Here is a 144,179-nt window from a genome sequence, read left to right as displayed (position 1 = left end):
GCCTCTCTGAGTTAGTGATTGCAGTTTAGCAGTCTGATGGCCTTGAGATAGAAGCCGTTTTTCAATCTCTCGGTTCCAGCTTTGATGCACCTGTACTGACCTCGCCATCTGGATGATAGTGGGGTGAACATGCAGTGGCTTGGGTGGTTGTTGTCCTTCCTGTGACATCGGGTGCTGTAGGTGTCATGGAGGGCAGGTAGTTTGCCCCATGGTGATGCGTTGTGCAGACCGCACCACCCTACGGAGAGCCTTACGGTTGAGGGCGGTGCAGTTGCCGTACCAGGCTGTGATACAGCCAGACAGGACACTCTCGATTGTGCATCTGCAAAATTTTGTCAGGCTTTTGGGTGACAAGCCAAATACCTTCAGCCTCCAGAGGTTGAAGAGGCGCTGTTGCGCCTTCTTCACCTCATTGTCTGTGTGGGTGGACCATTTCAGTTTGTCTGTGACGTGTACGCCCAGAAACGTAACTTTCCACCTTCTCCACTGCTGACCATTCTTTTGGGGTTGCTCCTTCTGCTGTTTCCTGACGTCCACGATCATCTCCTTTGTTATGTTGACGTTGAGTGAGAGGTTGTTTTCCTGACACCACACTCCGAGTGCCCTCACCTCCTCCCTGTAGGCTGTCTCATCATTGTTGCTGATCAAGCAAACTACTGTTGGACAGGAGAGGGCTGAGCACACACCCTTGTGGGGCACAAGTGTTGAGGGTCAGTGAAGTGGAGATGTTGTTTCCTACCTTCACCACCTGGGTGCGGCCCATCAAAGTCCAGGACCCAGTTTCACGGGGCAGGGTTGAGACCCAGGGCCTGAGGCTTGATGATGAGCTTGGAGGGTACTATGGTGTTGAATGCTGAGATTTAGTCAATGAACAGCATTCTTACATAGGTATTATTTTTGTCCAGATGGGATAGGGCAGTCAGTAGTGTGATGGCGAATGCGTCATCTGTGGACCTATTGGGGCGGTATGCAAACTGAAGTGGGTCTAGGGTGGCTGGTAAGGTGGTGGTGATTTGATCCTTGACTAGCCTCTCAAAGCACTTCATGATGACAAAAGTGAGTGTTATGTGGCGGTAGTCATTTAGTCTGTGCATGCTCTGAAGACGAGGCTAGGGATGCCGTCTGGGCCAGCAGCCTTGCGAGGGTTAAAAAGTTTAAATGCTTTACTCACGTCACCCACTGAGAAGGAGAGGGGGAGCAGTCTTTGTTAGCTCGCCGCAACGGATGCACTGTATTATCCTCAAAGCAGGCAAAGAAGTTGTTTAGTTTGTCTGGAAGCGTGACGTCGGTGTCTGTGACGTGGCTGTTTTTGTTTTTGTAGTCTGTGATTTCCTGTAGACCCTGCCACATACGTTTCATGTCTGAGCTGTTGAATTGCGACTCCACCTTGTCCCTCTACTGACATTCTGCTTGTTTGATTGCTAGACAACCATTTTCAGGTGTTACAATAGATTAAGATTTAAGTCAAAACTGTAACTCGGCCACTCAGGAACTTTAACTGTCTTCTTGGTAAGCAATTCCAGTGTAGATTTGGCCTTGTATTTTAGATTATTGTCCTGCTGAAAGGTGAATTCATCTCCCAGTGTCTGGTGGAAAGAAGACTGAACCAGGTTTTCCTCTAACATTTCGTCATTCCTGTACACTGGACTGCATGATTGTAGTGGGTTTACGAAAGCATTCCAGTAGCTATGTTGACTCTAGTAGCTATGTTGACTACAATGTAGGCTGTGTGTAGCAGTTAGCCGTTATGATATGAAGGTTTGGCTTGGAAATGATTTTTTGCCTGGTCACAGACAGCTGATGTGTTGTGCCCTGAAGTCAACAAGCAAAAGGAAAAGGTGAGAGACGGAGAGCACATACAGCTGAAGTCGGAAGTTTACTTACACCTTAGCCAAATACATTTAAACTCAGTTTTTCACAAATCCTGACTTTTAATACTAGTAAAAAGTCCCTGTCTTAGGTCGGTTAGGATCACCACTTTATTTTAAGAATATGAAATGTCAGAATAATAGTAGAGAGAATGATTTATTTCAGCTTTTAGTTCTTTCATCACATTCCCAGTGGGTCAGAAGTTTACATACACTCAATTAGTATTTGGTAGCATTGCCTTTAAATTGTTTAACCTGGGTAGCCTTCCACAAGCTTCCCACAATACGTTGGGTGAATTTTGGCCCATTCCTCCTGACAGAGCTAATGTAACTGAGTCAGGTTTGTAGGCCTCCTTACTCGCACATGCTTTTCAGTTCTGCCCACAAATTTTCTATGGGATTGAGGTCAGGGTTTGTGATGTTCACTCTAATACCTTGACTTTGTTGCCATTTTGCCACAACTTTGGAAGTATGCTTGGGGTCATTGTCCATTTGGAAGACCCATTTGCGACCAAGCTTTAACTTCCTGAATGATGTCTTGAGATGTTGCTTCAATATTTCCACATAGATTTCCTGCCTCATGATGCCATCTATGTTGTGAAGTGCACCAGTCCCACCTGCAGCAAAGCACCCCCACAACATGATACTACCACCCCCGTGCTTCACGGTTGGGATGGTGTTCTTCGGCTTGCAAGCTTCCCCCTTTTTTTCTCCAAACATAACGATGGCCAAACAGTTCTATTTTTGTTTCATCAGACCAGAGGACATTTATCCAAAAAGTATGATCTTTGTCTCCATGGGCAGTTGCAAACCGTAGTCTAACTTTTTTATGGCAGTTTTGGAGCAGTGGCTTCTTCCTTGCTGAGCGGCCTTTCAGGTTATGTCGATATAGGACTCGTTTTACTGTGGATATAAATACTTTTGTACCCGTTTCCTCCAGCATCTTAACAAGGTCCTTTGCTGTTGTTCTGAGATTGATTTGCACTTTTCGCACCAAAGTACGCTCATCTCTAGGAGACAGAAGGCGTCTCCTTCCTGAGCGGTATGATGGCTGCCTGGTCCCATAGTGTTTATACAGATGAACGTGATACCTTCAGGCGTTTGGAAATTGCTCCCAATGATGAACCAAACTTGTGGAGGTCTACAAAAAAAGTTCTGAAGTCTTTTTCTGATTTATTTTGATTTTCCCATGATGTCAAGCAAAGAGGCTCTGAGTTTGAAGGTAGGCCTTGAAATACATCCACAGGTACACCTCCAATTGACTTAAATGATGTCAATTAGCCTATCAGAAGCTTCTAAAGCCATGACATCATTTTCCAATCTGTTTAAAGGCACAGTCAACTTAGTGTATGTAAACTTCTGACCCACTAGAATTGTGATACAGTGAATTATAAGTGAAATAATCTGTCTGTTAACAATTGTTGGAAAAATTATTTGTGTCATGCACAAAGTAGATGTCCTAACCGACTTGCCAAAATTGTGGAGTGGTTGAAAAACGAGTTTTAATGACTCCAACCTAAGTGTATGTAAACTTCTGACTTCAACTGTAGATGTGAGAGGGAATTATACAACAATCAGGGATCATGAAGTTTGTAAAATGTGGCTGCTATGAAAGTGAACTGTGTTTGCGTGTGATCCGGGTTGTTTTAATTCTGCTGATTCTGTTGCAATGATCTCTGTTGGGACCCGCAGGTCCCATGGGCATCCTGCGGGAATGCAGTGTCCTGACATTCTTAACTAAGACTGAGTAGATCATCAAATATAAACACTTAGACTGCAGAATGGATCAATTAATAGTTACTTTTCACATAGTTATGCTTTCTGAAATGCAAATAGACAGAAAATATGAAAAACCACATGTTCAGCTACAGTTGTGGTCTGTTGGCTCACCAAGGACTATTCTCAGATGATGAAGAACCGCTCAGAAAACTGCAGGAGACGGCACTGTACTAGGTGACTTCCTGGGCAGAGATATTGCAACTGGAATGTCCTTTTCAAATAGCCAAATATGATAGTCACAGATTCTGACCAAATTGACTTAGCAAATCAATACAAACTGACTATTTAATCATACATACATACTTAGAATATGGAATAAACCTATGTATAGCTGCTTTTGGCATAATTATAATGCTTAAAGCCATGCATATACACAAAAAAGCATCCAACTGTTACAGAATGTTTGTCAAACTTGGGCATTATCAAACAAAAATACTTTTCTCTGACAACTTCCCACTAACTTCACATAGACATTTTTGATCAATAATCACTTTACCTTTTGAGGATCGGACATTCTGGGGCAGAGATATTGGGACTAAGTGGTCAAGACTGTAAATGCAGTCAAAGTTGACTTTTTGGGGGGTAATGATAGATTTTGGCCATAGATTTTGGCCAATTACTAACATCGGAATATGTATATAAATATACAGTACCAGTCAAATGTTTGGACACACCTATTCATTCAAAGGTTTTTCTTTATTTTTACTATTTTCTACATTGTAGAATAATAGTGAAGACATCAAAACTATGAAATAACACACATGGAATCATGTAGTAAACAAAGTGTTAAACAAATCAAAATATATTTTAGATTTTAGATTCTTCAAAGTAGCCACCCTTTGTCTTGATGACAGGTTTTGCACACTCTGCATTCTCTCAGCCAGCTTCACCTGGAATGCTTTTCCAACAGTCTTGAAGGAGTTCCCACATATGCTGAGCACTGCTTTTCCTTCACTCTGTGGTCCAGCTCATCCCAAACCATCTCAATTGGGTGAGGTCGGGTGATTGTGGAGGCCAGGTCATCTAATGCAGCACTCCATCACTCTCCTTCAGGGTAAAATAGCCCTTACACAACCTGGACGTGTGTTGGGTCGTTGTCCTGTTGAAAAACAAATTATAGTCTCACTAAGCACAAACCAGATGGGATGGTGTATTGCTGCAGAATGCTGTGGTAGACATGCTGGTTAAGAGTGCCTTGAATTCTAAATATAGCACCGACAGTGTCACCAGCAAAGCACCCCCACACCATCACACTTCCTCCTCCATGCTTCACGGTGGGAACCACACATGCAGAGATGATCCGTTCACCTACTCTGCATCTCACAAAGACACGGCGGAACCAAAAATCTCTAATTTGGACTCATCAGACCAAAGGACAGATTTCCACCAGTCTAATGTCCACTGTGTTTCTTAGCCAAAGCAAGTGTCTTCTTCTCATTGGTGTCCTTTAGTAGTGGTTTCTTTGCAACAATTCGACCATGAAGGCCTGATTCACGCAGTCTCCTCTGAACAGTTGATGTTGAGATGTGTCTGTTACTTGAACTCTGTGAAGAATTATAATTGGGCTGCAATTTCTGAGGCTGGTAACTCTAATGAACTTATCCCTGGCAGCAGAGGTAACTCTGTGTCTTTCTTTCTTGTGGCGGTCCTCTTGAGAGTCAATTTCATCATAGCGCTTGATGGATTTTGCGACTGCACTTTAAGAAACTTTCAAAGTTCTTGACATTTTCCGTTTTAATGATCTTCATTTCTTAACCTCTATGGGCTAGGTGGGACGCCCACTACTCAACAGCCAGTGTAATCCCGTGGCGCGATATTCAAATACCTTAGAAATGCTATTACTTCAATTTCTCAAACATATGACTATTTTACACCGTTTTAAAGACAAGACTCTCGTTAATCTAACCACACTGTCCGATTTCAAAAAGGCTTTACAACGAAAGCAAAACATTAGATTATGTCAGCAGAGTACTCAGCCAGAAATAATCAGACACCCATTTTCAAGCTAGCATATAATGTCACATAAACCCAAACCACAGCTAAATGCAGCACTAACCTTTGATGATCTTCATCAGATGACAATCCTAGGACATTATGTTATACAATACATGCATGTTTTGTTCAATCAAGTTCATATTTATATCAAAAACCAGCTTTTTACATTAGCATGTGACTAGCATGTGACTAGCATTCCCACCGAACACTTCCGGTGAATTTGCTAAATTACTCACGATAAACGTTCACAAAAAACATAACAATTATTTTAAGAATTATAGATACAGAACTCCTTTATGCACTCGCTATGTCCGATTTTAAAATAGCTTTTCGGTGAAAGCACATTTTGCAATATTCTGAGTAGATAGCCCGGCCATCACAGGCTAGCTATTTTGACACCCACCAAGTGTGGTACTCACCAAACTCCGATTTACTATTAGAAAAGTTTGATTACCTTTGCTGTTCTTCATCAGAATGCACTCCCAGGACTTCTACTTCAATAACAAATGTTGGTTTGGTTCCAAATAATCCATAGTTATATCCAAATAGCGGCGTTTTGTTCGTGCGTTCAAGACACTATCCGAAGGGTAAAGAAGGGTGACGTGCCCGACGCGTTTCATGACAAAAAAAATCTAAATATTCCATTACTGTACTTCGAAGCATGTCAAACGCTGTTTAAAATCAATTTTTATGCGATTTTTCTCGTAAAAAAGCGCTAATATTCCGACCGGGAGTCGTTGTTTTCGTTCAAAGAGAGAGAAAGTAAACATGGTGTCGGCTCGTGCACGCGCCTCCAGTCTCATTGTCCTCAGATCGACCACTATCCAAATGCGCTAATGTTTTTCAGCCATGGCCTGCAAAGCCACCATTCATCGTTCTGGCACCTTCTGAGAGCCTATGGGAGCGTTAGAAAATGTCACGTTATGCCAGAGATCCCCTGTTTTGGTTAGAGATGATCAAGAAGGCCAAGAAATAGTCAGAGAGAGCACTTCCTGTTTGGAATCTTCTCAGGTTTTGTCCTGCCAAATGAGTTCTGTTATACTCACAGACACCATTCAAACAGTTTTATAAACTTTAGGGTGTTTTCTGTCCAAATCAAACAATTATATGCATATTCTAGTTACTGGGCAGGAGTAGTAACCAGATTAAATCGGGTACGTTTTTTATCCGTCCGTGCAAATACTGCCCCCTATCCCCAACAGGTTTTAAAGTAATGATGGACTTATTGCTTATTTGAGCTGTTCTTGCCGTAATATGGACTTGATATGTTACCAAATAGGGCTATCTTCTGAATTCCACCCCTACCATGTCACAACATACTGATTGGCTCAAACGGCATTAAGAAGGAAAAAAATTACATCAATTAACTTTTAGCAAGGCACACCTGTTAATTGAAATTCTTTCCAGGTGACTACCTCATTAAGCTGCTGGTTGAGAGAATGCCAAGCATGTGCAAAAGCTGTCATCAAGGCAAAGGGTGGCTACTTTGAAGAATCTCAAATATAAAATATATTTTGATTTGTACTTTTTTGGTTACTACATGAAACCATATGTGTTATTTCATACTTTTGATGTGTTCCTTATTGTTCTACAATGTAGAAAGTAGTACAAAATTAAAAAATAAACCTTGAATGAGTAGGTTGTCCAAACTTTTGACTGCTACTGTACATACTTGGAAAATGGCATCGTCCATCATGAAAATGTTTTGGAGATGTGCTGTTGATAATGATATATACGAATACAGACTTCTAAAGCATTGCCATTTGTGTTTAGGTACTCCAATGGCCTTTCAAGAGGAATTTAGTCATCCTCTAAAGTTTGTCAGGATAAAAGCACTGAATAAAAACACATAATCTGTTATTCAATAACATATAACAGTTTTAATGTCATATTCAATGAGTCCATAAATATAGTGAACCTACTGTACATAACAAGCCTACTGACAAAAGATGTTTTAAACCACTTCCGATTCTGGGGGATTCTATTGAACACATTGGCTATTGTGGCAAAATAAAAAATTCTCTAAATATCAACAAATATCACCAATTCTTCAAAATGATCAGCATTGTAGTACTTACACAATCAAAAGCCTGTGATAATAGCAGTTAGACAGGTTGTGAGTATGTGGAAGATTTTTTTCCAACAATCATCAACGTATTGTAACGACCCGGTATTGTGTTCTGTGTTCGTGGGTGTGTTATGGTTCTCATGGCTACTAGCAGGGGTTGAATGTGTCAGGACAGAGGGAAAGGGTGGGGGGTATGATGGGTAATCCCGCGGGATTTGGAAATGCATAAATAGGGATTGCTGTCTCATCTCTCGCTCTCTTTTCTGTTCGGGCCTTGATCTGTTCTTATGGGGGTGACCCTTAACCCGACATGGTGTAATTGTGTACGTTCGGTATTTAGCGGCGTGGGCTGTGGCCACAACAATAGCCCAGTTTAGGAATAAACCTGTGTTCTGACCTGCACACCTGGAGTCCGTCTCTTTTCCTTTTATGACCCAGCCGGGTCATTACATTGGTGTCAGAAGTGCTTTCGAACTACGGGATCGAGACTAGGCGAGTTAGCTGTTCAGTATAGGCCGGGTTGGCTTTAGCGTAACTCGCATCTACGGTCATGATGCTTGGGGCGAGGCAGAAAATTAAGGAAGAGTCGGACAAAGTGTCCGTTGTGGGCTCGGGGGTACCCGGTCGGGAGGGTCGGGTGGCGACAGCGGTAGATGAGCTGGAGAGCCACATGGCGGGAGTTAAATTGTCAGTCAGCAAGATGGCAGAACTGGCGGGTTTTCCTTCACTCCGCTCGAGAGCAGACGTCACGGCGACGGGGATATCGACTTCACCGGGTGCGGAAATGGCGGGGCCTGCGTATGTAAACAGAGATGGCGGCGGCCTATTGCCATTAGCCACGGTAGCGGCTAAACTACCAAAGTTCAATGGACAAGGTAAATGGGAAGTTTTTTTCACTCAATTCGAGTTGTTGGCTGCAGCCGGGAGGTGGTCTGACGAGACGAAAGCGTTACAGCTTGCCCTGTGCCTGGCAGAGGAGGCGTCGGAATGCCTGTTAACGCTAGCCCCGGACGAGAGGGGCGACTACGGTGCGCTAGTGGAGGCATTGGGGGGCCGTTTCGGCAGCGACGCGCAGCCCAACATGCTGCGGATTGAACTGAGTAACAAAAAGAGACTTCAGGGGGAATCATTAAAGGCGTTGGCAAGTGGTATTCTGAGCCTGACCAGGCGGGCTTATGCAACTATGCCGATTGGGGTGCAAGACGAGCTGGCACGGGACAGTTTTATTAGAGCGCTCTCTTCCACCGAACTGGGTAAGCATGTTCAGATGGCGGACCCACCATCTCTGCGGGCTGCAGTGGAGATAGCCAGGAAGAGGGAGCTGATCTGGGGTGAGGGAGTGAGAGTGGAAGTCGCCAGTCAACCAGAGGTGAGAGCAGCGGTGGCTGGGGTGCCAGGGGTCATGAAACCAGAGTGGGCCGACGAGTTGTGCGGGCTAGTCAAGACTGCTTCGCTTGTCATGGAGAGGGGCTCCAGGCAGCGTCGCAGTGTCAGCTCAAACAGCTCCTATTGTATGCTGGGGTTGTGGCCAGCCTGGCCACATTCAGCGGGAGTGTGGCAGATTACCCCGTCACCAGGGAAACGACGGCGGGTTCTCGCGCAGGGGGCAGCGCGGACCCACCCCCCCGCCCCCAAACCCACTGTAAGCAAAAGAGGTACCCAGCAGCGCAGACAAGAGGGTGGGGACCTGCTCCCCCAGGGTGTAGCTGCCGCCGTGTTTCCTAGTCCGGTAGTTGTGGTGGGACGTACCACCGTTGGGGACTTCTGTAATGTCATCGTCAAGGTGGAGGGGGTGGAATGTTTGGCCCTGGTCGACACGGGCTCTACAGTAACCCTGGTGAGACCGGACATACTACCTGTTGGGGTGCGGGTGGAGCCGACCCTTGTCCAGCTACGGACTGTCACGGGGGAGCTAGCCCCCATGTTAGGGAAGTGTCAGCTATCTGTGACTGTGGGGGGGAGAACTGTGGGGTGTCCGGCATGGGTAGCAGCGGTGCAGGACCCCTGTATACTGGGAATGGACTTTTTGAAAAACTGTGGGGCTCAGTTGGACTTAGCGTCGGGCACTTTGAGGCTGTCGGGGGGGCCCACAGTGGGAATGTCGACTTCGGGAGGGCCAGCAGGGGGCAGGGCTGTCCCTCCGTCTTCCTCCAAGCTTGCAGAAACTCCACCGGTCATCCCGGCTGCTCCCTTGGTCGTTGTGCCATTCCAGCAGCTGTCTCCGGCGGCGACGGCCTTCACTCCCCATCATGGTGCAAGCACAGGCAGCTCAGTAGCCCAAAACACACTGGCTCCTTCACCCCATCAGCCCGATGGGGGGAAGGAGGAAGCTATAGACGCCGTTGAGGCTGTGTGGCTGAAGAACTGTCAGGGTCTGGATGAGGGACAACAGAGACAGTTAAAGCAGCTGCTGTTGGACTTTAAAGATAGCTTCGCTTGGGGGGAAGATGAGGTAGGACAAATGCACCTAGTTCAGCACGAAATAGACACTGGGGATGCCCGACCCATTAAAATTCGGCCCCGTCGTATTCCCCTTGCCAGGAGGGAAGCAGCAGACACAGCTATTGTTGACATGTTGTAGGCTGATTTCATTGAGCCATCAGATAGCCCATGGTCCGCGCCGGTCGTCATGGTGCCCAAGAAAGGGGGTAAACTTAGGTTTTGTGTTGACTACAGGGGCCTAAATTCTATCACCACTAAAGACTCTTATCCCCTACCGAGGATTGATGAGTCGCTAGACCACGTGAGAGGGTCCTCGTGGTTCTCCTCCCTTGATCTGCGCAGTGGCTACTGGCAGGTGCCCCTCTCGCCAGGGGCACGTGAAAAAACGGCCTTCTCCACAGATAGGGGCCATTGGCAGTTCAAGGTGCTGTGCTTCGGGCTCTGTAATGCTCCTGCCACCTTTGAGAGGCTCATGGACAGAGTGCTGGCGGGGGTTCCGAGAGACGAGTGTGTTGTGTACCTAGACGACATATTGGTGCACGGCACATCGTTTGAGGGGGCACTGGGGGCAATTAGGCGAGTGTTGGAGAGGATCTCGGGGGCAGGGCTAAAATTACATCCGGGGAAGTGCCATTTCATGCAAAGGGAGGTGGCGTTCCTGGGGCATCAGCTGGGTGGTGAGGGCATCAGCACGATGCCAGACAAAGTAGAGGCTGTGAGGGGGTGGCCAGTTCCAGGGGGAAAAAAAGAGGTTAAGAGCTTCCTGGGGCTAGCATCCTACTATCGTAGGTTTGTGAAGGGGTTTGCGGGGGTAGCGGCTCCTTTGAACCACCTTCTCAAGGAGGACACTGTTTTTCAGTGGACCGAAGAGCGTTTGAGGCCCTCAAACGTGCCCTGATGGAGGCTCCTGTCCTGGCCTCACCAGACCCGAACCGTCCGTTCATCCTGGACACCGACGCAAGCAATGAGGGTTTGGGGGCTGTACTGGCTCAGCGTGGTCCTGATGGGGAACACGTAGTAGCTTATTACAGCAGAACTTTTGATAAGGCAGAGAAACGCTACTGCGTGACAAGGAGAGAGCTTTTGGCTGTCGTGGCAGCAGTACGCCATTTCAAGTACTACCTGGGGGGCCTGCCGTTTGTGGTCCGGACGGATCACTCCGCCCTGCAGTGGCTTCTCTCCTTCAAGGAGCCAGAGGGTCAGATTGCCCGCTGGCTGGAGGAGCTGCAACCCTACGACTTCCAGGTGGAGCACAGAGCCGGCCTTCGCCACAGCAATGCAGACGCCTTGTCCCGCCGCCCGTGTGCTGAGCATGGCTGTGGGTACTGCGCCAAACGGGTGGAGCGAGAGAGAGAACTGTGCAGGGAGGAGGGAGTCACCGCCACGGTGAGTCAGCTGAGGGTGACAGAGTGCCGGGAGCTTGAGGCTGTGGACGTTGGGGAGTGGAGGCGTCGCCAGGAGGAGGACGCAGAGCTGCGTCCTGTGCTGCGGTGGGTGGAAGAGCGAAGACGACCGCCGTGGGGGGAAGTAGCCCCTCTATCACCAGTCACCAAGGGGCTGTGGGCTAAATTCACAGTCCTTAGAGTGGCTGAGGGAGTGCTCCAGAGGGGGTGGAAAAAGCCAGCGACTGGAGAAATTACGTGGCAGGTAGTGGTGCCCAAAAGGCTGCAGGGGAGCGTGTTACAGCAGCTTCACGGGGGAGTTGGCGCAGGGCATTTTGGGGTCTCCAAAACGTTAAAGCGCGTGCGTAAAGGCTTCTATTGGGCCAGGCACAGGAGGGATGTTGAGGACTTTTGTAGGCAGTGCGACGAGTGTGCTGCTAAAAAAGGACCTCCAGGTCAGTCACACGCCCTCCTACAACAATTCCCAGTAGGGGAGCCCATGGAGAGACTGGGGGTAGACATAGTGGGGCCGTTTCCAACCACAGACAGCGGTAACAGGTGGATTCTAACCGCTATGGACTACTTCACCAAGTGGCCGGAGGCTTACGCTCTCCCAGACCAGGAGGCAGCGACAGTAGCTGATGCGTTGGTGGGGGGAATAATCAGTCGGTTTGGGGTGCCACAGTCTATTCACAGCGACCAGGGGAGAAACTTCGAGTCACGGGTGTTCTCAGAGTTGTGTAGACGGTTAGGCGCGGAGAAGACGCGCACTACGCCACTTCACCCCCAGAGTGATGGGCTGGTGGAAAGATATAACAGAACGTTAGCACAGCAGCTGGCCATCGTTACCTCAAAACACCAGAGAGATTGGGACACCCACTTACCGTTTATTCTTATGGCATGTAGGTCGGCTGTTCAAGAATCGACTGCGTGCTCCCCAGCGCTACTAATGTTAGGTCGTGAGTTGCGCACCCCAGCCGAACTGACGTTTGGTCACCCTCCTGATAATGACGACGGGGTTTTGCCTGGCCCGAACTATGTGTGTCGTCTGCAGAACCGGTTAGAAGCGGCTCACACCTTCGCAAGAGAGCGACTCGAGAACGCAGGGGTCCGCCAAAAGCGCCACTACGACTCGCGCGCTAGGGGGAGGCACTTTGGAGCGGGAGAATGTGTGTGGCTTCACAACCCCACGCGCAAGAAGGGGCGGTGCCCAAAGCTGGACAGTGCATGGGTGGGGCCGTGTCTGGTGATAGAGAGAGTGGGGGAGGTGACGTACCGGGTGGAGGTCCCCCCACGGAGCAGGAAGGTGGTGGTCCACCGGGACCGATTGGCACCCTACAGAGGGAGGAAAACGGTAGGAAATGGGAGTGAGGTCTCTGATGTGAGCCCACGGGAACAGTCTAATGAGGAGACTCTAGCGCAACCTGAGCCTGGGATGGGGGCTGCTTCTTCAGAGGGCGCTGGAAATGACATTGGGGCAGATGAGTGTTCTGGGGGTTCACCGGGGAGAGCCACGGGGAGGCCCAAGAGACTGATGCGACCTCCGGGTCGTTTTAAGGATTTTGTTGTGTAACCCTAGGGGCTAGGGTTTAGAAAGGGGGGGGCTATGTAACGACCCGGTATTGTGTTCTGTGTTCGTGGGTGTGTTATGGTTCTCATGGCTACTAGCAGGGGTTGAATGTGTCAGGACAGAGGGAAAGGGTGGGGGGTATGATGGGTAATCCCGCGGGATTTGGAAATGCATAAATAGGGATTGCTGTCTCATCTCTCGCTCTCTTTTCTGTTCGGGCCTTGATCTGTTCTTATGGGGGTGACCCTTAACCCGACATGGTGTAATTGTGTACGTTCGGTATTTAGCGGCGTGGGCTGTGGCCACAACAATAGCCCAGTTTAGGAATAAACCTGTGTTCTGACCTGCACACCTGGAGTCCGTCTCTTTTCCTTTTATGACCCAGCCGGGTCATTACAGTATGATCATTAATATGACCAAAGTCATGGGATGGATATTATCTTCCACTGCAATCATATAATACTGTAATATAATTGCAATCAAGCTTTTAGTGTATGTGAGCAAAAGTACAGACTATAGTTACAGAACCCTACAGACACTTAGTTACATTATCAATCTCGCTTCCAAACTCAATACTTTTTATATGTTTAATGTGGTTGCAATACTACTAGGCACGCAATAAAATATAAACCTTAAATAAGATACACTTTGATATATTCAGTGAAAATTATACGAAATGATCACCATATCCAATTGTTTATGTTTACTGTATCTATAAGTTGTCGGGCTCCCGAGTGGCGGAGGCGCAGCATCTCAGTGCTAGAGGGGTCACTACAGACCCCCTGGTTCGAATCCAGGCTGTATCACAACTGGCCGTGATCGAGTTTGGCCGGTGTAGGCCGTCATTGTACCTAAGAATTTGTTCTTAACTGACTTGCCTGGTTAAATATATATATATATTTATTGCAATGTTTGAAATGTAGTCGGTCTGAATTGATACCAGATGCATACAGTACATTCTAAGAAGACTGCAATATCCTTTTTACCTTCCTTCTACAATAGGGACGTTGATTGAATGTGCCTACAACAACCTGTATCAAAATGTTGTACATTTCTCAATGCAAATCATGGCACTTTCAAAGTCCGTCTCTGAATGGTTTGTGTGTGTCACTTGAGGTATTCATTTTCTTCCAGACATCTCTTCATTTGGCATCTTCAAGAGACCAAGAGGCTTTTCAGTTCTCACTGAAGGTGAAACAGTCACCTGCCAACATTATTATCTGAGGAGCAAGCTCTGATACCAGTCTGTGTTGGCTATCTGCAGTACATTGGAAGACGAAGACAACATAATAGACAATAGCTTATTCTCATTCCAAAAATCAACCATATGGTTTCTCCCAGTACACGAGTGATGCATATTATGCCAGGCTCATTAGGGGAGAAGAATATGCATGATTATTCCCTCCATGGGACTCCTCAATTGGAGGACTATGGTGTACTGTAATTACACACATCAATTATTCACCGTTACTAATGTTATTGGGATGGGCGGCTTAAGCCACCTTCAATTACACTCCAGTATTAAATGTACTGGTTCTGGGCCCAATCTTATACAGTAGGCTAGTTATGTGCACTAGCCTAGAAACTTCAAAGAAATACTGTATACCGATATTCCAGCTTACTACAATCTCCTGATGATGTTTCTCTGATATTTGCTGTTTACCTGTGGGCTAAGGTTAGACTTTATGCCAGTATGAAAGAAATGTATAATGTTTTGCCCTTTCATATCTATCCTTCCAAATTGCATTTGCCAGTACAGGACTAAGTCAAGAACCTTTCATCTGTTATGGCTTTTTAAGTTTAACTTCTCAAGTTTTTATTTGTAATTCACTCCTCCTTCAACTATGTGTTCAACAAGTAAGGCACTAGCTCCTTACAGTACATTCTTCAGATGCTAGCACTGGGCAATCTTGTTTTTTAGCCATGCCCTTCAAGGTTACATCCTGATATTCCTGTAGGGAGCTTGGTTTTCTGTGCAGTCATAGTCCATGCTAAGGTTCAGTGCACACTGGCCCCTATCAAAGCAAAAAAATGCTTCTCCATTTTAGATGGGTCTCGCCCTATGGGCCCAGGGAGATGGTCACGGCCAGGGCTGTGGCTGTGGCAGCTCCACTCACCCTCAAACAGGTCGATGGTGCATGGCCGCGGAGCTCCGGCAGCTCACCCCAGAGAGCCGGACAGAATGTGGAACACCCGTGGAACGGTCAATGTCATCGGGAGAAATGCTGGACATCTGCCATTACAGCCAGAACACCACCACAACCATGCATGAGCAACAGAGCACATCAATCTAATAGTAGAGATTGTAAAGCCAATGTACTGTGTATAGACATAAACTGTGCATTGAGCTTCATATTGCACAGAGTATGATATTGTGTTTATTATGTGTCTGTATTTCTCAACTTTACAAAAGATATACATAGCCCTCACATTTTATGAAAAGGAAACATAAGGAGAAACATGGATGGAGTGATACACTTTAGTATAAAAGACAATGTGGAGGGGATTAATATTTACTGTAATTTACGTCTACATTCGTAACATAAGTTAAAGAACAGTAGGAAGGACGTAAAAACAACTACGGGTAAATATACACTGTGTACAAAACATTATTAATATTGAGTTGCACCCCATTTTGCCCTCAGAACAGCCTCAATTTTCCAGGCATGGACTCTACAAGGTGTGGAAAGCATTCCACAGGGATGCTGGCCCATGTTGACTCCAATGCTTCTCACAGTTGTGTCAAGTTGGCTGGATGTCCTTTGGGTGGTGGACCATTCTTGATACACATGAGAAACTGTTGAGCGTGAAAAACCCAGCAGCGTTGCAGTTCTTGACACACTCAAACCGGTGCGCCTGGCACCTACTACCATACCTGTATAAAAGGCACTTAAATATTTTGTATTGCCCATTCACCCTCAATGGCACACAAACAATTGTCTTAAGGCTGGACAATCCTTCTTTAACCTGTCTTCTCCCCTTAATCTACACTGATTGAAGTGGATTTAACAGGTGACATTAATAAGGGATCATAGCGTTCACCTGGTCAGTCTGTCATGGAAAGAGCAGGTGTTCCTAATGCTTTGTACACACAGTGTATTATATCCGACAGCAGAGCTAGCACATTTTAGGGTAGCGTTAAAGAGTGACTTTGCATCACCTAAAACATATTGCCTCCTTCCATAAAAGCTATCACTGGAAAATATATTTAAGTCTTTGCTTGACATAATATGTATCCCTTTGAGTGGGAGGACTTAATTCATTAAATCAATTAAATAACTCAATGAATAATCATAAAAATGGTATAATGTTCTGCCCTTTTGAGCGATTATCTGAATTAATGTTACAATGTGAATTAATCACTCCCACAAAACTTCTATACTTAGCTACATCATTTCTTCATTGTTTTTATGTGTTTCTCTGTTCGTCTTTTCATCTTGTTCTCTCCAATTCTCTCTCCGTCATCTTGACTTCTTTTTATCTCTCACCTTTGTTCCGTCTCTCACTTTAGCTGACACATTTCCTCAACTCTCTCTCCCCTCTTCTCCCTCTCGCTTCTATTTCATGCATTGGCTTCCTTTGTTCCCATCTTATTACTCATCATTTCCTACTACACTTCCACGTGACACACATTTAACCCTTCACTATCATTTATTCTCTCCCCTTTGCATCGTTCTCAATTGTGGGCTTTATCCCCCATAACATTTTCATACTCTCCTCCTACTGTCTGTTTTTTTTCTTAATGTCACTCTACCTGTCTTTCCTCCTTCCTCCACCTCACTTGTTTATTTTGATATCTCTCTCTTCATCTTTCCAGTTCCCCCACTGCCTCCCTCTATCTCTCCCTTCATCCCTCTCTCTTTTACATACTCCTGATTTCACTCTACCTTTCACTGCTCCCTCCAAATCTTGCATCTTTTCACATCTCTTTCTTTATCTGGCCAGCTCCCTCCACTCCATCCCTCTCTCTTTTACATACTCATGATTTCACTCATGAGTCTCATGTCTCTTTTCATATGGCCAGTTCCCGCCCTCCCTCCATCCCTTCCTCTCACCCTCTTTTACATACTTCTGATTCACTACCTCTCAGTCCACTCCTCCCTCCACCACCTCTCACATCTTTTCACATATCTCTCTTTATTCCCCCACTCGCTCCCTCTATCCATCCCTGCCTCCCTCTGTCCCTCTCTCTTTTACATACTCCTGATGCTCTCTTCCTGGCCCCTGCCTGTCCGCAGGGATTAATTGATAGTGAGAGATAATAAATCTTCCCATTAGGAGCAGGCCCCTGCCCATCGCTCATTATGCACCAGCTGCTCCTGAGCGCCGAGGCCCGGGGTTTCCCTGCTTCCTTTAACACCGACGTCTGGCATCTCCACGGCAGCAAGGTTAATCTCTCTCTGTCGCAGTTCGGTCTGTCTGCTGGCTCGCTTCGTGATCAGATGCAAGCACACACACAGACACACACCAGTCAGACATTTACAGTCTGTGGACTATTGTTAATTGTTTTGAGATACATAAAAGTATGTGGACACCCCTTCAAATTAGTGGATTTGTGGGGCCTCCCGAGTGGCACATCGCAGTGCTAGCTGTGCCACTAGAGATTCTGGGTTCGAGTCCAGGCTCTGTCGCAGCCGGCTGCTTCCGGGAGACCCATGCGGCGGCGCACCATTGGCCAAGCGTCGTCCGAGTTAGGGGAGGGTTTGGCCAGCAGGGATGTCCTTGTCCCATCGCGCACTAGCGACTCCTGTGGCGGGCCGGGCGCAGTGCACGCTGACATGGTCGCCAGGTGTACGGTGTTTCCTCATACATATTGGTGCGGCTGGCTTCCGGGTTAAGTGGGCATTGTGTGAAGAAGCAGTGCGGCTTGGTTGGGTTGTGTTTCGGAGAAGGCACAGCTCTCGACCTTCAGCAATGAGACAAGACTGTAACTATCCGTTGCTGACAGGTGTATAAAATTGAGCACACAGCTATGCAATCTCCATAGACAAACATTGGCAGTAGAATGGCCCATACTTGTGGGGCGGCAGGTAGCCTAGTGGTTAGAGCATTGGACTAGTAATCGAAAGGTTGCAAGATCGAATCTCCGATCTGACAAGGTAAAAACCTGTTGTTCAGCCCCTGAACAAGGCAGTTAACCCACTGTTCGTTGCCATCATTGAAAATAAGAAATTGTTCTTAACTGGTTTGCCTAGTTAAAGAATGGTAAAATACTGAAGAGCTCAGTGACTTTCAACGTGGCAACGTCATAGGATGCCCCCTTAAAAACATGTCAGTTCATCAAATTTCTGCCCTGCTGGAGCTGCACCGGTTATCTGCAAGTGCTGTTATTGTGAAGTGGAAATGTCTAGGAGCAACAATGGCTCAGCCGCAAAGTGGTAGGCCACAGAATGGGACCGTCAAGTGCTGAAGTGTATAAAAATTGTCTGTCCTCAGTTGCAACACTCACTACCGAGTTCCAAGCTGCCTCTGGAAGCAAACTCAGCACAATAACTGTTTGCCGGGAGCATCATGAAATGAGAATCCATGGCTGAGCAGCTGCACACAAGCCTAAGATCACCAAGCGTTGGCTGAAGTGGTGTAAAGCTCACCACCATTGGACTCTGGAGCAGTAGAAATGCGTTCTCTGGAGTGTGATGAGTCACAATTCACCATCTGGCAGTCAGATGGACAAATTTGGGTTTGGCGGATGCCAGTAGAAAACTACTTGCGCTAATGCGTAGTGCCAACTGTAAAGTTTGGTGGAGGAGGAACAATGGTCTGGGGCTCTTTGTCATGGTTCGGGCTAGGAAATCTTAACACTACAGCATACAATGACATTCTAGACAATTCTGTGCTTCCAATTTTGTAGGAACAGTTTGAGGAAGGACCTTTCCTGTTCCAGCATGACAATGACCTCGTACAAAAAGCGAGGTCCATACAGAAATGGTTTGTCGAGATCGGTGTGGAAGAACTTGACTGGCCAGCACAGAGCCTTGACCTCAACCCCATCGACACCATTGGGATTAATTGGATGGCCGACTGCGAGCCAGGCCTAATCGCCCAACATCAGTGCTTGACCGCACTAATGGCTCATGCGGCTGAATGGAAGCAAGTCCCCACAGCAATGTTCCAATATCTAGTGGAAAGCCTTCCAAGAATAATGGAGGCTGTTACAGCAGCAAAGGGGGGACTAACTTCTTATTAATGCCCATGATTTTGGAATGGGATGTTCGACGAGCAGGTGTCCACATACTTTTGGTGATGTAGTGTATCTTGGGCCATTATTCAATGGACAGACTATATATTTTGTGCTTCCTTTCTTGAAATATTGCATTCTGTCACTTATTCTGTCACTTATGTCGCTTATACAACTGTTCTGCAGCCAAACGATGATGAGGATGATTATTACTGGGATAGTATAAGGGTTGATGGTTGGCAAGCTCTATCAAGGCCTAGGTAAATACTATTATATAAGAAGGTATCTCTGCTTGCTGATCCTCATTAAATGTAACAGACAAAAGCAGAAGAGATCATTTCTAAGAAGGCTTCTATGCTCTCATGTATGGATGTTTGCCATTGAGTAATAGTCATGAAATAGACAAATGATCGCTCAGTGTGTATCAGTAATTACCCCTGGAGTCTCAGATGCGGTCACTGCAGATTAACTCTCTTCAGAAGGCCTCTATCCATCTTTTCGCGTAGCAGAAGTTCCCCACACATTAGACAGTTCAGTCACTTACCACTCCAACATGCACTACTCTCCACTCTCCCTGTTTGATGTGCATGTCTTAGCAAGTCACAATGATAATCTTATAAATAGCAGGTTTAAAAATGCACATGTTTCTCTGTGGCGCCCTCCTGTCTTTCATGTCACTGTGCACTTATACTTCAGTGATTCGGTATCAGCAAGCTCAGGTAAAGCATGACTTCAAAGGGATATTCCACCCCGAGTGAATGGATCCATACTGCAAATGGCAACAAAGTTCTCCTTGAGCCAGCTCTGCAGAGAGAGTTTTGTATTCTCAGGTTTAGTTGTATGAATCTTGTCTCTATCAACTGACAGTGTATTTGAATAATAGGACTCAAACAAGAGTAATATAGTTTTACATGTTTTATTTAAAACTTTAAAATCATATAACCCATACAGCAAACTGTACAATTTAATTATTCACAGTGTGTTAAAAAGAAAATAACGCAATAGCCTCTCTATGATTTTGTATTTCCCCATGTTTTACTTGTTTATTCTAATAATGGTATTCTCTTAACACATACAGTTATTAGGTAAACAGAAAATGTTACAAAACGTTACAAAAAACTATATTCATAGAAATTCTGCATGTCCACAAAGAAAACCCTGGTCGGCACCAACATATTAATCCTATTGTTTGAGAGGTTTCCTGTCAAACGATAGCAGTAGACAATTCAGCTCAACTCAAAACAAAACATAAATAAATACCTAGCGCTGTGTCTGTTTGATTGCTTAATAAAGTGTAACTCATTTTAACTCATAGCAAATACTGCACGTTTTGTTATTTTTTTCATGATTTTTATCTTAGATTTCATAAAATGTTGTAAAACAACTGGATTCATATTTTGGTATAAAAAAGACAGTATGCTGTATAACTGGGACTGATTGAATTAACTGAACTCAAATCTTGGTAGTAAATTTAAATCGTTTTATTAATGGATCACTGATGTCCATTTTCACAACAATTATTTCGGAGCGTATATGGATTAACAAAAAAAAGCACTAAAGTAACTGGTGTTTGCAGTCAAAGGGGAATTCAACTGGAAGCCAGTCTAATGTGTAGTGTAACAACCAGTCTTTGCCCAACTGCATCATGGGTTTCAAAAGAGAAGAAAAGAGCCAGCAATACAAAATCTATTCTAAAGAAGTTTCCGCTACAGTTTTGGGGAATTCAATATTACAACGTCACATACACCTCATATCAATATATTAGGTGCGATAAAATAAGATTTACATATAATATTCTACTCTTGATGATCATAATCCAATATAATATATTATAATCCATTCCAATCGAATAAATTAATATGGAGGATGGGGAACTGGGGTACAGGTTAAAGTGGCATATGAAACCTAATTTAAATTAAAAAATTGTGTTTGGCTGAGAGCAAAAATGTATGTATTTACCTGTAAAAATTTAGCAAAATACATTTTCTCCTGTTCATCTTATCTACATATACTCTACTTTGCAGAAGGGAGTTGATTAACATTTATACAATGAGTTTCTACCAAACCAATAATAAGTCACACAGATTTAAGTTTCCTTGAATCTTTACATTGTTAATGTTGAAAAAAAAGGAACCCAAGATTGTTTGTCTTTTTTATCAATATTGTAAACCTCACAGAGGTATGCTGTCTCTTCAGCTCCCTATTCCGGCAGCTCACATATAGACTCCTAGCATCCTACAGCTCAATACTCATTGTAGATATACAGTTTATAAGCGTTCCAGACAACATAAACCCAGAAAACCCAAACTTCAGATCTTCCGTCTGTTTGTTCATATCATCTGAGCATGATATTGATTCATGATAATGATTCATTTAATGATATCTATCTCTAGTGCACAGTATGAAAATCAAATGCAAAAACCAAAAGGGTCTCATCAGCCACTCAGAGCTAGCCTATCTCATTTCCGTAACGGTAGCGTAGCGTTCGTTAACGCTGCCACAAAGCTTTAATATCGGCCCTACAATATGAATAAGCAAAATAATTTGTGCGTCCCAAGGACATTCACTGTTGCCGTGGCCACAAAGTAAACACACATAGAAGGAACAGTATGTAGTACCATTCAAAATGATGACAGCATTTGTTTCTTACTCATAAGGTCCCTTGTCCAATGTCCTCCGCCCAACACAATACTAAACCTAGTCATTTACAATCACCTGCAATGACAGAACTAAAACCAAACAGCTTAAAACAGTGACTATGCAGTCTGTACATCTGTACTGTGCTCTCTGCATTTCTTTCATATCACTGATATTATTAGAGTATCTGTTTAGCAGTCAGAAGGTAATTCATTGCAAGCAGCAAGAGCAATTCAATGGACGTTGTGCGATTATAACATGGCTATTTCTGAGGGGCCTTATTGTAGAGACACTTTCACAAAATGGAAACAGATGGCTGACTGCCCTCTGAAATTGTTATTTTGCCATTGTTTTTTTTAACAACTCAAAGCCAATGTAGACACATTTCTCTGAAATGTTTATTAAGTGGACATGGGCAGATATAACCAACTAGGGATAACCAATTAGCCAAGCTAGCCTAGCTAGCTGGCTAACTAACTAGCTGACTATAACCCTAACCATAACGCTTCGAACATGAACGGTATGATTGGATTTAACATAACCATGAATATGTTATGCTTTTATGATTAAATCAATTCTGTTTATACCCCTAAATCGTACAGTTGTTCAACTTGTAAATATCAAAAAAGTAATGAGACCAGGTAGTTATTTTAGAGGACAATATAGACTAGTAGTGCAACAAGTATAAGGGGGTTCATGTCCATTTATCATTGGTAGCCAAATAAGAGTAAACACTTCAAGTTATGTACTTGCATACGTTGAAGCAAATCACTCCTCATTCATTATCCCAAGAGTATTGTATATTTGATTGTTTGAAAAAAGTCATTATATCTGATAGGAACACATGTTGTAAAGAGGAAAAAGGCCATGGATATTCTTCTTTAACATAGTCTAATTTACAAATTTGGGATCAGTATCTCATGAAGCACTTGCATGAGCAGTCAAATCCAATGTTTAGTTTTATTTTACGGGCAGATCTTTGGCAATTGGCTAGCTCATTGTACTTAATTTTTTTTTCACGTACAAGATTATCTTAATGTCCACAAAACATATGTCTGCAAATAATGTGGTGAAGCACAAACAAATAGGGGCCCTACATTGTGTTTAGTCACGATAACAAAATGGCACAATATGTGGAAACGTCATTTATTACCAATAAATCAAGGTCTCCCCATTAAAACCTCAGGATAGCTTCAGTGATGTCAACTCTCTCTCTCGTTGAACAGCAATTTTTCGTCAATTAAAGATCTGCAAACCAAGTTCACTGAGTGACTAATGCTCTCTCTTACTATGGGATTTGCTCACTGTTGGGATTCCATTGCTGTCATTTGCATGTACTAAGGACGTGTTTCTTCAAGTGGAATTATAGAAGTCCGGTGGTCCAAGCCATGCGTTTAAAAACGCCTCCCACAAAATGGACGGTGACTCAAAGAGAGCAAATCAAGAACTCAATGTTATGTCTGTACAAGGTTTGAGGTAACGTAATTTTCTGCTGCCAAAGGACCTCCAGACAAGATGAAAAATAATCGGTCAGAACTTTGACTTTGAATGATCGTGATGTGCCATGTGTGACATAATTGGTCTCCCATCAAAACCTCATTTCCCATGTCTGTCTGTAGTTCTTTTATTGCCATGCTCAATGAAGCCAACTCTGTCTTTATGCCATATGTCCAATAAAAAGGTTGAATCATTGTTGTCAATCAAGGATTCCTTGGATATCTTGTGATTCCTTGGTGAGTGTATTTTTGTGTTACGTACGTAAACATCGGACTTGAATACAGATTATTTGGAGATGTTGTTTCCTTTTCCAGGAACGGTTCTTCTCCTCCTCCACCTCACTCTCTCTTTTGGAATATATGGGTGAACGCTGTCATACCTGTGTCGCCGATGCTGCCATTTTGATAGTACCATGTTTAGTTAGTGTTCCGTGTTTCGTTAGTGTACCTATGTCGCTGTGGTTGATGGTGAATCTGGTAATCCCCTCAATTCCATTGTCCCAGGTTTCGGGACCAGTCATGCCCTCCACATTGCCCAGGAGGCTCTTTCTCTGGGAGGCGCAAACCGTCACGGGAACACGGGGGTCATCCCAGTGTTGCAGCTCATGTTGTCCTTTCCCGGGAGTCGTCGGTCGTTGAACGTGTGCATGTTGATCACTGCATCCGTCTTGACCATGACCGGGACCTGGTGGTGGTGCTTGTGTTTCACACGCCTCCCGCAGGTGAACGACTGTCTGATCTCGTCCACCATGGCACTGCAGAAAGACCTCTGGGCAAAAAGGGCGAGGAGGAGGGGAGAGAAGGGGGGGGGGAAAGGGATAGGGGGTAAATGCCTTAGCTTTAAATGGTTCTGAGAGCATAGTGTCAACAACAATCAACAGCACAAAACACATTAGCCACAAAACAGTCATGTATGCTGTTCCTCTCCCATCGCTGACAGCCATGTCAAACTGCAACCCCCACCACATGCAACCCACGCAATGTGCACTGTTCCTGCTCTGTCAGATTGAACACAGAGCCGTATTCTTACCCCATTAACTATACAAGAATGCTTGACACAACCCGCTTAGTTGCATAACTCCAATCTGCGGTTTACAACTTGAGTTTAATGGTATTCTGACAACTGCAATGACTAATAACAGATTAATTCGGCATGCTCCAATTTACAATTATGCCTGATAAAATGAAATAAATGTTCTATTTATGGCCAAATAGCACAGGGATTATTTGAGGAATGCAAATCCCTTTAATAAAGAGAACTAAAATGGACAGAGTGCAGCTTGAATTTAAAAGTTGTTTTCATATTGTCAGACATAAGCACAGTTAGGCAAGTTGAATAATGGAAGTGAAGGATCTAAAATGAACCAATATATATACTGTACATCATGCAGACAATGTCATCCATAAAATAAATCACATCAAGTACATAAATTACTGATCAACAATCTTGAATCAGATTCATGGGTATATCTACCTGCTCACGTTTCGCCGTCTTCCTTAGCTTGTATATGAATTCGGCTATAGCCACAAAGACGGAGAGAACCAGGCCAGACGCCAGCACTATAAAGATCCCTCCCAGGTTCTGAATGCCCATGGGGCCGGCTTTCTCACGGCGCTCTTCGTCCAGACAGCTGCTGCCGCTCCACCACTTCTCCTTGAGCATGTGCAGACGGCCATCCTCCAGAATGCTCAGGATGGCGATGGTCACTTTGTCCCGGTATGGAGAGCCTGTAAGGCAAGCAACAGGTCTGCTTAAGTCTGGTTGAAAGATAAAATAAGCCACTAGCTGGACCTCGCTGATGAGGCCACAGGGGCGTTTTCACAACACATGGCTTAAATGTATATGTTGTCATTGCATATTAATATACATTCAAAAGTTTGGACACCTACTTATTCAAGGGTTTTACTTTATTTTTGCGCATTAACAAGGAAAGAAATTCCACAAATTAACTTAAGGCACAACTGTTAATTGAGACACATTCCAGGTGACTACCTCATGAAGCTGGTTGAGAGAATGTCAAGAGTGTGCATAGCTGTCATCAAGGCAAAGGGTGGCTACTTTGAAGAATCTCAAATGTAAAATATATTTTGATTTGTTTAACAATTTTTTTGGTTAGTACATGATTCCATATGTGTTATTTCATAGTTTTGATGTCTTCACTATTATTCTACAATGTAGAAAATAGTAAAAATAAAGAAAAACCCTGGAATGAGTAGGTGTGTCAACTTTTGACTGGTACTGTAAATCAAATCAAAGTTTAGTGGTCGCATACACAGTTTTGCAGAAGTTATCGCAGGTGCAGCGAAATGCTTATGTTTCTAGCTTCAACAGTGCAGCAATAATTTAACAATACACACAGTCCAGAAATTACAAAAATAACAAAAGTAAAATACAATAGTACATCGAAATGCTCTGCATCGAAAGCACAGATATAGAATTAATGTGTTATTTGTTTCTGTCCAGCTTGAAGGACCACCTCCTACCAATGTATCAGTGGGGGATGGTGCTTGTTGCAGGAGTTATGGAGAGCTGGAGAGTATTCATACCATCAACGACCTATTAAAACTTCTTCGGGATCGGTGTCCCTTCCACGGGACGGTTGAGCTAACGTAGGCTAATGCGATTAGCATGAGGTTGTAAGTAACAAGAACATTTCCCAGGACATAGACATATCTAATATTGGCAGAAAGCTTAAATTCTTGTTAATCTAACTGCACTGTCTAATTTACAGTAGCTATTACAGCGAAAGAATACCATGCTATTGTTTGAGGAGAGTGCACAATTTTGAACATGAAAAGTTATTAAATCAACAAATTAGGCACATTTGGGCAGTCTTGATACAACATTTCGAACAGAAATACAATAGTTCATTGGATCAGTCTAAAACTTTGCACATACACTGATGCCATCTGGTGGTCAAAAACTAAATTGCACCTGGGCTGGAATAATACATTTTGGCCTTTCTCTTGCTTTTCAAAGTTGATGGTACAAAAAAATACAAAAGAACAGTTGGTCTTTCTTTGTATTATTTTTTACCAGATCTATTGTATTATATTCTACTACATTCCTTTCACATTTCCATAAACTTCAAAGTGTTTCCTTTCAAACGGTACCAGGAATATGCATATCCTTGCTTCAGGGCCTGAGCTACAGGCAGTTAGATTGGGTATGTAATTTTAGGCGAAAATTGAAAAAAAGGGGCTAATCCTTAAGAATTACAGATTTTATTACATCTTACCCATGGGAGTGCCTATTCCATAGCCTTTGCTGTCAATGACACCTCCAACCTGGGTGAGGTTGCAGTTCCGCTGGGTAATGTAATCGATTGTGGTGGACTCCATGAGCAAGGCATAGTCAGACTTCAGAACCCTCTGGATGCCATCCTCAATGGACTTGACCAGCGACGTACTCTGTTTACTACTCATAAAAGCCCACATCTTCTCAAAAGTAGAAACCTTTGATTTCTGTAAGGGGAAGAATTGAAAGTACAATCAATGTTGAATCTCAGATTGTGCATTACACCTGGTCAAAGGGGCATTGAGTCTACACAGTACTTAATTTTTTTTTACATGTTTTCTACCGTGTGTTGATCCCATTGCACATCCCTCATCTTTGTAGCACATAGTATTGGTGTTGAAAATAATCTGGCAATCTTGAGCACCTACAGTGAGGGAAAAAAGTATTTGATCCCCTGCTGATTTTGTACGTTTGCCCACTGACAAAGGAATGATCAGTCTATAATTTTAATGGTAGGTTTATTTGAACAGTGAGAGACAGAATAAAAACAAAAAAATCCAGAAAAACGCATGTAAAAAATGTTAGAAATTGATTTGCATTTTAATGAGGGAAATAAGTATTTGACCCCTCTTCAAAACATGACTTAGTATTTGGTGGCAAAATCCTTGTTGGCAATCACGGAGGTCAGACATTTCTTGTAGTTGGCCACCAGGTTTGCACACATCTCAGGAGGGATTTTGTCCCACTCCTCTTTGCAGATCTTCTCCAAGTCATTAAGGTTTCGAGGCTGACGTTTGGCAACTCGAACCTTCAGCTCCCTCCACAGATTTTCTATGGGATTAAGGTCTGGAGACTGGCTAGGCCACTCCAGGACCTTAATGTGTTTCTTCTTGAGCCACTCCTTTGTTGCCTTGGCCGTGTGTTTTGGGTCATTGTCATGCTGGAATACCCATCCACGACCCATTTTCAATGCCCTGGCTGAGGGAAGGAGGTTCTCACCCAAGATTTGACGGAACATGGCCCCGTCCATCGTCCCTTTGATGCGGTGAAGTTGTCCTGTCCCCTTAGCAGAAAAACACCCCCAAAGCATGTTTCCACCTCCATGTTTGATGGTGGGTATGGTGTTCTTGGGGTCATAGGCAGCATTCCTCCTCCTCCAAAAACGGCGAGTTGAGTTGATGCCAAAGAGCTCCATTTTGGTCTCATCTGACCACAACACTTTCACCCAGTTGTCCTCTTAATCATTCAGATGTTCATTGGCAAACTTCAGACGGGCATGTATATGTGCTTTCTTGGGCAGGGGGACCTTGCGGGCGCTGCAGCATTTCAGTCCTTCACGGCGTAGTGTGTTACCAATTGTTTTCTTGGTGACTATGGTCCCAGCTGCCTTAAGATCATTGACAAGATCCTCCCATGCAGTTCTGGGCTGATTCCTCACCGTTCTCATGATCATTGCAACTCCACGAGGTGAGATCTTGCATGGAGCCCCAGGCCGAGGGAGATTGACAGTTCTTTTGTGTTTCTTCCATTTGCGAATAATCGCACCAACTGCTGTCACCTTCTCACCAAGCTGCTTGGCGATGGTCTTGTAGCCCATTCCAGCCTTGTGTAGGTCTACAATCTTGTCCCTGACATCCTTGGAGAGCTCTTTGGTCTTGGCCATGGTGGAGAGTTTGGAATCTGATTGATTGATTGCTTCTGTGGACAGGTGTCTTTTATACAAGTAACAAGCTGAGATTAGGAGCACTCCCTTTAAGAGTGTGCTCCTAATCGCAGCTCGTTACCTGTATAAAAGACACCTGGGAGCCAGAAATATTTCTGATTGAGAGGGGGTCAAATACTTATTTCCCTCATTAAAATGCAAATCAATTTCTAACATTTTTTACATGCGTTTTTCAGGATTTTTTGTTGTTGTTATTCTGTCTCTCACTGTTCAAATAAACCTACCATTAAAATTATAGACTGATCATTTCTTTGTCAGTGGGCAAACGTACAAAATCAGCAGGGGATCAAATACTTTTTTCCCTCACTGTATCATGCTGTTATTATCCTTTTCCCACACTTCTCCATCTCGAGGTATATAAATGTACGAATAAAGGAAGGTATTGGAGCCTTGAGCTCCAAGAAAACAAATAAACTGTGCAATGCCACTTTAACATTCGCAGCTTTCAAGTACTGTATCTACTTTGACACTTCTATACATCTATTTATTTTTTTATATAAAAAGTGACTTGTGCCACTGGATACAATAATTTAGTATGGGGAGGTCATGTACTTCTATTTTCATACATGGGAAATAAGAAAAAAGTCTGGATTAATTGAGTTCCACTCTATTAGCCTTGCGTTTGTCTATGTGATATTTCATGCTATTTGACAAGGGGTCAAATGTTATTCCATACCTAATTTGAGATAATGACTGTCTCATCACCATAGCCATTTGAAAATATGTAGGATGTCAAAGCTCTTTAGTTACTTAATTCCTGCATTGATGGTTAAAATGTGAAAAACTTTATTTGAAGGTGCAGGTGACACACATACAGTACATCTGATTGTCAAGATAGCATAGTGCTACTATAAGTGTGCCAGAGATTACAGTGCAAAGATTTACTTTGCCCTACAGTGCCCTTCCATGCAGTGTGATTTGACAAATCTACAGCTACTCCCCGACCTCTTCAGTATTTATCAGCGCCCTCATCTGCTTCAGTCGAGCTCGTTAGCCCTCCCAGTGATAACGAGAAGGAACCGAGGGCACTTGAGCTCTGCAATTGATGAGGTAATTATAGACACCTGTGTCTCCTCTGACTAATAACAATGCAATCATATCTGTCACTAATCAAAGTAAACACGCTTAAGGAGTAAAATCCACTTTTTACTGTGCCGAGAACTTACAGCAAGTTCTTGACTAATTGTCAATCTTTAATTTAGAGAAGGTTCAAATAGATGGGTATAGCTCAGGGTAGACAGGCAGCCATTAGGAACTAAAAGCCCTGATGAGTAGATGATTAGTAAGATAAGGTTTCAGTAGGGGCTGGAGCAAAAGCCTGAACACTCAGTAGCTCTCCAGGAGGAGGGTTGGCCACCCCTGGTTTACACCATAGCCAGTAGTTCCAATGGTTAGGCAACTGATGACTCTAATTTGGTATAATCACAAATTCTAGTTACTCCATGGACCATGCCTAATCCCTCATTGAACTCCATGTTAATCAACCCTTATGGAATAGAATGGGTACTAATGTGCTCTTTCTCCCCTAGTGGATTTTTTGGTGGTCACCGGGAATATTTATGTGGGTGAAAATTCTATTGGTGGATATTCTGACCGGGTCATAGAGCAGCTGAGACAATGCTAACAGAGAGCAGTAAGAGAAATTATGAATAATAATAATAATATTTGTAACACACTTAAAAAAAAAACTAAGTGCCAATAAATATAATATGAATATAAGTATAATATTAATTTAATTTGATATAATATGAATAAAGCAATATAAAGGAAATAGGGATGACGGAAATAGCAAATGGGCTAGAGAGAAGTCAACTAAAAATACATCCTCAATTATATTGTCAGGGCAGGGGAAACTCCTAAGATACACTCTTTAGCAGAGGCACACATGTTACATACAGTATTTATGAACTATTCAACAGAGAATATTTGAAAATGTAAAAATGGGACAATCATCGTGGGTAAAATAATCTGTTTTCCTTGCTATTGAGTGCCATAAACATATGGACTTTTCCCTTGTCTATAAAACATTTTCCATAGAACTGTCCAATGTTTTCCATTTCTTACAAAGAAAAACAGCAACCCTTACATGTTATTCAGCACCACAGTAACAGCATCTGAGGTGAAACTCAAAATAATAAAATAAAGTTAAGAACCCTGCAGGGCAAAAGCTGAAACTTTGGAATAAAAAAAATAATTATGGAGGATCACATCAAACAACGTGGAGAAATGGAGAACTTGCTTTTGCAGTGGGAATTAAGATCTAAGTGAAAAAAGACAAAAAAAAGAAACATTTATTTTCTGGAATAATATTATTATTTGTTATATTTTATTAAGCATACTGTATATAAAAAAAGTACTGATTCAGCATCTTGTCTCAGTTCTTCATAAACACGTTTTATGACAATATAACTGTGTGTACTCAGCGTGCTTCAATCAATGAATGGTGCTGCATTCAAACTGCTTAAAATGACTGGAGGAATTAAATTAAGAGATTTAATTATGTTATTTTCGGATAACGTTCTTGGCAGATTGTTCATTTAACATGAGTAATGAAATCAACATGAAACAAAGCACAACTTAAAACCAAAGCAAAGACAGACCAGGTCTTTTAAGATACATACCTTGAAGAAAGACATGGTGGCACTGTCTTTGACCACACCATACTCAATCTTGGTCTGTTTGGCGATGTCGTCGGCAGAGTCCACGGGCGACTCCATGCGCTCCACGGTGAGGAAGGCGGCCAGGTTGGCCGTGTAGGAGGAGATGATGATGAGGGTGAAGAACCACCAGATGCCTCCGATGATCCTGGTGGACAGGGCTTTTGGCATCAGCTCAGAGCCTGGATGGCAGACAGGGTGAGGGAGAACAACGGTCATCTTACAGATACACTACAGGTATTCTGTCGCTAATTGTTTAGCTCACATTTTGGCTTGAATTCTGGCTGTATGGTTCATATACATAGTCCATGATATATTAGGTCATTTCCAGACAATATTTCTGTCAATTTAGGGGACCCATTTTAACTCAAGAGTACCCCCAGAGGCAAAAGTTTAGTGGAGATGTTTTGACATCACATACGCATCTTCTTTAAGTAAGACTGTTACAGAATATAACAAACACAATGGTTGAATGGTTGCTTTTCCACATAAGGTGTTCAATGGAACACACATACTGTACACTCTTGGTCTTACTCAAATTCTCAGATGGAAAACAACTAAAGGGGCATATCTAAGTACCTGGCAGCCTTATATTTTAATTTGACTACAATTAGCTGGCTATGAAGAAAGCGGATGAGCATAACTTTTGGGGGGGCGATCCCAAACTCTAATGCCAGATAGAGTAGGATTCCAGTATCCAAACAAACCCTCAGTCTGGGCTGAGAGTTCATTTTAAAATAATGGTCATGTTCCAAGCTGACAATATTCCAGTTGTGTTGCATGCACCATCCAATGGTTGTGTGCACGTCATCGACTGCAGAGTCAGGTATCTGATTGCTATATCACATGATGAAGTTAGTTGAAATGTTAAACACCTATACGTGCATTGTGAGATATCAGAGTCAGGTTAGAATCAGGCTTAATGTCGTACAAGAGGAAAATCCTAGCACAGCTCACACATGAACGCATAAAACACAGCAAGAAACAGTCAGACATAAATAATATCCCCCCCCCCACACCTGCCCATAGAGGGAAGCTACATAGAATTGTTCCTTATAGTGATAGCCCCCAGGATGAAACTCCTCCAGAAGGGCGTGGTGCGACACTTAATTGTCCAGTATCTCAGACTTGTCTGGTGGAGATCAAAGCAGTAATGGAGTGGGTGGTCTGGGCTGGAGATCTGGCATGCATCTGCAATGTAGTCAGCCTGGAACGCGGCCTCTGATTCCACCAAGCTTAACAGACAGAAAGCACAAACTGAGGGTGGAATCTGTTCTGGTGTTTTTGAAATACTAAAGTGACACGCGTTTGCTTTTTCCGATGTGGGGTTTCATAAAGAACCCTGACACTAGGCATGTGTCCAATTAAAATAATGTCACCAAGACAAAGAGGTCACATCTAAATGTGATTCTGCTCTTTCTCTGCCTTTGAAATGTTCCATCTCCTTTGCCACAGCCAGATGTTCCCTGCACCCGTAAAATGGCTCGCCTAGTATACAATGCACTATATGCTTTCTTTTATCTGGGCTGTTGTGTGCATTCTGAGATTACAATGTGTCGATGTTGTGTTTTGTATTCTTCTTTGCGTGATTTTGAATTGTGTTGAGCAGTGCCTCACAAATAACGCATGCATAAACATACATCCATTTGTGACAACTGACATTTGACAGGGTGAAAATGGCTTATCAGTCTCAGGACATAAATGTTCAATTACTTAGGTTGGCCAGACTGCCTCCCACAGCATTTAGTATGACATTGTGAGGTCCTCTGTCAGTTCAATTCCCATATATCTTGTTTACAATAGCTTTTTGACTACTTTATTTTCTGTCCCTGTCGACGTCTAAAAAAACCTCTCCACCAGAGGTTGAGTTCAGTGCCCTCCACTACTTTACTGAGAAGATTTATGAGGGTAATTTTGAAGAGTAACCACCCCACTGAGAGGAGGTAAAGTGGTCAGCTTTTTTAACCTTCCTTGCCCAATTTGATTGGATTTGTCCTTTGCTTACACGGTGGCAAACAAGGCCACTCTAAGGTAAGAACTATCACTTAAGTGTAGAAGGACACCCAGCTCAGCAGTCAAACTGGTAAGGAACTGGAACAACTGGTGGCCCAATTGGATTCCAGGCCATAAAATGCTGTTGTCAGCTGGAGCGCACGGCACCTAAAACACTCAAATAAATACTAAAAACGGATTGGTCATACAGTGCTGCCGAGGAAATGAAACCTTGTCAATGCACTGTGCATCTCCTTGAAGAAGGACTTCATGTCTTCTAAGCCAAAGAAGTATAAATGTCCTTTCAGAGCAGAAGATAATGATGCAATTCCAGTCAACAAAGCGGCACAATCTCAGTGACTGCGGTGCTGCTGCAGCTAGAATGGCTAGGTGCTGACATCATAGTTTCAAGTTGTAATGTCATGTGCACAAGTACAGTGAAAGGCCTTGCAAAACACTCCAATCTAAAGTATGTTACGGGATGGGGGATGTGACTCTAAATACACACTATGGCAAAATAGCAATTTTATTGAGAAAGGTATTAGGCTCAGGGATGCTGAATGAATGAAGGGCATTTTATTTTTGTGTAAAAGCACCAGTTGGCAACCCATTCCTTATGGGATTAATTGACATAAACAAACATTACAAGAATTCACTGTCATGATTCTGTGATAATTCTTGATGCTTGTAATATTACATATAGTAGTAACACTTGCTGTGATCCACCTGTGTGGAATTCATGTGTTTACAGTACCCTCTATCACCCATAATACAATATACGACGAGCAAAAAGCATCCGTAACTACTCGTGGCTCCTTATAACAGCCTTGACAAAAGCAAGAGTTAAATTCTCTGAAGATTTAGAAGCACTGAGTACTATTAAATGCAATGCCCTGGCTTTCTCCCCATGTTATTTTCCCCACAAGCAAAGATTCAACTTAACATCAGGGAGGCACCTCTTCCCGTGAGAATCATTACCTGCACTTAACATTCTCTCCTTCGTGGCCTCATCACATAAAAACACCAGAGGTTGTTACTGCTTTTTAATCTCTTTTAAAAACTGAACGTCATGAAAAACGAAAAATGTTTTCCAAGTTGAGAAACTCTTCTCCATATCGGGATAAGATAACTAACACAGATAAGGTCAAAACAATGCCCCCATGACTATAAATGCAATATTTTGTATAGCTTTATGTTCCTTACACATTCTGCATATCAATATAGCAACTTATTTTCATGTTTCACCCGTTTTGCAACACCTCAGACACTACGTTTGTCATGAGAAAAGCCTCACACAGCCCAGGGCGCACCTCTTTTGAAGCATGCAAGGTCTGCTTTTACACCTCTCCATTTTGTGTATTCTTCTTGTTTTGTATGACACCTCACTCCTACAGACAAGCTGGCAGGATTTTGTTTTATTAGGCTGTTCTTCCTCTTCCAAACATGGCCATTTGCATTTTAAACATGTCAATGAAATGGCTTCCTCTCCAGCGACTGTCGGTGAGTTTGGCTGCAGAGCATAAGGTGTCTGGTTTGTATAACAAAATGCACCCATTTGGATACATATTTGGTCCATTTGTATCAGGGCAGAACACATAGCACTTTTTGCACTTTCCACTGGCACTTATTGTATTCTTTCCAGCATGGAATTAAATGAAGTATATTTCTCGGGCCTCCATGGTTTTTCCTTTTAATGGTTTCAGTGTGAGTACCTGCTGAATTCCATGGTCATTTTTTCTCTCACGCACCGGCCACCATTCCCCTTAGCCTGAGCACAGACCCTCAAACTTCTTTGCTACAGACAGGTAATCTGGCATTTGCCCGAAATGCCAGATGGCCAGTCCGCCTCTGGCTACAGAACACATAGGTGCCACAATTACTCAATACTAGTCCATCTAAACAGAGATAAACGTGTGCAGGCAGCCCATGGTGCTCCAGGGTGAAGACTATGTTATTGCTGCATTGATAAATGACATGATCAATTGATTAGATAGTATAAAGGTTTGCTATAAGGAGATGGATTAAAAAAAACGCATTTCAGTGGGAATGTCTTCCAGAGAATCAATGTTTGACCTACTTTTTTAGTTAACTGAAAACGATGCAGGTTTTTTTTTTTCTCACTTCATCATAGGGAACTAAGTTAGATTGGGAAAAGGCAACATGTTTAAAGAGTAATTGTAACTTGTTAACGTAATTGTTCTAAGCGATTCCGGACCACGTTAGCGCTATGATCGCAAAGGGATAGTTCACTGAAATTCCAAAAGTAGATATCCTTTTGGTTTTGTTATCCTTGCTACTGTCACCAAATGCATTTTTCTTTTGTGCTTGTGTCCAAAGAACAATGCAAGTCAATATCCCAGATAAAATCATTTTTCGTTTTTTATGTCCAAATCATTTTAAAATAACTGTATAGTTAAAAAAAACACATTTTAGACACTTTGGAATGATTTGGCAATGAAACGTCTATCTATCAAGGAAGGTTATACTCATAATGCAAAGTGGAGTTCAGCCAACCACCTCTGGTACACTTTACTTTCTGTGACCTAGTTAACTCTTAGACCATTTTGCTGTGCCGAAGTAAAATATCCTGTTGTATAGTAATGTCATCTGGGGGAACAACATTAACCTGCTTACAGGAGGACAGTATCAAAGGAACAATATTCTTCACCAACACAGGTGGTTTAAGTTTTAAGTTCAAGATTCAAGTGGTTGACATACCATCCCAATGACAAAGGACCATCATACTTGTTCAAAGATGAATCACCAACTTCCTTCTGTTTTGTTCGTTCCTCTCCTCCCTCTCATATTGTACTGTTAGCCTCCTAGCCTCCACTCACAATGCAAATTGTCAGAGATACCATGCAGCTACGTGGGAGAGCTGCCGAGGAGCACAGCTCTTGTGCTTAATGGATTGCCGCATTTGCTCTCCTTACCGGCAGAGATCCACCGTCGAGCCTCGTCGAGCCTCCCTAATTTGTCTTGTTACATTGAGGTTAAACATTTTATTAGTAGCTCTCTTTTTTTTATCCTCGGCTGACTTCATTACGTCAAAGCATTTATGGGGCTCCATTTGCTTACGAATGTCTTTAAGGGTGGACGAGGCGACCGCATTAGCTTGGTGTCGCCGTGATATCCTTCCCCTTACCTTCCTCAGATTTGTGTAAGCTTACACAGAAGGTGGAATAATTCAAATAGGTATTTTGGGGGTTGGGGAAAGACTAAAGCTAACTGTCTGCTCTAGCATAAGAAAGATGCTGAGAATTGACATACTTTCATATCATGAAATTATGCATAAAGGACAATAATGACAATGCACTACTCCAGCACCATAAAAGGCCAAAGCGGCATTTAACAAAATGTAATTTGTCCCGAGAGCTGAGCTGTGTGGAGGGTATAGAGATAGTGGGTCTTTGGTACGAGGACTCGGGGAAACACAACAATATAAACGTCAACCTTGTGGCCATAGCCAACGCCAGCGAGGAGTGACAGCTGGCATTTGTCAGACACGTTCTCCAACTTACCCTTTCGTCCCAAAACACAAACAGCTGTGTTATGGGGGAAACAAATGCAACTGTGTTTTCTGTCTTTACCTGCCACATTCTGACAGGTGTTTGACACCTACTTTCTCTCACCACTCCTGTTTCTATGAGCAGGCAGGGAGGTGACAACAGCTTCCTTTTGTAATGTACGTCTGAGCTGCAGTTGTTCCTGACAGGCAAGTGTATTCTAAAACAATGGAAATTAGGTAGCTTGTCAGTTAAAGAGGTGAAGAGAGGGAGGGAGAGGGAGGGTGGCTGCGCAGAGGAGGAAGGGAGTGGAGGGGGGACTGTTGCTTTTGACAGGTGAAAGAGGGAATAAACTAGGCTATACCATACCTTGCTGCATGAGGGAGCCCACACCGAACCAGAAGCTGTTAAGGAGGGTGAAGTTGTTCTCCACCACATCGGATCCGGGATTGCAGGGATGGGCGTCGTACCATTCGTACGGACTGAATCTACAGGGAGACAGGTGGAGAATGATATCAGGAACAAAGGCTCCAGTGTACCACAATTTCGGCATAATAGTGTATTGTTACTGTGGGGCTCAGTTAACCCTGATGAGGCATGGGGAAAGAGATAATGTGCATTAGAATTCAATCCCTTTCTCACCAACATCAATATCAATATAGAAATAACGGATACTCATTTAGCCACCAATGTTTGCATATAGAAATGATATACAAAGAGAAAAATTAGTTTGAAGGAAAACTATGACTCAAAGCAGTTTAATAATCAATGATATAACTGTGTTCATACTGTAATATGGGGATGGGGGGGGGTAATATAGGGATTTAAACAGATCTGAAATATGGCTCCCAAGTTTACATGTTTTATGCATGGGTATACCTATCTTGGATTCATTTCATGCTCTTGGCCAGTAATCCTGTGGCTTTTGGGTTTGAACCATAGTAATGCATCTCAAATTGGTTCTAATAAGACCGGAACAGAAGCTGTGCTTAATAATACATTCTAGTTCTCTGCATCGAATGCTCTCCGCTGGATAGAGCACTCCTGATGTGTCCTTGAGCCTAGCACTTAACCTGAATTTCACCTGACAAAACCACCCATGAAGTGTTAGCCTACGGTGTCCCTTAAGAACTGTGCAACTGTGGGCACAAATTACAGGGTGCAAAAGGAGCCATATTTTCATATGGCTTTTTACTCGCTGTAAAGATGTCCACATGTATTGTTTTCAGTAAATTGATTGTTAGTGGTACATTTGACATAGCATTTGTCAGTTGTGTTAACGTGCTCTTATGTGTCCTTGATGATAGCTGTCTGTCAACCCTGTTCAAATCAAAAAGTTTGCCGTACCTTTATATATCTCTGTGCTCAAAGGTAGCCAACTGTACACAAAAATGCCACTTTCAGGACGACAGATATTGAAATGTCATTTTGTGATAGAACGTGAGGCATGCAACGCTGAAAATGTAGTAGTATAAAACCTGTGAAGCCCGTGGATCCATGTCCTCTGCCATTTAGTGTAACCTCTTTTCAAGGTGCTGCACACCATAAATCCTTTAATATAGATGAAACAGTCACTTTTAAAGGCTGATGGAGAGATAAAACATGCTAAATGTCAGTGATTTCCCTTCCTGAAATTAATTTGGAAAATATTTTCAAATACGATTTGATTTATTCGGGGGGTTTTGCTGTCAGAGGAGAGGAAGAGGAGGCTTAGATCCTTCGAAGCCAGATAGCAACTCTTCTTAAAATATGCTGCTTCTATTTACTGACTTTCGTGAAAGTTGGCCAATGAGTGGAGAAAATAAGGTAACTATATTTTGATAGTCCATCAGTAACATTTTAAACTTAATATCTACTAACCCTAGCACTAAACCTAATCTTAACCCTTACCCTTATTCTAAACCTAACCCTAACCGTAACCTTAGCAAGCAGCTGCTATCAACAAATAGTTTGTTGATAGTATGATGCTCTACAGATTATCCTAATAAAGTATGTCCGAAAATAGTCTCTTTTCAAAAAGAAGAAACTAAATCAAGACCTTCAAGTTGGATGTCAAATGCCAATGCTCTATTTTTACCTCGTCAGTCACTGTGACATTTACTTTGAGCGATATTTGTGTGTGAGGATCATATACAGTGTCAATAAAGTGTCTTCCGATACATTAGTTTATTTAATGCAGTGCTTCCCAAACTTTTTATAGTCCCGTACCCCTTCAAACATTCAACCTCCAGCTGCGTGCCCCCTCTAGCACCATGGTCAGCGTACTCTCTAATGTTGTTTTTTGCCATCATTGAAAGCCTGCCACACACACACACACACACACACACACACACACACACACACACACACACACACACACACACACACACACACACACACACACACTATACGATACATTTATTAAACATAAGAATGAATGTGAGTTTGTCACAACCCGGCTCATGGGAAGTGACAAAGAGCTCTTATAGGACCAGGGCACAAATAATAATAATATAATAATATTCAATAATTTTGCTCTTTATTTAGCCATTTTACATATAAAACCTTATTTGTTCATCAAAAAGGGTGAATAACTCACCACAGGTTAATGAGAAGGGTATGCTTGAAAGGATGCACATAACTTTGCAATGTTGGGTTGTATTGGAGAGAGTCTTAGTCTTAAATCATTTTCCACACACAGTCTGTGCCTGTATTTAGTTTTCATGCTAGTGAGGGCCGAGAATCCACTCTCACATAGGTACGTGGTTGCAAAGGGCATCAGTTGCCAAGACAAGAAACTCGGAGCGCAGCCCTCTCCAGCAATCTGGCAGTGGCTTCTGATTAAATTACATTTTCACAGAACAGCTTGTTGCAATTTCGATGAGGCTCTCTTGTTCATATATCGGTAAGTGGACTGGAGGCAGGGCATGAAAGGGATAACGAATCCAATTGTTTGTGTCGTCCGTTTCGGGAAAGTACCTGTGTAATTGCGCACCCAGCTTACTCAGGTGCTTCACTATATCACATTTGACATTGTCCGTAAGCTTGAGTTCATTTGCACACAAAAAAATCATACAATGATGGAAAGACCTGTGTGTTGTCCTTGTTAATGCAGAAAGAAAAGAGCTCCAACTTTTTAATCATAGCCTCAATTTTGTCCTGCACATTGAATATAGTTGCAGAGAGTCCCTGTAATACTAGACTCAGACCACTCAGGTGAGAAAAAACATCACCCAGATAGGCCAGTCGTGTGAGAAACTCATCATCATGCAAGCGGTCAGACAAGTGAAAATTATGGTCAGTAAAGAAAACTTTAAGCTCATCTCTCAATTCAAAAAAACATGTCTATACCTTGCCCCTTGATAACCAGCACACTTCTGTATGTTGTAAAAGCGTTACATGGTTACTGCCCATATCATTGCATAATGCAGAAAATAAACGAGAGGTCAGGGGCCTTGCTTTAACAAAGTTAACCATTTTCACTGTAGTGTCCAAAACGTCTTTCAAACTGTCAGGCACTCCATTGGCAGCAAGAGCCTCTCGGTGGATGCTGCAGTGTAGCCAAGTGGCGTCGGGAGCAAGCGTTTGCACGCGCGTTACCACTCCACTATGTCTCCCTGTCATGGCTTTTGCGCCATCAGTACAGATACCAACACATCTTGACCACCAAAGTCCATTTGATGTCACAAAGATGTGCAGTACTTTAAAAATATCCTCTCATGTTGTCCTGGTTTCCAGTGGTTTTCAGAAGAGGATGTCTTCCTTAATTGACACCCCATAAACGTAACGGACATATACCAGGAGATGTGCCAGGCCTGCCACGTCTGACTCATCCAGCTGTAACGAATAGAATTCACTGGCTTGTATGCGAAGCAGTAATTGTTTCAAAACATATCCTGCCATGTAACTGATGCGTCGTGAAAAAGTGTTGTTTGATGAAGCAATGTCTGTATAGTTTTTTGGGCCTTTTCGACCAGCATTGTCCTAGCGATATCCGCCGAAGCAGGAAGAATTAAGTCCTCCACAATAGTATGGGGCTTGCCTGTCCTAGCCACTTGGTAGCTCACCTCTTATTAATGGTATCTGTTGCTTTTATACATGTCTTACTACTCGAAAGTTGTCTTTATTCTCGCTCAAAAAACTCCCGTGGCTTATAATTTCACATTTTCATGTTTTAAATACCTGCGCAAGAGTGAAGGTTTCCTGTGAGAGAGTAACGGTTAATGTGATTGGATGTTAATTATTTGACTAGGCTACCTGTATTTGACATTGTGTTGCTATTTTGCTGAACACTAGATGGTTTAATTTTATTTTTGGCAGTGAAATGAGGCTACTCAGGCAAGAACAAAAACCTCACCCAAATGTATAGCCCCGTTGTAAAATATAAAATGTACTGTTTGAAAATGTGAAGACATTGGCATTGCCCGTACCCCTGGGGGAATGCCTGATTTAATGGAACACATAGCTTTGCATCTCCATTTGCCTCCATTTAATGGGGGAGGTGTTTAAAGATGGCGGCATCCATGCACTTAATACAAATTCGTTGTTTAACAAATTCTCTGTATTGTTCATTGCTCTATGTTACAATATTTTTGTATCGTCATTAGCACAGTATGTACAGTATACATGAACACAATTTAAGCAGACAATTTTAAAAACAAAAAAGCAGATTGTGCTGATTTATTGGCGCATTGAACCATGTCACGCACCGTAATTTAAAAACTAAATGGATGGTTGTAAAACCATGACGTCATATTTTAATTCCAAAATCTTTGTGCATTTCATTAAATCTGGTCACACTCTAATGATGCAACAATCTCTCCAAAAAATCAGTCCTCTAAATAGCCTGAATGAGATTCAGAAAGCAAACCCTCGCCTCTCCCTCATTCTCGGCAGCTAGACAGACAGCAGAAGCACCTGAAGCGGTAACTCAAAGAAATTGAAACTTGGCCAATGTGTTGCTATTTGAAAAGATAAGGATGACTGGGGAAAAACTCCATTATTACACACTTGCTAGAGCGTAAGTTCTTATCAACATTGGCATGGTATAGAATAAGTCTTATTTTGTAATCTGTATTCCAATGCCCATTTTTATCTTATGGAATTTCAAAGATATATATTTTCCAGTTCCTGGATAGTGTATTGCAGCATTGAAGCTTGTGATGATTTCTACCCCCCTAGTTACATCCTTAAAGAGATCCCAGGTTTTAAGAGCACTGGTAAGGCAAGTGCATATACTCTGCCGGGCACTGCTCAATGTTTTCTCTTTCGTACTTAGAGCATGGTTGCTTGTGATTCATTTTCTGTTTTCACGCTTCTGTAAGCACTCGAGTAGGTTTCCCATATTGTTGACCTATAGTCATGGATTCCAAGATGGCTGTGGCAAAACATAAGGTTTAGTGCTTTCATAGTTCTCTTCTCATGAGTGCCTGCTCAGTGACATGGATCGTGATTGTCCAGAAAAGCTTTTGACTTCAAAGTTGTCTGAATTGTTTTAAACTATAGACTATCAGTACAGTACGTGCCTACCTGATATTGAACACATACATTTGCCTCTTTCGTCAAAGCGTCCTGGTTTTTCTAACATCTCAAGCACCCATACATCAAACTGCTATTCAAGCCTTATTTTGGCTCAAATCACTTGTGCTCGCTTTCTAGGCAGGTCTCCAAAGAATGATGCAACAGTCAGAGATTCTTTTCTAGTTATACTTATAGAACAGGGTGCTAAAACGAGCTTGTGAGCTTGTCTCAAGACATAATGGAAGAGGTTTGAGGAGTGCAGCTGGCTCCTCTCAGAACCCCAAGCCCCTTCAAAAGCTCCACATTCTCAGAACTTCCTCAAGCACCACTCTGCATTTGGAGGCACCAGGAAGCGGTGAGAAGCAGTGACAATGACCACCCAAGGCGAGGAGGATGCCTGTAAGTGGCACATGGGTTCTTTTCTTTCTCTCTTATGTAAAGAATGCCACAAAGTCTCAGGAACACATAGGGAAATATTGAAAAAATCAGAGATACTCTTCAATGATCTCAATCTATACTAATTTCATGCATTTACTAATAAGTTCAACTTTCAATGATTTTCAATGATTTGTGGGGAATGTGGAAATGATAACAAGCACAGGTAAATGTTATGAGGGACATTATTTTTTATTATTATCAAATGTATTTTCCCAGGTATCGGCAGGTATTTATTTCTATACATTTCAAAGACAAAAGTTGTTCAAAGAAGCATTACAACTGCAGAGAAATTATGCAGGAAACGCTTTGAATTGGAGAGCATAACTTCGCTGGTGGTTTGCTACTCTCATCCTTTTCTTCCACTGCTGGGCTCCACAGAGCCCACGCTGACATAACTGCCTTGATCACTACCCACCAGCTCACACAAAATGTTGGACTTGTACCAATTGAACATGGACCTACTGCCGAGTAGAGACCTCTCCTTATCCCCAAATGATGGAATCACTTGAGACGATCATTGACTGACTCAGTTCTGCAGAGATTCGGATTGGCCAGCCTCCTTTTGTGCATTATATCTACCCAGATAAAACATTTCCACATAGCTGCAACCATACACAGTTGCGGGCATTAAAATGTTAGGTTGCGCCTTGGTTTTGGCATGTTCAACATGGTGCTCTCCTAGTGAGAGACAGTGATGTCACAAAAAACTATATCACTGTGCAAATAATTTTTTTATCTAACTTTTTAGTGCCTGCAACTGTAACTTAGCTCTACAAGTAGAATAAACAAAATATATCACTCTCAATAAAGTTCAATAAACACAAACACACACAGACAGGCAGAACAGGAAGTAGCCAAGAAAAGTCTGGGACTCACCTAGCGATGACGAAGAGGACACAGCTGACGCCTAGGTAGGCCAGCAGGATATAGACCCAGATGTCAGGGGTCATGGGGTTGAGGAAGGAGAAGAAGCCGTTGTTGGTGGTGTTGGGCTTGCGATACAGGATGCTGATGCCCATGCTCATGAAGGGCTTGGAGAAGTCCACAACCTTCTCACGCAGGTAGGTAATGGTAAGAGGGGCCACAGCCAAGTCGGCTCTCTGTAGGTGAGACAAGAGAAGGGACGATCAGTCAAACAATCAGACCCTTTCGCTAACTTTATTACCTTTCTTACCCCAAAGTCATAAGACTGCTGAACAGTTAATTAAACAGCTACCCGGACTTTGTGCTTTTCACCCCCTACCTACAATACATGCACATAGTGCTTCAATCAATCAATCATTCACCTAACCAAACCTACATGTACATATTACCTCAATCAATCACCCAACTACCTTGTACCCCAGTACACTGACTCGGTACCGGTAATCCTTGTATATAGCCTGTATATAGCCGCATTATTGTTATTTTAGTGTTATTTTATGACTATTTTATTTGTATGCATTTGTTCATTTTCTTACTTTTTAACTGCATTATTGGGAAAGGACTCGTAAGTAAGCATTTCACGGTAAAGTCTACAGTTGTTGTAGATTGGCGCATGTGACTAACATTTGATTTGAGCTTCTTTTGCTGGTACTTTCATATGTTCTTCAGGTATTTTTGAAAATCATAGATCTGCATGAACCATTTTTGTTACATCAAAAAGGTACATGAAACTTGAAAACCAGTTTGAGGAAAATAAAACACATTGTTAGTTTCATAACAAGTACAGTGGCTTGCGAAAGTATTCACCCGCTTGTCATTTTTCCTATTTTGTTGCCTTACAACCTGGAATTAAAATAGATTTTTGGGGGGTTTGTATCATTTGATTTACACAACATGCCTACCACTTTGAAGATGCTAAATATTTTTTTATATAAAACAAACAAGAAATAAGACAAAAAAAAACCCGGAAAACTTGAGCGTGCATAACTATTCAACCCCCACAAAGTCAATAATTTTGTAGAGACACCTTTTGCAGCAACTACAGCTGCAAGTCTCTTGAGGTATGTCTCTACAAGCTTGACACATCTAGCCACTGGGATTTTTGCCCATTCTTCAAGGCAAAACTGCTCCAGCTCCTTCAAGTTGGATGGGTCCCGCTGGTGTACAGCAAAGTCATACTACATATTCTCAATTGGATTGAGGTCTGGGCTTTGACTAGGCCATTCCAAGACATTTAAATGTTTCCTCTTAACCAATCGAGTGTTGCTTTAGAAGTATGCTTAGGGTCATTGTCCTGCTGGAAGGTGAACCTCCATCCCAGTCTCAAATCTCTGGAAGACTGAAACAGGTTTCCCTCAAGAATTTCCCTGTATTTAGCGTCATCCATCATTCCTTCAATTCTGACCAGTTTCCCAGTCCCTGTCAATGAAAAACATCCCCGCAGCATGATGGTGCCACCACCATGCTTCACTGTGGGGATGTTGTTCTCAGGGTGATGAAAGGTGTTGGGTTTGCGCAAGACATAGCATGTTCCTTAATGGTCAAAAAGCTCAATTTTAGTCTCATCTGACCAGAGTACGTTCTTCCTTTTGTTTGGGGAGTCTCCCACATTTCTTTCTTTAAGCAATGGTTTTTTTCTGGCCACTCTTCCGTAAAGCCCAGCTCTGTGGAGTGTAAGGCTTAAAGTGGTCCTATGGACAGATACTCCAATCTCCGCTGTGGAGCTTTGCAGCTCCTTCAGGGTTAACTTTGGTCTCTTTGTTGCCTCTCTGATTAATGCCCTCCTTGCCTGGTCCATGAGTGTTGGTGGGTGGCCCTCTCTTGACAGGTTTGTTGTGGTGCCATATTCTTTCCATTTTTTAATAATGGATTTAATGGTGCTCTGTGGGATTTTCAAAGTTTCAGATATTTTTTTATAACTCTACCCTGATCTGTACTTCTCCACAACTTTGTCCTTGACCTGTTTGGAGACCTTGCTTGGTGGTGCCCCTTGCTTAGTGGTGTTGCAGACTCTGGGGCCTTTCAGAACAGGTGTACATATACTGAGATTATGTGACACAGATTGCACACAGGTGGACTTTATTTAACTAATTATGTGACTTCTGAAGGTAATTGGTTGCACCAGATCCTATTTAGGGGCTTCATATCAAAGGTGGTGAATACATATGCACGCACAACTTTTCAGTTAAAATTGTATTTTAATTTTTAAACAAGGTATTTTTTTAATTTCACTTCACCAATTTGGACTATTTTGTGTATGTCCATTACATGAAATCCAAATAAAAATCTATTTAATTTACAGGTTGTAATACAACAAAATAGGAAAAACGCCAAGGGGGATGAATACTTTTGCAAGGCACTGCATTAAGTCCTGTAACATATGACATAATTTGATCAAATAAAAGTTAAGTTGAACTTTACACCAAAGTAATTTAGCGGAGAACACAGGTTGCCCCCTCCCTCCAATCTTTTTTGTTGTTGCTCTCTACATAAGAAATTATGAACACCTGCCCCAATGAATCACAAGAAACATTCCCACCAGCTTCTCCCCATGCCCCCACTATCTGGAGCCTGGTGCCTTCTGACTAGCCTAATATAGCTCTCTGAGATACTGCCCTGGCAGGGTCTGACGGCGAACGTTGCGGCCCATGATTTTGCGTCTGGCTGCATATTCAGAAGGTCACCATTTACATTGCCTCCCCCCACACCTCCAACACATCAGGGTTGGACAGGAGATTAATGAAACCAGCTGCTTGGTTCACGCTTGGATAACTCCCTTCATCGGAACCGAAGGAAACTCACAATGGGGTTTGGGGCCAATCTCTTTTTCTTCCTTTTTGAGTGGTGGCAGAGGAACAGCGCTCAGTGTGCTAGCACCAGAATGTCCCTGATGGAGGTCAGTTAAATTAGGTATTGGTGTGTACATTGGCAAGTGTGGAGGATGTCTAGTTCTGTAGATCATATGAACGTCTGAATTACCAGAACCCTGCTCATTATAAAGAAAATGCTCATAAGTATTCCAAGGAACAAATGTAGCTGATCTGTACTACCCAACCCAACATTATTTGGACAATCAAAGACATACTGTAATTTTTTTTGTAATTTGTAATGTATGGACAAGGCTGGCAATGCCCTTCAATCCCCTTCATTTAATTTGCTTAGCTGACATGCTGTCATTACAATGTAGAACAATAACCACCAACATTTGAAAATAAAATGCTTCTGTGGTGTCATTGACATATTTTCTTTGCTGTCACTACCATAGCTCAGTCACTCCCCCCTTCCAACAAAATGACAAATAACTATTCTAACATTCAGAGCAGTCAATGGGGGTCAGTTTAAGAAAATGGTTGAACTCTGCGTGTGACCGTTTGGATTATACCTGTGCCTGTGGCCAACACTGTGGTGGCTAAACACAAGAAAGCTTAACAAAGAGACAGTGTGGGCACAGGAAATCTGTCATGTGGTGCAATCCACTGTGCCCTCATTAAACATTTACGTTTACAACACACACCCGCTTCTTCTGTTCTCTGTCGCCGACTGCCGCTTTTCAAGCTAGCTGCCACTCAACCGGAAGACCTAGCAGCAGGTGATCCCAGCCAATCTCAGCCAACCCTATGGTGGGCTAATATACACGCTGCACGGCTATTTTCTGCTTAGACACGTATTGCCGAGTCCACGCGTGATAACCTGATAGTACCCTGCTGAGTGCCACATGGCTCTGTGTTATCTGTGGGCGTGCAGATGGTATTGTAAGCTTAGAGCTGTGCTACCTTCATACTACCACACCTGATGACATTCTGTAGGATACATACAATTACACCTAGATCAACACTCCCATCAGAGGTTAACTGTAACAATCTGTGTTACCTGCAGTCCCTTGACATTTACTGGTTTTAACGTTTGAGGGGTTTGATTATTTAGTCTTATAGGTGTATTGAATGATAATCTTGGACAGCGCCGGAGAGCATTTGCCTCACAAATGACACAGTTCGCCACATTTCCTGTACCTCTTAACTCGATGATTGTTTTACAAAGATTTGCATACGGTGCTCCAACTGCCTCATTGTCCACCACTGTTTCAATTTGCATATATGACTGGAGAAATGTGGTCCCGGGTAATTCCATCGTCTGACTCTACAGTACGTCCCACTTGAATAGCAAAGGATTGCAGAGTGATAATGGAATTTGCATTACTATAACATCAACCAATCCTTCAAGTAGAATTCTAAAGCACAAAAACACTATAATGTAGCAGAATAATGTAGCTGTGGTTGTTGATGCAATTGAAAGTCATGCTGCCCGTCCGTCAAAATGACAGCTCTGACCACTATCCCGCCCTCACTAGTCAAAACCCCCTCTGCGTTCCACTGTAAAACCAATCAGGTCTGCGACCCTCAGATAGAGACCCACGTGCATGTACGTGCCTAGGACTGCAAATAAAGCCCTTTTTCAATCCAATATCTTGCCAAGGTCCCAAATCCAGTCTGCTATCTCTACATGTAGACAATGAGATGCGTGGCTTGCCGTGGCGTGCATTGGTTTCGCCGTAACCTTCCTGTGTATCTTTCGGCGCAAGAGATTAATTGAACAGAAACAAATGATGTGTTAAGCTCGCTATTAATACTGGCATCAACATCGTGATTAATTGGATCATCTATTGTGACTAAATCAAGTTTAACATGACCTGTTGCATAATTTAACGCCTTTCCCACAATGCCCTTTGGCTTTGTAGTGGGCTTTAACGACTCTGAGGAAAATAACGTCTGCTATGCTGCACATGGGCACGGAAGGCTTTTTCTATTTAATTAGCCACAACACACATACACTCTTTCTCATTCAAGACTTATCCCATTTGTAATTACACACAACGGCCAATTAATCATGCATATTATGCACATTTACATGTGTATGCATAGACAGAAAGATATTCACGTGACGCACACAAAGTTTGACCTGTAGGTGAGACACACTGCAATACTTCTTTCTTTGTTTATTCAATAGTACAGTCTCAGGAAATGTATATAAAAACACTAACCCAGCTACATGCATGCATGTTTTTAGTTTTTAGAAATCAGAGACAATTCGCTCCTTCCTACACGTTGACATCAGTTGACATCAGACATAACAACAAAGACTTTATTTTGTCATTCCACATTTGCTTCTTTGTTTGACAAGGCTCGGTGACCTACAAAAGATGAATGAAGGCTTACAACTGCTTTTAATAAACCCACACGAGTACTGCACCGTTGAGTAATGAAACAATGATTTATGTGAGATTGTGGGCTGACAGGATGAATCAGCTAAAAACAACCGCAGACGGCTTTGTTTTGCTTGTTGTCTTCCTTAAACCAATTAATTAATCTAACTAGATGGCACGTTGGGTGAGTTGTCAATAGTAAACAGCAGCATTGTAATGTAGTATGGTGGGGGTTAATAAATATCTGAAGGAAATACATTTAACCGATAAATAACATTTGACACTGTCCATTAATATAGCAACCACTCCCCGTGTACTATTTTTGTTTGTTTTTCAGAAAGATTTGTTTGCTGTCACTGTCATCTGAGCTCATACCTCTGTTCATTTGCATAAAAGCATCCCAGAAACATATCCATGACTTCCATTGGATGTCAAACCTGCCAGCACATTAGCCAATGACGCATGGTAATTCTGGTTTGGGATGAACAGAATGCAGCACCACGGCCATGATTCCAATCCTTGGGATAAGGTTGTCAAATCAAATTGTATTGGTCACATACATGTGTTTAGCAGATGTTATTGCATGTGTAGGGAAATGCTTGTGTTTCTAGCTCCAACAGTGCAGTAATATCTAACAGGTAATGTCTAACAATTTCACAACAATACGCACAATTTACTTTTATAGAAACCAATATCCATCCAAGTTCCTCATGGCAATTCCAGGTCAGTTCTCTTGAGCTGACTCCAAAGTGTCCTTTTCCTGTCTGCTGATTCAAGATCAGCTTATCAGTATAGACAGGAGGAAGAAAAGTTCGGAGCCAAAAAATAGAACCAGCTAAATAAATCCATACACTGTAGCAGTGGTGATGCTGTGTAGGCTATTCAAATAAAGAGCAGTAGCACAGGGAGACAGTCTATAGCACACTTACTCTTTACATACTGTGCAAGGAACATACTAGATCAAAACCTAGTCCTATATTACTGTATTCTACAAACATGATGAGGATAATAGGCAGACCTACAGTATGTAATATCTGAATGGAACATTGGTGTTCTTGATTACTCTACTATCAGCTGACATTACTCTCATGGAAGCAATAGACCCAAATACAGTAGAACTGTAGAAAAGATCGGGAAGCATCCTCATTTCTACCAAAGCCAAGATAAGTGTTTAGGAATTACTGGGCACATAGACCTCTTCAGCCAACTATTTAACTGTGAAGAACTGCTGAGAGTGAACTCAAACCATAAATCAAAATATGGAGGACCGCTTCAATTAATCTGCATTATACTAAGTATATGTTGCCCATAACACACTATAGGGGGCAAATGTGTTGGAGTGCACTGACTACAGTACAAAGTACATTTCACAGCATGGGATATATGAATGGAGATAGATACAGGTGGTCTGAAACTTGCTTTGTTTTTCTCAAATGTGCTCTACTGTATTGTCTAGATAGCGTTGAAGCCCAGACTGAATCACATTGTTTCCCGTAAAACAAAAGTGAAAGACTGAAATCAGTGTGTATATCCAGGCTATTGTCTAGATAGTGTCTATTGGTAACATTCAACTCTGTCAAATCAAATGAAATCGACTTTTTATTGTCGCATGCTTCGTAAACAATGTGTATACTAACAGTGAAATGCTTACTTACAGGCCCTTCCAACAATGCAGAATACAATAATGATAATGATAAAAATAATATAAAAAAAATAGTAAGCTGCAATAACATACATGCGTAGCCTATGTTTACTGTTCATTAAGAAGAAAGCATGTATTTCTATAAGCAAAATTTCCTGCCTTAATCTCTTAGTTCCCCCTTAAGGTTACAAATATCAACCTGGATCTGACTAAGGTAGAGATTAAGTGCTGCGGCACTAGCCCACCTTTCCTAACCCTTTCTGCACCTAGCCATTGACTCGAACCGTCCCGACTCACACCCTCTCCCTTCTCTAAATGCCACTTAAACTATTACAACTTTTCCATCCGAGCACATCGTTGACCAGGGGGGCTGAGGACAAGGAGAGGGCGATGGGGAGGGACACTCTCAACAGACTAGCAGGGCACTGTCCTTGTCAATGTCAGCTATATTTTAACAGCCTTTGATGCTTTCATCTGATGCGTTCAAAACCAACTTTAATATGTTGCTATACTTTTATTCTTCATAGTATGTCTTAAATCCTTATATTTGTTGTAAAAAAACACATTAAGTTTGATTGTGATAAGTTTCAAATCAGATTCTAACAGACAAAAACAGGGTCCCAACAAACAAGACAAATGATTTGAAACAGGTTTGTCTCAGAACTAAATTATTGAATCTGTAGTCAAAACATCTAATCATTTACATTGTTGAACACCAGCTATAAGCAATAGTAAGACGGTAATAGTAACAGTCAGAAGGTAACTGGTAGTCCAACTCACGTGTTCCATCAGCTCCTTGATCATGCCGTTCCACTGGCCCTTGTCGTCCTGCGATCCGTACTTCCCATCAGGCACCAGGCGGATCTCGTAGGTGAAGCCCAGGATGCTGGCCAGCTCCTTGAGCAGGTCGATACAGAATCCCTCGAAACGGTCGTTGCCCACCAGCGCCTTGTCAGACTTCTTAAGCATGACATATGGCTCCTCCTGCGCAGACACAAAAAATCTAATGGAAACCAGCGTTGAGGTCAGCTTTTTCCATTTGTTCTTCGGCACACGCACCTAATTGAGGCAAAGTGATCTGGGCTGATAAGTCGTTGTTGGGCTGATAAGTGCTGATAAGACAGGAAGACTCCGGTCCAATGTGTGGTTAGCTGCACTGTATGTTTAAATATGGACGAGTGGAATGGTTTTCCTTGCATTAATAGAATGTACAGTGCATTCGGAAAGTATTCAGACCCTTTTACTTTTTCCACATTGTGTTACGTTACAGGCTTTTCTAAAATGTATTAAATAAATACTTTCCCTCCTCAATCTACACACAATACCCCATAATGACAAAGCAAAAACATTTTTTTATTTTACTGCAAATTAATACCATATTCAGACTCTTTGCTATGAGACTCAAAATTGAGCTCAGGTACATCCTGTTTCCATTAACTATCCTTGAGATGTTTCTACAACTTGATTGGAGTCCATCTGTGGTAAATTCAATTGATTGGACATGATTTGGAAAGGCACACACCTGTCTATATAATGTCCCACAGTTGACAGTGCATGTCAGAGCAAAGACCGAGACAGGATTGTGTCGAGGCACAGATATGGGGAAGAACACCAAAAAAATGTCTGCAGCATTGAAGGTCCCTACGAACACAGTGGCCTCCTTCATTCTTAAATGGAAGAAGTTTGGAACCACCAAGACTCTTCCTAGAGCTGGCCTCCTGGCCAAACTGAGAAATTGGGGGAGAAGGGCCTTGGTCAGGGAGGTGACCAACAACCCGATGGTCACTCTGAAGGAGCTCCAGAGTTCTGTGGAGATGGGAGAATCTTCCAGAGGGACAACCATCTCTGCAGCACTCCACCAATCAGGCCTTTATGCTAGAGTGGCCAGACGGAAGCCACTTCTAGGTAAAAGGCACATGACAGCCCACTTGGCATGAATGCCAAGTGTTACGTCTGGAGGAAACCTGGCACCATCCCTACAAGGAAGCATAGTGGTGGGAGCATCATGCTGTGGGGGCGGTTTTCAGCGGCATGGACTGGGAGACTAGTCAGGATCGAGGGAAAGATGAACGGAGCAAACTACAGAGAGATCCTTGATGAAAACCTGCTCCAGAGCGCTCAAGACCTCAGACTGGACGAAGGTTCAACTTCCAACTGTCACATCCTGACCATAGTAAGCTGTTATTTTCTATGGTAGAGTAAGTCAGGGCGTGACAGGGGGGTTCTAGTTTAGTTTTTTCTATGTTGTTATGACCTAGTTTTGTATTTCTATGTTGGGCTTTGTTTGGGATGATCTCCAATTAGAAGTAGCTGGTCATCGTTGTCTCTAATTGGAGGTCATATTTAAGTTGGTGTTTGTCCCACCTGGGTTTGTGGGAGATTCATTTTGAGTAGTGTATGTTTCACCTCTGCGTCACGGTTTGTTGTTTTGTCATTCAGTTTATTTATGTATTGCTTAGTTTCACAGTGTAAATAAAATGTGGAACAACACACACTCTGCACTTTGGTCCGCTTCTCCTTTCGACAACCGTGACACCAACAGGACAACGACCCTAAGCCCATAGCCAAGACAACGCAGGAGTGGCTTCGAGACAAGTCTCTGAATGTCCGGACTTGAACACGATCAAACATCTCTGGAGAGACTTGAAAATAGCTGTGCAGCGATGCTCCCATCCAACCTGACAGAGCTTGAGAGGATCTGCAGAGAAGAATGGGAAAAACTCCCCAAATACAGATGTGCCAAGCTTGTCGAAGACTCGAGGCTGTAGTCGCTGACAAAGGTGCTTCAACAAAGTACTGAGTAAGTGGTCTGAATACTTATGTAAATGTCCTATTTCAGCTTTTTATTGTTAATAACTTTGCTACATTTTTAAAAACCTGTTTTTGCTTTGTCATTATGGGGTATTGTGTGTAGATTGATGAGGGGGAAAAAACTATTTAATACATTTTAGAATAAGGCTGTAACGCAACAAAATGTGGAAAAAGTCAAGGGGTCTGAATACTTTCCAAAAAGTATTCGACAGGAAAATCTATCTGATTTAAGTGACGGCTATGCTGTGCAATCTGAGAAATGTACAGCATGCAATAGGAAGTCTCGTTGATATACAATAGATGGTGAATCTAGGCACTCCAAAATAGCCTCTGCAGTCAGCCAACCTTCCCTGGCCGTTCCCCCTCCCACATCCCTGCCTACTGACCCTTGTAGACATTGTATACTACAGTGCGATGCAGTTCATGGTCAGAGAGCCAGAGGTCTTTACTGCCCTGTAATATTCTCCCTGGCTCCTCATAATATCAGGTGGAAGAAAAGCTTGATTAGGAATAGAATGCTTCAATGAAATGGAACATGCCTGAAATGTTGCTGTCTCCAGGTAATGCCTATTGCCATGAACAATGGTTAAACTATAACCATGAACAATGGTTAAACTCTCAAAGAAAAGATGGTGGATGGCTCGATATTTCCATTTATTTAATGTCTTCCACTATCTGTCTGCAAAATAGGGCCCATAGATATCCCACTGTGCATTTTTTGAAGACATGGTTGTCCACTTCCTCATGGACTATTTATTATTTATTGCTTCCGATGGTCAGCCATACAATTAATGAAGTCTGTTCATAAGCAGAGTAATTGATTCTCCAGTCAAGGTGACCTCTGCTTTTGTATTCCCATCGGCCACGTCTTTGTGTTACACAAAGCTGCAAGGAAAGCCGTTAAAGAGGGGGGAACAACCAGTCATAACACGGTTTACCACTCGGTCAGAAAAACGTGTGTTTCACAGGGTGGGGTTAGCTATGCCTATGGTGGCAAAGAAAGGGATTGATGTATATTATAATGATGCTGTGGCAAAATATGGAAATCACTGTTGTTTCAAATCATGTTGTCTTGATGGTAAATGCCTTGAAGGGAGGTCTTGGTGGAAGAATCAAAACACATCTAACACCCCTGGTTTAGCACATCCTAGTCTGACACTTATCAGGTGTCCTTTTCTACACCCAAAACACCATCTCAGGGACAGGAAAATGTCGAGTAAATAATTGGCTGCAATCCTAATATGTAGCTAGTTGGCCGTTTGCAAATAGGACGTTACCTTTAAATACATGATAACCAAGGAATACTTGATAATAATGCATTTAGATAGAAAGCGAGAGCTTAGTGGAAAACTTTGTTCAAGTTGTCCAATTATCTTGATCCAAAAGTTTGCGTGTTGAGGGGGGAAGAAAAAAGTCATTACCATCTGTTTCTAGCCTTCCCAACTCTTTAAATTCCCCAAGGTTTGGACTCAAATCAAAGTGTTTAAACCAGTTTCACACTCTCTAGCACAGCATGGGTTTACATAAGAAAACGGGGAAGGAGATATGCAGACACAGTTACAGGCAATGGAGTGAAAACAATTAATGTGAGAGCTGGGAAAAACATTAAATATCTTAATCTCTTCGTAGAATGCGAGAAGTTATCGCCATAAAACTGTCAGACGTCTTGTTCGCAGATCGCTGCGATCCGTTTGATGCAATGTCATTAAGCTCAGAATGGATAAAAAACACAGACACTGATATTAGTGCTGCTGATGCTCTATTCTCATTCTGCTTTTACAATCTAAAAGTGTTGATTTCTAGAATACTCCATGATACACTGTCAAACGATGCAGCTGATGCTTGCAAGTGGCTGATTTGGACCTAAACCTTACTCCTGGATTGAAAAGCATGTCCAATGGGGAATTTCCATAGGAAATGTTTTTTAGTCCACGAATAGGCTTAATCTGGCTCAAAGAAACTGACCCTAAATCTTATTATTTTGTGTGTTTATTTTTGGCTGCAGCTCTAAACAACACCTGTTTTATGGTTCTATTTCTTGTCTTTGTGATTGAAGTTGCTACTCCCCATGGTTGGCACCAGAAGGCACTGATTATATCTCTTCTAAACCTCACTCGGTCATAATTATAGCCTTGCGCTCCAATCGAGGCTTAATGAGAGTGTTTATCATTGTTGATAACTTGTGTGTCCGTCCAGAAAAAGCTCGTGGGGGACGTTCATTGTCAGCACCTCGGTGATAGCTCCACAAAGACCCTCGAACCTCCCAGTTCCCAGCGTATGAATACACAATAGACGATCTGCAAATGAATGTGGAAAGCTGGTGGGAGAGAACACCTGTTTATTTCCTAACATGTAATTAATGGATATTTTATACGTAGACTGGTCCAGTGTGGCTCCCTGTCTTCTTCTCTACGGGCTCCTTGCACTGCAAGTGCCTCACATCCCCATGGTGATCTTAATGTGACATAATGATGATCTACAGTACATCCCTTGACAATCCAAGCTGGACTCAGATTGGCGAGGTAAATTCCAGGTGGTGTTCAGTTAATTCACTGTGATTAATTTGACAGATATCTCTGATTTCCCAGTCTGAGTGATGGTAGCGGAGAGGGCCTCAATGCCAAACATGTTTTTTCAACCTACTAACATGGACCATGTTTAAAGATGTTATTTTTCCAAATGTAAATTATACATAACTCGCAAGAGAAAATGGGTTTCCCTGTATTCCCTGTAAAATACTGAATGATAAGACACTGATATATAAAGTACCATCTCCTAAGGTAATGTTTTGAGTAGCTTGTCAAGCAGAAATGCTCAAATCTGAGAGAGAGAGAGAGAGAGAGAGAGAGAGATCCTTCACAAAGGGCTGATCAAAGTCAGCTAACCTACCAGGATGGTGGTGATGACCAGGGAACGATTGGCCAGCGAGTCTGTGATGTTCATCCCTTTCCGCTTGGGCACCTCGGTGATGTTGAGACCTCCGGACGCACTCCACTTCCCCACCTGTGGGAAGATGAAAAGCGTGTAAGAGTTCGACTTCACCTTTCTACTGCGGCAACTCATGACCCTGACTTCCCACAAGCCCTGCTGCATTAGCGCCCACCGGGACACATTTCCATTAGCTGATTGGCTGTGTCACCTCTGGACACCCTATACGCCATGAGGTTATTGGGAGAGGAAGTGGTGGGATGTGGAGGCAGGTTCTAAATGAATTGACATTGTAGGAGAGAGAAGTCTAAGAAATCAAATCGTTCTGTTGGGAATTATGGAATTATGATGGATATGTTTCACTTCATACTGGTGTTACGGTTTGGAACATAAATAATGTGCAAAAATGCTAAATTTGTCTAAAATGTAATCGAATTTAAACAACATAATTCAGTAGTAGTCTCTAAGATGAACACGAAAACATTGTGTTGTGTTCTGCAACTTTAGCGTATCAAAAGATATCAGACTCTCCAAACTGTCACCTGTCACCCCTTCAGGTGGCCTTGTTCTAAAAATACCAATACCTTGTGAATATCATAGCTTATGAATTGTTGAAATGAAGAGGGAGCACAGCCTTGTCGAACTCCTACAACAAACATTATTTTCACTTGCAACGCTTCTCTGATAACACACACAATAGGTAATTGGAGCACTTTTCTGAATGCAGGAGAAGAAGATAGGTTGTTAGTTTCTCTGTAGTATGTGTGTGAGCAACGTGGAGAAAAAGTGGGAGAGCAATCAAATATCATTTCCTGATCAATGTCTTCCATTTAGACTTCCATTTAGGCTTCACAATCTACTCCTTTCGCTAGTTAAAACACATACAGAAACCAGAGCATTAAAAATAGCAAACTAGATAAGCATCCTAGCGTGATTATCATATGGTTATTTCAGGTCTGGTATCTTTGCAGTTTTGTGCCCTTAGGAATGTAGCAAAACACAAATCCTACAATTCATTTTGAAAAGAAAGCCCAGCATGGGGTTGTCGGCAATGGAAATATAAAAGCTTGATATTGCTGGCAGAGAAGTTCTGCTCTGAGTAATCTCACGAAGATAAATACCAAAAGATCAGAGCAAATAAAAGGAGTTGCACTAGAGTAGTGCCTTCTGGGCAAAAAAAAGCCCCTTCCATACTGTCGTGACAACTCTGGAACATATCATTACCATAAAATAGACAGTCCTGTAGACTGTCGGTAACGATCTAATTTTGCATGTCAACTTCGCAAGTCACTCGCTTTCGCTACTCTCCTCCTTCCCATCCTCCTCTCTTTCTCCTTCATGCGTAACTACCAAAGTGCCATTTAATATTCACAGGGCTGGCTGGCACTCGAGGTGGATCCGTTTAAAAGGTACACAAACACGCTGCATCGCAGCCAGCGTGAAAAACACCTGATAAAGTCCTTCTGTCTGATCCACTGAGGAGCATATGCTCGAATTTGAAAAGCATATTAGTTACAGCTTGTGTGAAAAAGCCCCCCCCCCAAAAAAGGACTACGCAACTGAAGAGAAGAGCTGCTTTAAAAAATATCCATGTCTTCCACTCCGCATGCCAGCCTAGTCTTACTAATTGTGGCCAATTAACTCAATTCATTAAATGTGTATAGCCAATGAAGCAATTCAAAAGTTATTTACTCATGCCACTACAGGGAGAAGAGAGCTTCTGACTTTTTTTCTTCCCTATTTTATATTAATGTCAGTGAATTTTCCACTCCGACTGGAAACCTCTCCTAATTCCAGTATGAGCTCAAACTCGGGCTAATATTCAATTAGGGCAGATTAGGCCTAAACGTCGCTATCTTTACTGGCTAGAACAGTTAGCAAAAGCCGATTCCACAGATATGAAGAGACAAAATCCTGCAATCCATTGAGTACTGTGGGATAAGTAACAAGCTTGAGACCAGGGATGTAGAAAAACACACAGTAGGCCTATATAGCATGTCTTTCATGCTGGTTTTAGCACACTAAAGATGTGCAAATAGAGCAGTAGACCCAGCACAGCAGAAGAATGAGATACGGAAATAGTTTGGCGCATTGTGGTTGTTCCAGCCTGGAGCTGCAGTGATATTCTGAGCTGACATGTCCTAGCTATTATACAGGCTCATACAGGCTCTGCCATACGGGAGCGCTTGAGGAAGTCATAATGGCACTTATCTCGAGTTAATGTTTCCATAATGCATGACAAACCCATATCACCACAAAGCAGTTAATAGTCCGCAGGGTGCTACTCTGCCTTTTAAAATAACACAGGAAGTTATTATTATCCTTCTTCATTACCAACTTTTGACTTTATTTTGTGGGTAAAACAGTGAGGTTTATACACCTCATTAGCAAACAGCGTTTCGGGCAACAACTCGAATTACCATTTGAGACTTGCAATTAACACTTTAATGTCTTCCCTCATCCAATTTGCTTTATGATCCATTAACGTATGCTTATGTTTGAACAGCCCATTGGCTTCCTTGTTAGGAGGTAAATGATACTGTCAAATGGAGACCGTTGTGCATTATTTGTTCCATATTAAAGAAGAAAACTGGAATGGATTTCAGATTTTCACTCTAGACGATTTAACAGGGGATATGCAAAACAAATGTTACGTCCTAAGAGAGAAAGAGAGTATAGTGTATTGTGGAGATGATAGATACATCTGTGTAAGTGTAAAATCAACAGGGTATGGGTTTATTGTTGTATTTTTTTCCCTATGTCCTCAGACTGAGTGAAAACCTAAACTATTAGGTAACACTATACTTCTTTAAAGTGTGGTTAGTTTGATAGTTGAAGTCATTGTGGTAAGGAAGGAGGTGTGTTACCTTCTCCAGGCCCTCCTCTTTCAGGCTGATGATGTCCAGGTCAAAGTCTGTGCGGAGGCCACTGGTCCTGTTGAACGACAGCCTCCCCGTCAGGCCTTCCCAGTGAGACTGCAGACAAATACACACAACCACAAATGAACACTCATTCATTAAAGCACGTGAGTACGCACACATGTAAAAACAAACACCAAGGCCACACACACACAGACACACACACTGGGCTGCATTTCATTTTTAATTACATTTCACATCCCAACGCCTCAGACACATTTTCTCCGAGACCACAGTGTTAATTAAAGACCATGTCCTTCACTTGTTTCCACACAAGGGAGAAAAAAAAAACACATAACTGCCCATCATTATGATCGACTGATATTCCCCCCCCCCTCCCTCCCACCAGAGCCCTTCTCCTGTTTCTCCGCGCTCACAGAGATGTGTCTGTTACCCCTGGCAATGATGGAGCTACTGATGAAGCTATGGAGCTAACACATTCCCCTCACTTATACTCCGGGCTCTGGCCTTGTGATGTTCGGTACACTGGGCGCCGTGTCACCATGGCATCATGTTCTACAGCCTTAATCTGACTATTCTGAGTCACAGTCATCACACACTCTCTTGTGAAATGAAACAAGAGCTGATTATACGACTTGCCTGTTTCAAAGAGTCTTATTGTGAACAGTGCACAGAAGGGCACACCAGTTTCCCTTTTCAGTAAAAATAGGACACAATGTGAGTTTTGCCATCTGTAAATAGGTTATGAATACAGGGAATTTAGCTGGAGAGATTACATTAACACAGCTTTGAGTAGTTCATTACTTTGAGACACTATCCATCAATAAGAGATTTTTCCAGATAACATTGTTTTTGTCTGTAAAATGAATGTTCCATGAATACACAATGTTTCCTTCTTTTCCAAACGTAATTGCATTTGTCAAATGGATTCGGAGACAAACAGTACGGCATCCACAATCTCCTAACATGGATGCCACACACAAGATCAAACATCAACACCGAACGAAAACAAAACGCTCAGCATCACCTCTTTGATGAAGTTCATAAAGCGTCCGCCGAACCTCCATGGTTTGTGGCGGTGGCACTGCAGCGAGTTGACCGTCATCTGTGGTGCGTGCTGGTAGGAGACGGACACGATGTGGACCGCATCGTACGTCAGAGCAGCATCTGTCTGGAATAAATGGGGACATTATTTCAGCTGACGGCTGTGGACAAGGGGAGTCCACTCCCTTAGCACCAGCAGCAGCAAAAGTGTTTGAGAAAAAGCTAACAAAGGGAAATCAAAGTGCTCAGACGTTTCTTATTTTCCAGATAGCATGCCCGAGAAAGTGAGCTCAATTCCTTTTGTAAATATGGATATGAACGTTTCCAGGCGAGTAAGATGAAATTAAAGGCAGCCTACCTTGATGTTTGTGACACCTAGATTCTATCTCTTACGGAGTTCCGGGAGCAATTAAAAGTGCATACTACACGGAGCGAGCGCACTCCTTTCCATAAAACCCCTCCTTCTCCATACAGAAATAATGAGACCTGTGAGAGTGCCGTGTGGGTGTATCTGAACCCCAGTCAAATCCATTAATAGATAAACAAACAACAAGGGATTGCAACAATATAATATTCATATTGAATATACCACGTACATGTATAACTCTTTATCTTCCATTAGCGACGCTCGCTTATTAAGTTGGAGCGTAAAAGGAGGCTTTATTGGAATATCAGGGATGGGATTTGTGATTATTGGATTTAGACCATTGTGATGGGATTTGAGAATGATTATGAGCTCCCCTGAATACATTGAATGAATTAGTTCAGAATTTAGTAGACTGTGAACATCCTGCTTCCAAGTGCTTCTTATCTGACTTCATGATGATAACAGGCCCCAAAAGTTTCACCAATGTCATTATCATTAGCATAATTGGTGGTACGTAGCAGTAGTAGTAATGGTAGTAATACTGTTACTAATAGTAGAGATACAGTGGTAGTACTGTTACGACAGATGAGACTATAATGGTCTATCTGCATTTCTTCCCAAAATGTCATTATTGAAATAAAATGTTGAGAGTAGGGCTGGTGAAAGACACACAGTATATAGATATCAATATGATGTCTTTCATGCTGATTTTAACATACTATCAGCCTCAGAGATCCACAACAGAAGACCAAAAACATACCGTCATGATCCCCTCCAGGAGGCCCGAGTCGGGCTTGGGAGGTATCTGCCTCTCTTGGGACCACTTCTCAACGATGGACGCCACCTGAGGGTTGTCCACGTTGAGGATGCGGAAGCCGGTCATGTTGACGCCACAGAAACGGTAGGGCTCCAGGTCGATAGCCATGAGGTCCTTCCGAAAGAAAGGGATGAAACAAAGAGTAGATGATCTTGTTTAGCTTTAGACGGCTGGGATTGGGGCCTCATTATTACTGTTAGAGAAGAGAGGATAGAGAGGGTGGTAAATGGGAGATATATTCAAGCGAAAGAAAGGATTGAGCTTTGAGCCGTCTGGAGGATAAGGGTATGGTGTTTCAAGTGTAGTGTGTGCCTCAGTCAATGAAACCAAACACAAGGCGTTGGTGTCAGTCTCTCTCAGTGTGGTTAAAACCATTCACTAATCCTCATTCACAGAGGCATTTTGCTATGGTACAGTAGGTTGGTTCACTTAAACTACTAGATGGAAACCATGTTGAATGGTTGACCTTAACATGGCATTACAAATTGACTTCCTCCAATGTAATTCAACCTGAACCTTCATGACTATACACAACCCCAACTGCAAGTATAAACAAAACCCTTTAATGCGAATTACCATGATACAGGGGGACCAGGTAAAACAGTGCTTTGACTCCTTTATCATGTCTCAAAGCTTTGTGTTGGCTGGTTGTTGTGCAGAAGTAAAACCTGAAGGCATGACCTTTTACCTTGTGTTCTGCCACTGTGGCTTATCCTAAATATTCCCTGAGTAAATGAGACAGACGGCGTTTATCGCCTAAAAGGGGAACCACTTCATCTGCTGTATCCAATTAATAATTCAGTCGCTACAGTCCCTCCGCAACCCATAAGCAAACACAGATTTCTCTGAGCAACTGTAATTTCTAGGGCAGCCATTCCGGCTCAAGTGTGAAGTCACATGTCGACACATATCATGTTGGAATGTGCCACGGGGCCCAGGAAAAGACATTTGGAGGAACATAATAGATATTTCATTAGCACCCTGTGGTGTTAGTGCTGGGGGAACGGGAGCGTGTAAGACACACGCTGAAGACCGCTTGCCTCCAGACACAGAAAAATGAAAAAAATTCTCTCCACAAGCAGTAGGGTTCATATGGCACTTTTTCTTTTTTTTTTAAGTCCCTGTCGTACTAAATGCCATTTGTGGGAAACAATTTTCTTCAGGTTATGTGCACCAGGTTTATTGCGAAACATACAAGTTCCTTAAAAATAATGTTTTGACAAGAAATTGTGATGTTGTAAATTATTTTATAACTCAAGCACACATTCAAACAGCCATTCGAAGATTGTGAGTTGTTGAGGGCAATATCAACCATTGCGAAGTATAAAATACCATCAGGTAATGGATTCGAACTAAACATGCAACATTTATGAGAGTTGCAGTAATCTTTGAATTCAGTTACTTGACTGGGAAAACTCAGAATTCTGAAAACTCTGCATTTGTCAATCAACATTAGATTATATACAGTACCACACATTCTGTGCCTCTGTACCTTCAAAATGCTCTATATCACTGACAATACACTAATACAGGAAGGTGGGAAACATACATTTCTCAGTACAGATTCTTGGAGATAACCCTGTAGGGTGTAAAGGGCTGAAGCCATGACAGCCTCATTTCAGAGGACAAGGCTGCTGTGCTATATTACCCTGCTACCATTCTGGTATTACCTGTTCACGCTCTAATAATTTGGCGTTCCCCTCACCCAGGATGATAAACATGAACATTATCACTGAATATTATCGAGGGGAATATTGTTGCCCTATACGCCATAGATGTATTCATCATTTCAGGTATAATCAGGCAGGTATAATCTTTGAAATGGCATGACCGTCAGTATGACAGTGTATTACTGCTTTAGATGGATCTAGCGGCCCCATATCCTTCCATTAATAAATCCTATGTTTTGAGAAATGTAAAATAGATCAACTAAAATGTGTGTCTGTATATTTTATATCATATTTCAAGCGCTCAACCATCAATAACTCAACCAGTTTCTCTCCCACTTGGTTGAGACCTATCTGTCTAGCCCCCATCCTCCTGATCCCCAGTATGTGTGCGTGTTTGCGGGCGTGTGAGTGTGTGAGAGAGATAGAGACAGATAGCGAGAGAGAGAGAGAGAGAGAAATAAAGAGAGTTCTGTCCAATAGGAACACATACAGCACCACCAGCACCATCACCATGGGGACCACTGTATTAATCCTGCCCTGTCCTTTTGTCACCAGACAGAAAGATTAAATCTGTGCTGCCCAGCCTTGTACTCTGCTGGGAGCAGTGAACAGACCGGGCACAGGACACAATAACACACCCGAGGGAGGTCGTCGTCTCCTATTAATGCGTTTCTGACGTCCTCCAAATTCAATATGGCAGTAGGGGATATTCAAGGGGGAACTGTGAATGGTTTGTTGATGAAAGGACACAGAATGTGCATATACAGTATAACCCTTGAACAAAATGTCCTGAGCCAAATTCTTACTCAAATGGTGGTGTGGCTCAAAAAAAATGTCAATGGAAAACACCTTTGCTTATTCTGAACAAAATGACGTGTAGCTAAAAGGGGCCATTAGACTACAGCACTCAAAAGGGTGGAAAGGACAGGCTGCTCTACCTGAAGACTGTTTGTTCTACAATCGAAACACTGATGTGTTAGTTTTCATTCAACATGTCTCACGATGGGGGATCATGTCCAAAATAATCTGACAAATTACACAATAGGCTTAATCAGTAATCTACCTTCCCTCAAGATGTATTGTAGGTTATCTGCATGAATATGTTTCCTCTATTAAACTCTCAAGCAACATTCTCCGTCATCTACTTCCAATCTGTTGCCTTTGTGCTACCTTTTCAAAGACTTCTGTTGACTTTAACAGCGGGAGAAGTGTTTACAGGTGGCAAATTATTGAAGACTCCATTACGCTGCCAGTTAGTCAAACAAAATTGGTATTGTGGACCGGATCCAAACCCCTATCGGCAATTAAGCAGCATTCATCAAAAAAATCTAATGGTGGGGAGATGGGAAAAATGTGACTCAATTTGCATTAGCAAGCAATGTAAATTACCAGAGTGGTGAAGATGTAGTGGTAGTACTCTGTCATCATTCCCATCGTCTGGGCCTGTAGGGGAGAGGGAGGGGGTTAGAGAGACAAGACAATGAAGAAGGTCACTGTGTCACGCTGGGGTAATTTGCAATCAATATCCACAGTCAAAACAAACAATGGCAAACAAACGGTGAACGCCATTGAAGCTGTTCAGGAGCAATGGGAGAAAAGCCACAGGTCTTAATGAGTGTATTGACCATCGCTGTGTGTCGTCGTCGTTGTCAAGTTCGTGATGCTGTTTTTGTTGAAATTATGGAGCAAATGTGACCCTTGGATAATAAAGTAAAAGCAAGTTGTGATTCTACACTGCCTGAGGGCTTTTTCAACACCATGCATTTAAAGGGTTTGCAATTGCTCTGATCACGGGACTCCCTCCCTGGAGAAAGGAGGCCTTCAATCAAAGAAGTGAGCAGTAATCTGTTCCTCCTATTGCACCATCCCCCCATCACGACCACCACTTATTTCACTCAATCTACATTCAAATGTTCTACGTTCCCATGGCGGCAGTATTTCCTGTTTAATTGTACCATCTGTTGTGAAGAATACCCAAGGTAATGCAAATCATTTGCTGTTTTTTTGAAGTGGAAGTCTCTTCTCCATTTAACACACCTACAGACTACAAATAACATTTATGACACTATCAATACTATAAGATGTCAGAAGGGAAAAAATATTTCCAACGCATGACAATTTTTTGATATAGGATCTCGATTATTGTTGGATGAATGCCAGCCTATGGAAAGTATAGCGCCCAAATAAAATGTTGATTAAATGGCTGGGAGTATAAAGAGCGTATGATTTTATATATATATATATATATATATATATATATATATATATATATATATATATATATATATATATATATATATATATGTATAACCTGCACTTTCAAAGTCACATTAAGATGTGTGTTTTTGGTCCCTCGCCTGACTCTACTACATCCTCATCAACTTAATTTCATTGGCCTCCATCTGTCCCTCTCTCCCCTGGTGGCCAAGCCACTTAAAGAAACGTGACAAAAAGTGCTTCTGGGATGGAAGCGTCGCTAAAGGGTCATCGCTTTTTAAGAGACACCTGGGATATAGCTCTGGGACAGGTCCAAACAGAAGGTCCGGTCCTGCCATGTTTTCCATGTATTTTCTCTACACCTGGAGGGGGGATATGAACTGACGAGGGGAGGTTGTTTTTAGGTGAGAACACCAGACAGGCTGCAGAGTGCAGACAGACAGGTATAAAGCAGGGCATTGTGGGGAGGCCAGGGACTATCAGCAAACTCCATATTAAAGTTCAAACGTAGGGTTATACATGTCTATTTTTAAAGCGGGTTTAAAAATACAAGATACATTTTTGACGTGAACCTCCATTATCCTGACTAGAGTTGCTGAACATCTCTTCGTCCTCAGAAGAGTCATATTTAACAGAAGGGGTATGACGTATAAGGCCAGCAATCTTTTGAATATATTATTTTGTTTCAACCATCAACACATTTTTACAACATCAAACGTAAACTGAACTACTTATGTTAAAATGCATTTGGATTACATTCTGTGTCCTCACCACATACTGTAAGCGATAAATCTGTGATGGTTTATATTTTGCAGTTTATTGGTCTGATATGCATCTGTAACCACTGTATGCAGATTACAGCGGAAGATACATGAGCAAAATTCAGCAATTTTCATCAGAAACCACAGTATGTGCTTCAATATCAATATTAACCTCAACAAAGAGTGTTCCTGCTGTGTGAGTTAGAACATCAAATAACAGCATTTCATCTGTAGTGTAAAAGACAATAAATATCATGGCAACCAAAATAAGCACAGCAAAACACATAATATTGGCTTTGAAAAACAGATATACATAACTCAGTTTTGACACTGTTGCAATAACGATTTCCAAAAAGCTTCAGAATGGCTCAAAGCAGAACGATTTTTTTGTGAGACAACTATATAATAATATAAACCCAATTCCAGAATGTACAGTTGAAGTCAGAAATGTACATACACTTAGGTTGGAGTCATTAAAAGTTGTTTTTCAATCACTCCACACATTTCTTGTTAACAAACTATAGTTTTGGCAAGTTGGTTAGGACATCTACTTTGTGCATGACACAAGTAATTTTTCCAAAAATTGTTTGCAGACAGATTATTTCACTTATAATTCAATGTATCACAATTCCAGTGGGTCAGAGGTTTACATCCACTAAGTTGACTGTGCCTTTAAACAGCTTGGAAAATTACAGAAAATGATGTCACGGCTTTAGAAGCTTCTGATAGGCTAATTGACATCATTTGAGTCAATTGGAGGTGTACCTGTGGATGTATTTCAAGGCCTAACTTCAAACTCAGTGCCTCTTTGCTTGACATCATGGGAACATCTAAATAAATCAGCCAAGACCTAAAAAAAAAACTGTAGACCTCCACAAGTCTAGTTCATCCTTGGGAGCAATTTCCAAACGCCTGAAGGTACCATGTTCATCTGTAAAAAACAATAGTACGCAAGTATAAACACCATGGGACCACGCCGCCGTCATACCGCTCAGGAAGGAGACGCGTTCTGTCTCCTAGAGATGAACACACTTTGGTGTGAAAAGTGCAAATCAATCCCAGAACAACAGTAAAGGACCTTGTGAAGATGCTGGAGGAAACAGTTACAAAAGTATCTATATCCACAGTAAAACGAGTCCTATATCGACATAACCTGAAAGGCCGCTCAGCAAGGAAGAAGCCACCTCACCAAACCCGCCATAAAAAAGCCAGACTACCGTTTGCAACTGCACATGGGGACAAAGATCGTATTTTTTGGAGAAAAGTATAATGAAACAAAAATAAAACTGTTTGGCCATAATGACCATCGCAATGTTTGGAGGAAAAAGGGGGAGGCTTACAAGCCAAAGAACACCAACCCAACCGAGGAGCACGGCGGTGCCAACATCATGTTGTGGGGGTGCTTTGCAGCAGGAGGACTGGTGCACTTCAAAAAATAGATGGCATCAAGAGGTAGAAAAATGATGTGGCTATATTGAAGCAACATCTCCAAACATCAGTCAGGAAGTTAAAGCTTGGTTGCAAATGGGTCTTCCAAATGGACAATGACCCCAAGCATACTTCCAAAGTTTTGGAAAATGGCTTAAGGACAACAAAGTCAAGGTATTGGACTGCCATCACAAAGCCCTGACCTCAATCCCATAGGAAATTTGTGGGCAGAACTGAAAAAGTGTGTGCGAGCAAGGAGGTCTACAAACCTGACTCAGTTACACCAGCTCTGTCAGGAGGAATGGGCCAAAATTCACCCAACTTATTGTGGGAAGCTTGTGGAAGGCTACCCGAAACGTTTGACCCAAGTTAAACAATTTAAAGGCAATGCTACCAAATACTAATTGAGTGTATGTAAACTTCTGACCCACTGGGAATGTGATGAAAGAAATAAAAGCTGAAATAAATCATTCTCTCTACTATTATTCTGACATTTCACATTTTTTAAATAAAGTGGTGATCCTAACTGACCCAAAACAGGCAAGTTTTACTAGGATTAAATGTCAGGAATTGTAAAACTGAGTTTAAATGTATTTGGCTGAGATGTATGTAAACTTCTGACTTCAACTATATGTCAACGCAGAATATGAATTTGATATTGTCTATAGCTTCGATCAGTTAAATTATGTCAGCTCTGAACAGTGCCAGTGAGGCTCTCACCTGTTTAAGGATCTGTGCAGCCATTTCGTGGCTGCAGTCGAAGATAATGCGAAACTCCCGTCCTCTCTTCATCTCCTTGAGGAGAGGCCTGGTGTCCTCACCGTCAAGAGGGAGCTGGCGAATCTTTAGCCTGATGTTATACCTGGAGGGGGCCATTATCAGTTCCTGTAGTCTAATAAGACCTTTAGGAAACAAACATCAGAAAGCTAACAGCCACGCACAACATCATTCAACTGTCAACACAAACATATCAAAAACATTTAACAAAATTAATATTTTGCTTCCTGTAAAGTGTAATTTAGTTGTTTGGTGGTTGATGTTACACATATAACATTTACCAGACAAAAGTATCACAATTCAATAGTATATACTGTAGAGTATTACAAACGCTTGGTTTCCAGAAAGCTTTGTATCGCTAGGATTGGACTTAAGCTGATCTTAGTACTACGAAGATTTCGGGAAACTCACCCCCCCAATCCCAACGGTTAGAAAACGTCATACTCCCACCTGTACTGTCATCGTATACGACTGTGGCTGTTTTCCACTTGAGGAACTGCACCAAATCCAAGATGCCGTAGCTGAGAGAAGAGTAATCTGGGTACAGGTTGGCGTAAAATGTGTCCCTGTTGTCCATAGGGTGATGTTTCCATCGCACCTGGATGTGTGGCACTTCCAACGCATTGCAGATGGACTGGACGGCGTTTGAGGACGAGCTATGTGAGGGCCCAAATATTGCCACTACACCTAAAGACAGTTGGTCACAGGCTAGAATGGCAAGAACAGAGAGAGAATTAACTCTCGGAAAGACACCATATCACATGTTATGACGTTCAACAAGTGAGCTGAATAATGTATTTGGTGAATTATCAAAAATCTATATGGATAATGGTTTTGTCACCACAAAGAAAAATTGTTGTAGACTTATGTCTACTAGAATAAATCCTGGTTTCAGAGTGCAGTTAATGAAATAACATCAAACAAAATACCACTATTAAAAATCTATAACAGCCAAGTACTATGAGTTAGACTAATGAAACCCCTTGCCAGAAATACTTGCAATAAACCTTTAGGTTGGTTTGTTATGGTCTGCTGTCGTCCAATGGCCTTGCTTCCATCCTTTCCACTGCTTGGCCATTGGCCACAATCCCTGGGCAAACAAAGTGCATGTCACTCACCTTTTCTCGACGCTTCAAAACTGTCGTAGATATTAATCCTCTGTATGTCGTACGTTAACGTCGTGTTGGGCAATAAAGTCCTGTTTCTGTTGATGTTGTTCACTGCAAATTTAAAGGCAAGCTCCTCTGGGCTGACGAGCGGCACCGGTCCCTCTGTTTGCTCAAAAATCCCCCCTGAGAAAAAGGAGACAGTCACATTAGCTCAAGGCCAACTGGTCTGGAACACAGTTGTCTGAAACTACCGGCAAAATTCTTAAGGGGTTTTGCACTAAACACTGGCAGTGGACTAGATTGTGTACATTAGAGCCAGCATTAGATTTGCTCTGTAAACAGAGAGAAAGCCCCACTCCATTTCAGGGAATGCTGTGAATACCAACAGCAGCTTTGAAGTCTGCTGCAGTAATGGGAGAGAGTGAGCAGAGTGGAAAGGAGAAAGAGAAAATGGCTCCATCAGAACAGAAGCTCAGCTTCTTCTCTACTCCATTGTCCTTTTAGTTCACTTTAAAACACAGGTGGATCAGATAACTTGGAGTAGGTACTAGACTACTCAGGTATAATAGAACATATTGAATTAAATCACTATTACTACCACTAAATTGAGCATGTTGTATTTAGGGCCCTTGGTATTATAGAAATGCCGTATTGTATCAGTTAGATATGAGGAGCATAACAAGTTTCCATGTAAGTTTCCATGTCCAACTAAATACGATCAGCTTTTTCTTGTTTTTCATTTAAAAACATCAATTAGAGAATATCTCGAAAATTAAACAACATGAGTGTGCATGTATCAAAATAAGGCTCCAAAAACTTGGCTCCGATCGACACACCTTCCCTTCAATATTTCAGTGTTTTGCCTGGAAACAGAATCAGCACCTGTGACCTACTGATACCCCCCAATAAGCCACTGCAAGTGGTCAACGGAATCACAGACCTCTGCTGCTACAGTGCCATCAGAAAGTATTCACACCCCTTGATGTTTTCCACATGTTGTTGCGTTACAATGTGGGATAAAAAATATATATACAGTGGGGGACAAAAGTATTTGATCCCCTGCTGATTTTGTATGTTTGCCCACTGACAAAGAAAGGATCAGTCTATAATTTTAATGGTAGGTTTATTTGAACAGTGAGAGACAGAATAACAACAACAAAAATCCAGAAAAACGCATGTCAAAAATGTTATAAATTGATTTGCATTTTAACAAGGGAAATAAGTATTTGACCCCCTCTCAATCAGAAAGATTTCTGGCTCCCAGGTGTCTTTTATACAGGTAACGAGCTGAGATTAGGAGCACACTCTTAAAGGGAGTGCTCCTAACCGCAGCTTGTTACCTGTAAAAAAGACACCTGTCCACAGAAGCAATCAATCAATCAGATTCCAAACTCTCCACCATGGCCAAGACCAAAGAGCTCTCCAAGGATGTCAGGGACAAGATTGTAGACCTACACAAGGCTGGAATAGGCTATAAGACCATCGCCAAGCAGCTTGGTGAGAAGGTGACAACATTTGGTGTGATTATTCGCAAATGGAAGAAACACAAAATAACTGTCAATATCCCTCGGCCTGGGGCTCCATGCAAGATCTCACCTCGTGGAGTTGCAATGATCATGAGAACGGTGAGGAATCGGCCCAGAACTACACGGGAGGATCTTGTCAATGATCTCAAGGCAGCTGGGACCATAGTCACCAAGAAAACAATTGGTAACACACTACGCCGTGAAGGACTGAAATCCTGCAGCGCCCGCAAGGTCCCCCTGCTCAAGAATACATATACATGCCCATCTGAAGTTTGCCAATGAACATCTGAATGACTCAGAGGACAACTGGTGAAAGTGTTGTGGTCAGATGAGACCAAAATGGAGCTCTTTGGCATCAACTAAACTCGCCGTGTTTGGAGGAGGAGGAATGCTGCCTATGACCCCAAGAACACCATCTCCACCGTCAAACATGGAGGTGGGAAACATTATGCTTTGGGGGTCTTTTTCTGCTAAGGGGACAGGACAACTTCCCCGCATCAAAGGGACGATGGATGGGGCCATGTACTGTCAAATCTTGGGTGAGAACCTCCTTCCCTCTGCCAGGGCATTGAAAATGGGTTGTGGATGGGTATTCCAGCATGACAATGACCCAAAACACACAGCCAAGGCAACAAAGGAGTGGCTCAAGAAGAAGCACATTAAGGTCCTGGAGCACATGGAGTGGCCTAGCCAGTCTCCAGACCTTAATCCCATAGAAAATCTGTGGAGGGAGCTGAAGGTTCGAGTTGCCAAACGTCAGCCTCGAAACCTTAATGACTTGGAGAAGATCTGCAAAGAGGAGTGTGACAAAATCCCTCCTGAGATGTGTGCACACCTGGTGCCCAACTACAAGAAACGTCTGACCTCTGTGATGGCCAACAAGGGTTTTGCCACCAAGTACTAAGTCATGTTTTGCAGAGGGGTCAAATACTTATTTCCCTCATTAAAATGTAAATCAATTTATAACATTTTTGACATGTGTTTGTTGTTATTCTGTCTCTCACTGCTCAAATAAACCTACCATTAAAATTATAGACAGATCATTTCTTTGTAAGTGGGCAAACATACAAAATCAGCAGGGGATTAAATACTTTTTTCCGCCACTGTATTATTGGAAAATAAACCACTAATATATCTTAATTAGATAAGTATTCAACACCCTGGGTCAATTCATGTTAGAATCACATTTGGCAGTGATTACAGCTGTGAGTCTTTCTGGGTAAGTCTCTAAGACCACACCTGTATTGTTCAATATTTGCCCATTATTCTTTAAAAAATTATTCAAGCTCTATCAAGTTAGTTGCTGATCATTGCTAGAAATACATTTTCAAGTCTTGCAATACATTTTCAGGCTGATTTAAGTCAAAACTGTAACTTGGCCACTCAAGAACATTCTTGGTAAGCAACTCAGGTGTATATTTGGCCTTTTATGTAATTGTCCTGCTGAAAAGTATGAATTTGTCTCCCATTGTCTGTTGAAAAGCAGACTGAACCAAGTTTTGCTCTAGGATTTGGCCTATGCTTAGCTCTATTCCATTTCTTTTCATTATAAAAAAAATCCATAGTCCTTGCCGATGACAATCATGCCCATAACATGATGCAGCCACCACCATGCTTGAAAATATGAAGGGTGGTACTTAGTGATGTGTTGTGTTGGATTTGTCCCAAACATAATGCTTTGAAATCAGGACAAAGTTAATTTCTATTGCAAACAGGATGTATATTTTGGAATTATTCTGTACTAGCTTCCTTCTTTTCACTCTGTATTTATGTTAGTATTGTGGAGTAACTACAATGTCGTTTATCCATCTTCAGTTACCTCTTATCACAGCCATTCAACTCTGTAACTCTTTTAAAATCACCATTGGTGAAATCCCTGATCGGTTTCCTTCCTCTCCGGCAACTGAGTTGGGAAGGGCACCTGTATCTTTGTAGTGACTGTATCTATTGATACACCATCCAAAGTGTAATTAATATTTTTCCCCCATCTACCAATAAGTGCCCTGGTCTTTGTGGTTGAATCTGTGCTGTTCGACCGAGGGACTTGTATGCGTGTGGTACAGAGATGGGGTAGTAATTTAGGAATCATGTTAAACATTATTAGTGCACACAGAGTGAGTCCATGCAACTTATTATTAAGCACACTTTTACTTCTGAACCTATTTAGGCTTGCCATAACAAAAGGGTTGAATACTTATTGACTCAAGACAATTCAGCTTTGAATTTGTAATTAAGTTGTAAATATTTTGAAAAACAAAATTCCACTTTGACATAATGGTGTATTGCGTGTAAACCAGTGACACAAAATCTTAATTTAATCAATTTTAAATTCAGGCGGTAACAAAAAATTTCTGAATACTTTCTGAAAGTACTGTATTTGCAGTGGAAATGGAAGAAGCCAAGCCCATTACGCTACTACAGTGTCCATATTATGACAGCCTCAAAGTCACGTAACTTTGAGGCTGTCCTCATATGGGCACCATACACTATTTATGACTGTGAAACCCCCTTTGATTCCAAGGGGATATGATTACTACATTAAGTAATTGCTGGAGTATATACTAATTTGACTGTTAAGAGGATAAAATGTGCATTGCTCAGAAGCACTTTAACAAATTTAATAAACAGGGAGACCTGCTCCTTGGGAAGAAATCCGGGGATAATTTGCATCATCCTTTTTCACAATCCTGCCAGAAGCACAACGCCAAGGCTTTAATGGGTTAGGAATTTCCAGACGCATCAAATAATGAGGAATAAGCAGCTCAGTTTTGATAGCACAATATCCACATTAATAAACAAAGGGGTATATTATTATTGAACGATAGTTACACAGAAAATAAGCACTCCCGGTTAGGCAATGTAATGCAATTTACGACTGAGGGTAAACACAAACTGAGATGCAACTTTAGATTCTGGATTTGTTCTTGTGAACCTCAGATTAACATGTTTACTATTCTTAGTCTGCCTCACAGAGGCCCTTAATTAATCTCTTGGGTTGTAGCCTGGCACCTAATTGCAGGTTCCTATTTTAATATTTTGGCTCTCAAGAACATTTAGGTAAATCAGGTGCATTTAAAAGCTACAATAGTTCACTCGAAATAAAATAAATGAACAGCTGTGTGTGAGAAAACGCACAAGCCTACACTATGACCTTTATAAAGAAGAGTTTGACATTACATAACCTTGCATAATATAAGCCTATAGTACGTGCCCTGACTGCCTTCGTGAGGCTTATGTGTACAATAGCATAAAATTCAGTAAAACAAAGCACTAGACACACGGTCTGATCCTAAGAAAACATTTCACACCACAACACTGCATCAATAACAGCAAACACAGGTCCATTCTAGCTATGTGTCCACTTTTACTTCAGTGGCAAAACACTGTAACACTGTTGACCTGGTTTATGTATCATTCTGATGACACCTGTTGTGGTGAGGGAAAACATAATAACATTGTTGTTATATTCCACTTAAGACTACAATTGACTTGTTTTGTATTGTACAATTGACATTTGTGTTTGAATTGTGCATCCAGTTCTTGCCTCTTGTCAGTGCTGCTAAGCATGAAGCAAATCTCTCTGATACTGTCAATCTACAGTTGAAGTCGGAGGTTTACATGCACCTTAACCAAATACATTTAAACTCAGCTTTTCACAATTCCTGACATTTAATCCTAGTAAAAATTGCCTGTCTTAAGTCAGTTAAGATCACCACTATTTTAAGAATGTGAAATGTCAGAATAAAAGCAGAGAGAATTATTTATTTCAGCTTTTATTTCTTTCATCACATTCCCAGTGGGTCAGAAGTTTACATGCACTCAATTAGTATTTGGTAGCATTGCCTTTAAATTGTTTAACTTGGGTCAAAAGTTTTGGGTAGCCTTCCACAAGCTTCCCACAATAAGTTGGGTGAATTGTGGCCCATTCCTCCTGACAGAGCTGGAGTAACTAAGTCAGGTTTGTAGGCCTCCTTGCTCGCATAAGCTTTTTCAGTTCTGCCCACAAATCTCCTATAGAATTGAGATCAGGGCATTGTGATGGCCAGCCCAATACCTTGACTTTGTTGTCCTTAAGCCATTTTTGCCACAACTTTGGAAGTACGCTTGGGTCATTGTCCATTTGGAAGACCCATTTGCGACCAAGCTTTAACTTCCTGACTGATGTCTTGAGATGTTGCTTCAATATTTCCACATAATTTTTCTACCTCATGATGCCATCTATGTTGTGAAGTGCACCAGTCCCTCCTGCAGCAAAGCACCCCACAACATGATGCTGCCACCCTGTGCTTCACGGTTGGGATGGTGTTCTTCGGCTTGCAAGCCTCCTCCTTTTTCCTCCAAACATAACGATGGTCATGATGGCCAAACAGTTCTATTTTTGTTTCATCAGACCAGATGACGTTTCTCCGAAAGTTACGATCTTTGTCCCCATCTGCAGTTGCAAACCGTAGTCTGGCTTTTTTTATGGCGGGTTTGGAGCAGTGGCTTCTTCCTTGCTGAGTGGCCTTTCAGGTTATGTCAATATAGGACTCGTTTTACTGTGGATATAGATACTTTTGGACCTGTTTCCTCCAGCATCTTCACAAGGTCCTTTGCTGTTGTTCTGGGATTGATTTGCACTTTTTGCACCAAAGTACGTTCATATCTAGGAGACAGAACGCGTCTCCTTCCTGAGCGGTATGACGGCTGGGTTGTCCCATGTTGTTTATACTTGCGTACTATTGCTTGTACAGATGAATGTAGTACCTTCAGGCATTTGGAAATTGCTCCCAAGGATGAACTAGACTTGTGGAGGTCTACAACTTCTTTTCTGAGGTCTTGGCTGATTTATTTTGATTTTCCCATGATGTCAAGCAAAGAAGCACTGAGTTTGAAGGTAGGCCTTGAAATACATCCACAGGTACACCACCAATTGACTCAAATGATGTCAATTAGCCTATCAGAAGCTTCTAAAGCCATGACATCATTTTCTGTAATTTTCCAAGCTGTTTAAAGGCACAGTCAACTTAGTACATGTAAACTTCTTACCCACTGGTATTGTGATACAGTGAATTATAAGTGAAATAATCTGTCTGTAAACAATTGTTGGTAAAATTACTTGGGTCATGCACAAAGTAGATGTCCTAACCGACTTGCCAAAACTATAGTTTGTTAACAAGAAATGTGTGGAGTTGTTGAAAAACGAGTTTTAATGACTCCAACATAAGTGTATGTAAACCTCCGACTTCAACTGTACATCTGTGTCATTCATGGAACATTCAATAAATTCCCTAGTTTTCCCAAAATCCTGGATCTGGGATTCCCAGAATCAGGAGGGAATAAGCAGAAAATCTAGATCCATATAACCAGGATTTCCCAGAATTTATTGACATTTCCCAGAATTTTGTAACCCTAGTCCTAAGGATTCCATTTGAGTATGTCTGATTTTTACCAAATCACAATGAAGAATAGATGGGAACATTCAGATACATTCTCATCTTAATTCTCTGTGTATCACATAAATAACAAATCTGTGGTCTTAAATATGTTTGTTGTTACAGTAGATCTAATTAGTAGTTTGGCTAGAGCAAAAATCAGCTAGTAGTAAAATTGGGAGAAGAAATAGCAGGGTCACACTACTGGTTTCTCTATAAACCATCCTTCCAATATAGCCTACCACACATTGTGCTTGTTCACATTCACCATACTGCCAGACAGAACCATGCCAAGGCCTAAACAATGACACAATATAATTTTGCTCTTGGATAAAGGTATGCTAGCCCACTGAATTTCTGAGTGTAGCGCCTTTGTACTTTTTTTCTCTGGTAGGATTCCCAATCTGCCTGTGAATAGCTTCCCTGCTCCCTGGATCTGTGAAAGCACTTAGCGATACAATGAGAGAAAAGATGCAAGCAAACAATGACCATCACAAAGCACCTGTAAAACACTGTAGGTTTGGAAAATAGAACAGATTTTAGCTGTAATATGTTCCTCTTTAATGACATGTAACACATTTGGTGGCAGTGATGGGATCTGAGAAAAAAAGTGCAACTCAAGTGCTGTTTAGAAAGCTGAAAGACTTGAGACATCAGAAAGCTTACATTTGATAAACATACCCACAATTGCACATTGCACATTTGATTTTCTTATCCAAATGAGAGTTAATTTTTTTAATTGATTGCACAGTCGCTATTCTGTTTTCGTCAACTGCACCCATTCATCATCCAAATGCAAGCACTCAATCATCAGTAATGTTTGAATGGTTAAACGATGCATCAACTACCCCTCAGAACCACTAATACCATAACAAACAAATGTTCCTGCTCACATCTATCCATCTGTTGGAATTAGAGTTGTTCTACATTTGTATAGTAATCTGCACAAGTTGTCAATGTAACTGATCTTATATCAAACTCTTGGTTTCTATTTAAAGACCAAGTTAACCCACTGAGCTAAAGTCTAGGTATTAGCTCTGGGATCTATATAACACAAGACTTCAGATTAAAAAAAAGAACAAATATTACTCAGCACACAACTTCAATTCCCTGAACATTCTTAAAACAATTACTTGACCATATGATACCAGTTGACTAGACTATGGTTGAGGGCCACAGACACCGTTCTGATTGGCTAGGTTGGGTCATTACATTACTCTTATTGAAGTGGAAGACTTTCATTATTACATCTGTCATGAAATGGATACTGAAAGTCGTATGTCTTTGGATTGGAATGACCATAACAGGACTGATTTTCACTCATTAGATGAAATCTTGTTTAACTTCTCACTATCTTAACTGTCTGTACCCTGATTCTGCAAGAGCACTCAAATTAATGCTTTGTAATGGGGGACAGTTTTACAAAGCATCTTATATCATCATATAAATTTAATTTGGCCCCATATAATCTTTAAGTCCATAATGAGAAAAGGGGTTTTAATTAAGTTAGACCACCTTTTTTTGACACTGTCTATATTGAATATACATCTAACTCTATCAAAGCTGAGAGACATCCATATTTATTTGATACATTTAAAAAAAAAAATAGGTCTTACTGTCACATACACTGGATAGCTGCAGTGAATTGTGTTGTTTTACAGGGTCAGCCATAGTAGTATGGCGCACCTGGAGAAAATGAGGGTTAAGTGCCTCGCTCAAGGGCACATCGACATATTTTTCACAATGTCGGCTCGGGTATTCGAACCAACAACCTTTAAATTACTGGCCCAACACTCTAACCGATAGTAATACTCTTGCAACCTTATAATGTTGTGATATCTCCTTCGTCACAGGCCTGTCAGGTAACAACACATTTGTGAAATCTAATTTTATGCTCAAGTGGTTCTGCTTCTGCAATTTATCGCAGCTATCGCTTTCTCCCTCTTCTCCTTCTCTTCTCCTCCTCTCTCGCCACCCTCTCTCACTTTCTCCCTCCCTCTCTTTCCCAGCTTAGCGTGGCTGTGTTTTGATCTCATTATCGTTCTCAAACATCCACACCGGATAATCTGTCAAGGGCAGGAGCCTGCACTCGGCCTCGCATAGGGTACCTCAGTCCGAATTATGAGGATGAGGGGCGTGCTCTCAGTAGGAACCGGACTGTAGACATTTTGAAAGAGAGCAGCCCAGAGCAGTGAAAAACCAGATTTTACTGTGTTTTATATATATTTCCACACTATGAGGTTGGAATAATACTGTGAAATTGTGAAAATTATGAGTGCATGGATCATCAACTAGATTCAGCCACGGGCCGATTTTTTCTGGAGCGGATGGTCGGGGGGCCGGAACATCATTACAAATAATTCATAGACTGCAAATTGACCGCAAGAAGCCCAAACAGATATAATGTTTGACTAAAACATAATAATTTCAAACCTTGCTTACATTTGTATACACTTGGAACTGATTTTCTTTTTACAGTCTTTTATGTCCAAAATGCTCAGAACACAACCTGCCACTCGGGGGACCCTGTTTTAGAGTAAGAGCAGTTGGAAAAGACAACCTGAAATTTCAGCCTGTCCTGGTGGGATGGAGTTTTGGCCTGCCTGGTGAGATCACAATGTGGTAAATTAGTTAATAGACCAATAGAAAGAGGGATCCAAACCTTTCAGCAAATAACAGCAAATGTTCTGTTTTCCCCTCCCCACTCAGAACTCAGCTTTTTTGAAAGATATCACAAAGAACTGCAAAAGTGTTTCTAATGCTCTCCACTTTCTGGATGACCGGGTTTTGAAGTCAGTGGAATGCCCGGTGGAAGCAGAGTATGATAGCTAAGGAGATGGATAAATTCTGGCGTATGATTACAAATATGCAGAGGGAGTAGAAAAAAGAACACACAGAAAAAACACACACACTAAAATTCTCCGGTAGAATGTCCTGCTTTTATTTCGTCACATTCAAAACAGTATGCTATTTTCTGTAATTATCTCGCCATTAACTTGTAAATAATGATCTTGTTGTGAGTTTATTGTGAGTGTATTTTCCCTGTAATAATGAATAAAGTTAAGACGTTGTCAGCTATATGATATGGTCATTATTTGAAAGTCGTTTTTCGTTGCCTGGTTTGCTAGATTGACATATACTAAATTCACTTTTGAACAGATGGGTTTATTGGTGTTAAAATGTTATGCTATTTTGGACCACCAGGCTGCTGATGTCATGCAGCCTGTTCTTTTTGTGTTTACACTTTTTCATAACAACAAGTTTGATGTCGGATGACAATAGAATGTTCATGATGTCACTGCGACAACTGTCTACAGACATGTCGATAGACGTAGTATAAACCAGTTAAGTCTTGAAATCTTTCGTTGTTTAGCACATGGCCTCAGATAGATGGGGCTAAGGCTTAATAGGGTGTGGACAATACCGAGTGGGTGTAGACAAAGTAGAGCTCTCCAGTAGGTGTACCAAAACATTCAAGGGCCATTTTCTCAAAAGTGGGGTTACAAGTTTATCAATTTTCAAAGCAGTATTACTTTCCCATTGTTTCTCAACTGTAGTGTGTGATATACCATGTTCTAGCTCTGAGTCTCTACTTTTATCCAATGTAAAAAAACTAAATTTCAAATGTTGCTACATAAATCTGAATCGAGCCGGTGGGTCACAAATGTCTGAGGCCAGAGCTTCATAACTTAGGGAGCGGTAGAAATGTACATAATTGTTACCCAGGGGAAAATGGGGGCGAGTCATGCTTTTTCAACTTCAGTTAGAAGGAGGGTTTATTCTTTTTTTATTTAGTCCAGGGGAGGGTCATGTAATTTGCAATTGATTTAAATGTCATATTGCTCAGGGTTTGAGAATTAGTTGCTTATTACAGTACAGTTGTGGCCAAAAGTTTTGAGAATGACACAAATATTAATTTTCACAAAGTATGCTGCCTCAGTGTCTTTAGATATTTTTGTCAGATGTTACTATGGAATACTGAAGTATAATTACAAGCATTTCATAAGTGTTAAAGGCTTTTATTGACAATTACATGAAGTTGATGCAAAGAGTCAATATTTGCAGTGTTGACCCTTCTTTTTCAAGACCTCTGCACGCCGCCCTGGCATGCTGTCAATTAACTTCTGGGTCACATCCTTTTGTTTGTCCACCCGCCTCTTGAGGATTGACCACAAGTTCTCAATGGGATTAAGGTCTGGGGAGTTTCCTGGCCATGGATCCAAAATATCGATGTTTTGTTCCCCGAGCCACTTAGTTATCACTTTTGCCTTATGGCAAGGTGCTCCATCATGCTGGAAAAGGCATTGTTCGTCACCCAACTGTTCCTGGATGGTTGGGAGAAGTTGCTCTCGGAGGATGTGTTGGTACCATTCTTTATTCATGGCTGTGTTCTTAGGCAAAATTGTGAGTGAGCCCACTCCCTTGGCTGAGAAGCAACCCCACACATGAATGGTCGCAGGATGCTTTACTGTTGTCATGACACAGGACTGATGGTAGCGCTCACCTTGTCTTCTCCGGAAAAGCTTTTTTCCAGATGCCACAAACAATCGGAAAGGGGATTCATCAGAGAAAATGACTTTACCCCAGTCCTCAGCAGTCCATTCCCAGTCCATTCCATTCTGTGCGTGCAGATGCACTCACACCTGCCTGCTGCCATTCCTGAGCAAGCTCTGTACTGGTGGTGCCCCGATCCCGCAGCTGAATCAATTTTAGGAGATGGTCCTGGCGCTTGCTGGACTTTCTTGGGCGCCCTGAAGCCTTCTTCACAACAATTGAACCTCTCTCCTTGAAGTTCTTGATGATTCGATAAATGGTTGATTTAGGTGCAATCTTACTGGCAGCAATATCCTTGCCTGTGAAGCCCTTTTTGTGCAAAGCAATGATGACGTCACGTGTTTCCTTGCAGGTAAGCATGGTTGACAGAGGAAGAAGAATGATTCCAAGCACCACCCTCCTTTTGAAGCTTCCAGTCTGTTATTCGAACTCAATCAGCATGACAGAGTGATCTCCAGCCTTGTCCTCGTCAACACTCACACCTGTGTTAACGAGAGAATCACTGACATGATGTCAGCTGGTCCTTTTGTGGCAGAGCTGAAATGCAGTGGAAATGTTTTGGGGGGATTAGGTTCATTTGCATGGCAAATAGCGACTTTGCAATTAATTGCAATTCATCTGATCACTCTTCATAACATTCTGGAGTATATGCAAATTGCCATTATACAAACTGAGACAGTAGACTTTGTGAAAATTAATATAATATAATATAACTAGGCTACACTACATTACACAGTCATGAGTCCTGGCCTGCACTACTCTTGCTGATGTAAACCTTTTGTGCTGCCTAACCAATGACTGTGCTGTGTACGGTGGCACCTCAGCAGGCGAGTCAAAGGCTTCTTCCGAAAATACTTTTTTATTTGTCCAAAAAATGTAATATCTATGAGTGCGGACTAGACCTACTGATGTCTTGTTCAGTTTGCGAGGGGAGGGTGAAGCTGAGAAGGAGGACCAGAGGTAAACTTGCTACTGCTATAATTGATTTGAATAAAACAATATGTTTCATTGTCCATAATCAAGCTATTAATCAGAGTTATCAACCTCACAATTAGCCATATTCGAGTAATTTACATTACTATGAAGCAGCAGCTGTGGAGATGGACAGCGCATGGGTGCTGAAATTAGGCAAATTTGAGAAGGCTTAATTCATTGAAAGAGTAATCATTTTAAGTTGGCTTTAGGCAACTAACAACAAGAGGGCTTTGTTGGAGCATATTTCTTCCAAATCAAAAAATAAGAGCTAGGCCTACCTGTTTAACAGATTAAATTATAGTCTACTATCCATAGATTTTGTCAGCCAATTTCTTCAGTCACCAAGCACCCTTTAAATATCTCAGTGTCAGTGAAGAGCTTGGTGTGTTAAGTTAAGACCAAATAGGGCTATCTTCTGTATTTCACCCCCAAAGCTATCATCAAGGCAAAGGGTGGCTACTTTGAAGAATATAAAATATATGTTGATTTGTTTAAAAAAAAATGGTTACTACATGACTTCTACTGTGTTATTTCATGGTTTTATTGCCTTCAGTAGGAGTTCTAAAACTTTTGACCGGTAGTGTATATATTATTTATATACAGTTGAAGTCGGGAGTTTACATACACTTAGGTTGGAGTCATTAAAAGTCGTTTTTCAACCACTCCACACATTTCTTGTTAACAAACTATAGTTTTGGCAAGTCGGTTAGGACATCTACTTTGTGTGTGACACAAGTAATTTTTCCAACAATTGTTTACAGACAAATTACTTCACTTATAATTCACTGTATCACAATACCAGTGGGTCAGAAGTTTACATCCACTAAGTTGACTGTGCCTTTAAACAGCTTGGAAAATTCCAGAAAATGATGTCATGGCTTTAAAAGCTTCTTGACATAATTTGAGTCAATTGGAGGTGTACCTGTGGATGTATTTCAAGGCCTACCTTCAAACTCAGTGCCTCTTTGCTTGACATCATGGGAAAATCAAAAGAAATCAGCCAAGACCTCAGAAAAAATTGGAGACCTCCACAAGTCTGGTTCATCCTTGGAAGCAATTTCCAATGCCTGAAGGTACCATGTTCATCTGTACAAACAATAGTACGCAAGTATAAACACCATGGGACCACACAGCCGTCATACCGCTCAGGAAGGAGACACGTTCTGTCTGCTAGAGATGAACGTACAAAAAGTGCAAATCAATCCCAGAACAACAGCAAAGGACCTGTATGCTAGAGGAAACAGGTACAAAAGTATTTATATCCACAGTAAAACGAGTCCTATATCGACATAACCTGAAAGGCCGCTCAGCTAGGAAGAAGCCACTGCTCCAAACCCGCCATAAAAAAGCCAGACTACGGTTTGCAACTGCAGATGGGGACAAAGATTGCACTTTTTGGAGAAATGTCTGGTCTGAATAAACAGAAATAGAACTGTTTGGTCATAATAACCATCGTTATGTTTGGAGGAAAAATGAGGAGGCTTGCAAACCGAAGAACACCATCCCAACCGTGAAACACGGGGGTGGCAGCATCATGTTGTGGGGGTGCTTTGCTGCAGGAAGGCTGGTACACTTCACAAAATAGATGGCATCATGAGGATGGAAAATTAGGTGGATATATTTAAGCAACATCTCAAGACATCAATCAGGAAGTTAAAGCTTGGTCGCAAATGGGTCTTCCAAATGGACAATGACACCAAGCATACTTCCAAAGTTGTGGCAAAATGGTTTAAGGACAACAAAGTCAAGGTATTGGAATGGCCATCACAGAGCCCTGACCTCAATCCCATTGGAAATTTGTGGGCAGAACTGAAAAGGCGTATGCGAGCAAGGAGGCCTACAAACATGACTTAGTTACACCAGCTCTGTCAGGAGGAATTGGCCAAAATTCACCCAACTTATTGTGGGAAGTTGTCAAAACTATAGTTTGTTAACAAGAAATTTGTGGAGTCGTTGAAAAACAAGTTTTAATGACTTAATTGTATGTAAACTTCTGACTTCAACTGTATATTTATATATTATTCTAACTCTCAACAGTAAAATGAGACCCAGACTGAGTTTATATATACAGTGCCTTGCGAAAGTATTCGGCCCCCTTGAACTTTTCGACCTTTTGCCACATTTCAGGCTTCAAACATAAAGATATAAAACTGTATTTTTTTGTGAAGAATCAACAACAAGTGGGACACAATTTTGAAGTGGAACGAAATGTATTGGATATTTCAAACTTTTTTAACAAATAAAAAACTGAAAAATTGGCCGTGCAAAATTATTCAGCCCCTTTACTTTCAGTGCAGCAAACTCTCTCAGAAGTTCAGTGAGGATCTCTGAATGATCCAATGTTGACCTAAATGACTAATGATGATAAATAGAAGCCACCTGTGTGTAATCAAGTCTCCGTATAAATGCACCTGCTCTGTGATAGTCTCAGAGGTCCGTTTAAAGCGCAGAGAGCATCATGAAGAACAAGGAACACACCAGGCAGGTCCGAGATACTGTTGTGGAGAAGTTTAAAGCCGGATTTGGATACAAAAAGATTTCCCAAGCTTTAAACATCCCAAGGAGCACTGTGCAAGCGATAATATTGAAATGGAAGGAGTATCAGACCACTGCAAATCTACGAAGACCCGGCCGTCCCTCTAAACTTTCAGCTCATACAAGGAGAAGACTGATCAGAGATGCAGCCAAGAGGCCCATGATCACTCTGGATGAACTGCAGAGATCTACAACTGAGGTGGGAGACTCTGTCCATAGGACAACAATCAGTCGTATACTGCACAAATCTGGCCTTTATGGAAGAGTGGCAAGAAGAAAGCCATTTCTTAAAGATATCCATAAAAAGTGTCGTTTAAAGTTTGCCACTAGCCACCTGGGAGACACACCAAACATGTGGAAGAAGGTGCTCTGGTCAGATGAAACCAAAATCGAACTTTTTGGCAACAATGCCCACCCTGAACACACCATCCCCACTGTCAAGCATCACCCTGAACACACCATCCCCACTGTCAAACATGGTGGTGGCAGCATCATGGTTTGGGCCTGCTTTTCTTCAGCAGGGGCAGGGAAGATGGTTAAAATTGATGGGAAGATGGATGGAGCCAAATACAGGACCATTCTGGAAGAAAACCTGATGGAGTCTGCAAAAGACCTGAGACTGGGACGGAGATTTGTCTTCCAACAAGACAATGATCCAAAACATAAAGCAAAATCTACAATGGAATGGTTCACAAATAAACATATCCAGGTGTTAGAATGGCCAAGTCAAAGTCCAGACCTGAATCCAATCGAGAATCTGTGGAAAGAACTGAAAACTGCTGTTCACAAACACTCTCCATCCAACCTCACTGAGCTCGAGCTGTTTTGCAAGAAGGAATGGGCAAAAATGTCAGTCTCTCGATGTGCAAAACTGATAGAGACATACCCCAAGTGACTTACAGCTGTAATCACAGCAAAAGGTGACGCTTCAAAGTATTAACTTAAGGGGGCTGAATAATTTTGCACGCCCAATTTTTCAGTTTTTTATTTGTTAAAAAAGTTTGAAATATCCAATAAATTTCGTTCCACTTCATGATTGTGTCCCACTTGCTGTTGATTCTTCACAAAAAATTACAGTTTTGTATCTTTATGTTTGAAGCCTGAAATGTGGCAAAAGGTCGAAAAGTTCAAGGGGGCCGAATACTTTCGCAAGGCACTGTATATATATATATATATATATATACTGTCAGGCGGTGGGTAACTGGTGCAGTGAATCAGGCGCAGGAGAGCAGAAATGAGTGTACAAGGTATTTCATTCCACGACAGACAATACTCAAGGTGCGGAGAAATACCGGTCACTAGAAAATAACGGGCGTAAATACATAACCCGGCAAACAACCAGCCGACAAGTACCGACATGAACAATCAATAAACACGCACACTAACATGTGGGAAACAGAGGGTTAAATAATGAACATGTAATTGGGGAATAGAAACCAGGTGTGTAGAAAACAAAGACAAAACAAATGGAAAATGAAAAGTGGATTGGCGATGGCTAGAAGACCGGTGACGTCGACCGCTGAACGCCGCCCGAACAAGGAGAGGGACCGACTTCGGCGGAAGTCGTGACATATACATTACTGTTCAAAAGTTTGGGGTCACTTAGAAATGTCCTTGTTTTCCATGAAAACATACATGAAATGATTTGCAAAATAAATAGGAAATATAGTCAAGATGTTGACAAGGTTATAAATAATTGAAATAATAAGTGTCCTTCAAACTACAGCTTTTGCCAAAGAATCCTCCATTTGCAGCAATTACAGCCTTGCAGACCTTTGGCATTCTTGTCAATTTGTAATCTGAAGAGATTTCACCCCATGCTCCTGAAGCACCTCCCACAAGTTGGATTGGCTTGATGGTCACTTCTTACGTACCATACGGCCAAGCTGCTCCCACAACAGCTCAATAGGGTTGAGATCCGCTGACTGTGCTGGCCACTCCATTATAGACAGAATAACAACTGACTGCTTCTTGCCTAAATAGTTCTTGCATAGTTTGGAGCTGTGCTTTGTGTCATTGTCCTGTAGGAAATTCCTGTAGGAAATTGGCTCCAATTAAGCGCCGTCCACAGGGTATGGCATAGAGTTGCAAAATGGAGTGATAGCCTTCCATCTAAAAGATCCCTTTTACCCTGCACAAATATCCCACTTTACCACCACCAAAGCACCCCCAGACCATCACATTGCCTCCACCATGCTTGACAGATGGCGTCAAGCACTCCTCCAGTAACTTTTATTTTTTTCTGCATCTCACGAAAGTTCTTCTTTGTGATCCGAACACCTCAAACTTAGATTTGTTTGTCCATAACACTTTTTCCAATCTTTCTCTGTCCAGTGTCTGTATTCTTTTGCTCATCTTAATATTTTATTTTTATTGGCCAGTCTGAGATATGGCTTTTTCTTTGCAACTCTTCGCAAAGGCCAGCATCCCGGAGTCGCCTCTTCACTGTTGACGTTGAGACTGGTGTTTTGCAGGTACTATTTAATGAAGCTGCCAGTTGAGGACTTGTGAGGCGTCTGTTTCTCAAACTAGACACTCCAATGTACTTATCCTCTTGCTCAGTTGTGCACCGGGGCCTCCCATTCCTCTTTCTATTCTGGTTAGAGCCAATTTGCGCTGTTCTGTGAAGGTAGTAGTACACAGTGTTGTACGAGATCTTCAGTTTCTTGGCAATTTCTCGCATGGAATAGCCTTCATTTCCCAGAACAAGAATAGACTGAAGAAAGATCTTTATATATTTTTATGTACATATTCTTATTCATTCCTTTACACTTGTGTGCATAAGGTAGTTGTTGTGAAATTGTTAGGTTAGATTACTTGTTAGATATTACTGCATGGTCGGAACTATAAGCACAAGCATTTCGCTACACTTGCATTAACATCTGCTAACCATGTGTATGTGACAAATAAAATTTGATTTGAAAGATCTTTGTTTCTGTCCATTTTGAGCCTGTAATCGAACCCACAAATGCTGATTCTCCAGATGCTCAACTAGTCTAAAGAAGGCCAGTTTTATTGCTTCTTTTTCAGCTGTGCTAACATAATTGCGAAAGGGTTTTCTAATAATCAATTAGCCTTTTAAAATTATAATCTTAATCTTGGTGATAGCCGTTTCCAGCTACAATAGACATTTGCAACATTAACAATGTCTACACTGTATTTCTGATCAATTATTTTAATGGACAAAAAATGTGCTTTTCTTTCAAAACCAAGGACAGTTCTAAGTGACCCCAAACTTTTGAACAGTAGTGTGTGTGTGTGTGTGTGTGTGTGTGTGTGTGTGTGTGTGTATGTATGTATATATAATAGAATACAAAAGGTGCAATTTCGAAATGTGGTTGTGCCACTCAATTAGCCTATGTCAGCAAAACATTTTTAGATTGATTTTTTAGATTGATAAATTAGTCTACCGGCCAGCTATCTAAACGTGTAGTAAGCATGGTCAAATTACCAACCGGGGAGTGGCCCATTGATCATCAGTTATCATACAAAAAACTGCAAACATTTGTCTCCACCCTATGGCAAAATGTGTAGAATTGTAGGAAATTAGATCTGGGTACTCAGACCCACGAGCCACTGCAGCCCCTCATGATGAGTTCCGGTTTTTTTTGCCCCCACCCCCATCAAAACTGCCCATTCCTGATATAATCGATCTATAACGACGCTTTAGTCCGCAAGAATCAAGCTTTAAAATGCCGGGGAAAGATGTGACTCTGAATATTGGACATCTTTGGATTGTCTTTAAGACATAGGACATAAAAAAATGGCTTTGCTTGGGAAGCAATGTGTGATTCTGTCACTGTCAATTGATTCTAACATTCCACATTAAAACAGGCCATTAACCCTCCTGCTGTGTTCTGGTCGAATTGGACCGATTTACAAGTTCTCTCTGAAGAATGTAGTTAATTTAATCTGATTGTCATACATTTTCATGACTTTGTGCACACAGGGCATCTGAACACACAAAATACATTTTGATGATTTTCATGACATTTTGGGTGTTTTATTTAACTTTTGTACAGCTGTGGTGTTCCAGGTCAAAAATGACCGGTCATTAGAAATGAATGGGTGAGACTACAATTTGTGTATAAAATTGAGTTCAGGCACATTCCCATTCATCAGGTGGACACATTTCCTCCCCCAGACCCCACATGCATGTGTGTTTGAGCACACACACACACATTCACCTCACTCCCCTTCTTGGCTTCCATGGCAACCCCCACGGGAACCTTTCCCCAATAGAATCTTTCCCCCATGGGAACTATACCTGTTGGCATTCTCACAAACAATCGCAACATTTTTTCAATAATATATAGAACTTTTCTCGCAGCTCTGGTATATAATGCTTTTTTGAGGCCTTGCTCACAATTCATTCTGTGGCAGCACAATGACAAAACAATATACTGTATGTGAGGCTCTTGGTCATATCTTTGATCATGACACTGGTGAGGAAGAGAGAGGCCAGCAAAATGACAGTGAAGATGCATTAGCGGAGGCAGTGTCAGAAGTTGAAGACAACACAGAATATGATCCAGACCAAGAGACAACTGATGTGGAACAATCCAGTGATGAGAAAGAGGGCCCTGCTGAGGTTGTTGTTACATTCCGGTCAAAGAATGGGAATTTGTCCTGGTCTTCATCCCCACCTGAGAGGAGAGCTCGGCTGTCGGCTGAAAATGTTATCAGGATGACCCCGGGGCCAACAAGATACGCCATATCCCCGGTTGATGACATAAAATCCTGCCACTATTTAAAATTTTGAAATGGGTTCAAAACAAATGACCTTGTTAAACTTTGACACAAAGTAGTATATGATAAATAGCACAATATGTTTCATCTGAGTATTTGTTATAGTCAAAATAGTCCATACATTATGCTATTTTAACTCAAAAAGGAGTTGGAGTTGTATGAGCTCAGGTAATGTACACAAGAACTTCAAATCAAATCAAATAAAATGTTATTGGTCATATACACATGGTTAGCAGATGTTAATGCGAGCGTAGCGAAATGCTTGTGCTTCTAGTTCCAACAGTGCAGTAATATCTAACAAATAATATAACAATTCACAACAACTACCTAATACACACAAATTTAAAGGGGTGAATGTACATATAAATATATGGATGAGCGATGGCTGAGCGGCATAGGCAAGGTGCTGTAGATGGTATAAAATACTGTATATACATGTGATATGAGTAATGTAAGATATGCAAACATTATTAAAGTCGCATTATTTAAAGTGGCATTGTTTAAAGTGACTAGTGATCCATTTATCAAAGTGTCCAGTGATTGGTTCTCAATACAGTAAATACATGTGATATGAGTAATGTAAGATATGTAGACATTATTAGAGTGGCATTGTTTAAAGTGACTAGTGATCCATTCATTAAAGTGTCGAGTGATTGGGTCTCAATGTGGGCAGCACCCTCTCTTGAGTTAATGATTGCTTTTTAGCAGACTAATGGCCTTGAGATAGAAGCTGTTTCTCAATCTCTCGGTCCCAGCTTTGTTGCACCTGTACTGACCTCGCCTTCTGGATGATAGCGGTGTGAACAGGCAGTGGCTCTGTGATTGTTGTCCTTGATGATGTTTTTGGCCTTCCTGTGACATCGGGTGCTGCAGGTGTCATGGAGGGCAGGTAGTTTGCCCCCGGTGATGTGTTGTGCAGAGACCGCACCACCCTCTGGAGAGCCTTGTAGTTGAGGGCGGTGCAGTTGCCATACCAGGCTGTGATACAGCCCAACAGGATTCTCTCGATTGTGCATCTATAAAAGTTTGTCAGGGTTTTGGGTGACAAGCCAAATTTCTTCAGCCTCCTGAGGTTGAAGAGGCGCTGTTGCGCCTTCTTCACCACACTGTCTGTGTGGGTGGACCATTTCAGTTTGTCTGTGATGTGTACACCCAGGAACTTAAAACGTTCCACCTTCTCCACTGCTGACCCTTCGATGTGGATAGGGGGGTGCTCTCTCTGCTGTTTCCTGAAGTCCACAATCATCTCCTTTGTTTTGTTGACGCTGAGTGAGAGGTTCTTTCCTGACACCACACTCCGAGTGCCCTCACCTCCTCCCTGTAGGCTGTCTCGTCATTGTTGGTGATCAAGCCCACTACTGTTGTGTCGTCTGCAAACTTGATGATTGAGTTGGAGGCGTTCATGGCCACGCAGTCGTGGATGAAAAGGGAGTACAGGAGAGGGCTGAGCACACACCCTTGTTGTTAGGGTCAGTGACGTGGAGATGTTGTTCCCTACCTTCACCACCTGGGGGTGGCCTGTCAGAAAGTCCAGGACCCAGTTGCACAGGGAGGGGTTGAGACCCAGGGCCTGAGGCTTGATGATGAGCTTGGAGGGTACTATGGTGTTGAATGCTGAGCTGTAGTCAATGAACAGCATTCTTACATAGATATTATTTTTGTCCAGATGGGATAGGGCAGTGTGCAGTGCGATGGCGATTGCGTCATCTGTCGAACTGTTGGGGCGGTATGCAAACTGAAGTGGGTCTAGGGTGGCCGGTAAGGCGGCAGTGATGTGATCCTTGACAAGCCTCTCAAAGCACTTCATGATGACAGAAGTGAGTGCTACGGGTGGTAGTCATTTCGTTGAGTTATCTTTGACTTCTTGGATACAGGTACAATGGTAGCCATCTTGAAGCATATGGGGATAACAGACTGGGATAGGGAGCGATTGAATATGTCCATAAACACACCAGCCAGTTGCTCTGTGCATGCTCTGATGATGCGGCTAGGGATGCCGTCTGGGCCAGTAGGTTTGCGAGGGTTAACAAGTTTAAATGTTTTACTCACTTCAGCCACTGAGAAGGAGGGGGGGGGGCAGTCTTTGTTAGCGAGCCACGATGATGGCACTGTACTATCCTCAAAGCGGGCAAAGAAGGTGTTTAGTTTGTCTGGAAGCATGACGTCGGTATCCGATACGTGGATGTTTTTTTTTTTAGTCCATGATTTTCTGTAGACCCTGCAACATACGTCTTGTGTCTGAGCCGTTGAATTGCGACTCCACCTTGTCCCTGTACCGGCATTTCACTTGTTTGATTGCCTTGCAGAGGGAATAACTGCACTGTTTATATTCAGCCATATCACCAGACCTCTTTCCATGGTTAAATGCGGTTGATCGCGCTTTCAGTTTTTCTCGAATGCCCCATCCATCCACGGTTTTTGGTTAGGGTAGATTTTAATAGTCAGAGTGGGTACGACATATCCAATGCACTTTTTTATAAATGCCATCAATGTCATTCTCTGAGGCTGAATGGAACATATTCCAGTCCGCGTGATCAAAACAATCTTGGAGCATGGCTTCCGATTGGTCAGACCAGCAATGAATGGTTCTCGTCACTGGTACATCCTGTTCGAGTTTCTGCCTATAAGCCGGGACGAGCAAGATGGTGTTGTGGTCGGATTTGCTGAAGGGAGGGCGGGGGAGGGCTTTGTATGAATTGCGGAAGTTAGAGTAGCAGTGGTCGAGAGTGCAATCAATATGCTGATAAAATTTAGGTAACATTCATCTCAAATTTGCTTTGTTAAAATCCCCAGCTACAAAAAATGCAGCCTCTGAGTATATAGTTTCCAGTTGACATAGTCCAGTGAAGTTCCTTGAGGGCCGTCTTGGTGTTCGCATGAGGGGGGATGTACACAGCTGTGACTATAACTGACGAGAATTCTCTTGGTAGGTAGAATGGCCGGCATTTGATTGTAAGGAATTCTAGGTCGGGTGAGCAGAAGGACTTGAGCTCATGTGTGTTGTTATGATCACACCATGAGTTGTTAATCATAAAGCATATACACCCCCGCCCTTCCTCTTCCCAGGGAGGTGTTTATTTCTGTTGGCGCGATGCATGGAGAAGCCCGGTGGCTGGACCGATTCCGACAACATATCCTGAGAGAGCCATGTTTTTGTGAAACAAAGAATGTTACAATCTCTGATGTCTTTCTGGAAGGCAACCCTTGCTCGAATTTCGTCTACCTTGTTATCAAGAGACTGGACATTGGCGAGTAGTATACTTGGGAGCGGTGAGCGATGTGCCCGTTTACGAAGCCTGACCAGAAGACCGCTCCGTCTGCCCCTTCTGCGTCGCCGTTGTTTTCAGGTCAGCTGCTGGGATTAGATCCATTGTCCTGGGTCCGAAGAGAGGATCTGCTTCGGGAAAGTCGTATTCCTGGTCGTAATGTTGGTAAGTTGATGTTGCTTTTATATCCAATAGTTCTTCCCGGCTGTATGTAATAAGACTTAAGATTTTCTGGGGTAGCAATGTAATAAATAATACATACATAAAACAAATCTAAATACTGCATAGTTTCCTAAGAACGTGAAGCGAGGCGACCATCTCTGTCAGCACCATTTCAAAAACTTAAGTTGAAAAAAGATCGAACACAACATTAGGTGATAATATATGTATTATTATGGATTTATAATCAGCTATAATGGGGCGGTCATTTTGGACCGGGAACACAGAATTAATTAACATGAAACGAACACAACAGGAGGAATAAACAACATACTAACTCTAAATCAGTCATGAGCAATCCAGGTAGCCTAAAAAGCAATGAAAATTAATTATTTAGGCTACATTATTATCATTTCAAGGCTATAGCCTGCCATTTTAAGAAATTATTGTGAAGCTACAGGCTAGCAGGAGCGTTTAGCATTTCAACAACATGCCTATACATTTTGTATTTAGGCTGTATAAAATGACATTTAAAAAAATAATGACTTAGAATTAAATAATAATGAAACGAAAAATGCCTTATTAGGGCTATTCAGTCATTCTACAGTGTTTGGCCAGGCTTTGGTTTGAGGCTCATGTGGTGAGCTATGCATGCCTAGTTTGTTAATTTAGCCTAGCAGATGTTCTTATATTCCCATGCCCTAATCACAGTCAACAGAAATCTAATTTGTACCACAATATCATTAACGAAATATAATACATTTGAAAATCATAGTTTCACAAATGAAAAAAGTATATAGGTCTACCTGATGATATGTGGCTGCTGTGTTAAACAACAAATGTATTTTTCTCGAATTCATTGATGATCAGATACTTCAGTAGTAACTGGTTCTGTTGCGCTACATTTTTACAGTTGATAGACAACTCTAGCACTGTTTCAAACTTAGACTATCCTCTTTTTTAACAATAGCCTGTATACAAATCAACGTCTCCGGTGCTTCAGCATGCACTCATTCATTTTCAAGCTCTTTTGTGGTATTAAAAAATAAATTAAAATGACGTAGAATGGCATGAAATGGTTTATAAAAGCAAATGTTTTCTCGGGCCGCAAATAAGATGATAGATTCACGCAGTGCTTTGATTGTAATCTTTTCACAACCTTGTGGCTAATTTGCCATTTAATGCTTACAAAACGAAGAACAGTTTCTAAAACTGCATATCTAAAACTCTGGTCTGTCCTAGGAGGGAGGGTAAATGATAGGCATATTCTTTGTTTTCCACTTTATGTTTTAATTATTATTTTGGGTATAGGGGAGGGCCACTTGTTTTTTTTCGAGCATGCAGTCAAGGTCGGGTAAAAATATACATTTTAATTTCAGAGAGGTCAGATTTTCTTCAGGTATCCCTCATTATAAATAGCATACAGTCCCTTACAACCAGGGCTCTGGGACAACCCAGAGGGAGTGAGAGAGTATTGATTAATATAATGGTGTGTGTATAGGGTGGACACAGCTACCTTTTTTTATGGACCATAAATCCCTCTCTGCACAGCAGCCCAATGCGAAGCACAACTCCAATGGACAGTCCACCACCACCATGCCAGATACAACCCCCCCCCCATTAAGTTCCATTGTTATCACTGAGGTAAATCTGTACCAACAACTCCACCCCCACCCCCCCATCCAATCAAAGACAGTGCCAGAACAAGGGATAATGGTAACTAAAGCCAGGTGGATGGGGGCCCAGAGCAGTGCCAGCTTTCCACCGTTCCACCTGCCACCCCCTTCACTCCCAACACCATACCCACCCCCACCCTATTTTGTCCACATACGGTGGCAGAGAAGAACCAGTACCCACAGCCTTGGCATCTTTTCACCGCAGGACACAAAGGTGGCTCGCAGCAGGAGAAAGCCACTCTTTCTGCATCTGCGGAGAGACAAAAACGTTTTCTTTGTATTGATGCCATTGTTTTTTATGTGGCGAGAGAGGTGAGAGAGAAAGATAGAGATGAGAGAGAGAGGGGGACGAGAGTCAGGGAGGGGAGGATGGCATCAAAGATTGAAATCTTTGTGCCCTAGCGGGTTCCTTCATAAGTAAGATGAGCCAGGCGAGCATGGAGAACGAGCTCTGTAAACATCCCAGCTGCCACACTTTGCCCCACACGAAACACTGCGACACACTGCCAGACCATCACTTTTTCTCTTCCAAGTGCACATCACCTGCTAGCAGGCACTGCAAACCTTAAAACACTCCCTGGAATGTCAACCTAGAAAAAACGACACCTAAAAACAGTCAAATGAACTAAAACGAAGTGTCATAGCCTATTCTAGGTCAGCACTTACATGAAAATGGACAATTATCACAAATGCTGACTAATTATAATCCTTTTTCACAAAACAATTGCTTTGCGTTTTGTTTCTTCATATCCTCTTTAATGTAAAGTGCCTGAATAGTAGTTAAACGAACAGGGTCAGGGAAATAACAGCTTAAAAGCTGACTGAGTGTGACAGGGAGGAGGAGTGGAGAAGATGAATAGCTTTCAACAACGGAACTCTGCAGCAGTATATTTTTATGTGCATAATTCTATACGACAGGTCAATTGGTAGCTTAGGGGCTTCGTGGCTTCGTTTTCATTATTGGTACTTGAAAGGGGCTTTTAATTCCACCCGTCTCTCCAACCGCTGCAAAATGGGTCTCTAAAACATAGATCACAAGGTTAGATATCTACTGCGGGTCACAACGACTTAGGCTGCTGTAATTGACATTGATTTTACAACTAAGGATGCAATTAATATCGAGGTTGTGTTTAGCCCTGTGGATAGTGCCACCTCAAATTCCATATGAAGGGAGTCAAGGGAAAGAGTTGCCATTGTTTATGGACTCCATATGATTAGCTTAGGCAGTTTTGACCCTGGTTCTGTTGTTTTTACAGCGCAACAAAATTAGAACAGAAGATTCTGTTCGTAGCTGTGTATAAAACTCTCTTGACAGAGCTATTATCTTCCCACAAACACGGAAATTAGTTTCTGTTGCCAAAAGCGGTAATAAAAAACCGAAAGGAAGTTTTGTTTTATGATCACTTGTATTACATTGAAACATTGAGACATTCTATAAATGTTTAAGTGCAAAATTGAAAAATAAAACATTGAGTATAGGAAGTCTCTATTACTGCTTTACAACAGGTTTTTGTCAAAGGTGTTAATGTAGCCAGGTGCAGCTCTATGGGGAAGAGAGGAAAGTTTCGTGCCACATCGTCGACAGGGTTCAAGGCGACTAGGTTACCCTGTTTTCAAGGTGCTTGTGGACATGGCTAAATATAAAACTGGCCCAGATATTATGGGCAATGACCACACACCATGCAAAGTTAATGTAGACAAATGAGGGAGAGGTGCAGGGGAACATCGTTTGGGGACACCTCTGGCTAGTTTCTGGGACAGTTAGACACTAAAATGGAAATTAAGTGTGCTCTGTCAGATCGCCTTCACTTCCCCTGGAACAGAACCAATCACGAAATCTCAATTCGGGTTCAAGACTCTTTTTTTCCCATCATCTCCTCCCTTTCTGGTGTTATTGGGGAGCAAGATTATTCCCTGCAGTCATGAAAGACATGGTTACCTGCTCCTCTTCTGAAGTCTTTCCAAAGGTGGGGAACCTGGCGATAAGCCAAGGGACACTTAGCAGTGGTATGCTTTATATAACATTTCACTTCAATCATCTCAATTTGACATTCTTAGCAAATATCAGCTACAGTATCTAATACACCTTCAGCCAACATACGCTCAACCAACAGTAGTTATTAGTCTAAGTATAGGGGCGTCATTACTGTATTATATATGAGGGGACTGTCGGGGAACCAAATATATGCCATAAGTATATATAGCATACTGTCATGTCCATACTGGATGATGTTGCATGGCACATGAAATAAATGACTAGGCACATATCAACACAATATCATTTCCTCAATACCACAATCTAATTGGCAAGGAAATACCAGTGTTTATATGAATATGAAAATGCAAATGTGTAACACGAGACGGGCCATTGTCTCTGGACAAAATCGCAACGGCAGGGCAAAAAGAAGAAACACTTATTTGAGACGGGTGGAACAATATGCACAGAGCTTACATTTTAGTTCCTTTTTTAAACACAGCTTGACTATTGTCGGTTTATAATAAAAGCCTGGTGTTTTATCACAGCACACGACCATTATTCCTGAGTACTTTGCACCGTCTTCTGAAAGCCGATTAGAGGAGCCGAGAAGGGGGCCAATTCCATCGTTGCAAAGGCAGGATATTTACATTTCAGGGCCATGTGCGGCGCATTTTAATTTGGCTGCTGTGTTTGAATGTCCCGGCTTCCTCAGTAACTCTCAGTGATTCGCACATGAGTGGCTAATGGGTTCGTTAGCATAATTAGCATCTTCAGGGAGTATATCCTCATTACCTGATCTGGTCAACTCTGACAGGTGCATCGAGACTCCACTCTCTCTCGCTCTCTCTCTCTCGCTCTCTCTCTCTCTCTCTCACTCTCTCGCTCTCTTTCTCGCTCAGTGAAATCGCAATCAAAGAAATACAAGTTGGAGGGAAACAAAGCACTAGCTCAAAAGACACCCAGTTCAGAATGAGTATGAGAATAATCCTAATGAGATCAGTGCCCTCGACAAAAATATATGGTTCAACATTAAATGTCAAAATTATTCCTGTATTTCTTCTTTGTTGGTCGACAACCAAGAACACCAGTAGGCCACTTTAAACAAACCATTAGGCACGAGTTTCATTGCACAATTGCAGATAAAGATCAAAGACAATGCCTTCTAAAAAATAATTCAGGTTTTTATTTGTTTTGCCATATTAAATGCATCCGAGAATGTCACATTGTCAACCATTTACTCTGTACTTGAAGCTATTAAAAATACTGCATTCATGAACAACAGATATTTTCTCAAAGTTTTCCGAATGCACTACTTCAAAACATGCGTATTTCACATTCATTTATTGATAAATTAAATGTTACTGATTCTTTCACTCAAGTTTTCATTTAACCCCATTCCTAGCACTAGTATGTTGTCCATATTAGGACAGACATGTGTCCATGGAAGTTGTGTCAGAGTGTGAGTCTGTCTTAATATGGACACTGTACTAGTCCTAGGGTTAGGACCAATGTTCCCTCTAAGCTGTGCATGTGCGTGGGTGTGCAGCCCCCCCCCCCCCCCAGACTGGCGCACAAAATAAATATCAGCCCATGCAGAGAAGCATGAGATTGAACTTCATTCAACTTTGTAGAGTTTCCCCTTTAGTTAACACTATTAACTTTTCGCTCTACTGTGGGAATTGTGCTCCAATCAATTCAATATTAGCCAATTTCAATGTAACATACCGAAACAAAACAAACTATGCAAGACTTAGTATGCAAAACTAACTGTGCGGGAGATTTTCTTGTAGGTATTGGAGTAAGATTCAATTGCATGACAGGCACGACTCAGGCCGGTACTCTATACAGACCGGTGCGGCAGCAGGCCTATATGCAAATAGCCATTGCCATATATAGATCTGTGCCATTCACTTTGAACTGGACTGTGTTTATAGCATGAGTGGTCACTAGTAGATATGCTTGTTTTTATAACAAAATGAGAGCTGCATGTAGCCACCTGTGCACATTTGTTCATATTATTTGCTAGTTAGTGAGTTATTAGCCCAGTTATAGATCATTTCTAGTCAACAATGGGGGAGTGGTTGCTTCCTACAAGAAAACAACATGTTTGCATTTCTAGCCATCTTTAAAAATTGAGTCAGGTAAAGAGCTTGTTTTATGTCTTAAAGGGGCAGTGTTGTATTTTGAGATGGTCTTGAATAAGCTAAGCAGCTAATAGGCAGAGGGTAGCATAATTTGTCTGTTTCTCTCTAATAATGGTATGGAAATAATAATGCATTTTCTTTTGTAAAGTGGTTTCTTTCATCAAACAACACGACATGTTCAGTCACCTCCTTGTCTGAAGGATAAACAGGTTAATGTCAAGCCCTGTATGTTTTATTTTTTTAAGTCTCATGGAATGTACGCCTGCATTGAACAGCACACATTTGCTGCTACTGACAGAACAGCTATTTCCATGTTAAAATGTTATGGGATGCATTTGTCTCCATTGTTTTTGATGGTAGGTCACTCTGGTAGGCCTACATAATAATGAAATATCCACAGCAGCCTACTTGGCCACTGTTAAAACTGTAACATAAAGTGGGTACAGCCTCAGTGTTCACAGTAAACACGCGCCAGATGTTGCACAGAATTTTCACAATGTTCAAGTATGCGCTCAGCAGACCTGAAATTTGCTCAGTGTCAAGCTTCCGTGAACATGTGACTGTCCTAATATGGACACCGTACATTAGCCCTAACTTCATTGTCCTTCCGAAAACCTAAACGCAATTTTACATTCCCTTATTACAACTATATTAAAAAACCTAAAGGCTCATATCATTGCCACCAGATTTTGAGACCGTAACTCAAGCACCAAGCTTCTGTCCAACTCATTTTGGGGGTGCTTATATTTGTCCTATTACACACAAGCGTGTAATGGAAATGTGTTTCTTGCATATCCCAACTCCTCCTGAGAAACCCACAGGGAGTGGGGTCACAGCCAGGGTCACCATTGTCCAGCACTCCTGGAGCAATTGGGGTTAAGTACCTTGCTCACATCCACAGACTATTTTTCCACCTTGTCAGGTCTGGGATTTGACCCAGCAACCTTCTGGTTACTGACTCAACGCTCTAACCTCGAGGCTACCTGCTGCCCGTACAGCAATCTGTCCTTGATTGGAATTGCTGCTGATGATGGGGAAGCATATAAACATGCAATGGTGCTGTTTACGTACAGATCCCCATGTTCCAAGTCCCAGACATTTAATACCACTTTAATACCACTGTCAACAATGCAATCATGAGCAATGCATAAACAGAATGAAACAAAAAACATCTCACTTTCATTTCATTTCTGAGTTTCCAGTAATGTCCTCTGCACAGTGTACATTTTAGGACATCCTCAGCATCAATTGACTCAAGGAGGGGTGAGTTGAGTACACCATACCTAATGTAAAACTTTGGGGTCCTCTATATGAATTGCTCTTCGATTGTTTCTTCTCACCGAACAGAACTGCAACGCTGCACCCAGCTGTACATGCTCCTTGACTCCTCTCCCACTTATAAATGCCATGAATCTCCCAACCGTTGGCCTTCGTCATCTGAAACCGAACCGAAAATGAATTGCTATTTGATAACAGAAGACGATTTCGAGGGGAGAGTTGATTTAGAATGATGTATGGCTTCGCAGGTATATCTTTGTAGCCTAAAAGGTGAATGGATATCTAAACATCAACTGCTCTCTCGTCTTCAATGACTTCACGCCATATGATTTTATCTCTCTGACTGTCTTGAACAACCGCTTGTTTACAACAACAACAAAGTTCAGTTCCGCCACCCCTTCTCTTTGAGGGATGGTCACACTCGTTGCACAGCAAAATAACAACACGGGGAGAATGAGATGAGTTGCACCTTGTGGATCTCTTTCATATCACAGTCTTGGGTGATATGTTTCATGAGCTGTAGGTGTTGCTGTGCTACAGTGGAGAGAGAGAGAGAGAGACTGTAGTACAATGATTTACCTGTCTGATATAATAATTCCATTACAGCATGCACTAGCCTACCTGTCAAGACAGACCACTGAAAAGCTTATGGGGGGGAAAGACATACATATATATATAAATAAGAGGAGGCGCATTGATATGAAATTGTCTTTGTGAAAACGTTACCCATTCAGAATTCATTGCCTAGCTTTTATGAATAACTTGAATTTCCGCCACCTCCATTATTTAACGACTATTCTGTGATAGTAATAGTGGGCTGGCACAGTACCTTTTATGTACCTTCGAGTTATGAGTGAAAAAATACAGAAGTAGCAATATTGTGCTGCTGCCCATAGCTGTGTTTATTTGATCCATCTGTGTTGTATTCCTTGACCAATAAAGGGGGGTTTGGCATACCATTACTTCAGCAGTACTATCAAACATACGTCTAAAGTTATTTCACACAGGTTTCAAACTGCATGTACCGTTTGTATGATTTGTCAACAACAACAAATTATATCTAGTTCTAACGCTGTATATGTACATATGCTCTGCCTTCTTAACAACACTATCAACAAGGCAGGTCCTACAGGCCCTGGTTTTGTCAAACTTGACTACTGTTCAGTCGTGTGGTCAGGTGCCACAATTTTTTGTTGTTGCAATTGGCTCAGAACAGGGCAGCGCGGCTGGCCCTTGGATGTACACAGAGAGCTAATATTGCATGTCAGTCTCTCCTGGCTCAAAGTGGAGGAGAGAATGACTTCATCACCACTTGTATTTATGAGAGGTATTGACATGTTGAATGCACCGAGCTGTCTGTTTAAACTACTGGCACACAGCTCGGACACCCATGCATACCCCACAAGACATGCCACAAGAGGTCTCTTCACAGTCCCCAAGTCCAGAACAGACTATAGGAGGTGCACAGTACTACATAGAGCCATGACTACATAGAACTCTATTCCACATCAAGTAACTAATGCAGCAGTAAAATTTGACTTAAAAAACTGATAAAAAAATACCTTATGGAACAGTGGGGATTGTGAAGCAACACAAACATAGTCACAGACACATGCATACACACACACACTCAATAATGTACGCACTATACACACACATACACATGGATTTAGTACTGTAAATAGGTGGTAGTGGTGGAGAAGGGGCCTGAGGGCACACAGTGTGTTGTGAAATCTGTGAATGTATTGTAATGTTTTACAAATGCTACAAATGCTCTAGCATATATGTTCTGAGCACCGCATGTTAGGCTTATCTATACAGTCTGCCTGGCTATGGCACTTTTCCTCTGACATCTGAGGGCCATAAAAACTGAGACTGAGCTCAAATCCATAGAGCACGCTGAACCTCACCTTCTTGTGAAGTCAAGTCACTAATGTATTTATAGGCTTTCGCTAATGCTATTGATAAAAATATGAAAAAGAGAACAAAATCCCCTCCGCTTATGTGACTTTTGGCTGTTTAGCATTTGTGCGAATACATGGCATCAGTGGCAATATAGGAGCAGATTATTTATTTTGAATTAGAGGCAATAAAATATAGCCCAGCTCCACGGGGAAAGTGGGAAATGTGTTCCTGGTAGCAAAACAAGAGGCAGAGTGTGGCATTTGAGAAATCAGAGGGGGAGAGGAGAGCAACCTTAGTGCTGAATTGAATAATAACAGCAGAAACGACAAGGCCCAAAACTCCAAAGCTTCAGCGCTGGCTGACAAGTTCATTACCACAGGAACCTGTGTTGCTTGTGGGTCTTTTTTACGAAGGGGTTTTACTATTCAAGTTTTGTACAATAACTGCACAGTCTGCAACTCTCTGCCCACCACCCCACTACTGTGAGTGTATGTCAAATAGACTCCAGAAATTGAAATCACTTTCTCCCACTCTCACAAAGGCTTTGCAGAAGTTGTCATACATCAAGCAAACAACGTTTAATTTACAAGATTTAGCTATGGAGCATGCAGAGTGCCCAAAAACATGTTAAATGCATTTTGATGACTGCCTACTACCGTATTGTTGTAGCCAGTGTTAAGCCTAAATATTTGATAAGGATATCTCATGAGACCAGTGCAAATGTTCCTTCTTTTGTTTCCGATAATGGAATATCTCAGGTCAACACACCAACTAACATTCTAAAGACTATTACTAGGAGTGTGCAGGGTTTTTCCTCACTTCATATATCATCTGTCCACACATAGACCTCCCGGGGAGGCCCTCTGTTTGGTGTGAGCTCAACCTGACCGAGGCCTCCGGGAGAAAAAGGCACTATTGTTTTCCCTGCCGATCTAACCCAATTAAATGAACGGTCGTCTGCCAGGAGGGTCGTCTTTCAAATACGCGTGGCCGACCTCAAGGTTGCTTGAGGGATCAAGAGACCAGGGCGAGAGCACGTCGAGAAAGAGAGACAGCGAGAGAGGGTGAGGAGAGAGTAAATACCAGGACTCCTTAAGGACTTTAAACTGCACTGGTTCAGTTAGTTTCTCAAATTACACGTTGACAGTCCTTGAAACGCTTTAGTAAGTCTATTGTGGCGAGGGCTTGCCATGGCAATCAAGAGAATAGGACTCCAAAATGTATTTACATGAAACTATCCCTTATGTCTACTCCACTCCACCGTTACATGATCTACAATGTTAGGACAACGACACATCCATTAGGACAATCAAAGATCCATTGGAAATTCTGTCCAAGGCCATACATACACAGACATTTAACATTTTGCGTGTTCAACAGCACATATTGTTGAGAAAGACAGCATGGGTCACAATATGACTTGTGCCACATACCAGTGAGTGGAGAGTCAGACCTTGCTTATCAGTCAAACCATGTCGTTATCCAAAGGACACTGAACTAAATCCTATTAGGTATGGAATCACGGGGACCCATAGCTCACGACTCATTACATGTGACTCGTGCTGTTTCAGGCGGTGTCATTGCCTGTTAACAGACTTAATTAACAAGCTCAGTGGCTACGCGATCATAACTCGGTCCACTGCATGAAGCGACGTTGCTTATTTATTATTTACCTAACCCGTATTCGACTGGGACAGTCATTTCAGTCACCTGAAATGAAGTTGACTGAAATGTAGTAATCATTGAGTGGAAGTTGTCTGCGTGATGACACCAATAGATTGTGTGATATTGTTCCTGGGATCACAGGTTAAGACCACACTAATCAATCTCCAAGACTAATTTGGCATGGGAGCTGCTCAATTATTCATCTTGTAATATTTCCCATGCAAATTAAACCTTTTTCAATGTGATAAGGAAGATGAAGTGATTACTTACCAAGTCATTTGGACATATTATTTCTATTTGCAGCAAGCTCAAACCGTACAAAATTACATTTTACAGGGTTTATCCACTTTGCTGCTACCAAGTTACTGCTACGAAGGTAAAGCAGGGGAGTTTAGGATTGTGTTTGCCAACAGATAGATATAGCAGATTTTAGATTATGGCATGTAAAAAAAAAAAAAAATCCTACTTTGCTTTGCTTCCTGGCCAAAAGAGATTGAGATAGAGTAGAAGTAATACGATTGTTGTAATGTATTCCCCTTAACATGATATGCAATGAGGTGCTACTAAATTCAGATCTATATGTCTTGATTAATTATCTTAATTGTATCTTGGAAGTATTATTAGATTTCATCACGGCACAACTCTGCCATTTCACATGTGTTACAAGCGATTAAGCTTGTTCAGCAAGATTAAAGCCGTGACACAAATGTACCCCACCGAGCACCTGGTGTGAACTTATGACACCAAGTATTTACAGCCAACTTTCTCTGCCTTTTGAGAGTTTTTTTTCTCTCATTCAGAGCAAATAAGGACAGGGATACGCTCAAGTCAGCATTTTGTCAACACCTAACAAATAGGCCTACATCTTTAATTAGCCGTGTTGATTATGTATTGTATCAATTGGAGAACTCTATTAATTAGAGGTAACCTTGGCAAATATCAGCTAACCATGCTAATTTCACTGAGCCATTGTATTTGACTATCCAATAAAACACGTTTTTTTTCTATTGTAAATTGACTGAGAAAGGCTAAAGGTTAGCGTATCGATTAAAAATGATTGATGAGTAAGATCAATGATGTTATGGGCCCCAAAAAATTTGTTTATCAACTAGACACAGTAGCCTATTCATCCAGGTAGTCACTTACACTATTCCAAGTGAGCTTCTATCTAAAACAGTAAAAAAAAAGCTATTATAGTGACATTGCAATATGTTTGTGAAGCAATTTCCTTCAGAAGTAGCCTTATTGACCAAATTCAAAGAATTGACTACCTAAAGGCCCAGTGCAGTCAACAGCTGATCAAACTAACACTGTCAAAGTGTGAAGAAAACTGATCAGTGTTATTTCCAGATTGTTGCTGGTAAAAAATCCAATCTTCACAGGACCTTGTAATCAGCAGGTTTTGCATGGGTGGAGTTTTGGCTCGCCTCCCGAGTTGATATTCACGTAATAATAAGGAATTCCCCTCGACCACGCCCACAAATTGGGGAAAACAAACATTCTTTCCCATTGACCCCCATAGTAAAAGAGCCAACTTTGTTGTAGATTTGTTGTTATACAGAAGTAACAAAACAGGCTGTTGGCAACCGTTGGAAACTATATTATTGAACAGGGAAGGTTTTCCCAACATAAATATCCTAGGATAAGATCAAAACATCAATATGCAACATGAAACATGAGAGCATGTTAGTAGACCCTAATCCCTAAAAGACCAAACTATGATACTGAGAAGCCAAAAGAAGCCTAGGATCGAATAGACAGAGAATTGACGTGCAGTACTGGAGCTTGGCACATCATTTAAATTCAGTTGGTCTACATGCATAACTGTAAAAATGATAAGACACTAATATAACTCTGAAGACTGCGGTGAGGACTGATACAAAATATTTTGTGCGGGAGGAACATGCACAACCTGCACATCACTGCACCTGCTGTCTACCTGTCAAAAGCCTTCTCTATATCCCCGCTCCCCTCCTACGTTCTCCCTCTCGTCTCCCCCAGTCAAGCTGATTCACAATCGCATACCCCCTATTGCGGTTTGTCAGATGCCAGCCTCAGACATTGCGCACCACTGCGTTAGAGTCTCTGGAGCTAACTGTCACTTATTTTTCTTGTTCTGCTCATGAGAGAGAGAGAGAGAGTATATAAAAGAAAAAGGGAGAGAAAAAACACCCAGGATGGAAAAGACGGCCAAAGCTGGCAGACTCCGCTAGAAATGTTGAAAAGATACAACTGTTTAGAGGCTTGTAACATTAATGTCTTTGGCGATGCGGCCATACCAGAGGGCTAGGGGAGGGGAGGGGTCAAAGGAATCGCCCCAAGGGCTAGAATATCTACACAGCCTCACCCCACCGCCCTTCCTCGCTCCCTTTCACTCCCTTCATTCCACATCCCACCACACGAGGTGCAGCTGATGTTGGGGCCTAGCTTTGTGCAGCCCTGCTGAGCTCATCTTTTTTCTGCATCGGCGCATTGCAACAAGTCCACTCTCTTTTGCATTAACCGACTGAGGGAGTCTGGAGGCTGGGGCCTGGCGGCTGGTCAGCGGACTGGAGTGTGGAGCCGCTGTCTGACTGCCCTGTCTGCCTGACCATCGCACAAATGATAAGCGCTTACAGTCTTACCCTCACAGGCAGGCAAGTAGTGCTGGGTGACTAGCGCTTTTTGAGGTCGGTTCAGTTTCGATTCAATAACAAAAAAAGTATCACAGTTTTCAATTTCGCTTTCGATAATTTGTAAAAACATTAAAGCCACAATATGTAACTTTTGGACGACCCAAGGCATTCTCATTGAAAGAAAGTCTAAGAAGTGGTAGATCTGTTCTATCTATGTATGCTATTTTCTATGCTTCCCGCATAGAAATTGTTTTTGTACAAAAGTTTCAAACAGTTGAAAATACAATATTTTTGGTTATGGAAAAGATTTTTCACAGCGGTTTAGATGGTACAATGATCCTCCACACTATACTTGCTTGTTTTGTCACATAAACTAACATTTTTGGAAGTGGCGGAGCAATTTCTGCATAGTGCACCTTTAAATGCATTATTATATAATAAAATTACAATGATTTGAAAGCTTTTTAAAGGAAATTCCAAAGCCAAAAATAATGAACATACTATTGCCAAAACATTGGAAATATTCCATTGTGTCTGTCAGGTCCACATTGGGTAGACATCAATAGAAAAATGACCACTAAATAATACAATATTTCAGTTGTGTCTACTACTTAGTTTTTATTTTATGACTTTATTTTTTCATCTCATCTCTGCTTAGGCAGTAGCAGTCAGTCAGCCAGCCAGCCAGCCAGACCACCTAACATTATCTATGTGCTCCCATACTGTACTGTCTTTAGTCATCCTATTTAGCTACCCCGCCCAAGTATGCTGCAGAGCTGTCTGACAAAATAATTTGACTAGTTCTTCAAAGTAGATAAGGTATTCTTTCACAAACTGCCTCTGTCCCTCCTAGTTGTGTTGTGTACATTCCTCTCTCATGCGGTCTATGTGTGTATCTAACCTAATGTAGCAGGCGTAAAAGTGTATCCGTCCAGAAATCTGTATATAATGACGAGATGCTTACGTCTCTGCCCTAACAATGGGAGTCGTTGTCCCAATGGTAGGAGGGCAGGCGATAAGCTTAGGTCCAAAATAAGCCCATATAAATGCATTGAGCTTATTTTGAACAGACGTTGGCATAAGTGAAACCTCTCCCTTCGCCTCTTCCTCTCTGATCCGTAAACGTAATTCAAGTAATTGAACAAATGTCGGTCAGTTAGTTGTTTTCAGAAAGGTAACACCACGTGTACATTTAACCATTTATTAGCAAAGACTAAAATGGATAGTCTTGGCGTTTGACTCTGCTCCTTCAGGGTAGCTTCAGATAAAGATGATACAATAACTGCAGGTGGTGAGCACGATATGCTATACCAGATCCCCTGAAAGAACAAACACAGAACCCAGACAGGTGGAGGCTGAGGTGGTGGTGGGATATCAGAAAACAGCAAGCATAGGGAGTAACAGCTAGTTAAAGCAGAAACGCAATGGCAGCAAGAGACACCAGCGCATGCGTGGGAGTGACATCCGGCATCGAGGAAGCTTGTGTAGAACTGGTCAACTTAAATAGACCGCATGTAAGTAGAGTGAATCCAATTGGTGCGATATCTGCTGATGTCACCACACTCGGGTTTCCCTTCTGAACTGGCTACTCTTAATTAATAACAAAAAAAGCACTCAGCACTACAGGTAAAGCACAGTGTTCTGAAAACAGAGTCCACTATCACACACGCCTGTATGGAAGCACACAAACAAACACACACACACACACACACACATAAATGTATTTCAACAAGTAGCATATCCACCCTATGTATATACAGAGCCCTCTGTAATTTTGGGGACAGTAAATATATGTTTTCTTCATTTGGATCTATACTTCAGGTTGGATTATAAGTCAAATAATTCCTGAGGTTAAAGTGCAGACTGTCAGCTTTAATTGGAGGGTTTTCTCATCCATATCGGGTGAACAGTTAAGAAATGACCACTTTTTGTACATAGTCTCCCCATTTTAGGGGAGCACTTATATTTCTATTAAAGTACTAAAAAGTGAAGTATTTGGTCCCATATTCATAGCAAGCAAGGACTACATCAAGCTTGTAACTCTACACAATTGTTGCCTGCATTTGCTGTTTGTTTTGGTTGTGTTTCAGATTATTTTGTGCCCAATATAAATGAATGGCACATAATGTATTATGTCATTTTGGAGTCCCTTTTATTGTAAATAAGAATATAATATGTTTCTAAACACTTTTACATGAATGTGGATGCTACCATGATTACGGATAATCCTGAATGAATAGTGAATAACGATGACGGTAAAATATCATACCCACCCTTAAAATGCGAACCTCCCCTGTTATCGTAATGGTGAGAGGTTAGCATGTCTTTGGGGTATGATATTTGTGCATCTGTAACTTTCTCACTCATCATTATTATACGATAATCCGAAACACAACCAAAACAAACAGCCAATGCAGCCAACACATTTATAGTATCGCAAGCTTGATGTAGTCATTGCGTGTTATGAATATTGCACAAACATTTTTACAATTTTACTACTTTAATATACATATACTGTTAGTGAATTTGTCCCAATAGTTTTTCTCCCTTAAAATGGGGGACTATGTACAAAAAGTGCTGTAATTTCTAAACGGTTCACCCGATATGAATGAAAATACCCTCAAATTAAAGCTGACAGTCTGCACTTTAACCTCAAAGTCATTGTTTGATTTCAAATCCAAACTTTTGGAGAACGTATCCACAATCTCAACCTAAACACCCAGAACCAAAAAACAGAGCAGATCAGAAAACTTCTACCCTTAGGCAGAAATGTGTTCAGAGCTGCTCTGAGATCTGGTCGTGTTCGGGCTCTTCCTCCTCATTTCTTGGGTGGGAAAGCTATTGTTTACAGTCTTACTTTTTTCAGAGAACTGGCGGAGAGGGGAAAAACAGGAGGGATCAGCAGTCCTCCACCATGCACGGCCACGAGATGCCACCATCTCCTCTCTCCATCTGTCTGGTACGCTCTTCCGGGGGCTAATTATCCTAATGCAGGGATGCAGGCTGGTGGCATGCGCTGCCGTGTCCCAAGACGCTAGCCGTTTTTCCCACATTTTGTAAAATGTGGAAAATTAATTACCGCCTAGACTGCTGCCAGTGGTAGGAAGAAGAGAAGGTGGCGCAGAGGAGAGGAGGTGGGGGGAGGCGCAGGCAGGCCACGTGTGGGAGTGTGGGGGTGTCGGGGGGCAGGGAAATCCCCCTGGATCCCCCTAGCAGGGGTGAGGGCTGGGGTGATGCAGGAGGAGGGAAGTGGAGTGTTGTGCTGCATGCTGCAACCCCCATGGAACTCTAGAAATAGTGCACTGACCGCACTGTGTCAGCCATTGGAAGAGGTTACAAGATGGCTTAATTTAAACAGTTAACTCACAAACTCACTGGATTATTGAATGTCCCATACTACTAATACATTTCCCTGTGGAAATACAGAGCAAAGCCACCTATACATCCATTGTAACACACATACAGTATATATAAATGCGGATGACATTTCAGTTGAAGGCATTCAGTTGTACAACTGACTAGGTATCCCTGTTTCCCCTTTCTACACTGCCAGTATATACAGTATTCACACCCTTTGACTTTTTCCACATTTTGTTGTGTTACAGCCTGAATTTAAAATGGATTCAATTGAGATGTTGTGTCACTGGCCTACACACAATACAACATTTTGTCAAAGTGGAATTGTTTGTGAATGTTTTTACAAATGAATTAAAAATGAAAAGCTGAAATGTCTTGAGTTAATAAGTATTCAACCCCTTTGTTATGGCAAGCCTAAATAAGATTAGGAGTGAAAATGTGATTAACAAGTCAAATTATTCCCACGTATACTCCCTCTCTGGCGCACGAGCTAGTTAGGCCACTCATTATTAAGCACACCTGTCACCATCGTTACGTGCATCAGCACCTCATCAGACTCACCTGGACTCAATCGCCTGCCTGATTACCTTCCCTATATATGTCACTACCTTTTTATTCTTTCCCTATTGTTTCTGTTCCTCTGTTTCATGTCGGTACGCTACTCGTGGTTATTGTTTTGGTCCATGTTCGCTTTTTTAAATTAAAATACACTCCCTGTACTTGCTTCCCGACTCCTAGAGAGTTTAATTTTTGCATGACTACCTCATCTCTGTTCCCCACACACACAATTATCGGTAACACTTTACTGATATTTTCTGGATATTGGTGGGAACTGCAACACGCTTTCGTGCACGTCGAATCAGAGCATCCCAAACATGCTCAATTGGTGAAATGTCTGGTGAGTATGCAGGCCATGGAACAACTGGGACATGCTGAAACATGATGTGATGGCTGCGGATGAATGGCACGACAATGGGCCTCAGGATCTCGTCACAGTATGTCTGTGCATTCAAATTGCCATCGATAAAATGCAATTGTGTTCGTTGTCTGCAGCTTATGCCTGCCCATACCATAACCTCACTGCCACCATGGGGCACTCTGTTTACAATGTTGACATCAGCAAACCACTCACCCACACAATGCCATACACGCTGTCTGCCATCTGCCCGGTACAGTTGTAACCGTGAAAAGCAGACTTCTTCAGTGTGCCAGTGGCAATAGAAGGTGAGCATTTGCCCACGGAAGTCGATTATGACGCCAAACTGCAGTCCGGTCAAGACCCTGGTGAGAACGACGACCACGCAGATGAGCTTCCCTGAGACGGTTTCTGACAGTTGGTGCAGAAATTCTTCGGTTGTGGAAACCCACAGTTTCATCAGCTGTCCGGGTGGCTGGTCTCAGCCGAGGTCCTGATTATGAGGTCCTGATTATGAGGCGGGTTGGATATTCTGCCAAATTCTCTAAAACGACGGTTGGAGGCGGCTTATGGTAGGGAAACATTCAATACTCTGGCAACATCTCTGGTGGACATTCCTCCAGTCAGCATACCAATTGCACGCTCCATCAAAAACTTGAGACATCTGTCACATTGTGTTGTGTAACAAAATATATCTTGATATGCCACACCTGTGGGGTGGATGGATTATCTTTGCAAAGGGGAAATGCTCACTAACAGGGATGTAAATACATTTGTGCGCAACATTTGAGAGAAATAAACTTTTTGTAGATTTCAAAACAACCCTAACAGTCAGTCGCTCTAATGGATTGCCGTGCAAAAAGGGAAGGACTACTTAGTCTTGTCCAATAACAAACGCTCATTTCTGTTTTCCATTGCAAAAAGTTTTCCATTGTTCCCTAAATAAACACCGCCTAGCTCACTCAACGCTGAGCCCACATCTTCCCTCTGTGGTACAGGCCTACACGTTGAGGCCTGTCGAATGCAGCCATATCAAATGAGAATGTAATAGAGGAGAGCATTTTCCCAGCTAGATGCAATTAACCCCTAGCTGAGGCAAGGCACCCTGTCACAAACCCTGTCTCAGGTCTGTCCAAAAACAAGGCCGAATGTCACTGCTGGGGAACCCACATATTACACTATGGCCCACATCTCACTTTGTCTGACCCAAAACACTGTTGCACAAACAGGAATACCTCAGGATGATTGGGAGCATAGCAATTCCTCGGAGTACAACATAAAGTAACCCCATGGGATGAGAGAGCAGGAATAGGAAGGAAAGAAGAACTGATTTTCTATTATATGAAAGAGCTATCAATGACTGATAGATGAACCAACAGAGGATATGTTATTGGGTACAATCAGCTAATCAAGGACAGTCTGAGTTCTGCCTAACATTGAGGGTTCAGAAAGGCAACAACTGTACTGTGTCATAGATTAAACTAAAAATGGCAACAGAAAATGACTTCCGTTCTGGACTAGTCCCCTCAGAGGAAATAACAGACTCAAGAAGTAATCATTAATTTGATTATAAATAACAAAAAGATGCATACAATATCATAAAATACCAGTGTTGTAATAATGTATTCATAAACAATCTGAGTAATGGATTTAGTGACGCTTGTGAGATGCATTCATAAATAAACCATCATTGCATGTATTTTCCTCCTTTTATGTCCTTAAATGTCAAGAAAACATGATGCATTAAATAAACCTTTGTATAACCTTGAAATTAATACTTCTTGCACATTGTTACACTCTTACACCCTTTAATCATAAAATGTTGTGGTAGACTGAGACTAAATGAAACAAGCAGAGTGAAGCGGGCAGTAGAAGGGATATTGCATTTGCAATTCAATTCAGGAGGTCAAATGCTCCAGATGCCCTGAAGTACAAATAAATAACATATTTCAAAAACATAATTCAATGGCTACAGCCATCTGCGGAAAATTGGGAAAATATATGTCTGGAGCATGTCAATGAATCAATCCATAAAACCATTGCTGTGTCATTGTTGAATCTACATGGTCCTCTTGCTCTTCCTACCGTAGCGTTTCCCATGTTTCCTGTGGCGTTGTGGTGAGAGATTGTCAGAAAGTACGTCTTATTTGACGTAACGTGGAGCTGACCTGTGCGCCAGATGGGTAATGAGGTCATCTCGGAGCAGGCTGCCACCAGACATAATCAAAGAACCCCAGGAGCAAGGGGAGGGTGCTACGATGTCAGTGGTAACATGCTCTCTTTCCTGCCCAGACATGTTCTCTTCATAAAGCACCCAAAGCACAAGGCCCCAAACGTCATAGAAGAAAGGGATAGAAAACCTTGGATAGGGCCAATTCAACACCTCCCATAGACTTTGTCCAATGTCCATTTATTTAAAAACATTTTAGTTATTTCTCAGACACTCTTGTCCAGAGCGACTTACAGTTAGTGCATTCATCTTAAGAGCTAGGTTGGACAACCACATATCACAGGCATAGTAAGTACACTTTTCCTCAATAAAGCTACTAGAAAAGTCAGAGCTAGAAAGGGAGGGAGTCAAGTGCAAGTGTTGCTTCATTTTATTTAGTCATTATGTAAACAGTTTGGAATAACTACCGCCAATCAAACAATTTCACCAAATTAAGTGGACCCTGACAACTAGTGAAAATGAAAAATTGCATTTTAATATTACACAGAGAGTGCTTGAGTCCCTATTCGAAAACGATTTAAAAAAGGGATTATTTCACAATGTGTAAAATGTAAATAATGGATAAACCTCTTATTTTTTGGGGCATGTTTTTGCTACAACAGCATTACATTAGCTAGCAATCGACTGCAGGAGTGAACAACTTTAGCGAGCTAGCTCACCATCTTGGCTAAATGTTGGGTGAAACCAGTCATTTATTTACAGTCAGTTAGCTACCTCAATGCTCTCTGCTAGAACATTTTTATGTAGACTACCAGGCCCCATACTGCACTGCAAAACGGACAAACACGGTCAGCAGCAAATCTTGTCATTGCAAGCCAGCAGCAGCACAGCAGTTCCATCTCATGTTGTAAGAGATGAGAGACATGTTCCAACCTTGGAATAGTGTTAATTGCATTGTGCCGTCTGACGACCTTGGCAGCAGGTCGTGAGGACATTTGTGTATTCATAGCTCTCAGCACTCTGTTGGAATCTTAACGCGCCACTCTTGACTCTGGGAAATGTGACACCACCTTCACATATCCTCATTAGGATCCCTTTTCTGATCATTAGTGCCTATAATTGATACTCATCTCTCACACATGACTTTCCCATTATCCACTAACTTACCTTCACTTGTTAGCCTGACAATCCCTCGCTTCTACACCTTCCACCCACATTTGCTTCCAGACTGAAAGATTGATCCTCCCGTTATCATTGTTTTACAATGGAAAGACGTCACAATATTAAAAAATAAGGTACTCGGTGAACAGGTGTTCTTTTAGGGCCAGCCTATCACGGTTGCTTTTGATATCATTTGGCCATGGTAAACTCCATGATGACTAACGCCGGCCCGTATCATTTTGGAAGCGAGTGAAATTCAGAGACAGTTGATATTTTAGGCCGCAGCCTTATCATGAGAGAACAGCTGAGTTAGTGACAGATAGAGCCGGGCGCGTAGTTGCTTCAGCTGCAGTAGCCCCCTCCTCCCTGTGCGCTCCTCTCTTTAGCTCTCTCTCCATCTATCTCTCACTTTGTCCACCCGTCTATCCCTCTCAACAATCTCTATGCTTACGATCCATCTTCCTCACTATCCATCTCTGCTTCTGTCTACCCATCCCTCCATCCACATCCCTCTAACTGGCAATATCGTAATCATGCCCCTCTATCATGTAACCATCTTCTTATAGCGTGGCGATGACACCGTGTCCACTCCTGGAGCTGGGAACTGAAAGGGAGCAACAACAAAAAACTATCCTGAACAATGGAGCAACGAAAGTCTGTTGCCTTGATTCATTCAAATCATTCATGTTGCCATGTAGTTTAATTTCCTCTATCTTTATACTCGAGTGTTTGTCATTCCAGGCCCTGAGTGACACAATGGAAATACTCAACAGGCTCCAGCGCACATTTGTTGCAGATTGTAGAGCTCTGAATTTAGCTCGATTGCTCCATTTTTCAAGCTTTAAGTGGAGAGACGAGGGACAATGAGTCATAGTTCTGAGGAGCGTGCCCAATAGGAGGCTTGACAATGGTCCAGAGTTTCAAAGAACTCTTACACAAAAAGGCCCATCCTTCACTACCTTCGCTCAAAGACCAACACAATGGCCACTGGAAAGCTTGCAATCGATCATCGTGTTCACCTGTCTACCTTCAGCTAGATGCAATATAGCCAGAATCTTCTTTACAAGGCTAACCATTGGACGCACAGCCTACATTAAAGGGAAAATCCCCCAAAACTTTATTTTGTTGATATGGTCCCAAAATGTTTTGCATGTCAGCTTTTGGAAGTGTATCAACAGTGGACTAATGAAACAAATACCAAAAGAGTTTTAGAGTGGATTTTCCCTTTAACTTAAGTTTATAATTCTTTCCAAAAAAATAACAATGGCACAACATCATGTGAACTACACACCCATATGTGTCTGCAAGCGTTTCTAGCTACTAGTGTTTGTCTGTTCAGAAATGACTTAATTACCATCTGGAGACACAGGAGTTCTTCGGCATGAACATCGGAACACTGGCTTGACCTCCAGGCAACGCTAGTAGGCTAACGATACGCTAATGTGTCCCATTATGCGCAATTCACCAGGAGGGGATTCTCTTTGTTGAGCATCATGCTGCATGTGGAGTTCAGAGGGGCGCTGTATAATGATGCTGGCCTTTTTCCCCGTTTCATAAAAGATACAAGGGTAGTCCTGCTGAGAGTCATTAGCAGGGCATTTATAGTGTGCTTCTTTTCTTATCCACACACTTTCCGCTAGCGTGGCGCCAAAGTGCTTTGAAGAAGCCACAAGGATGTGCTGCTACACAGGAGCTATGAAAAGGAGGCCCAACTTAGCCCCTGCAGCCGATGGATGTGAAGCGGCCCTCGCAAACATCTCACCGACTCACGGAAGGGCCATTAAGCTCTAGACGTTTATTCTCGAACCCCCTCGTAAAATTACTTTTATCCACAGCTAATGCTTTCAAAGAGGGGGAGCACTTTGAAAAGATCCCTTTAAAAAAATGAGAGAACTCTAATGGCAGGCAATGGTTGAAGGGAGAAAATAGCAGTTTGCCAAGCATGAAACACGAATTAGCACGGTGTGACACTGGTGGGCGGAGAGAATCGCACCGCTTTCTGCCTCCCCTCTCTGGCCTCCCGATTACCATTCCGTCGACAAATTGAATCCGAGGCTGATTTGAATTCCGCGCCTGCATAACCTGTTATTTATTCATTGCTTTTCTCTCCCCTACATACCATTATGTCTAATCATTTGTTTTCAATACAGCGGCTGCGAGCAGTCTACCGATTTCACGTTCCCCATGCAGCCTCTGGTTTCCAATAGAAAGAAAGAAAAAGCAGAGGAGAAGCTGTCCCGTGGTTATGAGGCGCTTAACAAAAAAAATGAGGGCAATAGGGGTTAGGTGATAAAAAATGAAATTCCATATTTGGACATCCCTTTTGATCTTCAGAGAGGTCGACCCTAATGCAAACGCCGGTGTGTTGGTTAGTGCCCTTGTGCAGTTCCCCACTGCCGGGTAATTACTCCATTACAGTGATACATCTCAAATCTGCCCACTGTTTACACAGTGCTTGCCCTCTCATATTAGGCTGTCTGCTATGCTTGACAAGAACATGATGAACGGTGGAGGCCCCAGACAGGGGGGGGGGATTAAATGGGGTTGCTGATGTTTGCCGCCACAGAACAGATCAAGTTTATATAATGGACCATTTGTCTCATATTCTTCACCTCCCTCTTCCCTGCAGGGTTGAAGAAATGCAGTATACCCTTCAGTGTGTAGTGTGTGTGTGTGTGTGTGTGTGTGTGTGTGTGTGTGTGTGTGTGTGTGTGTGTGTGTGTGTGTGTGTGTGTGTGTGTGTGTGTGTGTGTGTCTCCAGGTGGGTGAATGGGTAAGTGCCTCTTTGCATGTTTGGGAAGTAGCACAGTGGATTTTAAAAAAAATACCAGAACAGCTAAATGTAACCATGGCTGCCTAATAAAAATGTCTAAAACATTCAGGATGAACGTCGTAATAAAAGCAGAAGCATATGCTACTCCAATTACACACTGTCATTGGGGATAAAGAGAAATGGGAAATGCCCAAAATATTGTATACATTTGTTGAACATCAAAGATTCATTTTGAAGAGGGACAAAATGGGCCTTCTCATTGGATGAAATCTGGCTAATCAGGATCTGTTTTTACTGTAAATCAGCGGGAGGGATGAATCAGAGAGAACATTGTTAGCAAAAACACAACCACAAGAGAAGGCGTTATACGCTCCCTACGCTCTAAATGTCACAATGGAGTTTCAAACACTTCTAGAGAGTAGTCATGTACTACATGAGTTATGGAATGCACTTATATATTCCAAGCAACAATGAACTCATGCAAAAAGACAATGTTCATGATCATGAAGTGCAAATTTAACAAATAACAATGTGCAGCACAACAAATAATTGCAGCAACAAAAAGAGAGAGAAAAAAACACAGCTTGGCAATTGAATGTTAATGCAGGTTGCAAATATTATCCATTAAAGGCTTCTACTGTGGACATTATCTATGGCACTGACAAAATGTCCCATCCTCCACATTCAGAGAAGAAAACAAATGGCTGCCATCTCCTTGACCTCGAACGGACATTAAAACCTGTTGGGGCTAGGGGGCAGTATTTGCACGGCTGGATAAAAAACGTACCCAATTTAAACTGGTTACTACTCTTGCCCAGAAACGAGAATATGCATATAATTAGTAGATTTGGATAGAAAACACTCTATAGTTTCTAAAACTGTTTGAATGGTGTCTGTGAGTATAACAGAACTCATATGGCAGGCCAAAACCTGAAAAGATTCCATACAGGAAGTGCCCTGTCTGACAATTTGTTCTCCTTCTGTGGCATCTCTATCAAAAATACAGCATCTCTGCTGTAACGTGACATTTTCTAAGGCTTCCATTGGCTCTCAGAAGGCGCCAGAAAGTGGAATGACGTCTCTCCAGTCTCTGGGCAAAAAACAGCAGGAGATTTTGTGAGTGGTCAGGCTGAGAACAGTGACACTGGAGATGCGCGTTCATGTGAATTCTCCTTGTTTTTCTTTCTCTCTTTGAATGAATACAACGTCGCCCGGTTGTAATATTAACGCTATTTTACGAGAAAAATCGCATAAAAATGGATTTTAAACAGCGTTTGACAAGCTTCGAAGTACGGTAATGGAATATTTCTAATTTTTTTTGTCACAAAATGCGCTCGCGCGTCACCCTTCGGATACTGATCTGAACGCACGAACAAAACGGAGGTATTTGGATATAACTATGGATTATTTCGAACCAAAACAACATTTGTTGTTGAAGTAGAAGGCCTGGGAGTGCATTCTGACGAAGAACAGCAAAGGTAATCCAATTTTTCTAATAGTAAATCTGAGTTTGGTGAGGGCCAAACTTGGCGGGTGTCAAATTAGCTAGCCGTGATGGCCGAGCTATCTACTCAGAATATTGCAAAATGTGCTTTCGCCGAAAAGCTATTTTAAAATCTGACACCGCGATTGCATAAAGGACTTCTGTATCTATAATTCTTAAAATAATTGTTATGTATTTTGTGAACGTTAATCGTGAGTAATTAAGTAAATTCACCGGAAGTTTGCGGTAGGTATGCTAGTTCTGAACATCACATGCCAATGTAAAAAGCTGTTTTTTGATATAAATATGAACTTGATTGAACAAAACATGCATGTATTGTATAACATAATGTCCTAGGAGTGTCATCTGATGAAGGTCATCAAAGGTTAGTGCTGCATTTAGCTGTGGTTTTGGTTTTTGTGACATGTATGCTTGCTTTGAAAATGGCTGTGTGATTATTTTTGGCAGGGTACTCTCCTGACATAATCTAATGTTTTGCTTTCGCTGTAAAGCCTTTTTGAAATCGGACAGTGTGGTTAGATTAACGAGAGTCTTGTCTTTAAAATGGTGTAAAATAGTCATATGTTTGAGAAATTGAAGTTCTAGCATTTATGAGGTATTTGTATTTCGCGCCACGCAATTCCACTGGCGTCCCATCTTGCCCAGGGAGGTTAACTGCAGCTCATCCAGCCTCTGGACATATTAATCACAATGCCTGCATCCCAAATGGCACCCTATTACCTGCATAGTGCACTACATTTGACCAGAGCCCTGGTCAAAGGTAGTGCACTACATAAGGAATAGGCTGCCATTTGGGATGCAAACGATGTACACGGGTCGACAGCCTCTCTGCTGACTTCCATGTGGCTTAAAAGGGACTAAGGAGGTTCCTCATATAAAAATGCAGGATATGACATAACCAGTGTTCTTAAAAATGAATGGTCGCAGGCACATAGCTAGAACTACTTGTCAACTGAATTATATGCCTTGCCTTGAATGGTTCTCTCTACTGTAACTGTGTCCTGCAGCGAGGCGTTATCAGGAATGTGCGGAGGGAAGTGTATGTCATGAACAAGAGTAGACAACAACATTTTAATTGCAGTGGAAAGCTGCTTGCTGTAGCCTCTGTCACATACTGTAGTTCATATGACAAATGTAAGGGTCAGAACATAAGATGGCGTGAGGCTTATAAGAGGTATAACATAGAAGGTAATGTGTCACGTGTAATTTCATAATAATATGCATGTTATTCATGTAGGCTATCTCAAGATGGCAAAACGTTGTGAAGGCCTATCTCATCAGACTATTTTACCTCCGTAGGTCAGAGGCTGATACTGTCACACCCTGATCTGTTTCACCTGTCTTTGTGATTGTCCTGTGTGCACCTGCAGATTTTTCAGATTTTTTCCCCGCCTCTGGTCAGCACTACAGAGAGCGTGACACTTTGAGAGGCTGAGTTTAGTTTGGCTGACTGGCCATATCAAGGGTAGGCTATGTCCCCTTATCTCTCACAACCTTTGAGTTAAAAACACACATCCTGGCAATCAGGGCATGAGAGAGAGATAGAGGGGAGAGAGAGATAGAGGGGGGGCAGCGTAGAGAGAGGGTGTGTGGGGTGAGGAAAAGAGAGTGCATGCACGTGTGTCGGGGAGTGAAGGACAGAGAGAGAGAGGGCATGTACAGGTATGTGGGTGTTGGGGAGAGAAAGAGGGAGAGAGAGAACAAGGGCATGTGCGTGTGTGGGGGGGAGAGTGAGAGGGGGAGGGGGAGAGAGAGAGCATGTGAGTGTCTGGGGGAAGAAGAGAGGGAGAGACATGCCACCACGGGCATCACCGCCCCCCTCCACCATATCTATACCCAATGCGGGAACAAATGAATTACTGGTATTCAAAGTCCCTAGCTTATCTTCCGAAAAAGCATGGCACTCACACACATACACACCCGCATGCTGCAGTAGCATTAGCTAGCATGTTATTTCCTCTGATTACAACACTCTTCAGGGGCCCTTGACAAAGCCAATATTTTCTCTCAAGCTTCCCCGTCTTTGACGAACATTCTTTGCTGAACAAATGTGTACTGTTACTACAAGACACTCGTCTGCGACAGCCTTCCACTTCTTATGCAAATGAGGTGAAGAATATGATTGTGGATTTATTTTCCAATACTATTTTACCGCAATAGACCACAAGTCCATTACCGGCACAGGGGAGACAGTGAAACCTATACCATTCAAGTGATGTGACACTATAATCTTTGTCAAAGGAGCACTGAGAAAAGAGTAGGGTTACTACGAAATGTCTGGTAAACATATAGTAGGAGCTCGGTGTTGGGAATGGCTTAAACTGACTGACATTTTAATGGCGGCGGAACAACATAGCTAGATATAGGATATTATACAGTGGTGTAGCCAGAGAGGTGAGGGAGACTGGCATCCAACCAAATGACTTGGAAAACATGAATGTCCCCTTGAAAGAAGCAAAAGGAAATATAGAATGTGGTTAGCAACAAATATGGGGTTCGGGGGGAGTGATTTTATCCAAAATATGACTGTGTGATGTCTGAATAAAGAGACATATTTCCGACTGGACATGAATGAGCCCTGTGGCCACAGTCCCCCACTTCTCTTCGAAAGCGCGATAAAAGCTGGCAGCCAGCTAAATGCAATTGCACACATCAAGAGGGTCACAGTGATTTTGTAATCTTTTCGCAGTTGAAATACCACTACAGATCTAGACAGAGGAACATCAGAACAGACATTTAAAAATAATAATTTCTGCTTCGATGGACAATAAAGTCGTATTTTATTGACAGTGTTTTGGATTACGAAAAACCCTATAAGAGACACAGTAGCATGGTGTCATCTTGTGTGTTCCTGTCCTGGTTGAGTGAAAACAGCTGCTGGATTGAGTGACTGGAGGTTGTCCCAGCTACCTGGTGAGTGGACAAGCCTGGACATGCTTGTGTGGCCAAGGCGAGCCTGCTGGGCCCTTGACTTGAGACAGAAGGATGGACAACAGGAGGGCAGAGACAGTTTGCCAGGTAGCGACTGTGCTTGGGTGTTTGTTTGTTCGACAGCATGTACAGCAGTCTGTACATGTACAGTGTGTAGCCTACATGTGTTACTAGACTCAGTGTTATGGAATAGATATGATTCGGGCTAGTCTAGAACCCTCGACGGTACAGTTATACACACATTCAAATGTGTTGGGTTTGTCCTAGGTTGAACCGTTGAAATGGTATGAAGTGGGTGGATCTCCAGTAGTTTTGTGACTAACACCCACAGCCAATGAAACAAATTGCAACGGTCATAAAAGATCGGCGAGGACGAATCCGAAGTCTGAATTAATAGTCTGCGATTAAATAAATTGCAGTCCTCCAATAGTTGATATAAATGAGCAACATAAGAACCAATAACCTGAGCTGGAACTGTCATTTCAGAATCATTTTAATTTCAATCATGTCTCATTATCGATATTCTATTAGAACTGCCTTGCTCAAATCTAGAGGTCGACCGATTATGATTTTTCAACGCCGATACCAATGCCGATTATTGGGGGTCAAAAACTAAGCAAGCCGATGCCGATTAATTGGCCGATTTAAATTTAAAAAAAACATGTATTTGTAATAATGACAATTACAACAATACTGAATGAACACTTATTTTAACTTAATATTATACATCAATAAAATCAATTTAGCCTCAAATAAATAATGAAACATGTTCAATTTGGTTTAAATAATGCAAAAATAAAGTGTTGGAGAAGAAAGTAAAAGTGCAATATGTGCCATGTAAGAAAGCTAACATTTAAGTTCCTTGCTCAGAACATGAGAACATATGAAAGCTGGTGGTTCCTTTTAACATGAGTCTTCAATATCCCAGGTAAGAAGTTTTAGGTTGTAGTTACTATAGGAATTATAGGACTATTTCTCTCTATACGATTTGCATTTCATATACCTTTGACTATTGGATGTTCTTATAGGCACTTTAGTATTGCCAGTGTAACAGTATAGCTTCCGTCCCTCTCTTCGCGCCTACCTGGGCTCGAACCAGGAACACATCGACAACAGCCTACCTCGAAGCAGCGTTACCCATGCAGAGCAAGGGGAACAACTACTCCAAGTCTCAGAGCGAGTGACGTTTGAAACGCTATTAGTGCGCACCCCGCTAACTAGCTAGCCATTTCACATCGGTTACACCAGCCTAATCTCGGGAGTTGATAGGCTTGAAGTCATAAACTGCACAATGCTTGAAGCATTGCGAAGAGCTTCTGGCAAAACGCACGAAAGTGCTGTTTGAATGAATGCTTACGAGCCTGCTGGTGCCTACCATCGCTCAGTCAGACTGCTCTATCAAATCATAGACTTAATTATAACGTAATAACACACAAAAATACGAGCCTTAGGTCATTAATATGGTCAAATCCGGAAACTATCATCTCGAAAACAAAACGTTTATTCTTTCAGTGAAATACGGAACCGTTCCGTATTGTCACGTCCTGACCAGTAAAGGGGTTATTTGTTATATTAGTTTGGTCAAGATGTGGCAGGGGGTATTTGTTTAGAGTGTTTCGGGGTTTGTTGGGCTATATGTTTTGTAGAGGGGTGTTTGATTAGAGTGTTCCGGGGTTTTGGTTTATGTTCTATGTTAGTATATTTCTATGTTCTGGTCTAGTCTTTCTAGTTACATTTACATTTACGTCATTTAGCAGACGCTCTTATCCAGTGCGACTTACAAATTGGTGCATTCACCTTATGATATCCAGTGTTTAGTTTATTGATTTGGCCTTCAATTGGAGGCAGCTGTTCCTCGTTGCCTCTGATTGAAGGTCCTATGTATAGGGGTGTTTTGGTAATGGGAATTGTGGGTAGTTGTCTCTTGTTTAGTGTCTATGCACCTGATAGGACTGTTAGTGTCGTTCGTTGTGTTTTGTATACGTGTTTTGTTTGTTTTTCCTTCTTTTCACAATTAAAGAAGATGAGTATACATTTTCCCGCTGCACCTTGGTCCACTCATTACGACACCCGTTTCCCTGATTTTATCTAACGGGTAGCATCCATGAGTCTAAATATTCCAGTTACATTGCACAACCTTCAATGTTATGTCACAATTCTGGCAAATTAGTTTGCAACGAGCCAGGCGGCCCATACTGTTGCATATACCCTGACTCTGCGTGCAATGAACGCAAGAGAAGTGACACAATTTCACCTGGTTAATATTGCCTGCTAACCTGGATTTCTTTTAGCTAAATATGCAGGTTTAAAAATATATACTTCTGTGTATTGATTTTAAGAAAGGCATTGATGTTTATGGTTAGGTACAGTCGTGCAACGATTGTGCTTTTTTCGCAAATGCGCTTTTGTTAAGTCATCCCCCGTTTGGCGAAGTTGGCTGTCTTTGTTAGGAAGAAATAGTCTTCACACAGTTCGCAACAAGCTAGGCGGCCCAAACTGCTGCATATACCCTGACTCTGTTGCAAGAGAAGTGACACAATTTTCCTAGTTAAAAGAAATTAATGTTAGCAGGCAATATTAACTAAATATGCAGGTTTAAAAATATATACTTGTGTATTGATTTTAAGAAAGGCATTGATGTTTATGCTTAGGTACACGTTGGAGCAACGAAAGTCCTTTTTCGCGAATGCGCACCACATCGATTATATGCAACACAGGACACACTAGATAAACTAGTAATATCATCAACCATGTGTAGTTAACTAGTGATTATGATTGATTGATTGGTTGTTTTTTATAAGATAAGTTTAATGCTAGCTAGCAACTTACCGTGGCTTCTTACTGCATTTGCGTAACAGGCAGGCTCCTCGTGGAGTGCAATGTAAGGCAGGTGGTTAGAGCGTTGGACTAGTTAACCGTAAGGTTGCAAGATTGAATCCCTAAGCTTACAACGTAAAAATCTGTCGTTCTGCCCCTGAACAAGGCAGTTAACCGACCGCTCCTAGGCCGTCATTGAAAATAATAATGTGTTCTTAATTGACTTGACTAGTTAAATAAAGGTGTAAAAAAAATATATAATAATAATAATCAATAATCGGCCAAATCGGTGTCCCAAAATACCGATGTCCGATTGTTATGAAAACTTGAAATCGGCCCTAATTAATTGGCCATTCCGATTAATCGGTCGACCTCTACTCAAGTCATTACATGAGTCCCATTTTCAGCTGGCGGCACTGGTGACAGTGAGAGAAGCCACCCTCTTTAACATCCATTGCTCAAGCTCAGACACCCAACGGAGAACAACTAATTCATCCCTGCTCTCTGTTCGCACAATAATACACTGTGTTACATAACAGCATCTCTCTCTCTGAGAGATTTCATCCACAGACACCAAAACTCTCAGCCTTTAACGTGTCTCTGTAATGTGTCTTTCAAGCTTCAGAAGGAGGACTACTAACCACAGAGGAGGGATATATTTGGACATTTATAGGGACAATATACAGTGGGGAGAACAAGTATTTGATACACTGCCGATTTTGCAGGTTCTCCTACTTAAAAAGCATGTAGAGGTCTGTAATTTTTATCATAGGTACACTTCAACTGTGAGAGACGGAATCTAAAACAAAAATCCAGAAAATCACATTGTATGATTTTTAAGTAATTAATTAGCATTTTATTGCATGACATAAGTATTGCAATAAAATCGTCTCTCACAATTGAAGTGTACCTATGATAAGAATTACAGACCTCTACATGCTTTGTAAGTAGGAAAACCTGCAAAATCGGCAGTGAATCAAATACTTGTTGTCCCCACTGTATAACACCGTTACAGTATCCTCCCATGCAGTTTGGACCCAACCATACAATGGTTAGATCCTCCAGACAGGCTGACTGGCCGTCCCTCCACCACCATCCCAAGTTGAAGTACGTGAAACATTTTCAAATGTGCATATTCACTGGTAAATGGAAAAGTCATGCACTGTGCATTCTCCCACCTGATAGCATGTTAGCCCTGGATGATGAGGCAGAGTGGCGGGCTGATTTCTGAAGCACCCTGCAATCAATGGGTCCCTGACAGGGCTGAGTGAGGCTGAGCGGGGCCGTTCAGCCAGCGTGGCACCCTGCTCTATAGCTCATCAACTCCCATGGAGGGGCTACGTTTGTGGGGAGATTTCTCAAACCCTCCTCTCAAACCATCCATCACCACCCAGGGAGGCAATCACCAGCCCATTTCCATGTGCAGTTTTTTCTTACCTCCATCAACTCATACAAATCAACGTGTACAGAAGACTGGCAAGCCATGGGAAGGAAGGGAGGGGGGAATTCAAGGGATGGGAAAATCTGAAAATGGCAAGTAAATAACCGTTCATGGGGTTGAATATGACGGAAAGGTAGAGATTATTTGACAAAGAAGTGTGTGCCGCTGTTGGTGTCAAAGTTGTCTGGAATTGTCCCTATGATTTGCAAAACATAATGCTGTCAGATCACATTCAGGCCCATGCACTGGACATAGTATTGACTGAGTGCTTAAGTTATTTCAACCCTCAAATGCGCATAAGACGATTGGAAACATGGGAAATGATTGAACGGTCATTAATTCCCTCACAACCGTCAGCGTGTAAGACCCTGTAATTGGTTTGAAAAATGTAAATGTATGGACGATAATCCAGTGAGAGGAGGAAGATATTCGGGTATTCGTAAAAGGGCAGGAGAGGGTAAGGGAAAGGCCATTGTCCCCATGCCGGGATTACAACAATGAGCACATGCTGAACAGGACTGCCTCTCCAATTTGACTGGAATTGGAATAAAGAGTGAATTTATTATTATACCTTTACTTGAATGAATCCCCAAACAAAAGCTTATCTTTTCCTCCTAAAGGAACAAGAGTTTAAATGAGCGGTTGTTTCACCACTCAAAGAATAAAATGAGGGAGGAGGAAGAGGAGGAGGGAGGTTGTTAAGAGCGGAAAAGGAGCCCTTTCCTATCATCTTCATGTCAAATATGAAACAAAGGAAAAATTCATTAATAAATGAACAAAAGTCTAACATCCTGACAGCTTGATAAAGCCCAGTCTTTACAGTTGAACACTGTAGCGTTAGTCGGCAAAAGCCCATCATTGCAGGTAATATCTTCTCTGGTCCTCTCTTCTAAAGTTTGACAGTGGCTGGAGCAGCTCCCCGCTCTAATAGGCTCCACTCGGAACACACAGTCTCTCTCTCTCACACACACACACACACACACACACACACACACACACACACACACACACACACACACACACACACACACACACACACACACACATTCACAAATACACACATTCACAAATACACACACACATTCACAAATACACACACACACTCACAAATACACACACACACACACATTCTCAAATACACACAGTCACTCACAGCCACACATACACTGTGCTGGCTCTGTTATCTCCGGAGCGCTTGCTCTGTCTATTGAGAACATGCACGCTCTGATCTCTCTGCTCAGCTCGTGCCAGCCGTCATTAACGGCTGCAGACAGAGGCTCACAAAGCCCCACTGATTGTACCCTTGCCTCCAAGAGTGCCCCGAATAGGAATAAAGCTTTTTCAATCACCCTTACGATCTCATGTGGTTCAATCAGTGATTTTGGTGTGAGCAAAACCAAGTATTCAAGTCTAACAATGGGCAATTGTGAATAGTCTTTTGAATCATGTTTACATGCTTACATGATTCAAACTTTGGATCAATCAATGAATTCTATACATAGCGTGTAATGTACAGGCCTAATATGTATATTTCCAGTTACTTTATCATTACTGCCCTGTTCAATTACCTAAAAAATGCATTCTTCCTTCCTACTTTCCTTGAAGTAATAACAAATTTGACATAATGTGGATTGGTGAAAGCTGTGTTGTCTAACCCGTACTTTTACATATCAAACCTTGTCAGATCAGTGATTACGAGTACGTTTACATGCACACTAATAATTTGACGGCTGTAGGCCAAGTACGGCATTAGTAATCTAAACACAATACTCTGCTTATCTTAATTGGCGTAAAGGTCATAATCGAAGTAAGCATACCGCTGATTAAAACAACCGGATATCTGAGCAATCTTTCAAATGATTAGGACATGTAAACACCTTAATTGGAGTTCCAGCGGTGTATTGGATCTGTGCATGTCCTACACCAGTAGTGCAAGCCTCCCTCTTATGCGTGAGTGAAGAGAGTTCGGAAAAACTCAAAGTATGCATCATAGAAATCCAGGTAATGGCCAAAATAATGGAAACACTTGAGTAAATGAGGGATACAGTGTATGGAAAGCAGGTGCTTCCACACAGGTGTGGTTCCTGAGGTAGTTAAGCAATTAACATCCCATCATGCTTAGGGTCATGTATAACATTGCTGGGTAGGCCATTATTTAGGCTACCATGGCTATGCCCCTATAGGATGACAATGCCCCTATCCACAGGGCACGGGTGGTCACTGAATGGTTTGATGAGCATGAAAATGATGTAAATCATATGCCATGGCCGTCTCAGTCACCAGATCTTAACCCAATTGAACACTTATGGGAGACTCTGGAGTGGCGTCTGAGACAGCGTTTTCCACCACCGTCAACAAAACAGCAAATTATGGAATTTCTCTTAGAAGAATGGTTTCGTATCCCTCCAATAGAGTTCCAGACACCTGTAGAATCTATGCCAAGGCGCATTGAAGCTGTTCTGGCTCGTGATGGCCCAACGCTCTATTAAGACGCTTTATGTTGGTGTTTCCTTTATTTTGTCAGTTACCTATAGTTTTCACATACAAACATTATATGTCCGAACACAGAATCAAATAGGCTTCCCAAAAAATAAGATGGTCGGTATGGTAGAACGTTTATTTTGACTGCCGATTTTCTGAATTTATCAAAGTCCCGTTGGGTATCTTGATTTCAGATGGGTCCATGTAAAAAGGATTATTAAGGAAATTGCTCATCTTGCAAAGCATGTAAATATTTTAATAGAACTATTGTATTAATCTAAGTATTCACAATAATCGTATTATTGTGTTCATGTAAACAAACCCAATGAAGGGAAGAAGGAAGGATTCATTTGAAAAGTATTCAAACATGACTTACATTGCAGGTTGCTCTCCACAGAATGCCTATGTCTCCTTCAGGAATGGGCCTGTGCACATTTAAAGTAATTACTCCTTGAGACAGACAGAAGATCCATACGTGGACAGTGCAGAGAGAGCAAGTGCAGGGCATTAAACAAGCATTCATTCTGGGACGCCACCTGCATGCCAATCATTTTAAGTGTGGCCTTTCTCTGTTGGTCATATATCACTGTACAACAATCAGACTGGTAATGTTGAGGGTCTCTTGTTCTCATAGGAAATACTGTACTTTGCAAAATGCCATACAATCTATAGTAGGTACACGTATAATTTGGTTGAATGAAATCAAAATAATTTGTGAGATAAGCAATATGTGAACGGAAGTGACATAACTAATATTACATTTCACTATTTTGACATATATAATGACACCGTGTTGGGATTATATGTAAATGTTTTCATGTATCCAGGATGTAAGGGTGAAGTACAATACCAATCCCATGAAAAAGCAGAGGGTTTTCTGTATTACCACCAAAGGCAGCCTTACCCTCTCCTCAACCCTAATGTCTGACATTTAGAATAGATCACTTTAGACATTCAGGGTATTGCTGTTATTAAGCTGCAATGCTCCTGTACATTTCCGTAATATATTTTACCGTCTAGACATCGCATTGTCATAGAGGGCGGCTGTTAAGCTGCTATTTCCTGTGTTTATTTCCAATCCTAGAGGTCACTGATGCACCTCTCACCTCAATGTTCTTGGGCCTTAGCAGAATGACTCAGCAGTGCCTTTGACATCTCCCCATATTTCCCCTATTTCCAGTGTAATGAGCTCACTTGTAGACAGAGTTGCACATTTGCTATCCCTGGCTGACGTCATGTTTCAGATGGTATCAGGATGGCAGAAGGGACGATTGTATGAAAGGATTCCATACGCATATGAAGACTATAATCTTAAAGATAATATGAAAAGGTAATGGTATAGGAAACCTACAAAATAGGAGCAAGATCCCCGCTCTGCAGTTTAGAAAATGCTGTCATAATGCTGTGCTGATAAACATTTACAATACATGTTTAACTTAAGGGAATATATATATATATATATATATATATCACAAAGCACACAGAGGAAATACAAACAATGAGAACATTGCCATGCCAACATGACAACATCTCTGTCCTGTTACAGAATATTCTGCTAGGCCCGAATCATATACATACTGTATAAGAAAATACACAGAACAATAATTCCTTAGCTCTGAAATGATTAGCATAAACAAACCATGGACAAATATGACAAGCATTGTTTACTTCCGCCGTCAGAGTAATTAATACGTTGCAGATGTCGCGTTACATTTACATGTGATTGTTGTGACATCCTTCCGCTGACTCTTTCCATCTAAGCAAATAACAGTCGCTGATTAAAGACTATTGTCCCTCATGCAAATTGTATCATCTCAAGTTTACCCTTGATGTCGTGCACTGAGTTCACCAAATTAACCAGTTTTCGAAATTGCTCTTTTTTTAAATGCAGAATATAGATCAGATTTCTCACTCTCTGTATATTGTGTGTACTGTAATATCAGGTTGAAGTTTAAAGGTTAAGGGCTGTTGTTCGTGAGATTGAATTTTCGACGCCTGACTAACTCCTGCTCTGCTGGACTTGTAGCCAGCGATTCAGTACTCATTTTCATCACATCTTCGAGCAATATGCAAACCACACTACTACTGATCAAATGAACAGTGACAGATTTTAGTACCAATGTCTATACGCCTCCAGTAAGCGATGCATTATGAATGCATGTATAACCTTTGTACTGTATATAGACTGAGCCATGATATGTACACTAAAATGCATTATACACAGATGGTTCATAGACAGTGTTACTGCACAACAAGGTTAATGTAACTACGAATCAAAGACCCAATTGTGGAGTCAAAACCCATGTCATGACAAAGTGGTTCACCAAAAAAGACTGGCAAGATAGAACAGAACTATAACACTGTGGAACCAAACACTACTATGAGTAACTGGAAACTGTTTCAGTTTTTATTTGACCTTTATTTAACTAGGCAAGTCAGTTAAGAACAAATTCTTGTTTACAATGACAGCCTACTGGGGAACAGTGAGTGAAATGCCTTGTTCAGGGGCAGAACAACAGATTTTTTACCTTGTCAGCTCTGGGATTTGATCCAGCAATGTCTTAGTTACTGGCCCAATACTCTAACCACTATGCTACCTGCCATGAACAAATCAGTCATATAAAAATACTGAGGAGAAAGTTGAGAGTGAAAAAATATATATTTGAGAAAAGCACAGCAGCGAAACTGCTCATTAACTCTCTTTGATAGAGAATTGATTTTGGAGAATAAGCGTGCTGATTAGACGGAGGACCAATCAAACACTTCATTCTTGATAAAAAAGGGCCGGCGTCATCCAATCACGTCGCAGATTGGCAGGCCCCTTGCTGACAACATAAGCTGCTATTACTATGACAGCCATCCCAGGCCTTCTAAGATTCTCGCTCACTTCTGTAGTGGTGACCTGAGGGAAGGGTACTGTTCTGAACCTTGGATGGAATGCCCTTCTGCTAATGCTATGATTCCTGCAAGCATCGCTAATAGCTTAGCTGATCTGCACTGACAATCCCAAGTCGCCCACTAACCTCCACTCCCCCATTTCAATTCCTCTCCCGTGCCTCCCCATCAATGATAATCTCCATCTCAAGTCCCATCTATCTTTGTCTGGGTACATGCAGAAGGGCAGCCCTTAAGTGATTCACAGCATATACTCTGTGGTTAACCATAGTGCACCCCGGGGACAGTCGGACAGTAGACGGTTAAACATTCCTTTAGACGGAGGAGGATACCCAGGTTGTCTTATATAGCACACAGAGAGACCAGAGAGGGATCTCCAGGTGCTTTCACTGTGTTAACTAAATTGACAGTGCAGTAAATGCGGAAGCTCGAGAGGTATCTCTCCTGATATAGTTGCCGACTGTCGCCGCCGGGCAAAAAGGTGTGAGGCGGAATTGTCTTGAAGAGATCTCTGTTTCCCCAGAGTGATATCCATTCATTTGCAATGGTTTGGCCCAGAGAGGTTTGTCTTAGCACCCCCCCCCCCCCCCCCCCCCAAACCCCCAAACCACCAGCTATGAAACCTCACACACAATGCAGGGAAGGAATCACACAACCAGACCTGACATTTGCAGCGCACCCATAACAATAAGGTGCCTGATAAAAAGGGCAGAATGAAAGCATTCCACGCCCTGTACATTGTACTAAGTCCCAGCTAAATAGGATTTAAACCCGTGCAGCCCACTGATACCTTCGGTGTCAAATCCTGATTACTATAAAGAGGAGGAGAAAAGGTCTCGCTATTGTAATGCCTGTGTAACAAGGGGTGTCTTAGAGCTGAGTAGTTACAATAGTATACACAGTCCGTGGACAGATAAGGCTGTATTTTTATAGAGAAGGCGGAGGAGGAAACTGCTCCGTTGAATGCCATGCTATTTGAAAGGCGATGCAATAAAGGCTCTGTTTTTATCTTGCTTGGGGCAATGCACAAAAGAAGCTAGCATAGCAACGTGGCAGGTTTTAAAATTGGGATCAAAAGGTTCAAGCTAATTAACAAACTAAATAAGAGTCTCTCAAGCTGCGTCTGCTCTCCCCCTCTCTCCCCCTCCCTCTCCCTCCAGCGTGGAGGGAAAAATAATGGATGGGAGACCATAACGGTGTGTGCGTTTTGTGTGTGTTTGTGTGTGTATGCAGGTGTGGGATGGGAATGGAACGAGGATACCTAGTCAGTTGCACAACTGAATGCATTCAACTGAAATGTGACTTTCGCATTTAACTCAACCCCTCAGAGAGGTGCGGGGGGCTGCCTTAATCGACGTCCATGTCATCAGAGCCCAGGGAGCAGTTGTTGTTGTGGGTTAACGGTCTTGCTCAAGGGCAGAACGGCAGATCTTTCCACCTTGCCGGCTTGGGGATTCAGATCAGCGACTTTTCAGTTACTGGCCCAACACTCTACCTGCCACCCCTCTGTGAACACATCTTGGTGTGTGCATGTCGTGCTTGGGCGCATACATGGGTGCACCTTTACAAATCCAAAGAGAAATTGCTCCCCGCGCCGAAATGTAACAAATACCTGACAAATTTTCCACCAACAAGATCGGTTCCAATTAACCATGCTATAGAGCTCCATGACCCACAAAATAAAATGGCTGTCAAATCCAGGAAAGCACACGTCCGGCTGCTATAATGACATTTAGTCCCAGGAGGCTGCTGGGGAGAGACAGGGAGATGGTTAACTGACTTTATCAGGTAAAATAAAATAAAATGGTGTTTCACGTTGTGTCTCTGTATGACCTCTTTTTGACCTTGTCAACGTTTTCGTAAGGCATTATATTAAACCTTTCCTGTTATTGTCTTTCATTAGAATTTCATTAGATTATGTCAAAATAGTGACACCTATATTACTTATATGTCACTTAGGCTGACATATGTCTGGATTCATAACACGTAACACATGAATATGACAATTCCTAACTGTAGCCTTGTTTTTCCAGCATATTGCCTGGAGTGTTTGCTTGTTTGCAGGGTAACATGTTGTCTCCTACGGAGCAGAAACAGTGTGTCCTGCTGACAGCGGAGGATTGGAAACAACACATTCTGAGACAGGGCCCTCTCCTGAACAAAATGAACATCTGCCGTTTCTCATCAGCTATATTGAAGCTAATGACGGGCCGCAAGTGTGCTGACAGTGAATGGAATTGGATTGTGTACAAGAGCCCCTGTGAGACCAGACATATGTTCTGGAGTGTGTTTGTGGATGGAGTTTTTGTGAGTGTGCGTTTATGTGTATTAGTTGAAGTGTCACTATGGGTGTAGTAGTAGTAGTAGTAGTAGAGAGGGAGAGGGAGAGAGAAGCCCGCTGGCATGAGTTATTAAGTGAAGACGTTGTGTATATTGTGCCTGTGTGAGCGAGTAAAGTGTGTTTTTGACAGGTAGAATAACTGTTGTGTCCTTCCCTTTCAATCTCCTTCTCTGTCGCTGCGTCGCTAACAGAGACCACTGCATCACACACATCAAAGGAGCCCACTCTCGCTGGTAACAATTGTACCGTGACCTCTCCCAGTCTTTGTTCGTATGTACCGCAACAACTCCCAGGCTGCTAACCTAGCGCTCTTCCAAGAGGATTCTCCCTGCTTGCCGCCTCCTCTTCTGTCTAAGGACAGATTAAATTCACATAAATTAAATATTTGTTTTCCACTCTGGCAATTGATGGCCATCTTAATTTCGCACAACTGTTGATGTGTTCACCTCTTGTTGTTGCCTTTCTTTATCTAACACCACTATTTCTCTCTCTTTCTCTCTTCTTTCTGTTGTCGGGATTCTTTTGCATGTGGCCTTGAGTTCAACTTTTGTATAAATAGAAGCGAAGTACTATACAACGGCCTTTTTCACAACCTCTTGAAATATTTGCGAGTCATTTAAAATGAGAAGTTTGCATGAACCCCAGTGAGGAGGATCTAGGCAAGTGTGTGTATGTTTGTGTGAGTGAGTAAGTAAGTGAGTGAGTGAGTGAGTGAGTGAGTGAGTGAGTGAGTGAGTGAGTGAGTGAGTGAGTGAGTGAGTGAGTGAGTGAGTGAGTGTGAGAGAGAGAGAGAGAACGGAGAGTACTCTCCTTCTTGCCTGCATTCAGCTAATCACGTGAAGAACATTTTCTGGTTGGGAGGGATAAAGACCAGCCTCTGAAGTGACTCGTCGTGTTTGGAGAATTTCAACCGATCAGCAGCTAGCGAACGCAGCTCTAATTCTCCTCACAGAAGTGTGGCTTTGGAACAGTCACAATGCATACAGCAGCAAATACATCTTGAGACTTCTCGGCTGTTATTTCACACACAAAATGTATTTAGGTAGTGTTTTCCCCAAAGCATAAATTACATTTGGGGAGACAAAATGAAAACGCAGACACCGGCTGTTTGAGGAGGAGGGGCAAAAGGGGAGCAAAAGAAATTAAAGTGATGTCATATCATGAGGAAGATTGATTGACTGGCCATGATGAAGTATTAGGTACAGTAGATAAAGTAATTGAATATTCAATACATCCATGTCTGACACTTAAAAGCAGCATTAAGAAATAAAAGAGACAAGAGACTATAAATTAGTTTAATCAATCTTCTGCCTACAACTAAAATGAAATAAGCATAACTATAAGTATCTATTAAATGGTTTGTGGGCTGGTTTGTAATTTCATTGGTTCTCAGCATAAGCATTGGCTGCTCTATGACAGTGAGGCATGAGAGTGAGCCATCCATTATATATATAATCATTGCCATTGTTCTAAGCTGTTGAAAAATTCATATGTTCCTTTACCTACTGTTCAGGTATTTATATAGTTGCATTGCATCACTTAGCTTTCAGTAACTTCCCTCTAAACATGTCATTTTACATTCTAAAATGGGTGCTATAGCCAACCTCATGTCAAATTAAGTATGCTCAAAGCTCAGTGGTTGGCTGAATTTGTTACATAACCATTGGCATCCATTGAAGTTGGCATAACTTAAAGACGAAGTCCGGGATCTTAAGCACAACAACATATTGTACGAATTGGATTCATCACATATCATACAAATTGCTAATATATATATATATATATATATATATATATATATATATATATATATATATATATATATGTGTGTGTGTATGTATATTATTATTTAAAAAATTCAGGACGTAACATCAAACAAAATGGATGACGTAGTACACAATTGGATGACGTAGTACGCAAGAAACGAGGACCCATTCTGGCTCATGAGCACCACTTTCAAAGCTACTGGTTGACATTATACAATTGTTATACAATTTTATTTCTCGTGTTAACAATAAATGATTGAGGTTCGATACCGATATAACGTAGGGACAAAACTGAGTGGTTCGCTTCCAAAAAGTGGGCCGCAACTGGGTAAGTCGAGTTGTTGCACCTAATGGTGTTACGATGATCCGAGATTCGTACTTTTAATTTGCGCTTTGTTTTACCCACATCATTTTTACCACAAGGACAAGTTATAAGATAAATACAGTACATGCCTTAGTGGAGCACGTGATAACACCTTTGATTGGGATCTACATTTGTAGTAGGCGCAAACAGAAGTTGTGTGGGGATATTTTGGGGTGGTAAATCAGAGTTTACCAATTGATCTCTGAGAATCTCTCGCGAGAATACGACCAAGGGAGGGTCCGAAAACACATTGCCGATACTGTCATCGGATCTTAGAATGTGCCATTGTTTGTGAACAAATCCCTTAATTTGTTCCGAGCACTTTGAATAGCGGGTAGTTAGAACGCAAGAACGCTTCTTTTTGCGAGACTGTCCTTGAAAGAGATCATGTCTCGATTTGTTTTGAATTTTCTCAATGGCATGCTATAGAGAAACAGACACTAGGCTGTTGGTCAAGTCTCTGACAAAGCACAAGCAAATGCCTGAATTCATGGCTATTGTACAGTATTGCACCGTTTAACAAGATCCTTGTTTCCACATATGACTGAGAGAATCAATTTAATCATGACCACCGGTAGAAACAATCAATCGGTGACTGAAAAGAAGAGAAGAGGGAGGACGCTGAAGGTTAGGAGGAATAAAATAGGCCTGGATATAGTAGAAAGAGTCTTTTCTCTTTTCTTCCCTCAGACGTTTACAGGCCTGCAGAAGGAGTGCGATTGACCATCTGGCCCTCAGTATGGAGCTATGCACTGTAAAAACACTCAAATCAATGGAAACAACTCCACCTTGGATGCCCACCATTACACAGATGGTGTACTTGGAGAGAACTGCTTAGGCTTCCTAACGAAGAGCAGACACTGCACAGACAGAACACCCCACGCCACTGGCCCGCCACCCCGACCCACTTCCAGTGAATGTTGCTTGCTTGTTCGGTATTGCAACGTATTGTTCAATGCTGGCCGGCGACCATGAACTACAACAGGGCCCTCTGGTGGTCTGTTGATAAATGGCTTTGACCCGGAGTTTGAGTGTGTGAATAGTATACTCGGACACAAGCACAACACACATTCACACACACACTCACACACATACTCACGGATACACAGCGGAGTCGTTTCAACTAAACCTAGGGTATGGCAAGCTAAATGAATTGACTCCAGCCATTATCACCGTGTTGTTGTAGTTTCACTCACCTCAGCCAATCGGGGACTTAACACTCTACAAACAAGTTATACAAGAATTCACTGCTACGCACAAGGATTAAAACGCTAGTTTAGTTTCATGTCAAGTCAAACAGCAGTTACCTAGCCAAAGCCATCTACTACAGCCATCTTTACGCGCTGTTCCCTGCAGCTGCATTGATGCGCTCTCCATAACTCCAGCCAGCCAGGCTACTACATGGTCCTAAAGTCAACCCCCTAATATCACTAAACTGCATTTGGATTTTAAGAGTTGGAATGATTGGAATGATTTCAGGGTTGGAATGATTTTAGTAGCCTATTTGTAATTGTTGATGTTGAGCTAGGTTATGGAGACTGCCAATTGACACCCCTTACGCACATATAGTCTAGGCCTAGTATAACATGTACCATACAGGAGCATGCGATGATGCCCATAGACAAACATACAGTAGATTACGTGCAGACAGACATACAAACCCATTAAAAGGCACTCAGAAATTAACATAAAAATGAAGGCTTACACAGAGACAGTGTTATTGACATAGATGTCACTATATTATTACTGTATAAAATATGCCTAAGAAGTACAGTAGACACAACTCGCTCACACACACACTCTCACACACATTCAGACTGTACACGTAGACACATGTTCACGCTTTTCATTTTTCTGTTCTAAAGCATTTGTATGTTTTTGTTCATGTGGACATCAACTCAAATTCAGCACATTTGCTTGGCACACATCCTTCTCATCTGCCTTTTGTCAAAAGCCTAACTCACGGATACAGAAAGAACTGCACCTGCACTAGAAGAAAAATACAAATTATATTCACACAAAAAATTGCACTAATGCAGCTGTAGCACTTGTCAAGGTACATTTGTCTCAGCTCTGTGGCATTTCAACAACAAGACCTGTCACAGGCTATTTTCAGACTCCATTGAATGTGCTGCGGTAATAGAAAAAAAATGGTTATTTTGGCAAAATTCAAAAATGTGCATCACTAAAACAAAGCAGACTCTACGCAGCATCTAAGAAATCCCAACTCTCCACAACAATGTCATGCTGTTCACAATGCTGCAGTCAATCATCAAGACATGACCAGCCAGAATAAACGATGACAAACCACATCTGTAATACTCAATACCATGCATAGTTTTCTAGTGAGGCATCATGGTTTGGCTTGCTCTCAATATTTTTCTAATAATTTGTATAGGAAAATATACATATATAGGCTACTCATTTCAACTACCAGAAAGCAACATTTACTTATCCAAATGTGTACTGTATGGCCTATATGACTGTCTTAGTGGTTCTTTGTTGACAGGTTAAAAACTAGACTATGGTGTAGCCTAATAACTATGTAATAACATGTATTTTACTGTAAAACATAGGGCTGCCTCTTCTTTAAAAACAAATGGACTGGATTTGGGAAAAAATAGATTATACCCCATGTTTTTCACTATCTTACATAATGACTGGTTAGGGTATCTGTTAAGACAAAATATTCACATTTGTCCAGGGCCCTATCATATCTCTCTCCGTCGTTTAAATCGAGCCTTCTAAAGCTACGTTAATGCTACGCTAATGCCATTTTGAGTAATTGTCCTGCATGGCACCGAGCCACTTGTCAAAAGCGATTTGCCTTGGGACAAAAACGTATCGATCTTCATTCTGTCCCTCTCTCCTCGCGGCACAAACGTTTCATCGTATCGCCGCGCTCAGAATGAGAATTCTCACATTGTTTTACTTGGAGTGATTCCAAAAGACAGCGGCAGCATCACGTGCTCACTTGTGTCATCACATTAACCGTAAAGAAAGGGGGAAAGATTGTGAGAGAGAAAAAGGCACTAGAGATCAACGCAGGAGTTGCTTACAAACTTCCTTCACTCCATAGGCCTACGCTTCATGCGGCTGTCCGCGACACCTGTGCCATCTCAACACACGGGGCCCCTTAATGTGTTGTTGTTCCTTATTTGCCCTCTTTAGTACAATAAGATGTTTGGGTTGTGCATACGTATATTGTATTGCTATGCAAACTTTCTCTACTTTTTCAAACATTTTTAAGCATGTCAACCTTCTCCAAAATGAATAACTGAAGTGAGATGAAGACGAATCATGTGTATTGATGTAGGATGTATTTATAACGCATCGACCATATCGATTGCCACATGATAACCACATAGGGAACATATAATAGACTATCAGAAAATAATGGCGTTGAAAAACAAACACGCATGGGTAGTGGTCATTTTTACACATATCGGCTACAATGTGGTTGAATCGAAGCCTCCTGACATGAAGTCACAATAGTTACACAGCATTTAATCCAATGTATCACTGTCATATAAACTACTGTGGGCTACAGTATCTGTAAAATTGTTTTAGATGCACACAATCATCTGATAAGCATACCTTTGAAAATAGCGTAACATATATATATTTTATAGATGAAGGGCAAGACCGTTACTCAGAAAACCACAGATGCTGCACAAGCACAGATAGAGACCCTCACTTTCCTAAATAGATAGGATTTCCACTCCAAGAACAATACTGATTCTTTACCTATAGCCGGTCTATATTACACATAAATAGACAATTAATAACACTTACCTATTCGAATGACATGAGGCATCCCACAAGAGTACTGAATCCAAAAGAGACATAGAATGGCCGATGTCCAGTATTCCAAAATCGAACTCCGGGCAGACAACCAAGTGTTTCGCATGATTGTAAAGTCGTGTGATCCACTTTTTAAGATTCCAAAGTCGCTTCAGTGTTGCTCATCAAATTTGAATTCGACGGAGTCATATGTGGGTTTGTGTGTCTGCGACAAATGCGCTCTCATTGTACTTGGTGCAACATTCTCCCAGTTTTTTTCACTCTCAAGGCTTTGAACGGCTTGTCAAGATTATACCCCAGAGTTACACACACAGGCGGATCAGTGTTACACCTGCGAATGCTGGCTGCTACAATTAGCCTGCACGAGTCTGTATCCCTTCCCCTCCTACCGTTGATGCTATTTGTCTGCTGGCTCGAGAACAACCGAGGTGGATTCCCGTACAAATGCGGAAGGGAACTGCGCCTGCGGTACTTTTGGTCGCCTCCAACGATGCTCTGACTGGTGTTAGCCACAAGAAGCCTTGAAAACCTGTTTCTTAATAAGTTTCTTCAGAATTCATGCAAGTTCATTATATATTTCAAATATATAAAATATCAGTGCTGATTTGAAATATTAAATTTGTCAAAAATGTAGGTATAGCCAAATAGCAGTTATTATCATGATGATTATTGTCTAAATGGTAATTAATGTTCATCTAGAAAAATTATTCGAACGGTTTAAGAAAAGCTTCTTCATGATGCAGTAGTCGTTGCTCTGTTTTTCTCATAGCGCAGTGAAGGAATAGCCTCTTGCGCTTCAAGTTTTAGAAAAATCAATAACAAAAAATCCGTGCACGACCAGAATGGCTTTTTTAAAATTGAATGCTTGTTCAACTCGCAACCTGTGCGTGGTTGGACAGATTCACTGGTGATGATGTTTTTTGGTACTGAGCAAAACTTGGGTTGTGGGAGCGAGCGCCACCACCCTTATTCAATAGTGCCACTAGAGGCACTTGAATCATTAGGCATAAATCACAATATGTCCATGAAACATTTTACACGTGAGATTATACCACCAGATTACCTAATGTTCAATTATTACTTATTTCTACTTATTTTACATCTATGTGTTGATGGTGCACTTTTTGGTTAGATTAATGCTCCCTAAAAAACTGTTGAAATGTTCAGCATAAATAACTTGTTTGTCAAAAATAATCAATGGTGCATTGCTTCAAATGCATATTCTGCCAATTCTACCTAAACAATTGCAATGATACACACTACAAAAGGTTCCCCTTTTAATCTAACAGTGTATAGTCTACCCATCCCACTGAGTCATTTGGAAAGAATAGGCTGCTAAAATGTAAAGTCGTCTCTAAGGTTTAAAAAAAGCGCAGCCATGTCCTCACTCCATTCAGGCCTAATCAACATGTTTAAAGACAAAGAAAGCCTGTGAACAAATGTAGCAGGAAACCATTGAATGGGCCGAAATGTGTATTTACATGTTGGAAAATAATAGTCTGGCAGTGGGGCGTGGGCTATTGACAAAGCAGACTGCTCATCACGGTTATTTGGAGAGCTCTGTCTGTGTCAATGAGTATATTAAACTCACATAACTGCTTAGTGCCTTTCTGTCTGTCAATTTGTCATGCTTTATATGGAGCCGTCAGTCGCAAGACGGTGGGTGAAAACGTGATTGCAATCGCATAGAGAGTGTGCCACCGCCTGCAGTGCACAGCCCCTCTCTCCGCCACTTCCTCTCTGCTGTAGTGACTGTGTGGAAGTATCAAGTCACATCACACGCGTATTAATCTACTCGGTGGTACACAGTACTGTATTACTTACTGCCATGAAGCATTCCAGTGAAAATGTACATTCATGTATCAGTTTGTCCCTTGTTAGAAATTGAATTTATATTTTAATGAAGGAAAGGCTGAGAGTGAAATGTTTGTATCTCTAGACTGAGTCTCTACCTCTATCCCTGCACTTGGTTTTTATATTGAAATATAAAGGGATTTAAAAGATCCTGTTGAAGATACTCAGTCTGAAGATGGTGAAATGGCGATCTAGTCTTAATGAGCTTATGAATGCACTGATGGGAGAATGGCTTGGCCCATTGGTTTTATATTCCAATTTTGAATGGGGGGGGGGCTGCTTGTTTCAGAGGGCATGCGAGCTAAAATAATTATAACTGTCTCTGCCACTGCATATTCATGTCTTGAGGAGCAGACCCTTGGCACAATAAAAGGACTATCAATGTGAGTTATGTGGCCCTGCTCTCACATTATCAAGATTAATTGACTGCTGCTATTTCAAATACAAAATGTACACCGCTTCAGAAAACAAGACATTCTGGGGGTCTGGGGGTGCCCTCTATAGAGAGCCTTGTGGTAGTGCTCACCATCACCCAGACTGATCAATGGATCTGATCGATGACAATTAATCAATGGTCAGACGGGTGTGTCATCACCCAAGATGTGGTGGGATGCTATGGGAAGCTATGGGCTGCTATGGGACACATGCAAGCTATCGCATAGATAGACCTGGGTTCAAAAACTATTTGAAATCATGTCAAATATTTGAGCTGAGCTTGATTGAGCTTGCCTGTGGCAATGGAACCAATATAAAAGTCTCAAAAGAGTAAACCCCGCCCACCTGGCACTCCAGGCACCCTAAAGCAAACCCTCAAAGTATTTGGAAGACTTCAAATATATGAACCCAGGTCTGCAATCACAATCACCCAGTCACGCAGCACTCCTCCCCTGACAAGATGTACAGTTGAAGTCGGAAGTTTACATACACTTAGGTTGGAGTCATTAATTAAAACTCATTTTTCAACCACTTCGCAAATTTCTTGTTAACAAACTATCGTTTTGGCAAGTCGGATAGGACATCTACTATGAGCAATGACACACGTCATTTTTCCAACAATTGTTAACAGACAGATTATTTCACTTATAATTCACTGTATCACAATTCCAGTGGGTCAGAAGTTTCCTGTGCCTTTAAACAGCTTGGAAATTTCCAGAAAATGATGTCATGGCTTTAGAAGCTTCTGATAGGCTAATTGACATAATTTGAGTCAATTGGATGTGTACCTGTGGATGTATTTCAAGGCCTACCTTCAAACTCAGTGCCTCTTTGCTTGACATTGGAAAATCAAAAGAAATCAGCCAAGACCTCAGAAAGAAATTGGAGACCTCCACAAGTCTGCTTCATCCTTGGGAGCAATTTCATACACCTGAAGGTACCACGTGCATCTGTACAAACAATAGTACGCAACTATAAACACCATGGGACCACGCAGCCGTCATACCGCTCAGGAAGGAGACGCGTTCTGTCTCCTAGAGATGAACGTACTTTGGTGCGGAAAGTGCAAATCAATCCCAGAACAACAGCAAAGGATCTTGTGAAGATGCTGGAGGAAACAGGTACAAAAGTATCTATATCCACAGTAAAATGAGTCCTATATCGACATAACCTAAAAGGTCGCTCAGCAAGGAAGAAGCCACTGCTCCAAAACTGCCATAAAAAAGCCAGACTATGGTTTGCAACTGCACATGGGGACAAAGATTGTACTTTTTGGAGAAATGTCCTCTGGTCTGAGGAAACAAAAATAGAACTGTTTGGCCTTAATGACCATCGTTATGTTTGGAGGAAAAAGGGGGATGCTTGCAAGCCGAAGAACACCATCCCAACCGGGAAGCACGGGGGTGGCAGCATCATGTTGTGGGGGTGCTTTGCTGCAGGAGGGACTGGTGCACTTCACAAAATAGATGGCATCATGAGGCAGGATAATTATGTGGATATATTGAAGCAACATCTCCAGACATCAGTCAGGAAGTTAAAGCTTGGTCGCAAATGGGTCTTCCAAATGGACAATGACCCCAAGCATACTTCCAAAGTTGTGGCAAAATGGCTCAAGGACAACAAAGTCAAGGTATTGGAGTGGCCATCACAAAGCCCTGACCTCAATCCTATAGGAGATTTGTGGGCAGATCTGAAAAAGCGTGTGCGAGCAAGGAGGCCTACAAACCTGACTCAGTTACACCAGCTCTGTCAGGAGGAATGGGCCACAATTCACCCAAGTTATTGTGGGAAGCTTGTGGAAGGCTACCCGAAACGTTTGACCCAAGTTAAACAATTTAAAGGCAATGCTACCAAATACTAATTGAGTGTATGTAAACAGAATTTTTACTGGGATTAAATGGCAGGAATTGTGAAACTGAGTTTAAATGTATTTGGCTAAGGTGTATGTAAACTTCCGACTTCAACTGTAAGTCCTTCTCTGTAACACAAAGAGGTGAATTTAATGTTTAATGCTAAATAAATATTGTCAGATAGTTTGTTGAATATAACAGGGGTAATGAGTGGAAATTTAAATGACAGCGGATGCTCATATTATTCCATGCTGGGTTAATAACTACTTCTCTGATGGCACCCCCTGATTCTCGCTCTCTCTATCAGGTATTATCCATAATAAGGAAAGGGGCATTACTCAATTCTGTTCTAAACATGAATGGCCTTCTGGCAAACGTAGTACAACATTGGAAAAAGTAAAAGGGTTGTAAAAGGGTGGTAAAACATTAAAACACTAGTGAATATTGGTTTACAAAGTCATTTTGGGGATAGTTTATTTGGTAGTCTTCACTTGGATGTATACCTGGTATTACCAATTATTTATTTATACAGTACATGACTGACAGAGGGAGCTGTTTTGAAGCACTTCGTAAAAAATATTTTGGAAGTTATATTATAGAAATACATTTATTAATGTATACATTTGTTTTGCCATTTTTTATTTGTTATTCTATTACAGATACCTTAACGCATACTTTGAAATTATATTATGTTAGCTAAACATAAACATTTAAAATGTTCCTTAAAGTATAATTTTTGGAAAGTTCCAATGTTGCTGTCCCCACTACAACAAAAAGTAATTAAATACATAGAATTTTGTCCTTGAAACATTTAATTGAAATACTGTAGAATCCCATTCATTCCTATGGAGGACTGCTTCTTCTGGGTAGTGCCAATATGGCAGACTGGTGGCTTCAAACCCTCTCATTGGCCAATACATAGCATCAACAATCCAGAGTTTATATACATCATTGGTTATAATGTAAGTATTTTTTTTTATATGTGAACGAGGGGTTGGTGTTTTGGTCAGAATCTGTATGAACACTACTGTTGTGGTGTTACTGGGCAGCCTATATGACTACCTTATAGGCTACCTTATATGACCAAAAATCATTACACATCGACCAAGCAGTAAATTAAAAGATAATTCAACCTAACAGCTGTTAAGTCAAACGTTCAGATATGACGACAGTTTGAGTGTGCTTCTGTCCTGGTGAAATGATTGCCTTCGCATTTACAAGCTAGCAGACTTTTGCGATCAATGACTTGTCTGGAGAGTCAGTCATAGCTAATGGTTCAGAAAACACCAAGTTCCCCCTGTAAAACTAGAAACATCGAGAAGTGTTGCACTTAGTTGACTGGATTGATCAGCTCTTTTTTTTTTGAGTGACGGTAACAGAATAGAAAGACACGATCAATGCTTCTCCCAAGGCGCCTTTCAGTGGCTGCTTATAACGAAGTCCTGGGATTGGCTAGGACGAGATGTGCAATCCACAGTGTTAGATTGTTCATAATTATTTTGATAAATTGCTGTGCTGCTATTGAGCTGCAAAAATGAATCATGTGAAACATTTGTTCTCATTGATTTTCATTCTTTAAGAAGATTATAAAAGGCATCTCCACCAGGCAGAAGATAATGTTGGAGATCGAACATCTCCCTACAACAAAAGGTGAATAGGAACCCGGCTTTCAGAAAGACTACAGTCTAGTATGGTTATGAATTGGGTGTCAGGTTTTTCGAGCGTCTCCTTTGAAATAAACCACTTCTTTGACAAAGCTTTGAATGGTGTTGTGAAATGGTTTAAAATACAATTATATGATTGGTTTCATCAAATGCAACAAAATGTACTTTCCAGAC

At 41.8% G+C, this 144,179-nt stretch overlaps 2 protein-coding genes across 2 annotated transcripts; one reads left to right on the top strand and one right to left on the bottom strand.

The window, feature by feature from the left end:
* The first annotated feature begins 11,030 nt into the window (after positions 1-11,030).
* On the top strand, positions 11,031-13,107 carry LOC115165427 (uncharacterized). The gene has a single exon (XM_029718528.1). The coding sequence runs from the start codon at positions 11,050-11,052 to the stop codon at positions 13,105-13,107; it is 2,058 nt and encodes a 685-aa protein (XP_029574388.1). The 5' UTR covers positions 11,031-11,049.
* A 10,734-nt stretch (positions 13,108-23,841) lies between these two features.
* Positions 23,842-139,118, bottom strand: LOC115176750 (glutamate receptor ionotropic, kainate 3). Its single transcript, XM_029737004.1, has 16 exons — positions 138,194-139,118; positions 69,052-69,225; positions 68,384-68,641; positions 67,877-68,058; positions 64,140-64,193; positions 61,024-61,194; positions 59,880-60,023; positions 58,841-58,948; positions 55,935-56,048; positions 51,015-51,218; positions 43,345-43,568; positions 36,901-37,019; positions 30,998-31,215; positions 26,655-26,880; positions 24,890-25,143; positions 23,842-24,184 (listed from the first exon to the last, which is right to left on the bottom strand). The coding sequence occupies exons 1-16, from the start codon at positions 138,306-138,308 to the stop codon at positions 23,984-23,986; spliced, it is 2,766 nt and encodes a 921-aa protein (XP_029592864.1). The 5' UTR covers positions 138,309-139,118; the 3' UTR covers positions 23,842-23,983.
* Between the last annotated feature and the right edge of the window lie 5,061 nt (positions 139,119-144,179).

Source organism: Salmo trutta, chromosome 3 (genome assembly GCF_901001165.1).
Source record: "Salmo trutta chromosome 3, fSalTru1.1, whole genome shotgun sequence".
In the NCBI taxonomy this organism is placed as follows: domain Eukaryota; kingdom Metazoa; phylum Chordata; class Actinopteri; order Salmoniformes; family Salmonidae; genus Salmo; species Salmo trutta.
Note: the sequence above shows the minus strand (reverse complement) of the source record. Positions and strands in the feature narration are given on the sequence as shown.

Coding starts and splice junctions, on each gene's coding strand:
- LOC115165427 (XM_029718528.1), top strand. CDS start 11,050: ATGGAGGCTCCTGTCCTGGCCTCACCAGACCCGAACCGTCCGTTCATC.
- LOC115176750 (XM_029737004.1), bottom strand. CDS start 138,308: ATGCGAAACACTTGGTTGTCTGCCCGGAGTTCGATTTTGGAATACTGG. Junction 56,049..58,840: donor AAGAGGAGGGCCTGGAGAAG/GTAACACACCTC, acceptor ATCTTCCCACAG/GTGGGGAAGTGGAGTGCGTC. Junction 51,219..55,934: donor TGGTCATCACCACCATCCTG/GTAGGTTAGCTG, acceptor GTGTCTGCGCAG/GAGGAGCCATATGTCATGCT.